Consider the following 144,179-nt stretch of genomic DNA (forward strand, 5'->3'; position numbering starts at 1 on the left):
AGAGAAACATGCAGGTAGTGGTGTTCCCACGCATCTGATGTCCTTACCTTCCCAGGTAGAAGACGATGTGGATGTCAAATGTGCTATCTCGGGAGTCCTGATGAGTTCTTGCGGTTCATCTTGTAGATGGTACGTACTGCTGCCAATGTGCTTTGATGGTGGTGGGAGTGAATGTTGATGGTGGTGCTTGCAATGCCATTCAAATGAAATTGGCTGCTTTGCTCTGGATGGTGTCAAGTTTCCTGAGTATTTTTGGAGCTCCACCCATCCTGGTCTATCACACTCCTGACTTGTGCCTTGTAGATGGTGAAAAGGATGCGGGGAAGACAGGAGGTGGGTTATTTCCTGTGGAATTCCTAACCTGGTACTTTTTCTTGAAGCCACAGTAATTGTACGGCTGGTCCAGTTCAGTTTGTCATCGATGGTTTCATAGATGCTGGTGTTGTATCTGTATTGAAGCAGCTTGGCTACAGCATGACAACGAGAATGGTAGGGACCGCACAAAGAGGCAGAGACAAATCACTCACTTGTTATTTCTGGCTGCAGTTGATTAGGAATGTTTCAGCCTTGAAATTTAGGAACAAAAAAACCTTTTATTTTCTTAAACTCTACATAGATAATAGTGTACATTCAGTGTCAGATAATGACGATGTCAGCTTATGGAATGAAACAGCCTCAGCAGTATTTGTTACCACCTTCCTGTTGTCCTTGTTTATTCAAAGTTTGAGGGAGACAAGTGACTGGTCTAATAACAGGTACATACAACACAGGAAATAGTACAAAAGTTCTGTATCAAAGGACCAATTTCCAAACCAGCTTAGGATTTTCTACTCATTTTCAGGCATTACACACATGCTGCCTGAAATCATAGGCTTTTAGGGCAGCTGCATCTGGTGCCTACACTAGTGCAAACAGCTCGCTCACTGCATTTGCAGTGCCAGTGATATTATATCACACTCTGGCAGAACCCCACAAAGATGTAGAACACAATTGTTCACTCTCATCAATGTCACTGCTAAAATCAATGTGACAAGCAATTTTAAAAAAAGTCTTTTCTTTACTCTATTAACAGGATGAGGGCATTACTGGCTAGGCAGCATTTCTTGCCCATCCCTAATTGCCCAGAGGGCAGTTCAGAGTCACGTCAGCCAGACCAGCTCAGCATAGCAGTTTCCTTCCCTAAAGGACGTTAGCGAACCAGATGATTCTTTTCCGACAATCAACAATAGATTCATGGTCATCAGATTCTTAATTACAGATATTTTATTGACTTCAAATTGCACCATTTGACGTGATGGGGTTTAAACCCAAGTCACAGAATGTTATCTGGATCTCTTGATTAACAGGCCATTGCCTCCTCCTCAATTCACCTATTTTCTCTGTAAAGCGTGTGTCAGTATGAATGCAGTGTTAAGACTATAGCCATTGCAAGGTTCAGCTGCAGAATGGGATTCTCTAGTAAGGCCATTGAACGATGCAGTGAGGAGGACAGAGGATGTGGGATTGGAGAATGGGCCAGCGAACAGTTTAGCAAGGGAAAGGCAGCAACATTGGGCATAATACTTTTCATTCCAGTACGATGCAAACACTAAAAGGTAAAATCGTCATAGCCCCCCGAGGAGCATAGGACTGCAGTCTTATTAGAGTGAGACCGGTGGTGAGTTTAACATTAGGGAGCACCAGGCTGAAAAAGAGGGACATTCAGTCACCAAGGCCAGTGTGATATTTGAAACTACACTGTTCACATCGCTCTGAATGGCAAACCAGCTGCCCTACTAACTGAGCTAAACTATCCTGTCAACAGCTCTGACTGCCTGTTTCAGTGCATTGGAAAGAGACTGTTAAGGTGCTAAAAGGACATTCCTCTGTTTAAAAAAACGCTGCAGATTGGAAATTGAGGTTTGTTATATCCTGTGCTAATTTTTCATTATTTTTGTTTTATTCTTTTATCAATATCGGATTATGAGCTGGAAATGACCTTTGGGACAGCTTAGTTTAAAAGGAGAACAGACCAGGCAATTTCTGTTTGTGAGGCCAAGCCTGGAGACTAATTATAGGCTTGATTAAAAGGTTCTCACTCACACACAGACCCCAGGAGAAACACTGCCTTTTAATAAATAGCAGAAATTGGCTATTAATGAGGGCAGTACTTGGGAAGTGATTCTGTTAAGTCTGAAGGAGACCCTATGAGCAAACAGACAGCAGTTGTTGAACAGTAATTGAAGCCTCTGCAAGAGACAGTTGCTCAATCAGGGTGGAACCCAACTTAAAGTCATTTCATTTTTAAAGTATCTTTTCCAGGAGATTTTTGGTCTACTGCTGAGAGAGCATGAAGATTTGGAAGCTCCTTGCCTAATCAGCTACACCAGCTTCCAGAAGCCCAAAGAGAGAGGACATCAGAGTTAGAAGTATGAGATAACAAAGGTGTAGAGCTGGATGAACACAGCAGGCCAAGCAGCATCACAGCAGGAGGAAAGGTCAGCTTTCTTGCTCCTGTGATGCTGCTTGGCCTGCTGTGTTCATCCAGCTCTACACCTTTGTTATCTCAGATTCTCCAGCATCGGCAGTGCCTATCGTCTCTGAGTTAGAAATATTGTTGCTTTTGCCTGGGTGAGCTGAAAAGATGACCATGATCAACGTTTCACCCTCAGTCATGAATTTCTACCAAGGGAAGAACAAAGGGAAAAAGGTCACATTGCTCTTGCAAGTGTTTTGGGACACTTAATGCCACAATCAAGGAAAGTGAGTATAAGGAAGTAATGTTGCAGCTCTGTGGAGCATTAGTCACACAACCCTGGAGTAACGTGTGCAGTTCTGGTCACCTCACTACAGGAAGGATGTCATAACACTAGAGGGGTTACAGAGGGTGTTCGCCAGGATGTTGTCTTGGATGGAGAAATTGAGCTATAAAGGAGAGACTAGATAAGCTTGGATTTTTTTTTAAAGAGAGAAGACTGAGCAGGGTGTCATGATTGAAGTGTATAAAATTGAGGGGTACAGACAGGGTGAATAGAGAGCAGCTGTTTTCTTTGGTTAAGCAGTCAATCACAAGATGGCATCATTTCAGGGTAAGGGGCAGAAGATTCAGTGGGAATTTGGGGGAAAAAAAAACCTTTTTCACTCAGCGGGCAGTGGGAGTCTGGAACACACTGCCTGGGAAGGTGAAGGAGGCTGGAAGTCACTCAATCTTTAAAAAAATATTTGGATGGTCATTTCAAGTATCATAACATTTAAGGATATGGGACAGGTTCAGAAAATTGGGATTAGTGCAGTTTTAGTGGTAGTTATGTTGGTGCAAACACAATTGGCCAAAGGACCTTTTCTGCACTGTATGAATCTATGCTCTGTTGAAAGAAAGTCAGACAGGGAGTGCTATAATCACAAAACAAGTGAAGAATAAGGAAGTTTCTGACCCAAAATCTGCAGTTCAAAAGGAGCCTAACTGCAGAAGCCACTTTAGCTAGAGGATTTGGGTTCAAAGTTTTATCATTTCACTTCAGCATCAAATAACATGAGCAACATGATTCATTAGAACTTTCTGCTTGGCATTTTTCTTCTCATTATACTTTTGTCTTTTTGTTTTCATCTAGACAGTCCAATTCTTTGTTGATAATTTAATTGCGTTATCCCAAAAGTACCATCTTAAAAACTTGATATCAACAGATCTTTCACCTGTTTGACCACTGGTCTAGTTTAACCTGAAACTTTGCAAATTAAAAGTGGGCTACAAGTTATATTAATTCACAGTAAGAGGTTATGACATCGGGAACTATTACGTGGGTTTTTGAGTACAGGACTAGAGTGTTCCAAGCCAAGTCTTCAGCAGAGGAGCAGCAAAAGGCAGAGTTAATTTTACCGCCTTCACTCTTACTGAGTTGGCTCATCACCTGAAGCTCCTGAGATTAGAGCATTTTGTGTGGAAGATAGTGTGCAAAGCTGGAATTAGCTCCCTATTGATTAAAATAGAACTTTGATGCAGAACACAGCTGGATTCTGATGGCAAGCAATTTCACATCATCTCAAGGAGGGATGGGGCAGAATTTTTTGGTACACATCAGCGGCAGCTCTGGAGGTCGGGGTGCTTAAAAAGCGTGTTGTCGGAAAGCAGCATGCTGGTTTGCTAGGACACGAGGTTGGTGAATACCCTGCTCACAGGCAACAGGATTGTTTTTAAAATTCTATTAAATAGCCTGAGGGTCAGCAACCTTTACATCTACCCATCACCATCTACACAACCGACAGAATGAAATTGTCAAAGCGGCAATTTTTAAGCTGCCCTTTGGAGAGCCTCCCGTCTACAATGGATAGCGGTCACCAATTGTGACCTACCCCTGCAGTAGGCACTCAGTGGGTGCCTCAATTTGAGGCACACACTCAGAACCAACATACATTGGCAGCTCTCAGCTCTGAGGGTGACTCCCACCGTGGACTCAGCTGTGATCCTTTAACTGAGCAGCCACTATGCCCAGTGACCAACTTCCCAAAAATCACTTCAGTTGTCTGCCACCCATGTCATGCTGGATCAGGACCTGGAAGTAGTCCCGCCATCAGGGTCCCGATCCCAAAAAGACGACACAGCCGGAGGCTGGAGTCTGCCAGGACACCGACTCCAAGCTTAGCCATTCGGGCAATAAACATGGTTTCCTGCTTTTGGCTTTCTAACTCAAAACATTCCTGCTGTTAAAATGATTGGGTGAAATCTTAGGTCACTCTACAGCCAGCAGCACCTAGCCAAGGCCAATAGTTCAGAATAGCTATGAATGAGGATTGCTGTAATGACTAAATCATAGTTAGAACAGCCTCTCAATCCTTCCAAGGCCCCACAGATTTAAAAAGGTGAAATCTTCCTGCTTTTCCAATGTAACGTAAATCTGATGATGACATACATAAAAGCAGAAGCATCTGTTGTACCATCCTGTACCTCCCCAAGCCCAGTTACATCCTTGCGGTGCACTGAATGGCAAATCTAAGGAGTAGTCACCTTTGTTGTCAAGAAACCTCTTACAGCCTAAATCTCAACCTGATTTGTCACTAGCTTTGCAGCGATCTTGTTGATGCTGGTCCTAACTATATCCTTAAATAAACAGATGAAATAATAGTGTACAGCGATGTTCAGTTATCAGGAATTACAGGGCCTGCTGAGCAAGGTTACTTCAAGGTTTTGCAAGGCAAAGTTTATCTGTCTACAGCAGTACACCACCTGTTTACTTTGCATATAAAAGGAAGCAAAATTTGATCAAACAATAAAAAAAATTGTTATTGCACTTTGCCAACTTTTCCTGCAGCATGCAGACTCTGGTCTCTGAGAAGCATCTTCATTAACTTACTTTATTGTCTGACCAGTTCCATCAACAGGTTTCTTTCTGACTCTGCACATCGATTTACAATTATAGAAAACTATAAGTTGCTGTTGCCATTCAGCACTATTCTAACCTGTAAAAAATACTAATTGTTCTATTTACAGGGTCCTTCTGAAATTCAAATTGCCTTTTGTACAGAGTTATAAATCTTTAAACTTCAGACAATCTGATCCATTAATTGCTCTCACCAAAATTGCAATTTACATGAATTGTTACCTCCATTACTTAAGAAAAGAGATGCAGGACAGCACTACAATCCACAAGTTCCTCTCCAGCTCTCACATCATCCTGATTTAGCAATGTATCACTGTCCCTTCAATATCACTGTGTCAAAATCCTGAACTCTTCATAACACTGGATGTACCTACTCACCATGGACTTCAATGGTTTAAGGGGACTTACCACAAACTATTCTATGGCATTAAGCAGGGGAAATAAATGCTGGTGTAGCCAGTGACAAAAAAAAAGTCCAATTATACTTTATATATGGAGTAGGGAGGGACTAAAATTCTTAAATTGTACCTCAGCAAATCTTAATGTAAGCCAATAGGTAGAAAGCCCAACAAGGGACACAGGAGTTCTGGGCCAAATCTTCAGAAGTGTGACCAGACAGATGGAAGGCATTTTGGAGATAGGTGATCATAACTCATAGATCAGACATAACATAGATCCAGAAATTAGAATCAGAGAACGCCTTCATTACAAAAGTAGCCATTCGGCCCATCACGTCTGCACCAGTTCTCTGAAGACCCAACCCTCTACCCTGTTCACATAACCCTGCATTAGCCATCCTTTGATTCCACAGGGCAATTTAGCATGGCCAGCACATCTAACTTGCACATCTTTGGATTGTTAGAGGAAACTGGAGCACCCGGAGGAAACCCACGCGGACATGGGGAGAATGTGCAAAACTCCACACAGACAGTCACCCAAGTCTGGAACTGAATCAGGACTCTTGGCGCTGTGAGGCAGCAGTGCTAACCATGATGGGCCAGTCAGCCAGTCTAACCTTGATGCCGGGTAAGTTATTGAAAGCATTCCAAGGGACAGAATAGATCTGCATTTGTGGCAACACAGATTAATCATTCAAGCATTTAAGTGAAGTTAATGTTTGACAAATTTGATCAAATGTTTTGAGGGAATAGCCAGGAGTTCTGATGAAGGTAATTCATTTGATGTGGTCTATGTGGACTTTGGCAAGGCTTTTGAGAAAGTCCTTCACAGCAGACTGGTCAAGAAAGTAAGTGCCCATGATAGTAATGAGCAAGGGCACACTGGATACAAATTTGGCTGAGAAGAGGAGAAAGTGATGTTTCGGTGACTGGAAGTCTGTTTTCAGTAGGGTCTTGAAGAGCCGGGTGATGTCCACCATAAACAGCAAGGTCCACAATAATAATTTGGATGTAAATTTATGGGGTATAATCAAGAAGTTAGCAAATGACATGAAGATTGATAGAGTTGTAAATTAGTGAGGTGATTAGCCATAAGCTGCAGGAGGAGATCAATGAACTAGTCAGTTGAGCAAAGAAATTCAACAAGCGAGGGGTAATGGGAAGGGCTGAGTAGTAAGACCCTGAAAATTGGCAGGCCCTTGGTGTACATATCAAATTTCCCCCCAAAAGGTAGCAACACAGATAGACAAGGTGGTTAAGGCAGCATATGGGATACTGTATTTTCAAAGTTGATGTGTAAATCCAAGCGTTAGATTAGATTAGATTAGTTTAGATTCCTTACAGTATGGAAACAGGCCCTTCGGCCCAACAAGTCCACACCGCCCCTTGAAGCATCCCACCCAGACCCATCCACCTATAACCCACACACACCCCTGAACACTACAGGCAATTTAGCATGGTCGATCCACCTAGCCTGCACATCTTTGGACTGTGGGAGGAAACCCGTGCAGACACAGAGAGAACATGCAAATCCACACAGACAGTCGTCCGAGGTTGGAATTGAACCTGGGTCCCTGGTGCTGTGAGGCACCACTGCTAAACACTGAGCCACTGTGCTGCCCCATACTGTATAAAATGCTGGTTAGGCTACAACTAGAATACTGCATGCAGTTCTCATCATCATTTGTTAGGGTGGGTGTGATTACATGACAGAGGATATGAAGGATATTAAGCAGAATGCTCATGGGCTGGAGGGTCTGAGTTCTGAAGGTAAATTGGACAGGCTGCGGTTGTTTACCTCGCAGGATTGAAGGCAGAAAGAGAGGAGCCATTACAAAGGCATAAGATTACCAGGGGAACAGATGGGTTGTGCAGAAAGCACATTTTACAGTAGTAGAGGGGTCAGCATGGGGTGGTGGGAGTATTTGTTTAAACACAAGAGTTGAAAAGTGAAGTAGGGAGTAGAGGAGAAATTGTTCCTCCCAGCAGATGGGAGGAACTCTGGAAATCACTACCTGAAAGAGCAATCAGGTCAGAAACTCTGGGAACATTTAAGCAATATTTTGATATTTGTTTGCACTGCTAAAACCTCTAGAGCTCTCGGACAAGAGCTGGAAGATGGGATTAGTGTAGTCAGACCATTGTGAATTGATGTGGATATTGCTAGCCAACCGGCATCCTCATGCTGTAAACGTTATCGAGTAAATGATTTCCACCAGACATTTCTAAACAGAACCTAAATTGGCATTTTTCAGCAAAAGGATTCAGCTCCAAAAATTTAGGACTGCTCGCCAGGATCCAAAAGAACAAGCATGCATGTGAGACAAACACAGAATGCTGGAGAAACAACAGGTCTGCCAGCACCTGTGGAGAGAGAAACAGATTTGACATTGAGTTTGACAGGACTCTTCGATTTTGTTTGTTTCAAGATTTCCAGCAACTGCCATGGTGTGGCCCTAAAGTTTGCATCAGACTCTTTACCTATTGGGATATTCTTACAGACAGCAGTTCACCAACAGTTCAGGTAAATTTTTAAGCTACAGGTGTCCACACATTTGTTCTTGAAGCCAAGAAAGTCTGTCAAGGCAAGTAGTGCCAAGGTGGGAGTGGGGTGTCAAAATGTATACAAATAAAAAAAATTGTCATTAAAAATAAAATTTCTAAACTTCTCAAACGACACCAAAAACATTTGGGACACGCGAGAAGGATAGTTTGGGAACGATAGTCTGAGAATGCAACAAATTGCAAGAAGAAATAAATTAGCAAAATATGCATACATATTGAAAGTCATTTGCCAAGATGCATGATGAATTACACATTTTAGTTAGAGAACTAAGGTGGTCACACTACTTCAAAAATAGAAACGTAAAATGTTCTGGGTATAGAGACGTATTAGTAAATATAGGTTTAAAAGGCTATTGATTACAAAGCCACTCAGATTTGTTTCTAGAAGATAGATATAAAAGGGAGAAGTGGTGCTAATCTTGGATTGAAGCTTGGTTAAGACACAGTTATCTCATTATTGTAATGACAGAGCTGTGATAGGACCAATGGGTCTAAATGACAATGTCATTGAAAGAACTAATGGTGTGGCATCACGTGTCTGCGATGTTATAATGGATTGGATGGGACAGGACATGATTTTAATGTAATAAATCAAGCATGACAGCATTCTATGTTCATGCTGCTCCTTAACTTGCAGTACATAGCCCTCCGAATTTTACCTACGTGTAATTACTCAGTCGTTATTTGGTACGAACAGATTCACATATTCAAAAAGATAGAAAGTTGGGCCCAGATCCTATCTCCCCCCCACGGACTTGTCCAGTCTGATTGTACAGTAGCTAGAAAGGACATTGGAGCAATATCCATGGTTTCTTTTTGTTACCTGTAGAAGTCCATGCCCCTATTCCCTGCAGATAATGAGGATTTGGAGTAAAACTAAGAGGGAGGCTAAACTTTTGAACAGAATTAGGTTTCAACATTTCAGTTTTCTGTCCTTCCCAAAATCCTTGAAATGATCTGCACCAAAATCAGGGAGGACATCATCTATCAAACCTCCTTTAGTGTCTCTTCTCTGCTCTCTATTACAGTTTGACTGTCTTTTCTTACATTATTTCTTAGCCATGGCCAGATTACCTACAGCAACCTGCTCTCTTGCCTTGATAGTTACCTGCATGTTTCCCCAAAGGTTAGACCCGTAGAACCAGGGGAGATGGCAGTGTGGGGTGCAGTACAATGTCACTGGATTAGCAATCTAAAATCCCAGGCTAATGTTTTGGGGACATGAATTTGAATCACACTGTGGCAGATTGTGAAATGGGAATTCATTCGAAAGTCTGGAATAAAAAGCTATTCTGAATGACATTCAAGTAATCACAGAGTGTCACACAACTCATCTCAAAAGCACAATGAACCAGAATAAAATCTGCCTTCTTTACTTGGCCTGCTTGTGACTCCCAAACCTTAACATGATTGATTCTTAGATTTCCTGTAGGAAATTGATGCTGACCTAACCAGTGACATCCACATCATGCAAATTAATTTGAAAAATCCACAGAGAGGCCGTTCAAGCCCATTTACCAACACCTGATATGTAGCCGTGCTGGTTACAGCACTTCAGGTACAGATCCAGGTTCCTTTCCAGTGAGTACAGGGTTTCTGGTTCAACCCCCAAAGTGGATAGTGGATTTTAAATATCCCCATCAATCACTGAGTGAAAAAGTACTTTAAGTCTAATCTAATCCTTGTATCAATCTCTTTAAATCTGTGCCCCGGTAATTGAACTTTCCACTTGGGTAGCGGGTCTTCTGACCACTCTACCCAAACCTCTCGATTATTTTTGATACAAATAAGTCAACCCTCAGCCACTACTGTTCTAAGGAAAACACAGTCATTGTCCATCAATCCCTCCTCATATCCGCAATATTCTCGTATGTCTCCTCTGTACTGCTTCTGGAACGATCATCTCCCTTTTCTAATGTGCTGATGAGATCCATACTCAAAAAATACCAGATGCAACCTAATCAGTGTCTTACATATAGCAGTATTACATCCCAGCTTTATTATTCACTACCACATCCAATGAAGAAAAGCGTTCCATGTGCCTTCTTCACCACCTTACCAACCCGTCTGGCCACACTCTGGGAGCGTGGACACACACTCCATCTATCCCTTTCAATAGCTACCTCCCCCACCCCCATTTACTGTACATCCCCCAGCTTTGTCTGCCCTCCCTGAATACAAATTACTACAATTCTGTGGGTTGAATTCCATTTGCCATTTTTCCATCCACTCAACCAAATCATTGACTGCAGGGAGATATTAACAGCTGTCCCTGCATTACCAACTATACTGAATTTTTGTAGTTCCTACAAATATTCCAATTATGCCTCAAATATTTCAGTCTAAATAATTAATCACAAACACCAAGGGACTATAGCTACAAAATTCACTGTGATGTTCTAGCTTGTAAGCATCAGCATTGACCAGTTAATTCCTTTCATTTGTCGTGAAGCTGAAGATACATGGGCGAATCTAATAAAACCTGTCCACACACTGCTATTTGAAGTGGTTTGAATTGATCCTGGAGTCGCCCCAAATTTGTCATAATCTCAACTAATTAGGAAATAACTAATTAATTTAACTCCAACATGTTGGAAACCCAACAAAGAAATAAACTTGTTGTATCTATCAACAAGAATGGATGTTTAAAAAAAATTGCAAACAGTGCCTAAATATTTTCACATGGATAAATTGTACACCGGAATATTCTAGGACATGAGACATTAATATGTAGGGTAACAGTTTGAACACACTTTGGCATCTGTTGCTAAGATTCTGGGAACTTGTTCCCTGGGCTGACAGCTCTGGCTGTGTTTGTGGATGGATATGGTGAGGGAAGAAGGCCTGATTTCTAATTTGCACCTGGGTTGTACGTTTCACATAGCAGAAATGGGCAATATCAATGGTAATTATCGAGCTGGGAAAAGCACGAAGTTCAGACATAGAAAGATACAAACCACATTGTACTTCAAGGAGCTGCTTTTGACAGATGGATTTGTGGCTGCAGAACTGGAAAAAAACTTTCCCTCCCTCCACCTCTTGAGCAACAAAGCACCCAGTGATAAAATATGTCGAGCAGAAACATCCAGGTACTCAATTATTAAAAAGGTCTGCAGTTGACAACACAAGACATCAATTAAAGAAATCTGGTCTCAAGTTAAAGTCCTTCAGGTGTCCTTGAGACAAAAAGATTTTAAATAGTATGGTGTGGAGCTGGAGAAACACTGCAGGCCAGGCAGCAAAGGATCAAGCAAGTTAAAGTTTCGGGTTAGGACATTTTCCTCCGAAGGGTCCCAACCCGAAATGTCAACTTTCTGCTCCTGATGCTGCCTGGTCTACTATGTTTCTCCGGCTCCACACTTATCTTTGACTCCAGTATCAACAGTTTTTACTATCCCTGACTTTAAATAGGATATTCCTTTCAACTTCCTGTTACATGGGCAAGCACCTTTTTGCTTTGTATCTATGTTTGATGTGCGTCTTTACTATTCTTCTTGGGAAGAACAGATAATAAAAATTGTTCTTTCACTCAAGAAAACCTTATAAAACAGATATTGGGTAACATGTCCTATAGAAATAGTATATTTTTGAAAGACATAAAAATAACCTTTTGCAGCCAACCTAGTGAGTTGAAAACAGGGGGACTCATTTACTCTCTCAGAATCATAGAATCATGGCAGTTTAAGAAGTTTGAGAAGCATGTCTACAAGCTAATTCCTACAGTGTCAAATCGGGCCATTGGGCCTGTCAGGTCCATACCGACCCTCTGAAGAGAATCCTTCGGTGAGGCATGTTAAGGTCCTATTGGCTATTAAGTTTGTGAAATAAAGCACGGAGGTCAGACAATCTTTGGAAACACGGAGACCAGGAATCAAACCTACCACATCATCTGTTGCTTTCTCTACATAATGTGAAATAGATAGGACACATTTCATATTGACCTGGGGTTGGGTGGTTGGCGGGTGGGGGGAGGGGGAGAAAGAGGAGAGAAACGGGGAGGAGAGGGGAGGAGGAAGAAACACAAAGCATCATCGTAGATATCAAAACTTTTATTTTCATCCACTTCTTGCCACCATGTCCACACTATATTAATGAAAGCTTTACTGAGCTGTTAAAAATTTAGATTAGCAAACATCAAATTCCAGGACTTCAAAACACACCCCAGAGATCTCAGGATTTTCCACTCTGGGAACCTGGTAATGACCCCACGAACTGCAAAAGTCCTACTTTCCCAAACTGAAGAAGTTCTCTAAGCAAAAAGAACTTTGGCACTTTATGGCATAAAATGATTGCATAATATTTTTAAATAAAATGTATTGATCTCTGATGCTACTTTTTCTTCTTAAAAGCAAATTTTAAAAGATATCAAGATACGTAGTAAAACGATTCATTATTACTTTGGCTGTGGAATGCACTGAAGCCTATACCTGGAATGGAGAGTCGTGGGCTATGTAGCCTTAACCAATAATTAAAATACACAGAAAATGCTTCAGCTACATATGTCTGTCATCAGTAAAGCCAAAAAAAAAACAAAAAAAGTGAATGTTTTTGGTCTGGGAGCCTTCAGCAGAAAGCTTAAAATCAGCAAATCTTTCCCACAAATTGTGTTGAACAATATCAGAATTTTGTGCAATGTAACAAAGGATAGTGATTGTCAATCTCGTTGTAAGGTGAGAACTTTAGTTTTCATTCAAAAATTTAACACCGCCCAATAAACATTGATTCCCAAAATGCCTTGAAGCAACTTTTTAAAAGAAACCCAGCACAGTCCATGTCCAACCACAATATCAGTGACCAACATTCTAAGTGAGCAAGATAACAGGATGATGGTCGTATAATGCAGGTCAGCATCTTCTGTATTTATATATGAACGCATTTCATGGTGTACCTTGCTAAATTATTACCACTTCAGGGAAAGTAATATGCGCAATTCTCTCCTCCCCAAGCAGCTTGTTCTAGTCTTGGAAAATAGAAATACAAACTTAGTTCTGCCAGCAGCATATTTCAACCTGGAAATATCTGAAAGGCCAATCACTTGCACGTGGTGACATTTGTCTTTGTAATTTAATTTTTTTTTTGTTTTTTTACACTCTCTTCATTCCTCTGCCCATCAGACAGGCGAAAACAGTCATAACCATCTTAGACTTCACTTCAACCAGGTCCTCTGGAAGGGCATATACACGAGCTCCAATTTTTCTGGCCATTGATACAGCGTATCTGTTGAGAAAGGTAACACGTCACTCCACTGCTCAGTTTCATCTGCAACACTCACTCATCACGCTTAACACACAGTTCTTATCCATTTGCCAACTAATGCAAAATGACAGTACATAGTTTCCATTTCACCCAGTTTACACAGGGTCTGCAAATTTCAATTTCGATTTAAAATCTAAGTTACCAAATACATCTACAGTAAACTTTCCATGAAGTTAGCGGATTAAATAACAATAAAGTTCATGCAATACAAGATTATAAGGTATAGGACCAGAATTAGGACATTCAGCCTATAGAGTCTGCTCTGCCATTCAGTTGTGGCTGATGTGTTTCTCAGGCACAGTTTCCGGTCTTCTCCTTGTAACCCACTATCCCCTTAGTAAATCAGAAACCAATCTCTGTCTTAAATACATTCAATGACTTGGCCTTTACAGCCTTCTGCAGCAAGAATTCCACTGAGGCACCGCCCTCTGGCTGAAGAAATTCCTCCTCGGCTCTGTTCTAAAGGGTGAATCCATTCACTGAGACTGTGCCCTCAAGGCCCTAGCCTTTCCTAGGAGTGGAAACATCCCCATGTTCACTCTCAGGCCTCTCAATTTCTAAGTTTCAAACAGACTCCCCCAACATCCTTCTAAACTCCATCGAGTACAAACCCAGAGTCCTCAATTGCTCATGTGACAAGCCCTTCATTTCCAGGATCATTCTTGTAAACCTCCTCTGGACCCCTTCCAAAGCCAGCACATTCTTCGTTAAGTATGGGGTCCAAAACACCCCTCGAAATTCCAAATATGGTCTAACCAGAGCCTTCTATCGTCTCAGCAGTAAGTCCCTGCTTTTGTATTCCAGCCCTCTGCAATGCATTCCTTTCATTTCAAATGTGATGTTGGTAGTCTTTGTGTCATTGGCAAACTTACCAACAATGTCCTCAGTTCCTTTGTGCAGAGTGCTAAGATATAATGTGAATGGTTGTCCAACACTGACCCCCTGCGGAACTCCAGCTGCCATCCTGAAAAACACCCTCAGTCCCTACTCAGGCCTTCTGCCAGTCAGCCACTTGGCCAGTACCTTGCCCTAACACCACAGGCTTTTATTTTGCAGCTTTCTTTCAGCACCTTGTCAAAAGCCTTTTGGAAATCCAAACAGATCACGTTCTCTGGACCTCCTCCATCTAACTTGTTTCGTTACCTCCTCAAAGAATTCTCAGATATATCATGCATGATCTTCCCTTGACGAAGCCACACTGATTCAGCCAAAGGTTCGCATACACTCGAGTCCTCTGCAATCTCATTCTTAATAATGGACTCTAAAATTTTCTCCATGACAGGGGGCAAGCTAACAGGCCTGTAGCTTCCCATCTTCTGCCTCTGTCCCTTCTGAAACTAGGGTGTTAAAGTAGCCACTTTCAAACGCTCTGGGACCCTTTCAGTCATTCCTGAAAGATCACCACCAATGCCTCCACATTATCCTCAACCATCTCCTTCAGCACCCTGAAGTGTAATCCATCTGGTCCAGTTGACTTATCCACAGTCAGACCTTACAGCTTCACCAGCATCTTCTCCTTATCGATGGTCACCATACTCATCTGACCCGAATCTTGAAATTCTGGTTTGCTACTGGTGTCTGACATTTGTGAAGACTGATGCAAAGTTGACATTTAATTGCTCTGCCATTTCAGTTTCCAATTACTATTCTCCAGCCTTATTTTCCAACAGTCCAGTCTTGTCTTTCATTTACCTTTTATATATCAAAGCAAATTCTAGCAATCTTTTTTACATTTCTGGCCAGCCTACCCTCATATCATTTTCTCCCCACTTAATGCTTTTTTATTAAGAGAAGACATCCTCTGCTGGTTTTTAAAAGATCTCCCAATCTTCCGGTTTCCCCACTAATCTTCACCACATCGTATGCTTTTTCTTTTGCTTGTGCTGTCCCGGACTTCCCGAGCCCTGTCTGCCTCATCCACCCCTTAGCATTTTTCTTCTTCCTTGGGATGAATTTCTGCTGTGCCTCCTGAATTGTCCCCAGAAATTCCTGCCATTGCTGCTCCACTGTTTTCCTTCTTAGGTTTCCTGAAATAACTTCATTAAGGCTGCTATCCCACTGCCAAGTGACTCTTTATTTACACCTACATAGTAAATGACACTCAACCAGCTAGCTCAAAGGCAGCTCTCAGAGTGAGCAGAACCCCTAACACTCCTGGTCTTATTTGTCAGCCAGGGTCCCTGTTTGGACCAGATCAACCGTCCCAATCAGGGGAACTCATTCTATGAGATTCAACTGGCTGACTTCATTCTAATCAACTCTAGCCAACTCCTTCCTTGTTTCTCTGTACTTGTCTTGATTTAGTTATTCAGTCGTAAAACCCTTGCAACTTCTTCCAGCTTTTGCCTCTCAAATAGCAGGGTGAATTCTCCCATTTTATGGTCACTGCCCTTAAGGATTCCTTCACCTTTAGCTCCCGAATCATGGCTGTTTCGTTGCACATCAAATCCAGAATTGCTTGTTCCATAGTGGGCTCGACTACAAGTTGCTCCCCAAAAAAATAGTCTTAGAAGTTTGATGAATTCCTTTTCTTGGCCGCTCCCTCAATCCTTTCGATAGAATCCTTGCATGTTTAGTTCCCAAGCCCGATCCCCAACTCCCACATCTCTGGGATAGCCAGAGCAACATATCACCAATTTCAAGAGCACAACAACCTTGTACTGCATATTGACTGTTCCCCTTCTCATAAGTGTCCTCTCATCTGCTGTGCCTCAAACCAGTTTCCTGAACTTTTCCAATCTTGTCCCATTACTGGTTCTGGAAAGTTTAATAAACTCTGCTCAACCCTCTTTCTTTCTCACCACCCCTCCCCCGCCTTTAACTTTATCCACAATATTGCGTGCAACAGAACCCACCATCCCACTATTTAGTTTATAGCCGTATACTCAGACCTAGTTATGTGATTTGACTCTGGTCTCAGCATGACATCAGGTGGACCCCATCCCATCGGAACAGCTTTCTCTTCCCCCAGTACTAATATTAGTGCCTCATGAATTCAAACCCATTTCTACCCACACCCAACTGAATTACAGACATTTACCTTTAATCTTGTTCACCCTGTGTCAGTTAGCTCATTATTCAGATAGTGATCCAGAAATTACTACCTTTTTCAGTTATGCTTTATAATTTAGTGACTAGCTGCTCATATTCCCTCAGCAGGACTCCTTTCTGCCTGTACTGTCAGTACCTACTTGGCATTTTCTTGCTTGTCCTCATCAGAAAGGACTCCAGTCTTCACCAGATCATAGTTAATAGAATTTGGTTGAATGGCATCAATCAAATCCAGTACAGGCAGACTTGAGCTTAAGTTCTTGTCCTGTGTAAAACAGATTTTGCATTACATTATTTCACAGTTAAAGTCGTTGCTGCTTTTCAAGTAAATTTTGTCTCTCCTTGTGTTATGACATACCTTGTAACACCTTGTATCTCAAAAAGGAGTTACATAAAAATACAAGTTCGTTTTGCTACAGTCAGTTTGAATACAAACGAGGTTTTCATTTAGATACTTTGCACATATCTGACGTGCCAAAATATTTTGTTGCTAACGAACCAACTTTTGATGTGCGTTGAGTAGGCGAACGTGGTCATCTCTGGCATAACTTAAGTTAAAGCAAAACAATTTTAACAGACTATCTTATACTCGAAAGATGCATTCATTCAGCAGCATACCATCAGAAAATCTTGTTCTTCATTGGAGTTGAGACAGGATAATCAAGAAAGCAACAAGGGAACTGAAAGGAAATTATAGAGCAAGAAACAGACAGTGTGTAGTAATTACTGTTTATTGTTAAATACTAGCAGCGAACCACAAAATATTTGTAGTCAAATTAATACCTTACTACAGCTTCCTCAAGTACAGAATTTCTACTTATTCATGCAAAGAGCGTGACAGAAAGCTAAACTTTTTACTTTGAAAAAAGCTATGTAATGCTATCCAATATAATCTTTAGTCAATGAATAGAAATAGACATGTTGTCAAGAGTCCAGCCTTGTGACTTGTCCATGGTCACAGAATACTTGAGGCCTGATTGGGAATAATTGTCTCCTGTGCTGAAAAGGGTAGATGTACATCTGAGCAGCTTAATATTGTGTGAGGAATAAACACCTTTGCCTTGAAATATGCCTGTTACAAATTTTACCATCTGTCAAAGCAAACTACCATGACAAAGTCCTTGTTCAGAATTCAAGTTTCATAGCAACAGTACAACTGCTAATTTTCCGAATCTAGGTTTGTGTGGTAGCATACCTTTGAACTCCATGCAAGTTTATCATCTTGCCCATCAATAAAACCAATTCTCTTCAAGCACTTAACAGCTTTCCTGAAACATTTTCATTCAACATCTAGTAAATCATTGTGTTATCTGCAGCACCACAACTGGGTTCCAATTACAAAGTTGCATCAAATTGCACATCCCCACACCAGATGTAGCAAATGTCATCATCTTATCCATATCCCCTATTCTATTCCCTCCTTCGTTTGCCAGTCCCATCCAAATCCATCTGTCCCACACCATCTCCACTCCATTCTGTCCTGTCCTCCCACATCATCCATATCTCTTACCATCAGACACAGACAGTCTTTCAAGCCAGACTAGTGGTGTTGTTAAGCTGACCCGCTACTGTTTTTGTTCCCATCAATCCCACTACTCCCATCAACCCCTGCCAGTCACAGTGCCATGAGTGCTCACTCCAACCCTATGTGGCTCAAATGCCTCAAAACTGCAGGGCAACTTCCAGTAACATGCTCTGGCCCTTAAACTGACCAAGGCAACTGGGCAAGCAGAAAACTGCCTATTATTGTTGTCATTAAAAGATACCTTGCTCCAAGTACATGCTGTGTTTGAATGTTTGTCCAGAGACACCTAACAGATTGTGGCAACCAGATGCTCATCTGAGTCTTTCCAGTAAGCCCAACACAATACACTTCGGGGTCAACTGTCCACTAAAAGGACAGAAGTAGTTTGCTAAAAATTTATCTGGACAAAAATATTCCTGTTCTCTCCAGTTACTTGCTGAGAAACTCTTGGCTGCAAGCCAATCATTTACTGGCCCTCTGATCTGGCAGGGGGATGGGGCAGGGTACACATGGAAAAATACTGCAGTCATTTCTTTCAAAAATTAGAACGGTTTACCTTGAAACTCTGAATGGTAGTTTTCTTGCCTGCCTCTTTTAATGTCTTATTCACCCAGTTGACAATGATATCATCATTGACTTTCTGACCATCACCCAGTTCTTCAAGAACATTCAATGTATACCTATTAATACACAATTATAATTTCAGAACAGTTACAGGAATAATTAACGACTTAAAAGCCTAGACTTCCCAACTGTTTTAACACAGTGCAACAGAACCCACCCTCCCTAGTTTTGCAATGCACCAGGACTCTGGTCCCAGCATGATTCAGGTGGAACCCATCCCATCAGAACAGCTTCCCCATTCCTCAGTACTGATACCAAATGTCCAAAAGAATTCAAACCCATTTTTCCCCACACCAATCTTTAAATCATACATTTACCTCGAATCACGTTCACCCTGTGTCAATTAGCTCATGGCTCAGTTAGTAGTCCAAAAGCCACCATCTTTTGGATTATGCTTTATAAACTTAGCTCCAGGCCACTCCTATTCCCTCGGAACCCCCTTCTACCCAGATCGTTCGCAATGATTTGTTTCAATGGAGTCAACACTGAGGTAATAGCAACTTGAAAATCCAGGCAGTGTATTCAATTGTCACAATGACATATCTTCCTGACATATTAACAAGTCATAGTAAAAATGATGGTAGCGTGCAGATTAGTGAAAACGGCTTTTTGAGAGACTCAATGGGAGTACCTTCTCATCAACTGCCAGACCAAAGCTAAAGTTAGTGTCGAGTTTCCATCATTCAGATCCTTTCCAGCAATTCCCACAAGAGAAAACTTCGCTGGATTCCTTCCCAAGTCAACTGCATAATTGCAGTTTTCCAGCTGAAAAGAAAAGAAAACAAAACTTTTTTTCTTAAAAGCATAAAGTTTACTACTTTGAGGGCAACGTTCAGCAAAACAAACTTCTGGGCAAAACTTGATGTACCTTTTTCATATTCGCACCGAGTTTGGGATATGGTGGCTTGTTCACTTTGTTCCAGTCAACTGGGACCTTGATTTTTTCATACAGTTGTAATATCACCAGGGCATCTACTAAGTCACTGTATTAAGAACAAAATACATGTACTGAGTTTTTTTAAAAAAACTATCAAGTCTAAAAGGCAAAGAGATTTACAAAATTGGTACAAATAACTCCATTTCAACCAAATATCCCAATCTCATTCACTTAATGATTAATCACAACCCAATGTTAAATATTTCAAGTCTTCCATTCGCATACCTCTAAAAAGAATTATTTGCATTTACGTAGCACTTTTAAAAGTGCTTAATGCTTGCAAACATATTGGATATAAAAGTCTCCTTTTCGTAGTCTCTGCCCTGACTGAGTTCCTCATACTGTACTGCAATATTTACTGTAAAGGCGCTTTTAAACAAGAGATAGTAGGAACTGCTGATGCTGGAAAATCTGAGATAACAAAGTGTAGAGCTGGATGAACACAGCAGGCCAGGCAGCATCAGTGGAGCAGGAAATCTGATGTTTCGGGCTCAGAACCTTCTTCAGGGGTGGGGGAGGGGAAGGGGGTTCTGAAATAAATAGGTTGTGGTGGGGGGGTGGGGGGGAAGGGGTGAGGCAAATAGAAGATGGATAGAAGAGAAGATAGGTGGAGAGGAGACAGACAGGTCAAAGACGTGGGGATGGAGCCAGTAAAGGCGAGAGTGTAGGTGGGGAGTTAGGGATGGGAAAGGTCAGCCCAGGGAGGACACACAGGTCTAAAGGGGTGGGATGAGGCCAGTAGGTAGGCGATGGGAGTGGGGCTAGAGGTGGGAGAAACGGCAGGTTAGGGAGGCGGGGACAAGCTGGACTAGTTTTGGGATGCAGTAGGGGGAGGAGAGATTTTGAAGCTTGTAAAGCCCACATTGATACCATTGGGCTGCAGGGTTCCCAAGTGAAATAAGGGGTACTCCCTGCAACCTTCGGGTGGCATTGTTGGGGCACTGCAGGAGGTCCAGGATGGACATGTCGTCTGAGGAATGGGAGGGGGAGTTGAAATGACTTGTGACTGGGAGGTGCCGTTTTTTAGTGCAAACTGAGCGTAGGTGTTCCGCAAAAGCAGTCCCAAGCGTCCGCTTGGTTTCCCCGTTGTACAGGGGGCCACACACTGGAACAACGGATACAGTATACCAATTAGCAGTGTACAAAAGGAGTCCTGGAGAAAGAGTGGTCCCTCCAGAAAGCAGATAAGCGTGGGGAGGGAAAAATGAGATTCCCTTGTCCGCTTCACACTCCCCTCCAGCCCCACCACACCCGACACTTTTCCTTGTAATTGCAGGAAGTCATACACCTCCCCCCTCACCGCCATCCCAGGCTCCAAGAAGACTTTCTGCATTAAACAGATGTTCACCTGCACATCTGCTAATGCAGTATACTGCATCCGCTGTTCCCATTGTCGTCTCCTCTACATCAGGGAAACCAAGCGGAGGCTTAGGTGTTCCGCAAAGTGGCCTCCAAGGTCAGTTTGCACTAAACAACTGCACCTCCCAGTCTTGAACCATTTCAACTCCCCCTCCCATTCCTCAGACGATATGTCCATCCTGGGCTTCCTGCAGTGCCACAACGATGCCACCCAAAGGTTGCAGAACAGCACCTTGTATTCTGCTTGGGAAACCCAATACCATTGGGCTGCAATGTGGACACAAGCTTCAAAATCTCCCCTCCCCCTACCACATCCCAAAACCAGTCCAGCTTGTCCCTGCCTCCCTAAATTGTCCTTCCTCCCACCTATCCCTCCTCCCACCTCAAGCCCCACCCACCCCATCTCCTATCTCCTGGCCTCATCCCATCCCCTTGACCTATCCCCTCCTTAACTCCCCACCTACACTCACCTTTACTGGCTCCATCCCCACCTCTTTGACCTGTCTGTCTCCTCTCCATCTATCTTCTCCGCTATCCATCTTCTACCTGCCTCCCCCTCTCTCCCTATTTATTTCAGAACACTCTGCCCCTCCCCCATTTCTGAAGAAGGGTCTAGGCCCAAAATGTCAGCTTTCCTGCTCTGCCTGCTGTGTTCATCCAGCTCTACACCTTGTTATCTGTGTGCAAGCATCGGTTTGAAACAGTTGACCATACCACAAAGCCTGTGGATAGGAACTCTCTTTGGGCCAATGGCCAAAGAAGAACAAGGCAAACATGCATGAATCCATCTTCACTTAGCTATATTCAAAAGCACAGTAAGACACATGACACTGTGTACATTATAAAGCTAAGAAATGAAACTTAAGGAAAAGATCTAAAGGTGATCTGCTAGGATATTTTGTACAGAGGCTGGTTGGTAATAGTTCCAATAAGATTATGGCCAGCATAATGCTGTATTATATATGATCATCTCTGAAGTCGCAATATTCATATTGGCAGATTTGATTTCTGTGCCACACTTTTTTCAGGAGACCCAAGGCCTGAATATCATATTTCATTGTGTGACCTATTCAGAAGGACTAAGCAGCTTAATTACATTATTAGACAACAGTTGCAGCTTTGCAATACAAAGTTGTTCATCATAACTGCGTCTATTAATGGAAAGGAGATTTATTCAGCAGGCCATTGTACCAAACCTTAGGCAACATTGTAATAGCTTTCCAAATCTGTTTCCCAGTTTTTGGAAATGTGTCAGAAAGAAAATAAAATGTGTTGAAGTGAATTAATGTCGTTGTCTCACTGTGTTGGTAGGCATTTTTTAAAAAAAAACTGATTTAAAGGGTTGTGGAAATGTGATACTTTTTCTTGGCATCAGCAATAGATGAGCCTCTGTTGATTCATTGACGAATTTACGCCCTAATGCACAATCTTACTCTAATTGACTGCCGCTTGGTCCAAAAGTAATTTGACTCTAATCAAATCACTGCAAGTTGGGAGGAGAGGCCTACTGACTAGTCAGCAGTAGCAAAGAATTGTTTTCTGGATCCAGCTCTTGGTTATTTCATGGGCTGCTTTCTAAACAGCTGCCACAGTGCCTTTAAGAACTGCTGTTAAGCCAGTGCAAGTGACCAAAGCATATGCAGCACTTGTTTTGTCTGCGTGCATCTCAATAGATGAATCTGGGTCCTAGGTATGTCGCAGTCACAAAAACATAAGACTGCAACTCAATTCAAGTGACCCTTTGCCTCAGCCTAAAAAAGGCCCCTGTGTGAAAAATGTATATTCATCGCTCCAATTTCAGTGCGACCTGCCTCCTGTCAAAAAAAATTAAAATTGGACACAGTCATCCTAATACTAATACTTGTGATTTCTAGTTCAATTCTCCATAAAACTAAAACAATTATTCATATGGTTTTTGAACAATATTTAGATGAAAATATTCCTTCTTACCTGTAAAGATGGTTAACTGCTGGATTTACACCTTGTGAATTCATCCAGTTGCGGAAGGTTCTTTCTTCACGAGTTTCACCTAAAATGTAAAAAGATGCAGCATTTTTAATCTGAGCAAAATTAATCATTTTCTTTTGAAGAAAATTCAGCACTCCCCACCAAACATCTTCCTGATTCTTCATACATATTCATTTTTGACAGCTCTCCAATCGGATAAGATGTTATTTTTGTTCCCAGAAGGTGGACAATATCAAGATGACTGCATATTGTTTGCCCCACCACAGGTACTTGGCAAAAGGAATAGGGAGTTTTTGATTGAGACATTGTGGAGTTTTCCCTCTTACACGTCAAGTTACATTATTCAAGAATTTCAAGCTGAACTGTGTAAAAGTGGACGCGATACAAAGATGCTGACTTACCCATAACATTGTTGCGTGTTCTTCTTTGTAGTAAAGTTCAGTAAACTTAGAGGTTGTATGAAGGTGGACAACCTTCTGGTTATTGGTGATAAAATAATGACAGTGTTGATGTGAACTAAGACACGTCGTCAAAATTCAACTCGAAGATGCCTCAGCAGTAGCTCAGACAATGAAGGTCACTCAGGTTTTACAAAAAAAACTGCTGGGATGGTCAATGCTTAGAACTTTCATGTACGTCATTTGCATGTACGTCACTTGCCATTTATCAAGGCAAGCCAAAATGTTGTTGCACAAGTTTTATGCATTGATCACCACAGCTGTATTTTTTTCTCCCCACCACTAACACTAGTTAATGCTAATATTGTTGAATTGTGAACTTACGGCCCCATTCCTTTGTTTTATATGGGGAGCCCGAGCCATTGGCGACTGACCCCATTCAATGTATAACAGGTCTAATACAAGTGAGGCTGTGTACAGTTGAATGCTGCTTTCACGTCAAGGCCAGTTAATTTCATTTCTGCCTCTGGCTTTCCACTTAAGCTCCCTTTATAGAAGCAGCTATTACCACCCCTGGGATCTGCCAACAAAGCACAAGACTGGAAACTTGCTTTAGACCTTCTGGTGTGAATCCAGAAGAATAAAAGTTAAATTAAGCTACCTGATGGCAAACCAAATGCCTTGGAACTGGCTCATTCTGTACCTGCTTGGCTTTACTGAATATGGACTTCAGTGTGAAATGAGTGACCTATCCAAAGACATCCATTTCCCACTGGCTGGTTATATTCAAATTATCCCTTACACTCCTAATAGCCCCATTTTTGAGGCGCTGGGGTAATAAGTTAAATTAATTTGTGAATTAACATTCTTAAAATTAGCCTGTGGAATAATCGAAATTCCAACAAACATTTCTTATTTTAAAAAAAGTTGGTAAAAATTAAGAGGCAAGGTGGATATCAAGATCTGGTACGCAGTCTGTCATTTTCAAGACATGAAATTCATTTTTGTGATTTTACCTTCCAGCAGACTCCAATCAATGTCTTGATTTTCGGGCTTCTGAAGGGCTGGATATTTATTGAATAGGTTGGCAACAAAAGCCAAGTTCAGTTTCGGGTTTCCTTGGACAACATCTCCTGGAGTGACAAACTGTCTGCAGCCCAGTTTGTCTGCCTCCTGCAACATGTACTCAGCTCGCTTCAGGTCATCCTTCTCCTACAAGAGAATTGAAAGAGCAGAAGCGTTGCTAGAGTGTGAGTCTATTACTGTTTGGTATTTCTCATCATTTATAGATGGCAATTTTACAAACTAGCATAAGGACATCCTTTGATTTTTTCTTTCCTCCCCTCAAGTTGTTCTCTCTTTTCTGGCATTGCTGATTATTTAAGGATCTAAGCGGTTGAAAGGGTAATTGCTGTTATAAAGACAGAGACATACATTAGGATATTGCCCCAGACACAGAATAAAGGGGATGTTGAATGATCCTGGAAAATAAGCAAGCATCATTTCTGTTATTTACCAAAATGTTCAGATACATCAGTTTCTTCTCTTTACCCAGAGAAAGAAAGAAAGGCACTGCTGATTAAATATTCGTCAACTGTCATTGGATTTTGTTATCTATTGATTTAAATAGTGATTTTAAAATACTGAAGTCAATATACATTAGAAAAAAAATTAAATGATTCAGTTACTTTATATTCTTTAACAATGGCTCCATTAAGTAAATGTACACTGTTGGAAATGTGTATTCAGGATCACTGCACAAACCAGAACAACAATGTTGGATAATTCTAAAACACACTCAGTCCAGAACTGGCCACTGTTTACATAAAAAAATGCTGGTTTCTGAGATACAAATATAATCAGTTATACATTAGAAAAGTGATCAGTGTTCAAGTGACTTTTGCCTGTAGGTGGTGCCAGAAACAACATTCTGCTGCCAAATGTTGTGTCTGTAAAAATCGACTGAACTCAAATTCTTAAAAGTATTCAGCACACAAAGGCACTGTGGTAATTTCCAGAACTGCAGACATATTCTTAAAAGGAGAAGTTGCAGGAAGTTCAAGGCATTAAGACAATGTCCAATCTCACAAAACTGCTGCTTGGTTCATATCAATTCACCATTTGCTTTGTCCAAATGGGGCCTTAGCCTCTTTTTTAAAAATAAATTTTCTCTTTCAGCTTTTCCAATGTTACATGCAGTTGCCAGAATGCTGGCTTATAACCCTTCACATTGAGCACTACGTTTGGATTCGGCAGGTCCTTTTACAGACAGGTGCCCTTCCTGTTAATGGCCTTTCCCATTTATCTGGGCTGGCACTGATATTTGCTTATTGGGATCAGTGGCTACATTCCAAATAGAATCTCCTCCTACCTCTTATTTTCAAATAACCTGCTGGACTGGTGAACTAATTGCCTGTTAATTACCAGACTTTATTTTGGAGGGGCGAATTTAACAGTGTGTGCGCCTCAACTAGAAAAATAATAACCTCTCCCATCTTTGGCACATGAGCATTGATGGTAAAACTAGGATTTTTCTTGCCTATTCCAAATTAAACTGGAAGTGGTTGTAGTGGAAAGTCACTTTTAACGACCTGCTGCAGTTGCTTTGACATACACCCAGTGTTGTTTGGAAGGGGCTTCCAGGATTTAGATCCAACAGCAGCAAGGAAACAACACTCTCATTCGACATCACAATGATGTGGGGCTTGGAAAGGTACTTGCAGGAGGTGGTGTTCCCATGCATCTGCGGTCCTCTCTCTGTTAGGGGTCACAGGTTTGGAAGGTGCTGTTGAAGCAAGTTTGCCGAGTTCTGTTGTGTATCATGTATTCGGCTGCCATTGTGCTGGAGTTGAATGGAGCCAGTGTTTAAGGTTGTTGATTTAGTGCCAATCACAAGGATGGCTTTTTCCTGAATGGTGTTGAGCTTCTTGAGTATGACTGGAGCTGCACTCATCCAGACAAGTCAGGAGTATTCTAACGCACTCCTGACTTGCACGTTGTATTGGTGGGCAGGCTTTGGGTAGTCAGGAGTTGAGCTGTAGATTTTTGAGCCTTTTAGTATTCTTTTCCTTTCCATTTTGTCTGTCTTTCCTTAAATTTAACCTTTCATTCCCTCTATTTCTCTTTCTGCAACCAATTTAACTGCATCACAGCCATTCCTTTCCATAGAAAAAGGGAGGACAGGGGCAAGAGGTGGTCATTCGGCCCTTTGAGTCTGCCCTGGCATTCTTCACGATCATGGCTGATCAGCCAACTCAACAGTCTAATCCTGCTTTCTTCCCATAACCTTTTTTTATCCCATTTGCCCAAGTGCTATATCTAGTCGCTTCTTGAATATATTCAATGTTTTGGCATCAACTACTTCCTGTGATAATGAATTCCACAGGCCCAGTCTTTGGGTGAAGAAACGTCTCATCCCCATCCTAAATGATCTACTCCAAATCTTCATGCTGTGATCCCTGGTTCCGGGAACTCCCACCATTGGGAACATCCTCCCTGCATCTACCCAGTCTAGTCCTGTTAGAATTTTATAAGTCTCTACAAGATCAACCTCATTCATCTGAACTCCAGTGAAAACATCCTAACCTAGTCATTTGCTCCTCATATGTCAGGCCAGCCATCCACCTTTGCTGCACTCCCTCGAGAGCAAGAGCATCCTTTCTCAGAAAATGATACTAAAATTGCACACAATATTCCAGGTCTGGTCTCAGCAAGGCCATGGAGAACCGCAACAACACATCCCTGCTCCAGCACCTAAAACCTCTCGCAATGAAGGTAAACATACCATTTGCCTTCTTTACCACCTGCTGCACCTGCATATCTGCCCTCAGTGATCAGTGCTCAAGGACACCTAGGTCCCACTGTACACTCTCCCCTCTCAATTTACAGCCTTTCCAGCAGAAATGTGCCTTCTTGTTGTTGCTTTATTTCTTTCCTGATCCTTCAATTTCAACTTTAACCAATCCCTGTATATTTCACCAAGGTCCCAGATACTGGGGTACCATGGTCACCGTCTCTCACCTCTATCAAGTAGTAGCACATTTCACCAAAAAAAAAATCAGATGAAGGGAGCAAGTCAGGAAGTACCCGCACTCCAACAAAATCTGACCCAAATGAGGTGGAGGTGCATTATCCTCATCTTAGCAACCAAAACGCAGGCTGCAATGCTCCCGTTAAACACAGGTACCAGGAGTTTGGCTTTTTGGGATCACTCCACCAGCCAAACCCTTTTATTCGAACAGCAGTATTAGATTCTTCTTCCACCAGTGCGTTACAATAACAAATACCCAAATTATTCAACAAGCCAGGCAGTAATGGGGGGGTGGGGGGGTGGAGATATCTCTCGAAGACAATCATGTCTTCCTTGAGGTGAGGAAACCAACATTACATACAAGTGACTTCTACTATCCTATTCTCTGGCCCCTTCTCCAGTCACCAGCCTCCCATGTTTTAACTGCATGTTTCACTCACCTAATAATGCAGCTCCCTGACTTAATCCATACCTTCACTGTAATAAACCCAGGATTCTCTCCAACTTCCAGTTAATACTCACCCTGCTGTTCTCTCCACATTACCTCATTCTTGATCTAGACATGCAATCCTGGTGTCAGTCCCCATTCACTTTCTTTCCTCCAAACCTCAACTCAAATCTCTACTTAACATCAATGGTAATGAGATACTCTAATCTCTATGAATAGTTGATCTTGTAAGAGGGGAGTCCAAAAGATTGAAGTTTGAAAAAAACAAATTTGCAATTAGTCCTAGGAGGTGTTCTCAAAAAAAAGAAAAATGGGTGGTTGAATGTGGCAGCCATTGCAATGGAGATTGTCAGTAACATTAAATTTTGTTATCATTTGATTTTAATAATTCTTGGTTTTGTAGATTGGCTGAGATTCTGTGGTTGATTCCTTTTGATCGACATGAAATTCCAGTATTCAGGGTAAGGTAGAGTCCTTGGTCATCTTATTTCCTTTTACCTGGTTTGGTCACTTGTTGGCTTCTGGCACCAAGAGTGCAAAGCGTTACCAGGGAATAGCAGACCTTCACAGCACTAACGCATGATGCAGGTTGAGAACACATGGCTACCAAAGTCCACTGGCTCATACCACAATGTCAGTCCCATCAGCACACTACAGTAGAGTTGAAACCCGCTTCATAACCTCAGACCTCGTATGATCGTTAAACAGAAATCATGTACAATATTTCTGCTGTTTGAGCTATAACCTGCAGAGGAGCTGCTTTCTGTGGAGCAGTACATCAGTGCCTCATTATTTTTGTAGTCAAAAGAGGTCGTAGTCCATTCTGTTTTGACTCATCTCTTCCCCTCTAAAAAGGGATTTTGTTTGAATTTCTCTTCAACGTGACATTCCTTGGTCTGATCCAAGACCATGACACAAACCTGGAGACATGTATTTAGATTTCAGAAGGTATTGGGAGGCATTTCAGAACTCTCAATACCACAAAAGGCTTTTATGCAAAATCACAGGTTATGATGTAGGGTACAACATACCAAAAGGACAGCATATCAGTTAGGAACAATGAATTGAATGTGCAGGCATATACAAATCTAAAAATGACCCATAACACATGATAAATGGTGTGTCACAGGAATCAATGAGTTTGAACTCGATTATTTATTTCAACAATTTGAATGAAGGGGCCAAATGTACGACATCTAAATCTGCTGACAACACAAAGATCGATAGGAAATACAGCAGTAAAGTGGATGTTAGGAAACCACAATGGGATATAATGGCTAATTCAGTCAGCATTTGCTAAAGAGCATGAACTGCGGGCAAACAAATGTGTATACTTTGGGAGGAAGATTAGAAACGCAGTATTTTGTTCAAGTAGAAAGAGGTTTCAGAACTCTTAAGAACGCAGAGATCTGGGTGATGTGGTTCACGGATCATAAAAGATACAACACACTAATTATACGAACTTAGGAGGAGCAGGCCATTCAGTCTAGAGCCTTTTTCACCATTGACTGATCATCTACCTCAACACCATATTCCCAAACTATCCCCATATGCCGATGTTAGTAATAACTAGAATCTATCAATCAATCTCTGTTTTGAAGTTACATAATGACTGAAACTGAATGCTGAAGGGCTGTGGCATCTCAAAGGCATGCCACCCTGAGCGAAGAGGTCCCACCTCATCTCAATCCTAAATGGTTTACCTCTTATTCTGAGATTGGGTCTCCATGTCTAGGCCCCACAGCCTGGGGAAACAGACAACTGGTCTATTCCTTCAACAATTTTTAGGACGAAGAGATCTCATTCCTCTTACACTCCGAATGAGACTGCGCTTGTAACTCCAAAAGTCAGACAGTTCCACCATCCCAGGAATCAGTCTGGTGAATCTTTCATGTACTTCCTCTATTGCAAGTATTCTCTTCATTGGGAAGGCTCTTGTGGCATGGTGGTAGCATCCCTACCTCGGTGCCAGGAGGCTTGGATCCAAATCCCACTTGTTCCAGGAGGTATCATAACATCACTGACCTACTGTTCACGGTGTGCAGTTCTACTCCCCTTATTCAAACTTTTGAATCAGGGGCACGATTGCTCTGTTACCAACAGATTATCTCCGATTTGAAGAACAGGATATATACTCTGTTTGGATGGTGCTAAGAAACATTATGGGCAGGGATCATTGGCAGAAGTGGCTTGCAGACCACCAAATACTTGTGGTAATGTAGGGCATGTTAATCCTAACCCTATTGTTTAAGAAAATGGGAGAGAGAGAAAACCAGGAGTTGCACATTGATCAGAAATACTAAGAACTGCTGATGTTGGAGTCAGAGATAACAGTGTGGAGCTGGAGGAACACGGCAGGCCAGCGAGCGGTCGAGGAACAGGAAAGCTGACATTTCTTCTGAAGTGTCCCGAACCGAAACATCAGCTTTCCTGTTCCCCTGATGCTACCTGGCCTGCTGTATTCCTCCAGCTCCCCACTGTTATCGCGGCACATTGATCAGTCTGGCATTGGCTGCAGTAAAAATGTTGCAATCTGTACACATTATGTGATTCTTGAATATTTTAAAACAGAAGAAATTTCCTGTGGAGTAGAATCAACATGCATGAATGAAGGGGAAATCACATTACTCAAATCTGATTTTTTTTTAAGTTTTGAGGATGGTACTAGCAGAGTCAATAGAGGGGGATCCAGGTGAGTGCTGTGTCTTTGGATCCTCAATGTTTTTGATAGAGTCACATACATGAGAGTAGTTCACAAAACTTACAAGTCTGGGTTCGGGGCTAATGTTGACATGGATCGGGGATATGATTTAACTATCAGAAAGCAGAAAATAGGAATAAATGGGTCATTTTTGGATTAGCAAGCTGTGACACTGTAACGATCATTGCTTGACACTGGCCTGTTCCCGATCTATATCAATGATTTGGATTTTAAGATAATACTTCCAAGTCTACCAGTCACACAACTTGGTGGGAATGAGATTTGAAGAGTATACAAAGAGGCCAAGATAACAAAGTGTGGAGCTGGATGAACACAGCAGGCCAAGCAGCATCTCAGGAGCACAAAAGCTGACGTTTCGGGCCTGGACCCTTCAGAGAGGGGGATGGGGAGGGGGAACTGGAATAAATGGGGGGGGGGGGGGGGCGGACCGAAGACGGAGAGAAGAAGATAGATAGAGAGGAGAGTAAAAGGTGAGATAGGGAGGGGATAGGTCAGTCCAGGGAAGACAGACAGGTCAAGGAGGCGGGATGAGGTGGTAGGTAGGAAGGAAATGGAGGTGCGGCTTGAGGTGGGAGGAAGGGATGGGTGAGAGCAAGAACAGGTTACGGAAGCGGAGACAGGCTTGGCAGGTTTTGGGATGCTGTGTGTGTGTGTGTGTGTGTGTGTGGGGGGGGGGGGAGAGGGAGGGGAAGAACTGGGCTGGTTTTGGGATGCAGTGGGGGAGGGGAGATTTTGAAGCTTGTGAAGTCCACATTGATACCATTGGGCTGCAGGGTTCCCAAGCGGACTAGGAGTTGCTGTTCTTGCAACCTTCGGGTGGCATCATTGTGGCACTGCAGGAGGCCCATGATGGACATATCGACTGAGGAATGGGAGGTGGAATTAAAATGGTTCGCAACTGGGAGGTGCAGTTGTTTGTCGTGAACCCAGCAGAGGTGTTCTGCAAAGCGGTCCCCAAGCCTCCGCTTGGTTTCCCCAATGTAGAGGAAGCCACACCGGGTACAATGGATACAATATACCACATGTGCAGGTGAACATCTGCTTGATAAGGAAGGTCATCTTGGGGCCTGGGAGAGGGGTGAGGGAGGTGGGGTGTAGGCAAGTGTAGCACTTCCTGCGGTTGCAGGGGAAGGTGCCAGGTGTGGTGGGGTTGGAGTGGAATGTGGAGCAGACAAGGGAGTCGCGGACAGAGAGGCCTCTCCAGAAGGCAGACAAGGGTGGGAAGGTCGGATTGTAGATGGCGGAAGTGTTGGAGGATGATGCGTTGTATCCGGAGGTTGGTGTGGTAGTATGAGAGAACGAGGGGGATCCTCTAGGGGCAGTTGTGGCAGGGGTGAGGTTTGAGGGATGTGTTCCGGGAAACGTGGGAGACGCAGTCAAGGGCATTCTCGACCACTGTGGAGGGAAAGTTGCGGTCCTGGAAGAATGTGGACATCTGGTATGTGCAGGAGTGGAATGCCTCATCCTGGGAGCAGATGCGGCGGAGGCTGAGGAATTGGGAATAGGGGATGGAATTTTTGCAGGAGGGTGGGTGGGAGGTGTAGTATTCTAGGTAGCTGTGGGAGTCAGTGGGCTTAAAATGGACATCAGTTTCTAGCTGGTTACCTGAGACAGAGACTGAGGTGTCCAGGAAGGTGAGGGATGTTTCGGAGATGGCCCAGGTGAACTTGAGGTTGGGGTGGAAGGTGTTGGTGAAGAAGTTGATGAACTGTTCGAGCTCCTCTGGGGAGCAAGTGGCGGCGCCGATACAGTCATCAATGTAATGGAGGAAGAGGTGGGGTTTGGGGCCTGTGTAGGTGCGGAAGAGGGACTGTTCAGTATACAGAGAGGCTTTGAGAGGATTTAGACAGCGTGTGAGTTGGTGAGAAAGCAAGGCAGATGGAATATTATGTGGATAAGTGACAGTGATCTACTCTGGTAAGGAGAACAGTGGTGCAGAATACTTCTTTAAATGCTGAGAGATAGAAAGTGTTGATTACAAAAGGGCCCTAGGTACCCATGTTTATAAGTCTTGAAAGAAAGCATGAAGGTGCAGCAAGCAATTTGGAAGGCAAATAAGCTTTTATTGTGAGAGGACCTGAGTGCTGTGCAAGGATATCTTCCTTCAGTTTGCATGGACAACAGATGAGACAACACCTGTTCTTAATAAAATGAGAGGCTGGATGAACACAGCAGGCCAAGCAGCATCTCAGGAGCACAAAAGCTGACGTTTCGGGCCTGGACCCTTCAGAGAGGGGGATGGGGTGAGGGTTCTGGAATAAATAGGGAGAGGGGGGTGGCGGACCGAAGATGGAGAGAAAAGAGGATAGGTGGAGAGAGTATAGGTGGGGAGGTAGGGAGGGGATAGGTCAGTCCAGGGAAGACGGACAGGTCAAGGAGGTGGGATGAGGTTAGCAGGTAGGAAATGGAGGTGCAGCTTGGGGTGGGAGGAAGGGATGGGTGAGAGGAAGAACAGCTAATGGAGGCGGACACAGGTTGGACTGGTTTGAGGATGCAGTGGGTGGAGGAGGAAGAGCTGGGCTGGTTGTGTGGTGCAGTGGGGGGGGGGGGGGGGGGGGAGAAAAGAGACGAACTGGGCTGGTTTAGGGATGCGGTGGGGGAAGGGGAGATTTTGAAGCTGGTGAAGTCCACATTGATACCATTGGGCTGCAGGGTTCCCAAGCGGAATATGAGTTGCTGTTCCTGCAACCTTCAGGTGGCATCATTGTGGCACTGCAGGAGGCCCATGATGGACATGTCATCTGAAGAATGGGAGGGGGAGTGGAAATGGTTTGCGACTGGGAGGTGCAGTTGTTTGTTGCGAACCGAGCGGAGGTGTTCTGCAAAGCGGTCCCCAAGCCTCCGCTTGGTTTCCCCGATGTAGAGGGTGCCACACCGGGTACAGTGGATGCAGTATACCACATTAAGCAGAGGTTCACCTGCACATCTGCCAATGTGGAATGTCATCTTGGGGCCTGGGATAGGGGTGAGGGAGGTTGTGTGGGGGCAAGTGTAGCATTTCCTGCGGTTGCAGGGGAAGGTGCCGGGTGTGGTGGGGTTGGAGGGCAGTGTGGAGCGAACAAGGGAGTCACGGAGAGAGTGGTCTCTCCGGAAAGCAGACAGGGGTGGGGATGGAAAAATGTCTTGGGTGGTGGGGTCGGATTGTAGATGGCGGAAGTGTCGGAGGATGATGCGTTGTATTCCGGAGGTTGGTGGGGTGGTATGTGAGAATGAGGGGGATCCTCTTTGGGCGGTTGTGGCGTGGGCGGGGTGTGAAGGACGTGTTGCGGGAAACGCGGTCAAGGGCATTCTCGATCACTGTGTGGGGAAAGTTGCGGTCCTTGAAGAACTTGGGCATCTGGGATGTGCGGGAGTGGAATGTCTTATCGTGGGAGCAGATGCGGCAGAGGCGGAGGAATTGGGAATAGGGGATGGAATTTTTGCAAGAGGGTGGGTGGGAGGAGGTGTATTCTAGGTAGCTGTGGGAGTCGGTGGGCTTGAAATGGACATCAGTTACAAGCTGGTTGCCTGAGATGGAGACTTGAGAGATCCAGGAAGGTGAGGGATGTGCTGGAGATGGCCCAGGTGAACTGAAGGTTGGGGTGGAAGGTGTTGGTGAAGTGGATGAACTGTTCGAGCTCCTCTGGGGAGCAAGAGGCGGCGCCGATACAGTCATCAATGTAGCAGAGGAAGAGGTGGGGTTTGGGGCCTGTGTAGGTGCGGAAGAGGGACTGTTCCACGTAACCTACAAAGAGGCAGGCATAGCTGGGGCCCGTGCGGGTGCCCATAGCCACCCACTTAGTCTGTAGGAAGTGGGCGGAGTCGAAAGAGAAGTTGTTGAGGGCGAGGACGAGTTCGGCTAGGCGGATGAGGGTGTCGGTTGGAGGGGGGGGACTGCTCGGGCCTGCAGGACAGGAAGAAGCGGAGGGCCTTGAGGCCATCTGCATGCGGAATCCAGGTGTATAGGGACTGGACGTCCATGGTGAAGATGAGGTGTTGGGGGCCAGGGAATTGGAAGTCCTGGAGGAGGTGGAGGGCGTGGGTTGTGTTATGGATGTAGGTGGGGAGTTCCTGGACCAAAGGGGAGAAAATGGAGTCTAGATAGGTGGAGATGAGTTCGGTGGGGCAGGAGCAGGCTGAGCCGGTGGGTCGGCCAGGGCAGGCAGGTTTGTGGATTTTGGGAAGGAGATAGAAACGGGCCGTGCGGGGGTTGGGGAACAATGAGGTTGGAGGCTGTGGGTGGGAGATCCCCTGAGGTGATGAGGTCATGAATGGTGTTGGAGATGATGGTTTGGTGCTCGGGTGTGGGGTCATGATCGAGGGGGCAGTAGGAGGTGGTGTCGGAGAGTTGGCGTCTGGCCTCAGCGATGTAGAGGTCAGTGCGCCATACTGTTCTTACTATCTTCTTACGAGGGAGATCAGTTTGTACAAATAGTTTGTGTGGAGGACTAATTAGGAGAAGAGTTTGTTCTGGAAGCAAAATGTAAATACACATCTGGGTGACTTACATTACATATAAAAATGGCTTGCAAGTGACCATCTTGGTCAGAGAACAAAGTACAAAGTACAACAAAGAAAATCACGGTCCAGGAACAGGTCCTTCATGCCTCCAAGCTCACACCCATATGCTGCCCGTTACAACTAAAACCCCCTACCCTTGCAAGGACTGTATCCCTCTATTCCCATCCTATTCATGCATTTGTCAAGATGCCCTTTAAAGTCACTATCATATCTGCTTCCACTAATTCCCCCGGCAGCGAGTTCCAGGCACCCACCAGACTCTTTAAAAAACATTGCCTCATACATCACCTTTAAACCTTGCCCCTCACACTTTAAACCTGTGCCCCCTAGCGACTGACTCTTTGACTCTGTGAGAAAGCTTCTCACTGTCCACTTTATCCTTGCCCTTCATAGTCTTGTAGACCTCTATTAGGTCAACCAGCAATCTCTGTCGTTCCAATGAGAAAGACCCAAGTTTCTCTAACATCTCCTCATAACTGTCTCCATACCAGGCAACATCCTGGTAAATCTTTTCTGTATCCTCTCCAAAGCCACCACTTCCTTCTGGCAGTGGGGTGACCAGAATTGAACACAATGTTCCAATCACGGCCTAACTAAGGTTCTATAAATCTGCAATATTCCTGACAATTTTTTAAAATCAATGCCCCGGCTGATGAAGGCAAGCATGCCATATGCCTTGTTGACGACCTTCCCCACCCGTGCTGCCACTTAGTGACCTGTGTACCTGTACACCCAGATCTATCTGCTATTAGTGTTCTTAAAGGGATCTGCTACTTGCTGATATTTTCCATCTGGACTAGACCTTCCAAAATGCATTACCTCACAGTTTTCTGGATCAAACTCCATCTGCCATCTCTCTGCCCAAGTCACCAACCGTTTCACTGTGGGAGGGCAAGAGGCTGTAGCTGACAAACCAAGTCCAGGAACTCTGGAGGAATGGTGTTTTTGTGATAATCAGGTGATCATCTAAAATTTGATACCAAACCACATGATAGGGGAACAGGTACCAAAATCTTGATTAAAAGGAGGTTGTCTTGGAGGATGTACAAGAGACAGATAAGCAGAGGGGTGTAATGGAGGTGCTACCTAGCTGAATGCTGTTGCTGCAAAAGGAAAATGGCAAATGCACAATCATTCAATTTCAATCACTGCCTTTCCTGCCCCAAATTATACCTTCCCAATCATCAGATACCTTCCAAATTCCATTTCAAAATCATAAAAACAGCCAAACAGAAATGAGTTTTAAAACTTTCTTACTGTCTTGGTTGAGGTGACCCAACAAAAGCATGTAACAACTATGTTAAAGGTGAATAAATACTTTTTTTCAGAGGCTGTGAGAACACGAACAGGACAAGTCAATCACTCTGACGCAAGTAACATTAAAATACTTGAACGTATGGTTCACTGTTTTTAAATAGTTATTTCATTCTCTAAGGAAACCTATTTTGGAAAAGTTTGCTCTACAAGGAACTGTTCCATCATCAGTCTCAAGTACATCTGAAGAAAATCCCATCAACAGTAGGCCAACTTCAGGATACCAATAACAATACAGCTGATTTCTGACCTTACTAACCTCAATTCAATTCTACAAGTAGCATCCCATTTCAAGACGATGCCCATCAGGACTGTGATCAAATACACAGCAATGTGTTTTAATGACTAGAAAAATCTGGATTTGTCATGCTTCAAAGATTATTTTGTTTATTTGTTCATTAGGTATTTGTTTGGCCCAGGAAGCCCAAAGAAACTCTCTTGCACTTAAGGTAAGGCCAAGAGATCTTTTGAGCCTACCCAAGGCGGTAATCCGGATGTCAGTCCAAAATGCTCCCTCTGTCGTGCACCTGTACATCAGCGTAGGAGTCCCTCTCTCCTCCTCAGTACAGCTACTCTTTGCCAAGAAGAGGATCTCATACTTCACAGTATACAATGAAAACCAAAACATCCTTACACAAGTATTCTAAGCTGATAAAAACAAATTAAAAAGCTGATGAAATATTTCCTTCTGCGTTTTCATTGCATAAATAAAGTTGATTTCAACAGGCTTTACCTATTTGTCCTTGAACCTAAACAGGATGTATTTTCAGATGTTAGAATGAGAATTCAAGAGGTGTTAACTGTCTGATCAGATAAGCAAACCTTCCAAGATGTTAGAATGCCTTAAATTTTGTCAAAATACCTTTCCTAGGGCCCTTATTTCAAGTCGAATCAACAAATCACTCATTAAGACATGTACTTGCATAATGTAAGACTGTAATAATTTGTGTCACGGAATTGTCACCAGATTTTTGGAAATGAGTTTCTGTTTAGAACATTATACTAAGTTTTCACTGGTACTTACATTCAAGCCCCACATGTTGATGTCAATACGTGGTTCACCTTCTTTATTGCCTTTTGGTGAAATCTGATTCAAGAGGTGGAAGTAAGCCCTTGAATCCTGCAAGCAAATAACATAGGTCACAAAGATCATTCGCAGTGCAAGTGGATACACTGAAGTAGTGACAAGATGACTTAAAGTGATGCCACTTATTACATGATGAAATTTGCCACGATGAATTTGCACATATTCAGGATCAGGTTGTCCCAAAGTGCTTCACAATTATTAATGCACCTAATTCAAGAAACACAGCAGAAATTCACAGACAGCAAGCTTGCACAAATAGCAATGTGTGTTAATGACCATGAAGTATACCATTAAGTAATGGTTCAGGGATTTCCCCCCAACCCCAGTGGAGGAGTGTGTTTATTTGACTAGGATACCCGAGAGGATTTCTTTACACTTTACACCTTACACAGTGAGTGATGTTATCTGATCTTTGCAGCCCACCAGAGAAGGCAGTCTTTGATCTTGTTTAAATGTCTCATAATCGGTCAATAAAAGGTATATAAAACAAATGGCACAGACTACAGTGAGGTACTTGAACCCACAAACATCAAGCCAGAGCTGCCATCTCTTCTATCAGGTCAAGCTGAAACTATTCAAAATTTAGATCAGAGAAAATGGGAACTGCAGATGCTGGAGAATCCAAGATAACAAAGTGTGGAGCTGGATGAACACAGCAGGCCAAGCAGCATCTCAGGAGCACAAAAGCTGACGTTTCGGGCCTAGACCCCTCAGAGAGGGGGATGGGAAGAGGGTTCTGAAATAAATAGGGAGGCGGGGGGGGGGGGGCAGACTGAAGATGGATCCCCCTTGGTCCAGGAACACCCCACCTACGTCCGTGACACCACCAACACCCTCCACCTCCTCCTGAACTTCCAATTCCCTAGTCCCCAACACCTCAATTTCACCATGGACATCCAGTCCCTATACACCTGCATTCCTCATGCAGATGGCCTCAAAGCCCTCCGCTTCTTCCTGTCCCGCAGGCCCAACCAGACCCCCTCCACTGACACCCTCATCCGCCTAGACGAACTCGTCCTCACCCTCAACAACTTCTCTTTCGATTCCTCCAACTTCCTACAGACAAAGGGGGTGGCCATAGGTACCAAACTATGCCTGCATCTTTGTAGGTTATGTGGAACAGTCCCTCTTCCGCTCCTACACTGGATCCAAACCCCACCTCCTCCTCTGTTACATTGATGACTGTATCGGCGCTGCCTCTTGCTCCCAAGAGGAGCTCGAACAGTTCATCCACTTCACCAGCACCTTCCACCCCAACCTCAAGTTCACCTGGGTCATCTCCAATACATCCCTCACCTTCCTGGACCTCTGTCTCCATCTCAGGCAACCAGCTAGAAACTGATGTCCATTTCAAGCCCACCGACTCCCATAGCTGCCTAGAATACACCTCCTCTCACCCACCGTATTGCAAAAGTTCCAGCCCATTTTTTCAATTCCTTCGCCTCCGACACATCTGCTCCCAGGATGAGGTATTCCACTCCCACACATACCAGATGTCCGCATTCTTCAAGGGCCACAAATACCCCCCCGCAGTGGTCAAGTACACCCTCGAGCGTGTCTCCCACATTTCCCGTGACACATCCCTCACACCCCGCCCCAGCAATAACCGCCCAAAGAGAATCCCCCTAGTCCTCACATACCACCCCACCAACCTCCGACACTTCCGCCATCTACAATCTGACCCCACCACCCAAGACATTTTTCCATCCCCACCCTTGTCTGCCTTCCGGAGAGACCTCTCTCTCCCCGTGACTCCCTTCCAAGCCCACCACACCCTGCATCTTCCCTTGCAACTGCAGGAAGTGCTACACTCGCATCCACACCACCTCCCTCACCCCCATCCCAGGCACCAAGATGACTTTCCATATCAAGCAGATGTTCACCTGCACATCCGCCATTGTGGTATGCGGTATCCACTGTACCTGCTGTGGCTTCCTCTACATTGGGGAAACCAAGCAGAGGCTTGGGGACCGCTTTGCAGAACACCTCTGCTCAGTTCGCAATAAACAACTGCACCTCCCAGTCGCAAACCATTTTAACTCCCCCTCCCATTCCTAAGATGACATGACCATCCTGGGCCTCCTGCAGTGCCTCAATGATGCCACCCGAAGGTTGCAGGAACAGCAACTCATGTTCCGCTTGGGAACCCTGTGGCTTAATGGTATCAATGTGGACTTCACAAGCTTCAAAATCTCCTCTTCCGCCACTGCATCCCAAAACCAGCCCAGCTTATCCCCACCACCCTAACCTGTTCTTCCTCTGTCCTATCCCCTCCTCCCACCTCAAGCCGCACCTCTATTTCCCACCTGCTAACCTCATCCCGCCTCCTTGACCTATCCCTCCCTATGCCCCCACCTATCTTTTCCTCTATCCATCTTTGGTTCGCCTCCCCCCCCCCACCCTTCCCTATTTATTCCAGAACGGTCTCCCCATCCCCCTCTCTGATGAAGGGTCTAGACCCGAAATGTCAGTTTTTGTGCTCCTGAGATGCTGCTTGGCCTGCTGTGTTCATCCAGCTTCACACTTTGTTGTCTAGTATTCAAAATTTAGTTTTTTGGAGCAAGGAGGACATTGCAGGTAAAATCCAGGCCAAAGTCTCATTGAGCATGAGTTAGTGGTCCAAAATCATCATGGGAAGTCAATGACCAACTCCAAGAAAACATCTGAACAGGTGCAACCAGAATGACATTTACCAACCGTAAGGTCGCAGTGCTGTCTTCTTAATCCTAAGAAGTTTGCAAACAAAAATAAAAACAACCAAAAAAAAATCAGTGTTTAATTAAAGATGTCTTTCTAATAATCACTAGCCTCAATCCTCTGGCAGCAATCACAGTTAGAGAGACTAGGTACAGGGTAGCTTTTTTTTGACAGCTAGCCAGATGCTTAATTCCTCTAACTTCCCTGGTTAACTATTCTGGCAAGATGGTCATAACACTCTGAAATCTCCACATCTAAAATCAGGATTGGGAACTTTCTCCCAGAGGATTCAATGGGTTGGTGAAACAGTCCATTGGAAGCTTCAGCTTCCTGGGCAATTCCCAGGGAGTCAGCTACAGCAAGACTGCCACATGGCCCTGACACACAACTCCAGTCCACACTGCTGTAATGACCATCTTCCTATTGGGAGATCCAAACCGTAAGATATGGTATAATGGCTATTAATTTGTTCGCTCATCCATCAGCAAGAAAAACATTCAATAGCAATACATAGAGTCAGACAGTGGAATCAAAAACTCAAATCATTTCAAGGTATCGATTGCAGACCGTGATGGGACACAGGCTGGAAGTGGAGAAGTTATAAATGGTTACAATAAGGCGTTGAAAGCTTAATACTTTGCTAATCAGAGGATAACATAATTGGCTAAGGAGCCAGAGGGAAACAAGAGAAGAGTTTTTAAAAAACACTAATTTATCAGTTCCTTCAAAGTGACATCTTCTGGATACTGGCCCTCCTATCATCTACTCTAACAAAAACATTCACAGTTGATTATCTGTGGCGTTTGAGAAAAGGATCAAATTATGTGGACACAGTATCACAGATGTTCTTAAGAAATACAGCTAGGAAAGAAGTACTAATTCTAAACACTGCTGTTGTCAGAACATACATTAAAAACAGTACCCAGTCTGCAAAATGTTTGTACATTTTATCCAGGTGTCTGAGCACTATTAAATGCAGGTGGATTTCTAGCAAATTGGTGGCAGAGTAGGATGCTCCAGCCAGAGCTGCTCTGCTCCTCCCATTCTTTACCTTTTGCTCTTTTCTGGAGTTTTTACCCCCCCACTCCCGAAAAAAAAACACAACTTCTTAATGGAGAATGGTGGGGAAACGGAGGCAGAGTGCTGGACCTGGGCTACTGCAGACTGGAGGCGAACCCTCGAGTTTAGAAGCCTGGGTCCCATCTGGAGGCTAGGCACTGGCGTGGACTTGGGTGAAAGGGACTATAGTGAGTGTAATTTTTTTTTTCAAAAAAGCGCTTTTCATTCTTATGCTGGACTTTTAATCATTATTCTTTCAATTGTGTACAAATACTTGTGTATCTGTACCTAGGTATCTTGTACCTGAGATGGCGCCATAAGTGGCGATACTACAAACTTTTCGCTGCACTCATTTGAGACAATGAAGCTAATTCAATTCATTTCCTGTGTGAAAAAAAATCAAAACATAGAACATAGAACATAGAACAGTACAGCACAGAACAGGCCCTTCAGCCATGCTTACAAAGAACAAAATTTGTTCTAAAATTGTACCTTCCACAGCACATTATTACATCTTCAGTTCTCAAACTTTTCTCTCTATGGTATGCCAACCAAAATAATTATGATAAAAAAAATCTTTGGTCACCTCCCAAGTTTCACTAAACCATAACCAACACTAATTAATCAAAGAACTCTGCAAGCAAGGCAATTTCAAAAGCTTCAATATTTAATCAAAGATACATGCACTATGGTTAGAGAATTCAGATATTATAATTACTAACTCAATGAAACATAAGTGACTTTACTGTAAAATCTACACCCCAAATAATTACTTCAATTAAATTGAGTAATAATAATCAGCAGATTAGCACTTGCACCAAAAAAAATTAATAATTGCAATTGCTGTTGATCCCAACCTGAAAACAATTAACCCAGAAAAGGATTATTTTCCACTTCTTCATTCTGCAATTGCATATACCTTAATATCAGAGTGGAAATTGCTGATTTTTTGGCAGCCTGCATTCTCCAAATGGTAATTCGCCCACCGTAACAGCAGCTCCTCTGGAGATAACTTCATCAGATCCTCCAGGCTCTCTCCATCACGAAGCAAAGCAACGAGGGCTGAAGCAAGCAGATTCCAATTAAAATCAAGAAACTCGTTCTCTAATGAGCATCATTCTTTTGGTTTCAAACGAATGCCAAATACTGGCACATAAAAACTCAACATCAGAATGGAGACAATATTCTACATCAACATTTCCAGTGATGCTCCCTCCAACTTTTGTTGACAGTACGCTCTGCAGCAAATCAGGACACGAGATCGCTATGTCGCATTGTGTGTTCACATTTCAAATCATAACAGTGTTTGTGCAATAACCTGTTCAGTGGCTGAGAGATATGTTGGAATCATTGCACAGTTGTATCCCAGGAAACTGATTGCTAGATATTAAACAAAAAACACCAAGGTCCATTTCCTTCCTTCGCAACTCACCTGATCACCAGTCACATGGCAAGCGGTTACCTGAACACAGCAACCTCTCTCCACTAGATCGACCACAACACACCCAGGCACAAGGCAATGAAATTTCAAATAGTAGAACAATCGTGGAGACCCAGGCAGAGTGGATGATATGTCCTGTTAGGGAGCTTGCCAAATTCAGTACTGTACATTTGACTGAGTTCAACATCTAGTTCTCTGGGTCAACTCCCAAATGACTGTTGCAAACGGTCCTCAAATGTGACATTCATACCTTATCTTTCCACATCTTACACAACTGCTCTCCTTGACTTTAACTGTCCTCAGCACAAATGACGCATTTCTTGTAAGCAGTAGATCCTGAATGACAGCTTCTCTTCCAGCTAAAATGGTTTTAAAATGGAGCTGAACTGGGAGAAACTCAGGAGGAGATTTACTAACAGGGTATTTCTCTTGGCAAACACTATTTAGAAACACTGTGACGGTGCCATCATTTATTTTTAGGATCCAGGTACGGACTTTGCAAGTTAGGGCAGAGACACCCCCAAAACATGTCAATATTTGCTTCATATGGACAAGTCTGGGAATGATCACTTTCAAATGAACACACTTGTTGCCAGTTTATTTTGACATTTGAAATTTCAATTTTGAAATCAAAACCTAGTACCTTGTCCAAGCTCCATATATCAAAGTGATATGCTGGTTATGACAAAATATAGCAGCAAGTATGTTCAACGGTACTGCAGTTGTTACTGAAATTAATGACTTGCACCAACCAGGTTTGACCATAACTTCAGATACACAGCAAGACTCGTTTCTTCAAAACTGAACAATCATACAATAGCTATTCAGTCCTGTCCCTTATCTCTCAAAAAAAAACTAAAGAACTGCAGATGCTGGAAATCAAACAAAAAACAGACATCACTGGAAAACTCTGCAGGTCTGACAGAGGAAGCAGAGTTAATATTTCGGGTCCAATGGCTTTCCTTCGGAACATTTTTTGTTTCTATCCCTAATCTCCTCCAGCCCTACTATGACTTAGATAAATGGATTCCTCAACTTCCGACATTATGAATGTGATTTTTACTGCTTCACCAGTGATCAAACTTTCAGTTGCCTGGACCCTGGAATACCCTATCTTTCTCTCCTTAAAACCTACTGCCTTCACTGAACTTATGTCACTAATTCTTCCTAACTGGGCGAATGCCATTTGTTAGTTATTTGCCTTTAATGGATAAACTAAATGCATTCAATTAAAACCAAGAGTCTCACACCACAAGGAAATGCAAGTTAAGTTCCAAAAAAACCTGACCATTTGACACTGCATCCATTGTTACAAATAAAAAACCTTGTTATCTTCAATGCTCTGGTACAGATTATTCAGTTGATGTCTATTGAAACAATTAATGCCACTGTTAGCAATGACTGAAGGAGGAGCAATCAGTAGCTTCAGTATTTGCCTCACACTGACACTTACATTGACCTGAACGTAATGTGAGAAGCACCAGATCAGGTCACGTTCAAGTGCCTGTTTGGAGACTGCAATGTTAAAACTGTTCCAATTCAGCCATTTTCAGCAATAAAGTAGAAGCAAATGGTGCCATAACTTTGCTCTGTTAATGCTGCATATTCCTTCATTTCCAATGCATGTTGAGGACCTCTAAAACCAAGTGATAACTGCATTGGGTTTTCAATGTTGACCCCTGAACATAGCAAGGATTGAATATCAACGGCTTAAAAGTCAAGTACGATTCCAAATGACTCCTAGCTGTGCCGGGATAAGGTGTGAAATTGTTTAATAGAATACTGTTGCTCATTCTATTAGGCTGCTTTTCATTTCCCAGTTTTGAAATAATCATTTTACTATGTGCATTGCTACTAACAGCTGTCTTTTTCTTCCAGCCTCCCCAGAGCTGGTGGTGGCAATGGCTACAATGATTTAAACACGATTAAAAAGGAGAGGGGCAGCTTTTCATTTCGCATGCCGCAGGACCAGGTAGGAAGTAACTGCCTGGAAGAAAAATGGGCAATGATTCTTCAAAAAAGAAGAACTGCTCAATTAAAATGTCTCAACTTCCTGTCGGGGATTAGTTGCGTGGAAAATAAAATGCATTGTAAAGTCATGCTAAGTTTAATTTGATGGACATTGGTGGGGATGTGGACTGAAATCAACTATCCCTATCATTTATTAATAGAATCTTACCTTCATTTTTACTAAGTTCGATGTCAGCAAACAGCCCAATCTTGATGATCTGCCACAAAAGTCCCAAGACTAAATGGGGCTTTCCTTCTCTCAAGTCTTGTGCGCCAATATTGACAACATGACAACCAATGGCAGAGGCAGAGTTCAGAGCAAGATTCAGGTTTTCCTACGTGAATAAACAAAAAATGTTCAGATATCTTGTCAGGGTGTACAAGAAGTTCAGAACACAGTTTAATGCTCAACTGTTCTGAGGATAGACATGGCACAGAGATGAGGTACAGCGTGAAGCTGAGAAACAAAGTGATGTTCATTATCGCCAAGACCGTACTTCCTTTTCATTGTTAATGATAGCACTCAATTGGAGGACACAGCCTGAACGGAGTCAGAGTCACTGTGCTGGGATAAAAGGTCAAAACTATCCTCCGTGTCATAGTTGATGAGTGGCCTGAATGGTGGGTGGACTGTACTTAAATCTTCAGATCAATACCTTTTGTTGACAATAATTCATCCACTTGTGACTGCGTGCAAACAATGATCCAGAAAAAAAAAGTGAACTTATAGCATAAGAGTATGGTCTTCTCCAACTGGTTACCCAAAGTTCAATTCATGCAGAGGTTGATCATGCAGACTCAATTCCAGGAACAACAACAGTTCTCCAGAAGCGTGTCCAGTCTGTACATAGGGAATATAGAATCCAAACTCTTAACCACCTCTCAGCTCATTGAGGCCACCAAGCTGAAATGGTGGTTGAGTCAACATTACAACATGTCTTTGTTCCACAAACTAATTAGCTTGAGAATACACCATGGACAAAATCCAGGACCTGTCGTATTCTCCCATTACTTTCAGATTTCAAGAGGCTCATTTGAGTGTTTAGTTGATGCAGTCTGAAAAAATTTGTTGACATTCACATAAATAGGCTCACACTGAGCCTTAAACTATTCTAATACCTTGTTTTTACCCAGTTCTCACCCTACACATTTCTTACAAGATTAAAACTCAGCCAGAATGATTAGACAGTGAAGGAATGTTTCTTACACAGTATTTTTGAAATCAATACATTGCTGATGATGCAGGATTATAGTAAGATTTCATATAAATCTCAATCAGCGATGTTAAATTGGACTAATGTAATACCTTTAAACATGGCAAAATATGAGAAAATTCTTCACAGAAATATACCAGAGAAAACTTAACACTGAGCCAAAGTAGGCAATATTAGCAAGAACAGCTAAAAGCTTGCACTAAAAGCATGAGGAATCTCTTCCTTTATGAGGAGAAATGGAATACAGAGGCAAGCAAATTAACTTTACCCTTTATGGAACACTGGTTAAGCCTCACTGGGAGATCCATTTTGTTCCATTTCGAGTATCAGATGTAGGAGCAGATTTCATGATAGTGGCAAGGTTGCAGATCAGACATACAATGATACAAGTGAAAAGGGATTGTGCGCTCAGGTTTCCCTCACCTGTAAACACTCGTGATTCACTCCATTCAGATTATTTGTCCTTATCTTTTGACATTCTTAATTACCTGGAATTATCTTGCCTTTATCTCTGCCTATAAATTCTGTGCCTGTGTGATTCCCCTCACTTCACCTGACAAAGCAGCAGTGCTCCGAAAGCTTGTGATTTCAAAATACCTTGTTGGACCACAACCTGGTGTCATTCGCCTTTTGACTCTGTCTACCCTAGTCCAACACTGAATTCTCCACATCATCACAATCTTCCCTGGCAGCACATTCTCAGCTTTTGTGCACAAAAAACAAACTCTTGCCTCACACACCTCCTTTAAACATTTCCCTCTCTCACTTTAAACCTATGATCCTTAGTATTTAATATTTCTACCCAGGGGTGGGGGAAAAAAAAATTGACCATCCACCCTATTCGTGTCAGTCATAATTTTATGTACTATCAGGTCACTTCTCAGCATCATTAGTGAGCCATGTTAAAACATGTAATCTGGTTATATTCTGGGTTTATTGAAAAAAGTCAAGTTCCAAATCTCTTCCTTTGTGGGATTTGAACTCATGTCGCCAAAGAATTAAACTGGGCGACTGGGTTAATAATCTAGTAACATTACCAACACACCACCATATTTCCATTGAATAAATCATAAGGCTGAGCTACTTCCTAAAGCAGAAAAGGCTAAGTGGAGATTTGTTTTCAAAATGAGGTATTCAGTCAATAAATTGTTTTATAGAATTAAAAAAGAGAAACTGTTTCCAGTGACAAAGGCATGGAGTTAAGGTAATCGCCAAAATAACCAGAGGCAACAGGAGGAAACTATGTTTCTTGTTACGCAGCATGTCACTGTGATCCAAACATACATTGTCTGAAAGGGTGACAGATGCATCTTCATTGAAAACAGAATTGCACAAACATTTGAAGGAAAAACAATATGGAGGATCATGGATTAAGAACAGGAGGTTGGGATTAAGGGGATTGCTCTACCAAAGTGGGAACACTTTGGATTGAGCGACCTGCTTCTATTCCGCAACATCCTTTGCTGCAAAGATTCTAAGAGGTAGGTTCATGAGGTAAAACAAAGTTCTCAATTTGGAGTTCCAAAGTATAGGTAATTGAAGGCAGAGGCACCAATAATAAGGGCAAAAGGAAATGAAGAATGTACAGACAGGCAAAGCTTAGAATGGAAAGCAGGGCTGGCAGTTGTACAAAATTAAAAGGTTCCAGCAGCTAAATACCTTCAAGAACAACATTTCAGGATGGTTGCAAAATTCCTTTCTTGACCAAAAGCACTGACCTATGGCATAGCCATTTTAACAAAGGACAGCCATGATTCCCATGTAGGCAGTCTGTCAGAACCTACATACTATATAGGCAACAGTTGACCCTGCGCTGTCCACACATGGGTTCCTGCAACCTGAGGAAAATGTCTTGAAAATAAGAGTTCTTTTTTTCCCCCCAATTTTCCTTCAAGGAGAGAGAGGAACAGGGGAAGGATTCACAAACCAAAAAAAACTTGTTCCTCCCCAGTTACACAATAATGGGCAGTGCGCCATCTTATCATATCTCATGTGTACAATGTGAGGAAAGATTCCTTAGCTGATCATCCTCAATCAATGCAGCATATCACAACATCAGGCTATGAGGTAGAGTAGGTCAGAAGAACATAGGAGGAGACATGGCCCAGTAAAGCTGAACAAGTGGCGACAGATCTTTATGAATACTTTGACTGTCTGTACTTGTGTGTGGCAACAGAATGTTGCAGTTAGAAAAAGTGGCAATTGATTACAAGTATTTTTAAATTAAACGGCAAAAAATTTTACAAAATCAGTTGATTTGAACTTTATTGGGAATGGCAAGATTAATCAGAGTTTTACTCATAAGAGGATACTCAGCCAAACTCTTTAAAGTAAATAACCATTTTGTACCATTACCCTCACTTTTGCTTCAGGTCTACAGTTAAATGACAAAGAATACCGTGGCCAGGTAAGACTTTGTCTGCAGAAAAAAAAAAGTACGAAAGAGCTGACTGATCAGATGGAGTATTCCTTGACTTGATCAAGTCTCAAGTCATTCCCTCATTCTATTCTCTACCTGCATCTCGAAAATGAGGAAACAAATTTCGATCTGTAAACGGAAACCGTACAAAGTAGGAAGAATCAACTTTTCTATCAAAAAGGTAATGCATTTCCAACCATCGTTATAAACACAGAATTCCATTGTCCCAGAAATTATTTCCCATGGTAATCATTAATCTGTTACCTGAATAGTAAATGCTGTGAGTTTTTTCTTGTTGATTGTTCTTTCATCAATTGTATCTGGCACAGAGAGGTTAATCATTTTGCTGGAAGTGAAGTATAAGAACATTATTAATGGTAGACTAAACTTCCCATCATCTGATCTCTAAACAATACTGCAATTGAGCGTAGCTGACAGGCAAGCATGCATACTTTAATCCACAATGTGTTTGTGTCAACAAATTCAGACATTTTAAACCACGCCGCATAGCAAGGCTCACATCATTTCAGTTCCATCAGTCAGGTTCATCAGTACATCTGAAGTATTCATTTGCATTTTAACCTCTATCACTGGTGAAGTGTTGTGTTGCTGAAGTCACTAAATTGCATTACTTGCAGGTTAACATTGCAACAGTTGACCACAAAAGATCCCCGAGTCTCTGGTTTAGTCAAATCCTCTAAGGAAGGAATCCTGCCATCCCTTTCCATTCTAGCCTACATATCCAGTCCCATACCATACTGCAGGCTCTTAATGCTCTCTGAAGTGGCCAGCAACTGAAGAGAGCCACCAACACCTCCGCAGGGCAAGACGGAGCAACATACACGTCCCAAAGACAAGAAATGTTTTTCTTTAATGAAAAACTTACTTGGGATCAGATTTAACAATTTAGTAGGTGCAAAAGGAGAGAACTACGATCATATCTTGTATTAAGGATGCTGCAGGGTATGTGGTCAGTAGCAATTATCATCAACGCTGATTGCAATATTTGAACAAACTGCAGATGCTCTATATCCCTATCAACATTTCACTAACCTACAAAAGTGCATTTTCTTTTGCAAGTTTGTCAATAAGCTAGTTCCATTGATCAGACCCATACCTAATTGATAACCACTGGGGTTGGATCCTGCATTTGTTTGAACTGGAATGGAGCATTTGTCCCTCTCTTGGCAGTGACTACAAATCATGAGATGCTACAGCACAGAATGGCTCACTTCCCCAAAAATTTTCAGAAAATACTCCAAATGTCAGAACGATATGATAGATTTTTGCACCATCATTTTGCCAAAATTTAGGTTTCACTTGGGATAATAAACACTTAATTCTTGAACAGCATTCCAAATTGACACTCTGATCCATAGCTCAGGTCAACCTCAAAAACAGGATCGACTAGATAGCTAAATAAGTTTGTGAGGATCAGTGTCAGAAGTTCAATAAGTGTAAATGTTTGATCTCGTTTAAACATCAGAAGGCGAATCTTTGCATAGAAAATAGCAAACGCAGGTACAGGTGACAGGCAGTGTAGTAGGGACTGAGTCTCTGTTCCTTCAAGCGAGAGCTAACCCTATTTCTGGAGGCAGACTATGTGATTTGGTTAGCAGAGGGACAGCAGTTTTGCTGAGAATTTGCAAAAAGTCAGGTGTCACTTTTCACACCTGGACACAATAAAAAGATGACACACTCTCAGCTCGTCTGACTGCGCATGTTGTTGACACTCAGGTGCCCTCTGAAATAATCAAGCAAGTCATTCAGTTTCTAGAGTAATTTGGGATGAGCAGCAAATGTTGGGCTTGACATGGATGATCAAATCCCACGTAAAGAACACAAGATACAGACCAACATCCTTAGCCAAAGATCGCTGGTTCAGAACAGCAAGATCAGCTCCTCCTGTTACGCTCACTCGGTTAGCCAACAAATAAGGCCTCACTACTCTCACAGCCGATTCCCCAATGTACCTGGTTTTTCAGCCCAGCTTGATGCACACGGATAAGTGTTATGGTTGGAGGGGAAGGCTCGGGAGGCAGTTCAGTGGTCCCTGTTCAGCGTTTGCTGTGATGGTTTACCAGAATGTTGTTTCTTGATCTTCCTACTTCCAGGCGCTTTCACCTGTTCACAGGAGGCATAGAAGTACTGGTTCCCACTTATAAAGGTCTCAGGCCTATTCATTTAAAGTCACGCCCTACAGCAACTGATGGAGGGAGATGATTAGCTATGGTGTTTATGATGCTTCAAATCCAGCTCATCTGTAACTAGACCTTCTACTGCTTGCACAATCAGCTGTGTAAATACCACTCACAATGAGAGTTGGGTAACTTGCTTTTAAAGAGTGCAGAAGTCCCTCAGCAATCCAGTTCTTTGCCCCATTTCAGTCTACAATGAAAAATACAGGAAAATAAAAAAGATACAGGCTTTAACATTGTCTTGGCCACTGCTTTGCGCAGTTTTGTGTTAAATCACCAGGCACAACATGGAAAGAACAGATTCCCTGTTTGAACAAATGGAACCTGTAGAATCAAGGGCTCAGCAGTGGATGCCTGGCCAAGATACGGGAGTGTGATGGTTTTTATGAGGAGACAACAAAAGGAGTAAAGGGACTTGCCAAAAAGGTACATGACAACCTGCCATGGTGTGGCAGAATCCTACCTATAAGATTGCACATGACCAAGTGTGTGGCATAATGGAAAAATATGCCTTGGCATTTTCAGTTCTGTTCTTTAGTTAATTGGGCAAGTACATGTCCTGGAGTTTAGCAAATAATACGGTGGAGCTGGAGGAACAAGGAAGTCGATGTTTTGGGTTTACACTTTAATTATGCCACCTCCATACTGTACTGACTCAGGCTCCAGCATCTGCAGTTCTTGCTACCTCCTAATAGCAAGTAACGCTTAATGCCTGAACATTTTAGCTTGTTGGTTACAGAAATTGTGGCATGGGCTTAATTTTGTCAGTCGCTGGGACATGCCTTAGACATACTCATTAGGCTCTGAAGCATTACCCAACTTACACAAAACTTCTCTTAAATAGAAGTGAGCTAAACAGTTTAGCATTGATTTGTGAAACTCAAACCAATTTCCTCACGTGTGCAGGAGTCAAGCCACAGAATTAAACCAGGGCTTGACGGGTTAAATTTCCAGGACCAATTGCTTAAAATGAGGCTCACATTCCCTTGGTTCAGATAGTTCAGGGCTATCCAGTTGAGGGTGTTAACTAAGAAAAGGAACTTGAGAGATTCTGATTCTACACTACGTTCTCTGATGTGGGAGATCAGAACATGGGGAAATAATCTTCAAAATCAGAACCAGACATCATTTGTAGTGAAACCAGGAGACATTTCCCTCCCCCCGTCACACACAAAGGAATAGAACACTGTAGGAATCTGGATCTACCAACGTGTGCACCCCACTATGACCACCTCAAAAAAACAGAAAAGATCGAGGACGTAATAGGTCAACAGAAGTTTACGAGTGAGACAAGGGGACTTTTTAAATCCCCAAGGGTACTAAGGATATGGAGCAAAGATGAGTAATTGAAGCAGTGGTGCACATCAGCCATTATCTTTTAAAACTGTCAAAGCGGAGGAGCTGCGTCATAACAACTTAAAAAGAGAACTATGACAATGAAAAAAGGCCAACATGTTCAAGTAATTAAGGGTGGCCCTGTGGTACAGTGGTGAGCACAGCTGCCTCACAGCGGCAGGGACCCAGGTCTGACGTTACCCTCAGGCGACTGTGGAGTTTACACATTCTCCCAATGTCTGTGTGGGTTTCCTCCATATGCTCCAGTTTCCTCTCACAATCCAATGATAGTAAGTGCTGGGGAGGTATGGGGGCTGGCAGGGGCTGGGATGCTCTTCAGACGGTTGGTGCAGACTCGACGGGCCGAGTGGCCTCTTTCCTCATTGTAGGGATTCTAATGATTCAATGAACTGATGAATCTAATGCAATTATTTTTTTAAAAAACTATCAATGGGGGGAAAAGAAAAAGCTTTTGTTTTCTAAAGACCTGAACATGTTTTATGACCTTGAATACTCTCCTGACAATTTGACGACAGCAGATACCAATCACAATTTTTGTAAAGGTATTAGGTACACGTGTGACAAAGTTTTTGGAACCGTGGAGAATGAGCTAGGGTGCCATATTCATCGGATAGTTCGTTCAGAGAGCTGGTACAGCCATCAGGGTTGGAATTTTTTTTTTGTTGGTAAGGAATTGAGGTTTAATGGCTACTTTTCAGTAACAAAAAAAAAGTCAAGCTGCAGCTGAGTCTGAACAGAGTTAGACTAAATGGCCCATGAAACTACAAAATAATCTTGTCCTGCAACGTACAGCTCCTTTTCAGGGCCACATAGCTTTAAACAGAAATTGAAAACCTTATTTCTGCCAACGAAAGTTGAGGAAGACCCGTAGTGGTGTCTAGGTGACAAGCTTTCCTCACAGCGACATTTACCTGTGGGAATTATTTATTGCACGTTTTCTTCATTGTAGCACATGCTGTGAAACCAAACGCCAACAACAGATTGATCAATGTAAATGTTCAATTTTTCTAGCATTATAGCAGCAGTGGAGATTCAAAGCAAGAAGTTCCTCTCAATCAACTATCCCAACCTTTGCGATCACATTGTAATTCATTAAATGAATTTCAATTTTAAAATCAAGGATTTGGGACATCTTGAGCAGCTTGGCAAAGCAAAAGTAGTTTTTGCTTTAAACAAACATACTTGACTATGAACACACCTCTTTGCAACGAGGTCAAGATAATGTATAGATTAAGTAGTTGGAGAAAAATACCAGTGCTGACGTTATGATGCAGACAACAGGTGTTTTACAATTCTGAGGATTTCAGTTTTCAAAATGGCAAAAACCGAGTTCAAACAATGAAAAGTGACAAAAAAAAAGGAATATTATTGAACAATGCAGATTGGGGTAGAAATCTGAATTTTTCTATACTCTACTAAAGCAAAACCAAAAAACAAAAGGCAGTATGGTGGCTGAGTGGTTAGCACTGCTGCCTCACAGTGCCAGAGACCAGAGGAGTTTAGTTCTACCATCAGGCAGCTGTCAGTGTGGAGTTTGCACATTCTCCCCACGTCTGCGTGGGTTTCCTCCCAGAGTCCAAAGATGTGCAGGTTAGGGGGATTGGCTATGCTAAATTGCCCCTAGTGCCCAGGGATGTACAGGCTAGGTGGATTAGCCACAGGAAATGTAGGTTACAACAATAGTGTACGGATGTGGGCCTGGGTGGGCTACTGTTTGGAGGGTCAGTGTGGACCCAGTGAGCTGAGTGGCCTGCTTCCACACTATAGAGATTGCAAGGTTCTGTGAAAACACAGTCAAGAGCATCAAGGTACTTATTGATAAATAAAATTACAATACATTTAAAAAAGGTACTAACTGCACCAGAAGTAGAAACAATGGAACTCACCACAGTACAATGCCATTATCAACAGCTTTAAACAGAGCATCTGTATTGGGATCCATAGGTAGCACACTTTTGCAATCAGGATCAGTCTCCAAGGCTTTGTTTATCCAGTTAACAAATGCATACTTTTCTTCCTCTAATCATAGGGGGGAGGAAACAAAAGCACAGATCAATACAAAATCATATTCTTCACATTGTACTAAACTCAGGTCATTAATATCTAACTGTTAGCTTGTTGTTTTTTTTTAAAAAGAAACATTCCTTTTTTTGACCAGAAAGCTGTGTGTTACAAGTACCCAAAAACATTTGAGATTCTCAGCTAAATTGAATTTATTCATATGTTTAATTTCGCAGAAAAAAAATTAAAGTCACTCAGCTGTGAAAGTAACTGGGCAGGCCAGATAAGCCAGCCACATTGCTGTAGGTCTGGAGTCACAAGCAGGCCAGGCCAGGCCAGACCAGATAAGGATGGTAGGGATAATGGATTATCCAGCATCTGCAGTTCCCAAGATAACCAAGCGTGAAACTGAATGAACACAGCAGGCCAAGCGGCATCTCAGGAGCACAAAAGCTGATGTTTTGGGCCTAGACCCTTCATCAGAGAGGGGGACGGGGTGAGGGTTCTGGAACAAATAGGGAGAGAGGGGGAGGTGGACCGAAGATGGAGAGAAAAGATGATATGTGGAGAGGAGTGTATAGGTGGGGAGGTAGGGAGGGGATAGGTCAGTCCAGGGAAGCTTTAGCTCTGATTTACAGCATCCACAGTTCTTTTGAATTTTACCTGAATAAGAATGTTGAGTTCCTTCACTGGACTGAACCGACGTCCCACCAATGGCACAGATTCCCTCTCTCCTGTTGATGGCCATTCTGAATGTTTTAGCAACGTGACTGTTTTTCAAATCTTGAACAATCTGTGAATCAAAGAGTCATAGGAGGCTCTTATCAGCCTAACATCCATTTTAAAATGTTTCATTTAATGGCATGTGCATATGCAATAATATCACTACGTAATAATCAAATTTTGACATCAGGCTATTTTCACCCTACTCAGCTGACCTAAGTTTAACTGAAGTGATAGGCAAAACAATTCAGTGCCCATTATTTTACTTTGCTTTAGTCATCAAACCCCTGAACTGGATACCAAAGTCTTGTACATTTTTTCAACTATTAATCAACCTGTTAGTAAAATTGCTCTGCCACTGACTGTCTCATGCATGCATATCTGAAGCGACAACACCCTGAAAAGATTTTTGTGGCTCTGATGACAATTCAACTGTGCATCTAAATCTCTAGCATGTGTGTGTAAAAACAGTAGGACAAAAACAGGTTGGCAGCATTGTACATAAATATCACACAACAAAACATCCTAACTTCAGTATAACGAACATGAGTGGACTGATGTTAACATACTGCCAATTCTAATGCATTTTGTGCAATTTCATCCAGGTTTGATGCATTCGTGCACATTAAACAGCCCGTGTACATATAAGACTTGACAGAAAGCTTTGTGCTGAGATTAAAGGTGAGCTGTATTTTGAATATGTGCACACCACCACACCAATGTCATTTCAGTACCTGCAATAGCATCCACGTCCTTATTAAATCTGTTACAAGCAGAGAATAATAACTCACATGAACAGTGAAATAAAGCTTGGATATTAATGTGATGTTGAGTGCAATTTTCTCAAAATCCAAAATTTCAGAAAACTCCAATTAATTTTAAAACAAACACAACACTGGATGTGCCTCCATTTCTTGATCCTTCAGTAATCCCAGTGGAATATCCTCGCCTTCAAACGGTCCTGTTCATTGTAGAGCATATCTTTTTGGATTAGGAAACAAATATAAATTCTCACACTCAACCACTGGTTAGCCCCCAGCTCAATATTTCTTCATCCCATTCCATTAAGTGCTGCTGAAAATCAGGACTCAGGTGTACGGTTACCAACTTGACATACTTTTCTAACACTCCAAAATCACAGCACCCCTCCCTCAATACCTACTTTTGACAGGTACTGGACTTATACTACTTTAAAGGATGGTGGATATTCTGCTTCGACTACTAATCTCACTGGGAATTTATGCAAGGAATGAATTTGGTACTTATGACTGCTCCCAAAACAAAAATCCGGAGTGGCTTATATAATGTATGTGTGATTGGGTAATGCTGGGCATACCCACCTTCCTTCCAATAAAATACAAACTGCAAACAGGCATGCACTCATGCAATGAGCAAACAAGGCAAACACCCTATTGTCAAAGTCTGGATAAAATTCTCATTTTCTAGTTGTTATCCAATTGTGTATTTTCTTGGGCTAGTCATTTTTCAAGTCCCACATGATCTTGCACACATTCATGAGTTGCCATCTTCTACAGTTACACTGCTGTTATCCCTCTCCCAGGCGCTGATCAGTAGGATATGACTAGTGGTGCCCACAAAGGGTATGTAACAGAGTTCCACATTTATCAAATGACTTAAATGAAGGAATAAAGAGATCTAGCACATCAAAATGGGAGGCAGAATAAGCAATGTAAACAGGAATGGAAAGTTGCAAAGGGCCATTGATAGGTTAGGCGAATAGCTGAAAACTGGTAGATTTGTTCAACATGGGAACTTGAGCGGTTACGCTCTGATGGAAGCTATCAACTTTTTCCAGCTCACCCCTCACTAAATGACTAAAGGAATTAACCTGTTTTAATGAACACAGATTTAACATATTGACTACTGGCACAGGAACTTCATTTTGGTAGCTGATGAGATCTGTTCTACTTTGCAGTTCTGCACGCTTCCAGTGTCAACAACTTAGCAGTCCACTGTGATCATATCCATAGCAACATTTTTTTTATTTATGACCTAAATGAAAGGCTGTTAGAATTGCTGGAATCTAATGTGAGCAATTAACACTGCAACTTTTCTGGACTAAGACACTGAATATTTTTAAGCATACTTTTGTAAGATGCTCTTCGATTTTACATCCAATGTAAAACAGAGTCAGGGGAGAAAGGAATTACTCACAGTGACTGCCTCAAAGCTTTGTTAAAATGCGAATATCAAAAAGTTTCCTAAGAAAGTTCACTAAAGTAGTGTAACCACAATGTTATTCACTGATGTGCCAGCTTGAGATCTGCCATAGGAAGGGCTAACTAGAGTATGCAGCATGAAAAAGACTACATTGCATGGACATCTTGCAAGATAGAGGGAAAGATATTCTATCCCTCATAGTCATTGCCAAGGACAGTTAGATGAAGGACCAAAGTCTTGTTATTAGAGTAAAGTAACATGTATGGGTTGCGGTGTATGCTTTAGTGTAGAAATTTCACTTCTGATCTCTAGTTCAATTGTCTTTTGCCAACAGTGTCAATTTACAAATGCTGTAATTTTCAACAAATCAATGCTCTTGAGAAACTGGATTGAAACCGCTCAAACTAATGTTCTCTAGCCATCTAAGACTCATCATTTCATCAGCAAGCATGAGAAAGAAACTACTTTAAAAGGCATTAATTGACAGTGTCAGCAAATGGTGCCCCAATTTCCTCCCACAGTCACACCGAAAGGAAATTGCAGAGTTTCCTTCATTTGTAAGTTGCTGATGTTGGCACGTCAACCAGGATATGTGGGAATGACTGACATATTTTTATGCTGTAAGCGTAAATATCTTCAGTGGTCCTGATTGGCTTTCAGTTAGAAGCATGCCCCAGGACATTAAAGAAAAAAGAAAATCACACAATTACAGGGTCCGTCCTAAGCTTTGACAGCACTTGAGTTACATATTTGAAAACTGTTACAGCTTCATGCCATCAGATCTTATTTTACAGTTATACAGAAATTGAAAATATTGTGAAAGTATGTAGCAAGTACTTTATCAGTTTAGAATTCATTTAAGTCAGAGAAAAAAAAAAAGTGCGTACTGACTGTGCAGAAGACAACTCTAGAGGATTCCTCAGCTTTTTAAAAGTATCTTGACAGACAATTCATGGGGTATTCTGGGCTTGAAATAAAAGAGAACTCAAGGGCAGAGTTAATATCAAAACAATCGTTGCTGGCTTGAGAAACCCTTTAACCTTGAAGGTCCTGGGGGGGAAACAACAGTCATTATACAAGGAAACCTCCTGCATGACCACAAACCCAGCAACAGGGGAAAATTCGACAAACAGGTTAAATTATTTCAGAAGACATACAATCTAGCAGCAGGAATATGTTATTCTGCAGCAGCCCTTCCCCCACCCCCCAAAAGTCACACAACAAGAAATGGCTGATCTGTTTGTGACCGAAACACCACATTCCAACGTATCAATTGGCTTCAACCAATATGTTTGTCCAGAGCATATCTAACTTAGATTTAGAAATGCCGCAAGTTACTGCTGCGACTCGTCTCTTGGGGAAGAGAGTTCCAAAGACATGCCACTGAGAAAAGGCTTCTCTTCCTGTGTCCTAAACAGTCAATCTATTTTTAAAACTGTCCTGTCTAGTTCTAGTCCCTCCATGATGGCTGATCCTTTCATCACTGAACACATGAACAGAGGAATTAGGAGAAGCAGTCGGCAATTCAGCCCTTCGAGCCCGTTCTGACATTTAATACAATTACGGCTGATCATCCAGCTTACCAAGGTTCCTCAGGACTTTACATCCTCCAGTTAGATCACCTTCCATTCTTCAAACTCCAGAGGAGAGGGGCCAATCTGTTTAACCTTTCCTCAGGCGGTCAACGGACCAACCTTCCCATCCCAACAGTCACTGAACATGCATGTAATGCTTTTACAACACATTTAACATCTACAAAATTACATTGGCTAAGATGTCTGTACTATACATTCTTATGGAGCAATTGGTTAGGATCTGCCCAAGAGTACAAAAGGAAGATGATTTAATGAAGCCCTTCTGAAAGGAATTGGTTAACTGTCAGCCCAGATAACATCTGTAAAGCAACAAGGCAAAAGCTTTGAGTGTGGGACTAGCTGGCTTGCTTTAACAAAGCACTAGCATGAATCCACTGAGCTGATTCACCATTATTCTGCTTTATCCATTTCATGACTCTAATTTTCCTTCAGTCAGAGTTTCCAATCACACTTTTGCATCTTACTCAACACAAACTGCTCATGCAAAAGCACTTCAGTCTCCAAGTTGGACTGAACATCTTCTGAATTTTGGATAGAAAAACAGAAACTAAAAAAGCGTTGAATTGCTCAAGATACCCAGATAAGTGACTACATTTCAGGCCCCTTTGGGAAAAGGACTTATTTTCTTGGTCTTAAAGCATGGCCCTGCAAAGTCTGTGCGAAGATTCCATGAATCACTGGGGATTTGGTCATTAATTTGAATGTGGAACCAGGAGGAACAGGGGAACCTCAGCTCAACAGCTGAGCACCACTCCTTCCACTTCCCTCCTGGAGACTCCAACAAAGCAGACCAGCCTCCTCTCCCAGACCTGGTTCTAACATCTACTTCCTTGAAGCTTTTACCTCTTGGGGTGTGATTAGCAGCCCCAGCACATTCGAATTGAGTGTGGATTTGGGCCAAACACAAAGTTTTGACCTTAGCAATGGAAACCCGGGATACGTAAACAGCACAGAGGTGACAATTCCTCCAACAGATGTGTATTAAATCATTATGGAAATTTGCTAGTTTCAGCGAGATTTCAACTACTTCCCCACCTGGCAGGAGGAACTGAAAAAAACGTTTGAAGGAAAACAAGAGGAGAGTTCCTCAGCACTCACAAACAAAACGATCTGATAAACACTTTGCTCCACAGCCCAGTACAATCCACACATTCCATAGACATGTTGGAGCTAGATGCAAATCGTGCAAGTTCTGCCTAAAGCAGAACAATCATGAACCACGAACACGCAAAAATTGCTGATAAAGGAAATAAAGACTTATCATGCAACCAGAAATCAAAACAAAAAGAGGGTTTAATAAAAACGCCAAGTGTGAAAGGGAATGTGAACAGATAATGTAAAATACAAAGACCACTTAAAAAAATAATATATTGAGTAATACAGGTCCACAGTTTAATATTCCATGATTTTTCAAGCTTTTCTCAATTCTATTTTTCAGCTTCAATTACTGCTCATTCAACATTCAAATGTTGCTGCTGGATTCATTAAAAAAGGAAAAGAATGCAAAATTGTTTTTATTTACTGGGGTCACTAGCTTATTGACTGCGCGTGACACCGACTGAATAAATCATAGGAACAAGCATTCCACACTTGTACTCAAAAGATTACCAGACAGAACTGCATTGCTCTGCAGCCAAGCACAAGCATTCCGAAACAGAATTCCAAGTAAGAGCAATTAATGGTTGCTAAGTCGTTAAGAATGGAATCTTAGCTCTGCACTTGTTTTATAGGTGCTGTGGGGTCAGTCACTGTTGGATTCATTGATGTCTAACAGGGAGAACACAGTAAATAAGAACTGTGGCACCTACAGGCATGCTAAGTTATGGTCTACAATGAATTTCTATGTAGAATGAGGTTACACAACAGGGACACTTACTGAAACAAACTCATCAAAGCTGATCCTGCGGTCTTTGTTCTTGTCCCCTTCGATCATGAGGTTTTCAACGATTTCTCGTATTTTGAAGCCAGGCAATGAAACATTGGCTTCACGGAAAAGATCATGGAGCTCAGAGTCATTAATGTAGCCATTGCTGTTGAGGTCTGTACAGATAACCAAAAGTTTCATAATTAGAAATAAAACACAATGACATGTGATAGTTACCAATTTGAAAAGGCCAAAATCAGCTCAATTCCGATTTTCCAATGTGTCTAACAGATTGCACCTCCCTGGTTATCACTTAAGGTCAAAACAAAATCATAGAAGTGTTAAGGTTGCAATTACAAGCTTTGTATGTCTGCACATATGTTTTGTACCAATAAACGAAAAGTACATCTGACAGCAATGTGAAACATTCAGCACACGCGCCTACAAATGCAGCATTTAGACATTGTTTTCTTCCTGTCTACATACTTAACTGCCAAAGAAAACGTTTGCTTCATTTCATCAAGCTTTCAGAGTTCGAAACAGCATTCAGCTGAAAATGGACAGCTAAAGTGTTGCACCTCTGTATTCATCCCAGAGGTTTCAAGAAACAAAATAAAGATGGCACAAGGTATATACTTAAGTACAAACCGTAAATTGAGATCAGAAAAACAGAGGTCCACATTTCAACTCGGAAATCAGGCATTTGGAAATCTGCTATCCTTTTAAGTGACATCTGGACCATTCATTTAGTGGCTTCCCTTGGTCTTAAAAGCTCATAATGTTAGTTACGTTATGAAAGACGCAAGTTTAACCTTAAACTGAGAAAGCTTTTGAGGGTGGAGTGAGAAAGACTAATTTTTCAGGAAGCTCCTACCTACTTTTATTCATCCAGAGGAGAGCAGTAAGCCTTTTTGATGCCACAACTTCAAAATGTGTGCAGTTGAATTAGAAACAAACCAGTGTATGTGTTATAAGTCAGTATTAACAAAGTGTATTCTTGAGTCCTTCTTCCTAGTTAAGAGTGGCTGACCAGTACAAAACAAGACCCTAAAATCACAACATGCAAATTGTGCAGGTTTAATGTCTACCCGCCTATTCATTAGAAATCATCCTACAATTGAAAAGCAAGTACTCAAAGCGAGGGAGAAACTTTGAGTAGTCACCATCAAGCAAACTACTGGACTTAAAGTCTGACAAGCTCCCAAGACCAGCCTGCCTGCTTTTGTCTTAAAATAAACAGTGGCACAGGTAGTCAAAACATCAGTTAAAATCCTCAAATTTCTTGGGTTCAGAAAGGCTGGTTTGGAAAATAACTCATGCAAGTAAATTCACCATAATCCCAAAGGACCAGAGAGTGATGCTCTCTCCAAGTGAGCAAGATGACTGGTGGTGGGTTTAAGCAGAGGGTCACCATACCTCGGGTGAAGGACGTACTGGGAGAGGCAGGACCTTCATGGAGAGCCGTTATTTTGGCAACTGAACCAGTGCTGTTGATGTCACTCTGCACTGCACACCAGCTATTCAGCCAATTGAGATAACTGACCCCCAGCAAATGAAACATTTCATTAGGCAAAAGGAGAGAATCAGCAACAACCCGGTGGCTCAAAAGGCTAGCACTACTGCCTCAGAGCCAGAGAGCGGGTTCAATCCCACCCTCGGGTGACTGTCTGTGTGGAGTTTGCACTTTGTCCCCGGCGTCTGCGTGGGTTTCCTCCAAAGTCCAAAGGTGTGCCACGTCAGGTGGATTGGCCGTGCTACATTGCCCAGAGTGTTCAGGGATGTGTAGGTCAGGTGTATTAGCCACAGGAAAGACAGGTTTAGGGTCGGGAATTAGGTCTGGGTAGGATGCTGTTTGGAGGGTGAAAGTGGACTTTTTGGGCCAAATGGCCGGTTTCCACTCTATGAATTCTAGGAGGATGAAGGAAACCTGTAGATCAGTTGGTCTCACATCAATCATAGGAAAATAGTTAGAGTCAATTATCAATGTGGTTATAGCAGGACCCTGTGCACATGTGAACAGGGGAAGAGGAGGAAAAAAAAACTGATTCAACATGCTTCCATTTGATGGAAAATGGTGTTTAACTAATCTATTACAATCTTTTGAGGAAGTGAAAAGTAAAAAGGTAGATATAAAAAGGGGAACATGTGTATTCTGCATTGTGGGATTTCCAGAAGGTATCAAGAAGTTATGCTCAAAATAAGAGCTCATGTTCCAAGGGTAAAACTTGGATAAGTGGTTGATTAGCTAACAAGGATAAGTGGGTCTTTTTCACAATGGCAAGCTGTAACTTGTGGAGCGCTACGGGATTATTGCTGGATTGTAACAATTTGCAAGCTATATCAATGTCTGAACGAAAGGTCAAAATGTAAGCTTGTTAGACTTGCTGATGGCACCAAGTGCGGTAGGAAAACAAGTTGCTAAGAGTTAGTGTAGTGTAGTGTTTGCAAAAGGGATAAAGATAGGCTAAGCAAAATCAGCAAAAATGTGGTATATGGACTTTAATGTGCACTTGTCAATTTTGTTAGGTGACTGGAATATAAAAGTAGAGAGGTTTTATTATGCTGTATTAGTCTTTGGCAAGACCACAACTGGAATACTATGCACAGGTTGGTTTCCTTATCTGAAATCACAATTTCTTCAAAAGTCCTTCGTAGAAGGTTCACTCAACTCAGTCCTGAGTAAGGGGCTTGGTAGGTTGAGCCTATACCTGTTTGAATTTAGAAGTGAAGAAATCTTATTGAAACAAACTTGAACAGACTTGATAAAAAAAAGAACAAAGTTCCCTCTTGTCAGGGAGGAGGAGTTCCAGAGGACTCAGTTTAGGGTTTATGGTTTTACTTTCTCTGAGGGCTCTTAGTGTGGAATTGTCTTGCACAGAAAATCAGGGGAGGCTGGGTCATTGAATTAGTTCAAGGCAGAATTAGATAGATGGAGTGTGATCTGGACTCAAAATGTTAGCTTGCTCTCTTTCCATGGATGCTGCCTGACCCACTGGGATCTTCAGCATTTGTTGTTTTTCGAGTTAGATTGATTTCTGATCAATGCCAAAGTTAAGGGTTATGGGATGCCAACAGGAAACTGGACCTTAAACCACAACTAGAGCAGCCATACTTGTGAATGATTGAATTGCTTACTTGTGCTTTTAAGTCCAATGTTTGCAAAGGGGATTGCCATAGTGCACCAACTGTACTCCCAGTAAATTAATATAGTGCACTAATTTTAATGATCCACACACACTGGCTCAAACAACAAGTAGCCTTATGGAACAGTAAGGTCACAGCAACTTCATTTAACATTACTCCAATGAGGCACATCCCAACAAAATAGGCTTGATTTAGTTGGGTTGGCAACAGGCACGCAAACCAAGAGAGTGAGGCAAAATATTTCTATCAATTGGCAGAGTTTAAGAACACAGTTTATTATGTGAGGGAGTAGAATAAATGGTTGGTCTTTGGGGTTCAGGCAGTTAAGACCAGTAAAATTTCCACGGGCCCACCATTAGACGTCATCAAAATCTGAGAGACATCAAGGGATTAGGAAAGATTGTTTCTGACCACTTGATGGTACCATTGGTAGACACTGCTCAGCAAATAGCTATGTTTATGTAGCTCAACACGCAGTGCGCTTTGAAGAGTTAGTCAGGAAGTAGCAAACATCCAAGGACTACTCACCAACTTTTTTAAAAGCCTCGTGGAGCTCTTCTAGTTCATCCTTGGCAATGTGGGTTACGGTGTCCATTTCCTTTGCCAGCTATGTAATCCAATCTCAAGGTAGGGATTTAAAACTGCAGGGAAAAGACAGACAAACATTCAGTTGAGTGCTTAAACATCAGAACTAATTCTTTGTACTCTTCCAGCATATGGGAACTTGACAATATCTTGCTTCATCTCCGGAACTGCGCTGACAGACGACTGTCCTGTGGGGGATGCAACCAAAAAAAAGTGAACAGAATTATGGAATTGTTACACTGTAACAAGGAAAGCAGTATCTGCACTCACTCTACAAGTAAATATTTCATTGTGTATTATGCCTCTCTCACAGTGCCCTCTACACCTTAACTGCATGCTGTGTGAAAAGGTTTATACTTGTATTGCTTTTACTTATTTTGTCAATTACTTGCAGTCTGTGACCTTTCATTCTCAATCCATTCATCATCAGGATGAGTCTGTCCCCCATCTAAGACCAGAAGCCCATAAGACATAGGAGTGGAAGTAAGGCCACTCAGCCCATCAAGTCCACTCCGCCATTGAAATCATGGCTGATGGGCATTTCAACTCCACTTCCCTGCACTCTCCCCATAGCCCTTGATTCCTTCTGGAGATCAAAAATTTGTCGATCTCTGCCTTGAAGGCATCCAACGTCCCGGCCTTCACGGCACTCCGTGGCAATGAATTCCACAATTCCACCATCTACTCTGTCAGCAACTCATGAATGTGAATACCTCGATCAGGTCTCCGCTTAGTCGTTTCTTTTCAAGAGTTAAAAAAAAGTTCCAACTTCTCCAATATTTCCTCATAGCTACTTTCCTCACCCAGAAACCAATTCTCTCAAAATCTACACCCTGATCCTGAATACTTACTGATCAGCTTCAGAACTCTCGATAAACTTGAAAAGTAGTTCTAAAAAGGTGGGTCACTGGACCCGAAACGTTACCTTGGCATTCTGTCCACAGATGCTGCCGGACCTGCTGTGTTTTTCCAGCAAATTGCTTTCGTTAGAAGAAAATATCAGTCAATCCTGATCTCCAACTAAACAATGATATCCCCAAAATCAGTTACCTCCAACTGTCTTAGAAACTACAGCCACTATGGCGGAAGTTACACATAGCCTTGGTGTCCTCGAAGTGGCGACCTATCTCACGCAAGAGAAGTTATATGAGAACAGCACATTCTAGGATCTCGCAAACAACCTCACACAAGTTCTACTGATGCACAGTCCCACTCCCACCATCTTTCCTGGTAATGACATCAGCCCAAAACGATGACACTTTTTAAACAATCTCTACTTTTGTCTTTTGCACACCAGCTAAGCATCCAAACAAGCATTTTTTCAGATCGCATTACATTCCTTGGACATTCATATAACAGAATTCAAAAACAATAAAAAAAACTTATCCCACCAAAATCCTCCATTGGAGTTAGAATAAAATCAATGTCCAACTCAAGGTGGTGACAGTGTAAATAGGCCAATGTGTCGGTCCAAAGTGTCACTGCAACTGGTCTTCAACCACTTCCAGTGAAAAGCTTAACCAAACAGTCCGCTGATATTAACCTTATTCCAGTCTGGAAAATGCCAATGGTTGAGCAATTCCTGATTATTTGCTTTCACTGCAGCGGTGGGATAGGAGAGATGAAATGAATGTGGTGTCATTGCTATGTTCTCAGCTTACTCGCAAAGAGTAAACATATAATTTCCTTTGACCCTTGTGCGATCAAGATTCTTGCCAATCTCGCCGGCAAAAGCTTTCAAAAGCCACAGCATGGGAAGAGTTTAAAAAAATGGAGTGTGTACGTATCTCTCAAAAGGCAAAATCACTGAATTTGCACAAGGTGGACTTGGCCATTTCACCAAACGTCTTACCAAAACCCAAGCCTGCCATTAGTTTCAATATTCACCATTAAATGGCAACAATCAACAATCCAGGACTGGGCTAAAGATCACAGAGAAATTTATTACACACTGCCAGTTTTGAAACACAAAAATAACGGCACCGATTATCCACAGGCCAGAAAGTCAGACGGGAGCTGCACATGGCCACCGTGTAGGATCCCCCCTAGTGCGAACTAAAAACGGGCCACTCCCCCACACGTGGTACCCTCCAAAATTGTCCATTTATATCAGCGAATTGAGAGGGAGAAAAAAGTCAGATAATTAAATACGCAGTCTAACTCCCTGGAGGAGCAACCAAACTGACCTTCCAAATTACCTCAAGAACCCCTCAACTACAGTTCTCCTAGACCTCTTTACTCTCCTTCTCACCACCCAGGATCCAAACATGCCCTCTCTACCCTGCCAATTGCTAACAACCCACTTGGCACCCAACCTCACAGCTCATGGACCCACCCTTTCAGGAGGAGCTGCCAAAGTGGCTGCTTGTGAAACTGGGCCCTTGAATCACAGAACATGGCAACTACTTCTGCATAAACAGGGCATCGCTTGCCTTGCCCCTCATGATCCTGCACCAAATCCCTCTCTTACAGACAGGCATCCCTTCTCTCCTTGGTAGGAAAGAGCCAATGCCACTGGCAAATAATTAAAACTGTTTTCAAGGCAGAAGGCAACATTTTTAAAAACTATAGTGAAAAACAGCAGCTTGTCAATTCAACCTGAATACTTGCAGGTTGGTGAATGGACCAGTAATGAAGAGGCCAAAATAAATAGTTTCTAAAACTATTCCCATTTTGCTTAAACAATACGACATCAACAGAATTAATGCAGAAAAGCATTCTAAAGCTCTTGAAGGAAAGGAAACTAGACAAAAACTGTTAATGAATGAAGAACAACAACATTAGGACACTGTTCAAGTAGCAGACTCTAAGGAAACTCCTAAAAATGGAGAGACAGAGGGATTGGAGGCAGGGAATTAAAGATTTTGGGATTATGGCTTCCAGAGGAACAACGGTCAATACAGGAGCACAGGAAATTGGAGTGAGACATGGGAATCTGGAGAGAAACAAATAATGACACAAGCTTGAGATGGAAGAGCATCAAATTATGATTTCTGGAGCTGAAAGTTATAGAAGTGCGGCCGATTTAGAGTGCGATTTCCAAACCCCAGCTCCTCAGTATTTCACAACAGGAGGGTATGAAAATAAAGGTTAACGCTGACAGAATAAGTTACACGATGGGTCTTGACTATTCCCCTTTTAAGGCGGGCCTGTACACGCAGCTACATTCAAATCTTAGCTGCCTCAAAAACTTGACATCGGATTTAGTTAAATCAGTTTAAATGTAACCAGTGTATTGAATTACTTCTAAAGGGGGTAAAATTTGAGAATGGAGTTCTTTCCTCTTGCCCCATATCCTGAAAGCTTTTTGTTCTACCAAGCCAAATGGCTGGAGCATGGTGACAAGATTTGATCTCTATTGTTGAACTTGGTGTCAACTTTGCACAAGAACTGGAAATAGGAGGATGGGAAGAGAGATGCTTCCTCAGCTGTCTGGTTTCTGATTGACCTAACCTCCCCAACCCTCCTTTTCTAGACAAACTACACACGCACAAGTGCCACATGAATCAAACAGCACTGGGCCTGTAGTCAGCTCTGATGCACACTCAACTAATATATCAAATCAGTAAGAATGACCACTCATAGGAGGCAACTGATAACTTTTGTAAGTTGCAACCAGTAGAAGTTGTTACACAGCAGCATAGGTTGTTGTCTGGAGCAGAAAGCCAGCAGAGAAAACTGAAGCACAGCAAAGAAAAATTTTCTTCCAGTGCATTGTAACTGTCAGAGTGTATTATCACTGTACTGTATTGCGTCACACCGTATTTGAGCTGGAGATGCTGCTGTGCAGAGGTCAGCTTCAGGAATGTAGTTTATGCGCACACACACAGACACACACACACACTTAGCAAAGCCCAGATGGAGAGAGCAGCAAGGATCGAAGCTAAAGCAGGGGGAGTTGAGGGGTCAGCAGTGCACGTACACAAAGCATTACTCTTAACAGTACAAACAGCAGCTTGGAGAAAGGAGGTTTTAAACTAACAATTCTTTAGCAGTTAGTTATGCTCAAGAAATAAGGAAACAGCTGGTGGATGCTGCTTGCGGAATGTGATGGTCACCCACAGCGTTTTGTTGCATCTAAACCATGAGCAAGAATTCGCTCATCACAGTTCTATTAAAAAGCCTTTCCACAAAATGCTAGCAACAGTGTTGCTTTCTTTTAGGTCAGGATGCTGGAATCAGAATCCCTGCAGTATGAAAATAGGCCCTTCGGCGCAACCGAATCTTAGGACATCCCACACAAACCCAGCCCCCTGTAACCCACCTAATCTTCACATCCCTGAAAACTATGGGCAATTTAGCATGGCTAATTCACCTAACCTGCACATCTTTGGACTCTGGGAGGAAACCGGAGCACCCAGAGGAAACCTGCGCAGATACGGCGAGAATGTGCAAACTCCACACAGACAGGCACCCTAGAGTGGAATCGAACCTAGGTTGCTGGTGCTGTAAAGCAGCAGTGCTAACCACTGAGCTACCATGCTTTTTTGCTTTAACTCCTGCTGCTCATTAACGAACAGAAAAAGGGGGGAAAAAATACAGACCCTAGCTTTATAACACCCAATACTTTGAACATTCAAAGCCATTGACACTAGGTCCTTAAACATTTCCTGCTTCCCCCTCTCCCTCCTGAAATATATAGTGCTGCATTTTGAAGGTTAAAAAGGGGGGGGGGGGGGGGCGTGGACAGAATGACAGATGGATCGTGCCAAAGCTCTCTGAAAGCTGAATTGCTTTAGGCCCCACAGTTGTGCTGTGCTGTTCAGTTTAAACCAGTTTGGGTTTCTGGCCCTTGGCAGGAGGATACCCACACTCAGCAATGCAAACACAATGATCAGTGTCTCAGAAAAGGAGATTCCAGGGGAAGAAACATCTTTCATAGGCTGTTACAAACTTGACATTTAGCACTCCTTTGTTGACGACAAAAAAAAGTGACGTAAAAAGATGGTGAAGTGATAAGCATTCACGATGTTTACACTGATAAGAAATGCATCTGTACGCAAGACTTCAGCAAGTTTAAATCAACACCTGTAAATTTATTTTTATTCTTTCATGGGAAGCAAGTGTCACCAGCTAGCACAGTATTTATTGCTCATCCCTACATGCCCCACAAGGCAACGGTGAGCTGCCTTTCGGAATCACTGCAGCCTGTATGTGTGTAAGTACAGCCACAGTACTATTGGGGATTTTATCCAGCAATAAGTGACGAAGCAATGATATTGCTCCCAGTCAGAACACTCTGGCATATTCCCATGCATCGGTAGTCTTCATGCTTCCAGATAATACAGGACTTGGGTTTTAAAGAAGAACTGTTGGAGAAGCCTCAAGTTGCCACAGCGCATCTTAGAAATAGTCTACACAGCTATCCATGATGCTTTGATGGGGGGACTGAACCCAAAACCTGCTCCTCTGATGCTGCTTGGCCTGCTGTGTTCATCCAGCTCTACACCTTTTTATCTCAGATTCTCCAGCATCTATAGTTCCTACTGTCTTTGCAACTACATCATCCAGGTTATTAAAGTACACCATCATATTCCTGACTTGTGCATTGTAGATTGTAGGCAGACACTCAGCAGATTGTGGGTGTTACTCACTGACTGCAGAATTCCTAGCCACAGACTTACTCTTGTAGATAAATTTCAAAAGGTCGGTCAGGTTCAGTTTTAACTCAGTGTAAGTCCCCAGGATGTTGGTACGTGGAAGTTCATGGGCTCCATTACCACAGAATGTCAAAAGGGAGATGGTTGGGTTCTTTCTTGCTGGAGACAGCCTTTGCCTGGCAACTGTTAGACATAAATGTCACTTATCATTTAAGCCTGGGATTTATCCAGGTCTTTCTGCATACGGACACGAGCTGCTTTAGTACGAGGAGTTTTAAATGGTACTAAACACCGTGCAATCACCAATGAATAGCATGGGGGGGGGGGGGGGGTGGTGGTGGTTAAAATTTAACCTATTTTTCTAATCGAACTGTTCAGAAATATTACACACCAGGAGCAGGTAGGACTTGAATACGGGCCTCCCACGCTCTACCAGTGCGCCACAAGAGGACCTTCTTTGTGACAGGTATGATTTCTTGACAAAAAAAAGGGTTTCACCTGGCTCCCACTGTCATTTTTAACTGGTTAAACAAAGATTTTTTTTTAAAATCCAACACTACACACAATTCCAAGTTTTCTTCTCAACAAACTTTACAAAATCGGTCTTCCTCCTCCTCCCAAAACGTTTTCTGCAATGATTTGGATACAACTGCATGATTTGCTCAGCCATTTTAGAGGGCAATTAATAGTCACCCACATTGCTATGGGTCTGGAGTCACATGTAGGTCACAGATTTCCTTCCCTAAAAGCAAAAGCAAATCATGTGGGTTTTTTTTAAAAAAAATGACAAATCACTGACCGTTTCAGGGTTGCTGTCGCTGAAATGCATTTTTAATTCAGATTTTGTTAACTGAATTTACAATTCATGAGCTGGATTGGGGGGTGTGCGGATTTAAACCCAAATCGCCTGAGCAGTTTAATTAAAAAAAAGAGAGAACTTTTCTGATACTTGAAACCTGAAGTGAACACCAAATGTTGGAAATAATCCATTGGTTTGACAGCATCCGGGGGCGGGGGGGGGGGGGGGGGGGGGGGGGGGGGGTGCGAAAAGAGCGCGGGGGGAACTAGCACGGCTGCCTTACAGCACTGGAGACCCGGATTTGATTCCACCCTCAGGTGATGTCTGTGTGCAGTTTGTACATTCTGATTTTTTTGGGGGGGTGAATTTCCTCTGGTTTCCTCCCTTGGTCCAAAAGAGGTGCAGGGTAGGTGGATTGGCTGTGTTAAACTACCCATTGTGTCTAGGGTGGGATGTTGTCTGGAGGGTTGGTGTGGAAATCGAAGGGCCAAATGGCTTGCTTCCACGCTGTCAGTATGCTATGATTTTCAGCAGATACTTTTTGAAATACTGTTTTTTTAAAAACAAATGTTTGAAGTAGTTTTTTTAAATCCTGTTTACATTAGGACATTTTGCACGAATACCAGTTCAAATGAAAACCAACACATACATGAATGAGAAAAAGCTCAGTGAGAAATGTTCCATTTTTCAACACACCAAGCTCTGTAATACTGAATTACTACATTTTAAAAAAGTACCATTTTGCCGTCCGTCACGCTGATCAGTTCCCACAATCTGCTTCATGTACACCATACAGAGATAAAAGTTGAAAGATTAAATTCAATCTAACAGTTTAGTCATTGGTGGAACAGAGAATGTACGTGTTGTAAAGAAGGAAAAACCTCAGTGTGCAGTGCACATTAACATTAAAAAGGAAATATATTCATGAGAAGGAACAAGCTCCTTTTCAGCAGGGTCTAAAAGGAAACTTGAAGAGTCCAATATTGGTTACGCATAGCTTCAAATGCTAAATCAGAAATGGGCAGCTCCACTGAGTCAGTGATCAATTTCAAATTGTCATTCAGAGACAGGATGTGTTGAGGGAGTGGTGTGATATCAATTCTTTTAAAAAGACAAAATATCCAATACCAGCACCTTAAAAAGGAGGAATTTCATTCAACTTTTCTGCCAAGGACTTGTTCCCCATTTGGTAACTGTTCCTACCTTTTGATTCATTTTCGTTCAGTTGATCAAATATTTGCAATTTAAATGGAGAAAAAAATGGCCAACTGCCAGAGGGGATACACTGCTTTTTCCAGGTGAGATAAGACTGTGGGCACACCCTCTGGTGGTTTGACATGGTACATGTGAGACTAGTTATTTTCACATTTGAGTCATTAGTGTACTCAAACAGGACAGGGGTATGCATTACAGTCACACATTTTAAAAAAAAGGTCATCACCCCCAACAATCTGAGCTGATTAAGGTACACCTCCTCACTGCAACTCTGCACGCCAAGTTATCTCATTTACAATCTTGGGTAGAATTCAAACAAATTTTCCCCAAATGACATCAACACCACACCTTATTCCAACTGAAGTGAAATAGAGTTATTTTAAACAGACGAAGTTACAGTATTTTCCTTACCTTTGTTAAAAGAAAAAAAGAGAGATTAAAAGTAATGAGGAAATGTGCTCACTAAAAAGAGCCCAGTGGTGGAACTACTGATTGCATTGTGGAACACTGGGTTCACTTTTCCCAACAGTGAGAAAACTGCAAATCAAACACGTTCCCTGCGGACAGTACAAGTCAAATCTTGACTATTTCCTTCTCAAGGAATCTGCCTCCACACAAGAGTTTGAAACTTCTAGTCGAATAGCCAAAGGGGCCTCAATCCTCATTTTCTATTATGTTGTTGCGATCTATAATATTACAATAGGTCAAAATGAGCAGACTCACTAGTGGGTTCAGTGCACCACTGCACTTAAAAAGGTGTGCCTTAAGACCCCCTCCCCAACCACTCACTCCTTAAGCAGACAAAATACCACATTTCCTATTCACCTCAATCAGCTACCTATCCTCCCCCAAACTGCAGCACCCAAAAAAGCTGGTCGCAAAATTCTGAATAACTAGGTCACTACATAAAAAAAACGCGAGTGCAGTTACTGGAGATGCAGTGGCAAAGAAGTAGTGCAACATTAGTTCTCACTGCAGCTTTCAGCTGGAATACTTGATCCTGCTGTCTGCAGCAATCTTCACCCTGCGACAAATCGAAGTCAGCTTTCCTTTTGAAGTACTGCAATAGTACGTGACGTAACTTTACTGTTTAATAAAAACAGAATCCTACCAGAGTTTTACCTTCAGATCTAGTTTAATAAAAAAACAATGAACACCCATAAAGTGCTACTGAATACAAGGCCAGACAAAGGTGAGGCATCAAATCAAACTTAGAGTCAATTATTCAGCAAGAATGACAGTGTCACATTTAGCGGGGGGGGGAGGAATCAATAGATGTGTCATGTTGTCCAATGCTTAGAAAAACTTTTAAACATTTCACTAAACTAGACCAAAAAGGTGGTAAAACATAATAAATAATCGCCAATAATTAACTTACCGAGACCGCTCTGTGGAACAAACAGAGAAACTTCTCTGAAGGCAGCCTCCTGTTTAAAATAACAGCTGGTAATATACTCTCCCACACCCAACTGGCTCATTGTACAACATTCCGAACTGCTGTGCACAGAACATTAAATAACATGCCACAACATACCTAGGATGTTAGAAACAAGCACTTTTTGTTGCACAACCACTTCAAAAAGATGAAATCTCTTCCAATTTCGTGCTTGGGCCAGCTATGTTTCTTTTCCCCACAAAGCAGTTTTACATCGATTGCTTATAATGCACGGACATTAAGGCCTATTGCCTCCCCATCCCGTTCCTCTAACCCCTTCAGATACAGATTCTTTGTTGATACACGACATAGTTGCTTCGTACTTTGTCAAGGTCCCGGCTATTCAACTGGGGCCTGTTAACTGCATATTCATCTCTAACGAGCATGACCAACCAAGCCAGTCAAACTCTTGCTTTCTTTGTTTCACATGATAGTCAAAACAATTAGGTTCCCCTCAGGCCATTTGACATCTTTTACTCCAGCATTATGCCAAAACAGCCAAGTGCTTTGCTAAAACTTTCTTTCCAGCAACCTGACTCTTGTTAAGAATTATTTCCTGCCTCTAACTTAAAGGTTTCTTTTTGGCCCTGCAAGATGTAGGGCAGTGCCATTTCTGGTTTACTTTCTCAACCTTGTTAAACATCGTACACATGTCTATAAAGTTTCCTGTCAGACATCCCTTCAGGAGTTGAAAAATGTCTCAAATTCCAGTTCCAATATGGATAATGATTTATCAGAGAACCTGCAACTAAACCTTCAAACCTTGCTATTCTATCTTATTCCAGGAGGTTCTGAGTTTAATTTTTTTTAAATTTACTCTTTCATGAGACATGGGGGCATCACAATGAATTATCCCCAAATCAAGCAGCTTGTTCGGCTATTTCAGACTGGTACCTCTAAAAAGAGGCTCGCTTGAAGAATGGTAATCTGAGGAAAGTATCAGATGTGACTGTGCACCACAGAACAGTAACTGGGGACAAGGTCCTCCCTTTTGACGTGAAGGAATGGAAACTGACTCAATAATAGCCGCCAAATTCATCTCCCTTTCCTTGGTGTTGGTTCTGATCCCAGCGTGGGCATCTGGCCACAGGTTAGCACAATGCCTTATTTCCAGCCCATAAAACTGCTCAGTCTACCCTCTCCTCACCTGACACATTGCTTAAAACTTTCACCATTGCTCCCTCACCTCCTATTTTCCACCAATCATACACTAGATTTATTAAAATGCTGCAGCCCTTGTTTGAACTTGCACCAAGTACACTTCCCTTCCCAATGTTAAATTCCCTCCATCAGCTCCTGGTCACAAAAGTACCACTATATCAAAAATTCCGATCCTCAGTTTCAAATCTATCAATGGTTGATCTTCTCCTAGCCTCAATCATCAACCTCCTCCAGGACTTCAATCTGAGACTTTTGCCTAATGATTGAGGTCACTGCCTTTGGTTACCTACCTCTGTTGTCCCCTCACTATTCTCCTTTAAAAGGGTCTCTAAAATCTACTGCTTTGGCCAGCCTTCTGCCCTAACTTCATCTTACAGGGTTCAGTGTCAAATGCGGTTTGATAAAGCTCTAGTGAGAGAGATTATTTTACTGCTGAACGGTTTGAGAAAATATCTGCAATGTTTTTGTACAGCTCTGGAGCAAGTGGGACTAGAACTCTAGCCTTCTGCATCAGAGGTAGGCACACTACCACTACACCACCAGAGCCTTAAACATTTTACTGTATTAAAAGTGTGAAACATGCTTCAGTTGTTTGGATGAAAATCTATACTCCCACTCCCTCCCAAATCACAGCATCCAAGCTAGTTAGCTCAATACTTTTTGCTTCCCATAGTCCCCAAGACACAGCAGTTTGAGACAAACCACAACTGTGTTAAATGTGGTTCAAAAGGATACAGAATAACTAATTGCTTAACTTTTTTTAAATAAAAACAAATGAAACTCCGACCTTGAATAAAGCCGAATTTTAAACAAATCTTAAAAACAAGACCAGCCAGAAAGCAAGACAAAGGCTAAAATCTCCAAAAATATTAATTGGCACAAGTTGTTTCCTGCAATGGAGACAAAATAATTTAATGAGCCAGAATTTCACAACCATCTCATCCTGTGGTTAAATTCAAACCATTTCAACTTTAAAGGACTGGAGAAAGTCAATATTTATCTTGTTTTTCTAATGCATTTCAAATCTCATTTGACATTGCATTAAAGCTTTCAGTACCGGCCATGATATAATGCCTCACGTACAGATGTGTCAGCTTTCAGTTTGATTCTGTACAACAAAAAATTTCTTGATCTATTGTACATATTAATAATGTTGTACAATACAGAGCTGAGTCATTACTTTGACATGAACACAGACTGAAACAAATCCTTATTATTTTGATGTATTTTGCAGCAACTTAAATACACTGGAGGACCCAATTGTTATAATCTAAAATTAGTTGGCAAATAGCCATTTGAGTAAGGGCAGTTGCTGCTCATTGTATCAAACTAGAAGAAATGAGAGCTCATTGAATTTTTATTCAGTCATAGGACATGAGCATTGCTGGTTGGGCCAGCATTTATTGCATGTCCCTGGTTGACTTCAAAAAGGTGGTGGTGAGCTGCCTTCTTGAACGACTTCAGTCCTTGTGCTGAGGGTTGACCCACAGTGCTGTTAGAGAGGGAATTCTGACCCAGCAATAGTGAAGGAATGGCGATATTTTTCCCAAGTCAGGATGGGGAGTAGGTTGCAGTGGTGGTCCCATGTATCTGTTGCCCCTGTCTTCCAGATAGAAGCTGTCACAGGTTTGGAAAGTTAAATTTCTATAGTGCTTCTTGTACATCATACACATTGCGTTACAAAAAGGTGCTGGTGGTGGCAAGAGTGGATGTTTATGGATTTGGTGCCAAATTAAGTGGGCTGCTTTCTCCTGGATGATGTCAAGCTTCAAGTGTTGTTAGAACTACACCCATCCAGGCAAGTGGCAAGAATTCCATCATACTCCTGACATGTGCCTTATAGATGGTGGCCAGGCTGTGGGGAGTCAGAAGGGGACTTACTGACCACAGTTTACCTACAGTTTGACTTGCTCTTGTAGCCATTGTTTGTGTGGTGGGTCCAGTTGAGTTTCTGGGTAATGGTAACCATTAGGATGTCGATAGTGGGAGACGGTAACACCAATGAAAGTTAACGGGTGGTGGTTAGATCTTTTCCTGTTAGAGATGATCACTACCTGGAATTTCTGGGGTGCAAATGTTACTTGCTATTTGCCAGCCCAGGTCTGGATGCTGTCCGGATCTTTTTGCATTTGAACATGGACTGCTTCAGTAACTGAGGTGTCGCAAATCATTCATTGCTGAGTGCACATCAAAACCTTTGAGCTTGCAATGGAGGGGAGGTCTTTGATGAAGTAGCTGAAGATGGTTGGGCCTAGGACTCTACCCTAAGGAATGCCTGCAAAAGATGTTACAGAGCAGAGACGATGGACTTCCAAACAATCACAACTATATTCCACTGTGCCAAATATGACGCCAATCAGTGGAGAGTTTACCCCCGATACCCATGTGTCCAGTGTTGCTAGGGCTCCTTGATGCCATTTGATGAAGTCTCCTACGACAAGGAGAGTCACTCTCACCTCACGTCTGGAATGCAACTCTTTTGTTCATGTTTGAATTGAGGCTGTAATGAGATCAGGAGCTGAGTGGGCCTGGCAGAACCCAAACTGGGCGTCACTGAGCAGGTGCTGCTTGATGACACCTTCCATCACTTTGATGATGGAGCATAGACTGATGGCATGTTAATTGGCCCAGTTGGATTTGTCCTGCTTTGTGTACAGGACATACCTGGGCAATTTTCCACATTGGTCGATTAGATCCCAGTGTTGTACCTGTGCTGGAACAGCTTGGAAGCAGGGGATTATGTAGGTAGCGTTGTTCCATAGACACTTCTCCAAGAAGATCAAAAGCCAGACTGAGCAATGCTACATAGAAATATCTCAGGATGGCACGCTAGGAGTAGGGAACAATCACACAATGGAGCATTAATGGGCACTATTCAAGGGTTTGGGAACAAATAAAAAGGGAGCTTTTAATGCAACCTGACATGGGAGTACTTGATGAGTGATAATGGGAACTGCAGATGCTGGAGAATCCAAGACAACGAAATGCGAGGCTGGATGAACACAGCAGCATCTCAGGAGCACAAACGCCGACATTTCGGGCCTAGACCCTTCATCAGAGAGGGTAATCATCCCCCTCTCTGAAGAAGGGTCTAGGCCTGAAACGTCAGCTTTTGTGCTCCCGAGATGCTGCTGGGCCTGCTGTGTTCATCCAGCCTCGCATTTCATTGTATGGGAGTACTTGATGTTGACACAAGGTACCTGGAATGACAAAATTTGCCACGTCTATCACTGGCAACCTCAAATCTAAAAGGCAAAACTGCAGATATGTGCGTTTGCACACACATGTACATCCATCACAATCACGTGAATTGTCAAAATGGCTGCCTCACCTTGCACAAAAAAAACCCATTCTAACGAGTTTCATTCAACAAGTGCCAGCCACTGCTAGAAGCAGCACTCGGCCGCACAACCTTCTGCTGTCGAGGTAAGTCCCATGGGCTTGGCCCTTCAGTGCAGCACAGAGGGAGGGCTGCACTGGGAGGTGTTGTCTTTCAGATGTGAAGTTCATTGGAAACTTTCTGTTCTGTTCAAGTCAGCATAACAGATCCATGACACTATTTTAGAGAGGCTCAGCAGGCATTATCCCCAAGGACCTGGTTGCCATTTTAACTCTCCACCAACAGCATTTAAAGAACTGATTACCCAATGGTAACCTTGCTGCTATAGAGAGACAGAAATCGCTGGAAAAGCTCCGCAGGTCTGGCAGCATCTGTGCCGAGAAATCACAGTCAACGTTTCAGGTCTGGTGGCTCTTCCTTAGAATCTTGCTGCCGTTTGTAGGATCTTACTGTGCATGCACTGGATTCAACATTTCTAACCGCAACTCAACTTCACAAGTGCAGAGGAGGTATGAGAAAGTGATAAGTTTTCTTTTGTTTAGATAGGCCCTAAACTTCTTGAAAGTCTTTTTTTTTGGTTGCACAGATCTTACCTTCACATCCCACATGCAATGAAATGCATCAAGTTTGTGCTGCCATTAGCTTGGGGTGTCCTGTGGGGGTATAAGTGGGTGCAGCGCATCAGCACTCCCTAATTAATAAATTGGCAGAGAAAAATAGGCATCTTTCTACTCTGGAGGGGAAAAACAAAAGCGTGCAGCCTGATATGCGAGAAGCGAATGAGACTTGGTTGCAGCAAGCTCAGAGGATGAAAATCCTGGGGACAAAGTCTCAATCCAAACACAACATAAATCAAATTTCCAAGTGGCTTCAGATGGTGCCAGAAACCGTAGGAGTGACTGCATGATATACTGCCCAGCTAAGTTTGCACTGCATTATCTCAACATATGGAATTAATTTGCTCCAACTCCCTTTGTTAGGGATCAGTCTAATACTGTGCTTCTGAAGGGCAGAGGATTAAAAAGGCACACAAATGGAAAACTCTGGACCTCTACTGCACAATGGCAGTTCCATGATGCCAGCCCAGGGGCAGCATATGTTTGAACAAATGTTTTCTGATGACAAACTGTCAACAGCACATTTACTCTTCCATGATGGAACAATATCGAACAGATTTAAAGAAAAGCTGACAGCAAACATAAATGCTGGGATATCTGGTTACTGCGATTGTTACATGTTAATTTGCTTGAAACAGTGTGGCTAAAATTCTTTAAAAAAAACTGCCAATTTGCTGGCTCCCACCATCACAATTTGACCGGTCTAGAATTATTCACCTCAAAAAATCTGAATGTTATAGTGCAGCATTTAATTGTTTCAGAATTAAGTCTGGGGAGGGGGTCTGAGTCCTACTGCTCAACATGAAACAACGATAATTCTTCATATGCATAACAACTTGCAAAAAAAAGGAAGAATCAAAGGAAAACTATGTCTTATACAACCTCAGGAAATTCCAAAGCTCTTTACAGACATCAAAATACTTGGACATTTAATCACTCTTGCAAAAATAAAAAAATAGGGGAATGCAGCAACCAATCTACAATGTGCGACAAAAGCCACGAGAGGAGGAAGCAGGCATTTTGTTTTCTAGAAGTGATGGGTCAGGAACCATTTGTCGAGGACATCAGGGAGAGGGCACCCCCTTCTCCCCTTTGAGTGGCACCATAAAAGATTCTTAACACCCACCTAAGAGAATACCGAAGGCACATCTGACGGTAGCAATTCTGACAGTGGCATTTTGTTCGTGCTGCAATGAAGCGCCTGTCCAGATCACGCAGCTAAAGTCCCAAAAGAGGCACAAAGCCACAACCTCCTGTCCCATAAGCAGAAGTGACACCAACAGAGCCACTGTCCCAGCATAGGACCAGTTTAGAAAAGCAAATATAAAACTTTGCAATGGAAACGATTGTTTAAAATAAAAACAAAAAAAAAACTCACTGAATCCATCCAAAAACTGCATGACGTAGAGTCACAAAAGTGTATGGAAATGCTCAGTAATGTCAGGATTTTAAACCAACATTAAAAGAAATATCAGTCCAAACTTTAGTGTTCACTGATCTGTAAACCTTTGACTGTTTTCTCAATTTCTTCCTTACCAAGACAATGGCATAGTGCTAATGTCACTTGCGTAGTAACCCAGAGACTCAGGGTCATAATTTGTGCTGTTGCAGGCATGATGGGCCAAATAGTCTCCTTCTAAAAAAACTCAAATTGGATTTTATAAACATTCCATTGTAGGTGGAAACACGAACATAAAGATTCTAGCATGCACTCATCATGTGTTGCTAGTAAACAGAGGTCAGACAGTCACAGATGAGATAAGAAGTTAGGACTCTCGAGGCCAAGTCCTGCAATGACTGTTTTATGGTCAAAATATATCCAGGAATACAAACATGGCACAAAGTCAAATGTTGAAAACTTTCAACTACTACTACATAGGCTTTTTAAAAACCGCACAACTTTGGCTTTGATAACAATAAGAGCTTAAAGTTGACACTAATGTCTGGGTCTCATTATTACATGCAGGGAGGTGACAATACAGAGATATTAATTGGAATGTGTGAAGGAATAACACAAAACAGGCCTCAACCAGTCTGAAGAGCGCACAATGACACTACAGGCCTCAGTGCAAAAACATCAAATCATCTGTTAGCTCAGGGACAATCAGTTTGCTTAGAATAGTGGCTGAGGTAAACATTTTGTCTCATCATACAATGAACAATAGGGAATAAAACATTGCCAGAGAACTGGGTTTTGTTCATTGACACATTGATTTACTTAGTCTTGAGTCACAACAATGCAGTTCTATCAGACTTCAAAACAAGCATAGAAAGCATATATGCGTTATTGCATCATCCAATATATATTGCCCAAAAAAATCATGATCTCAGGCTTAGTGATATTGTCGAATCAGTCTGTGAGCAGCGAAGGCATTGTGCAGGTAGAAGACACAAGGTCCCCACTTACAGCAGTGACCAATGATGGTGAATCAATGAAGTGCATCTGTTTCTGCAGTGAAATGTGTAACGCCACACCTTGGCATGATTCCAAAATATGTGACGACCCCAAAAAGGTAGAAACAACCTGACAGGGTACTCATGTCTAATGAGGTGCTGGGTTTAATTAACAAACAAAAACAAGCAATGTTACAGAAACTCAGCAGGTCTGGCAGCACCTATGGGAAGAAAGCAGAGTTAGCATTCCCAGTACTGTAAGTCTTCAGCAGAAGGTGAAAGCTAATTAACAATGGCTAATTTCAAAATGGTCAAAAGGCTGTGCTTGCAGACACCAAATAGCATGCGCAGATTGGCAGCAATATCTCTTATGAATAGTTACAGACATTTACAAATACCAATTAAGTATACTATTTTAAATGAAAGAGCACATTGTTTCATGCTTGATTTCTGTGTCCCAAAATACAACTTCGATCTTAAATTTTAAGCATTGCCTTAGGAGTACATACTTGCAATGCGTTAGTCACAAATACCAATTAATTTTAGCAAAGAAGCATATTGAGAGAATAGCACTTTACAGTACTAGTAAAAAATGCAGAACAAAACTTTTAATGTTCAATAATCATAATAGTGTATACATGTGTACAATACATTGATGTCAGCAAGCTGATCATAATTCACTTACAATGGCTCACCCTGTTTACTTTCAGAATACAAAGCCCACCAAAGCATAGGAACTGATTAGTAGATGACTAAACAATGAATTTCATTTACAGCTTGGGCTCAGATATTAACTTCCACACTCCTAATCCTGCTCAAATAGGAATTATGCACATTTCCCTAATTTAAAGGCCTTGGTACTGGCTGCCAAATAAAATGTAGCTCAATTTTGCATGTCTCCTCACAATCCAAGAATTCCAAGTCATAAATCGTCTCCATCACTATTTCTTAACCCTGTCTGATCAGTGTCCATCTTGAACATGCCCAAAACTCTGCACATAGTAACAGATGTCTCAAAATCATATGCTTCATTTTAAAAATGAATACCACCAAAATCTGTCAGCACATCCAAAAGCCAGTAATCTGAAACTTTCCAGGTCCGAAAAAGGATCAAATCTGGTTGAAAGTGCAACAAAATCCTGAACCACATTCCTTCTCCAACATTCCACTACGTAGTGACAGATTTGAATGTCTTTAAGACACCACGAACCAAAATGGGGGTAACTCAATATTTCAGATTTAATACTTAACAGAAATTTGCAGATTACATTTTTAAAATGAATTCATGAATGCAATGTAACGAAACTGGATTTGACTTGGTGATGGTGCAACTCTATTGTTCATCTCATCATGATATAATACTTTCCATGCAAAAAATATAACAGGACAACTGTCAGGTCATTAATTGGCATAAACTGCCTTGAATTACATAAATTTTGCGATTAAGTCTTTTTTGGTTTGCATATTGTGCTGCAGGAGCCAACTCAGCAGGCAATGCAACATTAAAAAGGGAGGACAGTACCAAGGGTTTCACCATATTTCACTGTCCCAAAGTATTAAATTCTTACTAGGAAAGAGGTCAGAGCTTATTCATGCAAGGTTTTTACTAAGCCACTCAAACAAGTACACCTGAAGAATAAGTAACTTTTGTATCACGCAAGTGCCAGATAATCACTATCTCCAAGACAACAAAAAAATCAAACATCTTGACATTCAATAGCATTACCATTGTTAAATCCCCCAGTATCAACATTGGAGGGCTTGCCACTGACCACAAACAGAACTGGACCAAATCATACAAACACTGTGGCTATAAAGACCAGGTCGGAGGCTAAGAATCCTGCAGTGTGTAACCAATCTCCTGACTTCTCAAAGGCTGCCCAATTATTTAAGGCACAAGGACATGCCTGGATGAATACAGCTCCAACAACATTTGAAAGTTGTCCTGGGCGGTGTCAAAGCAGCCCGCTTGATTGGCACCACGCAAAAAAAAAATCACTCCTTTCACCATCACCGCACAGTAGCACTAGGGGTGTACCATTTAGAAGATGCACTGCAGAAGTTCATGCAGTCTCCTTTGACAGTCGTCTATGACCACTACCAACTAGAAGGACTAGGGCCACAGATAATGGGAACACCACTCCAAAAAGTTACTCACTGTCCAGACTCAAATATAAATGCCATTCCTTCAGTGATGCGGAGTTGAAATCCTGAAACCCTCTCCGTTGAAGCACTGGTGGATCTAACTTGACCAAACGGATTGCAGGGGTTCAAGAAGGCAGATCACCAGCACCTTTTCAAGAGCAATTAAGGATGGACAAGAAATACTGGACCAGCCAGTGACACCTGCATTCCATGAATGAACAAAATCAAACCCAGGAGGTAGTAACGGCATGGCAAATCGTGTTACTGAACTGATTACATTTTTACAACAAGCAACACCTTTTCGGGAAAGAAATCTGACAGCCTTACCCACTCTGGCCTCCGCATGACTCCAGACAGAGATAAATGTGGTTTACTCATTTATCCTGTCACATGGCCCGAACAAACCACTCAGCTCAAAGACAATTAAGGACGGACAGTAATTTTGGCCCAGTCAAGTCACTAAGGTTCCATATATTAAAAATATTTTAAAAATCACCATCCTGGTTAGCTTCAAAATTGTTACGTTCAATGTCATGGTAGTAAGAAAGAATCAGGGCACCACTCCAGTCATGGTCTTACTAATTAACAGTGTGTTCTGGCAACTTTTCATTCTACAAGTTGTACCTTCGTCCACAACTTCACCAGAGTTTGGATTATTAACAGAGCCAGACTTGAACCTCATGCCAATCCTGCTTTCCTTGACACCAAAGTCACAATGCTGCCTGGCAATAGCCAATAAATAAAAAAAGTTCAATAGTCTGAAGAAGGGGATGCGAAAAGCATGATTATTCATTTACCATACTAACAGGAGAACGTTATGACTTAAATGCACCCAATTCTCCACGTGGAATATTGGCCTCACAATGTTCTAACTCACCACTCTGCTACCACTAATGACTCAAATATCTATAATTTCTTGCTCTTGGCATTGGAGTAGCATGGTAGATTATCATATCATAATCAGGGAATTGTAAATGTAGCTAAAAATATAGTTTCCAACAATTCTAGGACTCAATGCCTTTATGTTTAAAGCTAGCCATCAAAAACAAAAATCTTTTGTCGCCAAAAACACTACAGAGCTTTTTTTTTAAAAAAGAAATATTCCATGGCTGGCCATCTCAATTACAAATGCCACTGGTAAAGAAAACAAATATCAATGAGAAGTCAGCTGGCCTTGATGGAGTTGGCCATTTCTCTATCTGGACATGGACGGGGTCAATGCATCTTCAAATGATCCTCATGGCAATGCACTCAGGCAAATACAAACTGACGTCCATTGGTCTAATGATCCAATGATCTAGATGTTGGTTGGAATTACTTGCCCAGGCAACAAATGCTTCAAGATGCCATCAAACAGTGGATGTGCAAAACATATCAGAGAGACAAACACAGGCTAACGTGACAGTGTCAGGCACTGGCAGAAGGCTAGAAAACAGCATATGAAATATATGATAATAAAATGTGAGGCTGGATGAACACAGCAGGCCCAGCAGCATCTCAGGAGCACAAAAGCTGACGTTTCGGGCCTAGACCCTCCAGAGATGCTCTCTGATGAAGGGTCTAGGCCCGAAACGTCAGCTTTTGTGCTCCTGAGATGCTGCTGGGCCTGCTGTGTTCATCCAGCCTCACATTTTATTATCTTGGATTCTCCAGCATCTGCAGTTCCCATTATCTCTGAGCATATGAAATACTCCACTTTTAAACTTTATCCGAGCTTAAGACTCCCCCACAGATGGGGCATGGCCAATCAGTACATAAATCTAAAGTGGCTTTCACAGCTGTCATGACCAAATAGCCACTTGTGATCAAGACTGCTGCTCTCTACCATTTTTAACCAAATGCTCCTTCCTTGCTGCTGGGAATCTGTTACATGTTTAAACAACTGTTCGACTTGCATTACCAATAAAAGAATCCCCAGCAACAGATTCAGTAAAAAGAAGAACATGACTTAACCCCTAATTATAATATTCCAATGGTAACACCTGCCTTTAAAAGATTTGCAGATATTTTTCTAATCAACTTGTTCAGAGATGTTATCATACATCTCTGGAATTGGTGGGATGTGAACCCAGACCAGACCAAAGGCAGGGACAATACTGCAATGCCACAAGAATACTTTGTAAGGAGGTCATATAAAGAATCATACAAAGTACAGCAACCTACTCTGAGAAGAGTAGTATTAATAAAAAAAGACAACTGCTTATGATTGTTACAGATCAGACCAGACTCCCTCCAAATTTTCTAAAGGTGGTAGCTTAGACCCTAACTTTTTCTTTGAAGCTAAATGTGAGGAGGCCTTTTTCAGATTCAATTCTGTTGGTCCAACTGCTCAGCCTTAAGCAAAGCACAATTTATTCAAACACAACAGTTAAAATACAACAAAAAAAGAAGAATTTAGAATAAAAACTCTATTGGAAAACTTAACAGAATAATAGATTATTATGCTACTAAACAGTAACTATTCCAAAATAGTGGCGTCCCATAAATACACCCTTGGCAAAAGGTAGATTCAGAAAAGCAGTATTGTCTCACACGCAACACCAGCAACAAAAACATCCAGAAAACACCTAGAGAGTGTGCAGAAGCCAAGGCACACACATTGCTGGCATCTCAGCTGGGTTGGAAGGCAATAACTCATGCAGAAGAGACTGAAAATCTTCGTTCTGAGACAGCACAATCGCACCCAATCAGGCCGCGTTTATTATTCCAACTTTAAAAAATAAACCCAAGGCCTCACAACTGGTTTACTCTAGCAGTTAGGAGGTACATAGCAATCTTTTTTTGGAAGAGTGGTTTTAAGACAAGAAGACAAAATAACCTCTTAAATACGCAGCTTTATTACATGACCGTTTTACGTTTAGGTACATAGAGAAATGAAGCTGTTACAAAGAATCTCTTTGCTTTGGTTGGGAAATTTAAAGAGATATTCAGACCATAAAATTTATACTTGATTCATTTAGCAAGTAAATCCTGAAAATCTAAGGTTGATTCACTGTTGTTTCAAAGCAGTTTAAATGGCAAATCTGTCATATTAGGCTGCTTGGAGCAGCACTGATCTGGAAAAAAAATTCAGAACCAGAAAAAAAGAGTGGCTTACGAATCTAAGAAATAGAAACAAGGGTAGGCCATTCAACCCCTTAAGATTGAATGGTGACACAACACGACCATAGCTTCTGTGCATTTTCCTGCCATTTTGCTGTAACCTGAGATTCCCCAACTGATTAAGAATTTACCTCAGCCTTAAATATACACTAGGACACTTCCCCACAGCTTGGTATGGCATGGCATTCCAAAGACTCACAACCCTCAGAAGAAATCTTCCTCATCTCAGTCCTACATTGGCATCCCTTGATTTTAAGGCTATGCTCTCTGGTCCGAGACTTGCCCATGAATGGCAATATCCTCTCAGCATTTACCTAGTCAGGCCTCCTTAGAATTGTATGCATTTTTATGGGACCACTTCTCATTCTTCTGAACTTCAGTGAGTAGATTCCCCAATGCATTTAGCCTTTCCTCATTAGGCAACCCCTCCATAATCAGGGAGCATTCTAGTGAATCTTCTCTGAACTACCTTCAATGAAATGCTATATGCATATCTTGTTGGATCTGCAGGGGGTGGGACCACCACAACATCAGGGACCTCAACTCATGCCCCATCGTATTCGGCAGTCGAACACTGTGCACCTCCTTGAAAAGATCACACACGTGCTGACACTCAAGTGAATGCAACAATGCTCATTGTAACAAACACGACACAATTGCTGGTGTTTGGGGATTTGAAGCATGAAGACTGCCTCACTAAAACTGCTATTCACTAAGCTAGTTCAATCTGTGGATATATCTGCCAGACTGGACTTTCAGAAGATGGAGAGACAGCCAAGGAGGAAGTCCCTATTTGACTTTATCCTAAATGGTCTACTGTCACAGTTGCGGCAGTCAATGACAATACGCAGGGATGTGCTCAATGCACGATGAGGGGAGAGGCAGTGCCACCTTCCCACTAAGGGGGCACTCTATCCCATTCGTTGCCACCACACTAAATGGGAAATTCAGACCTGATCTGGCAGATCAAACAAGACATCCTTGACACACTACAGGCAGCATCAGCATTGTACTCAATCTACAACCTCATTGTTCAACACCAAGTGTGTCCACACACATCACATCCTACTATTATCTTCAGCCCAAAAATGAACAATCTTCTACTACACGTATAGCACAGGATGACATGCACATCAAAACAGCAGAACTTGCATTCTGTGGGCAGACATAAGCAATTCCACAACTGGTGGTTCGGATGTCATCTCTGCAGTCTTGCTGCACCCAATCACAAAAGTTGCTGGACAATTAAATAACTAACTAGAGAGGATTTTGCAAACATTCCAATCCTCAAAATGACAGGAACCCCAACACACAGTGCAAAAAGAAACACCAAAGTCCTCACAGATAGTAGGAACTGCCGATGCTGGAGAATCTGAGGTAACAAAGTATAGAGCTGGATGAACACAGCAGGCCAAGCAGCATTTAGAGGAGCAAGAAGGCTGACGTTTCGGGCCTGGACCCTTCTTCAGAAATCTTCACACCCATTTTTGGTTAAACACATGAAAATCAATGATTGTTATAGCTCCTGCCGGAGGTTCCAGCATCACAGATGGCAATTATCAGTAAATTCAAACCACTTTACACAGTAAAGAAGTGGGTGAAAGCACCAGATACTGCAGACATCACAGGCCCTCACAACATGGACAATATTACTGAAGATTTGCCCAATTCTCCAAGGAAAGCTGCCCCAATATAGCCACAGAACTGGTGTCAGTTCCTTTCTGTGGAAACGTCTAGCTCACATAACACAAGATAAATTGAATTAATTTAACTACCACTCCATCAGTCTACCCTTGGAGCACCTGTAAAGTGATGGCAGGAAAGAGCAAGGTTACTTTATCAGTACCTTCCAAAGCCCACAAACCCTGCCAGCTAGCAGCGCATACATGGCAACATGACAATCTGCTAAGCTGCTCTGAGTAACAGTTCTCCCTGTTGGTTGGAGTCAAACCTGGCACATAGCATGATGGTTGAAGTTGTTGCAGATCAGTCATCTCACTTCCAGGGCATCTCTGCAGAGGCTCCTCAAGGTCATGTCATACTCCCAACCACCTTCAGCCGCTTCATTACCATAAATGATCTTCCATCACAAGGTCAGTGGTGTTGGGGGGAATGCTCAGCTCCATTCACAAGTCCTCAGATATTGTTCAAATGCAACAAGGTCCGGATAATATCTGGGCCAGGCTTGACAGGTGCAAGTTAATGTTTGAGCCACATAACTGCCAGAAGATGACAACCATTTCCAATAAGAGCGAATCTAAAAATCACATCATGGCATTCAATGGATCATCACCAAATTCCCCCACTTTCAAAATCCTGATGGCTACCATTGACTGGAAACCCAACTAAAACTTGCCATATAAATATCGTGGCTGCAAGAGCAGGTGAGAGGCTAGGAATCCCAGTGAGCAACTCACCGTCTGACTCCTCAAAGTCTGTCCACCACCTAGAAGGCACAAGTCAGGACAGTGATGAAATAACTCCTCAGTTGCCTGCACGAGGGCACCTCCAACAATGCAAGAAGTTTGACACCATCACCAGCCAGCTTGACTGGAACCGCCTATTCAAACATCCACTCCCTCCACCACCTACACTCAGTAGTAGCGGTATGTACTATCTGTAGGATACACTGCACCAGGCCTCAGGTTGTTTGCTATTCCTCCAAAATCACAGCCTAATGCCGTCCCACATTTGCTGACAAACTCACATGAAGCAGAAGCACAGAAAGGGCTAACGATTAGAATTCTAGCTCCTTGCAAAAATCTTCCAAATAATCCTCATTCATTCGAAGCTGGAGCTGCGAAAGAATGAAAAAATCATTTAAAAACAAGCAATAACCTCTCATTATATGCTTTTATTTCTTTTGGTCTATGACCCTCTGTTGCAACTTTATGTAACTATTAATTATGGTAATCCTATGAATGAGCTGCAAATTCATCAAATGGGTAAAGCAGAGGTCAGCCCATTGTGGAAAAGGCTCTGGTCGACAACATACATGCCAAAGGCTGGCTATCCCTAATCTAGGAGGGCAAGGACAGCAGATACATGGGAATGACACCACCTGCAAGTTCCTCTCCAAGCCACTCCCTGTCCTGTCTTGGAAATATAAATCACCATTCATTCACTGTAACTGGGTCAAAATCCTGGAATTGCCTCCCAAAATAGCATTGTGGGTCTATGTGCAGCACACGCAGCTCACCATCAACTTCTCAAGGAAAGCAGATGCTGGCCTACCTAGCAATGCCTACAGCCCCGGAATGGAATTGAAAAGAAAGAATTTCCATGCCTTTTTTTTTTAAAAAAGATGGTCCTGATCGATCTTTAACATTCACCCGAGGGGTTAAATGTTACCTCACTGAAAAACTGGCCCCAGTCCTCAGTTGGACAAAAATGGTTGCCTACATTTTGTCAAGCGTGTTTAGTGAGACTTGGGACCCACATTTTCTGGCATGGATTAAAAAAAAAGTGTTCCACCAACTCAGCGAGGCTAGAACAGACCCCAGTGTGGTACTGCTGTTCTACCCAGTAATGTTACATCCATAGCCTACAGCTTCCACACATTGAAATACGGAACTTCTGACCTAAGGATCTGATGCCGATCAGTCACTGACATTTCGTGAATACATCAGCTTGAGACAATTAAAATCATTTCAGTAAACAAACATTCTCAGTGTCAAGAACCAACAAATATGAAAATGACTAAACTATTGATGGTACAAAGTATGTTTGGCTTACTAGTATTAAGAGGGGGCTACATCATATGCTCATTTCAGTTCCATCTATTTCGTGCATTTGTTGGTAATACAATTGTTGTCCAGATTTTCTACTGTTTCACATCCATCTAATGAAGAGTACACTGTGTTGATGCAAAATCAATGAGAAGGCAAATTCAGATGGCATCCAACAGAACTAAATTCACCTGGTGGGTGTTGAAGATTCACAGAACAGAGGGCATGAGGACAAGTTAGAGGATTGGGTGGGTCAGGTGGCGGTGGAGGGGTGGGAAGGTGGTGAGAAATAGAATAGTGTAAAAAGAAGGTGTTGAGAGAGTCCCGATGGAGATTGTCCAGGAGGAATCTGGAGGGGTTGTCACTTTGTCGTGAGCCAAGATTTGGAAGTAGGATTTAATCCCTCCAACCTTTCCTGAGCAACTACCCAGGGAAGGAAGCCAAAACCTCACTGGAAATCTCTGACTCAAACTTAGAATTGGGAACTTTTGATAAAAAAGGTCCAGGTAATTGCTCATCAGAAGTTTTCTCTTTCTAGTCAATTTGCCCCAGTTGGTGTTACAGAACTCTTAAACCAGCATCTTTCAACAGATCTGTCACTGGCTGGAGACAGAGGGGTCTAGGCTGTCATTTTTGTATGAAACAGATATCAAAAAGAGACAGTGTACTGCACTGCTCAAAGCATCTGGAATTGAACAAACCAACTAGTTAATTATAAAAAACTGTGGAATGCATAGCATTCGAAAAGTCTGTGCTACTTTTAACTCTACTCAGTAATAGATGCGCTTCTAAACATGACAACTGGCTCAACCCATCTCCACAAAAAAAAAGAGTACAAACATATGTATGTTCTACAGAACTTACACCAGACACGTCTGTCACCGGTGTGCAGTCCTAAAACTGCCGTTCCTTCAGCAATGGGTCAACACAAGTCAGCTGTTTAAGATGCATTCATTCCTGGCCAACTGAAGCGTTGAATGAATAAAGTGTGAAAGGTTGCAACTGTATTTTTATTATGTGCCTTTGACTTTATATGATGTCCCAAGGCACTTCACAAGTACATTATAAAACTATGTATCACATCAGGGCATGAAAGACATTAGGTCAATTTGGTCAAACACAGGTTTTTCAAAATGCAGTATGAGCCGAGAGTATTGCTTGATAAAGATGCACTCAATTATTGCACAGCAAGAATGCAAGATAAAAAGCTTCAGCAAGAGGTGACAAAAAAAATATGCTGGAAAAGCTCAGCTGGTCCAGCAGCATCTGTCTAGAGAAATCAGTTATCAGTTTGGATCGAATGACCTTTTCTCAGAACTGATGGCAGCTAGGAAAAATCTTGGTTTATATGGAGATGGTCGGGAGGGTGATGGTAAGAAGTAAACAACGGGTAGAGATACAGCCCAAAGACAGAAGAACAATTGGACAGATAAAGCAATGGATAATGATCTGGTTAGGCAGGTGAACAGCTAATGGTTGCTGTTAGTGGCTAATAATGGGTTGTCTGTAATGGCAGACCACGTGATAACAAAGTCTGCTGCGTGCAAGGGGAGGTAAGGTCATGGGAGAGCTCAAGCCCTAAAGTTGTTGAATTCAATACAGTCCAGAAGTCTGCAGGGTCCAAGTGGCAAACGAGATGTTGTGGAGCACTGCAGCAAGCCAGAGAAAGATGTTGGCCAGGGAACAGGGCGAGTGTGTTGAAGTGGCAGACAACTGGAAGCTCAGTTTTTTTTTTGCTAACAGAACGTAGATCTTGTGCGAAGCGGTCACCCAGTCTACGCTTCATTTCCCCCAATGTAAAAGGAGACCAGATTGTGAGCAGCAAATACAGTAGACTAGATTGGAGTGAAGTGTAGGTAAAGTACTGCTTCACCTGGAAGGTGAGTTTGAGCCTTCCGACGGTGAGAAGGAAGTAAATGGGCAGGTTTTACATCATCTGCGGTTGCAGGAGGAGATGCCATGGGGCTCTGCGAGGGCGTTGGCAGTGACAGGAGTGGACCAGGGTGCCCTGAAGGAACGGTCCTTGTGGAAGGCTGACAAGCAAGGGAAGAGGTACATGTGTCTGGTGATGGCAGAACATGGTAGCTAAGGATCTTAAGACCTCTTTGTTCACACCCCCCCCCCCACCCCAACCCCCCCCAGCAATACTCAGGAGGCTTTAAGCACTAAGAAAGCAAATGGAGGTAGGCAAGCGTAAGGATGGAATTTTGGAGTAGGAATCCTCAGTCACTGAAGGTTTGGCCAAAGAAAAATGCAGCAATCCCTGAAGTGTATAATGTTTACCTGTCAATGCTTACCTCTTGCTTTCCATTCAATTCAACATAGATGCTGCTCTTAGTTGGAGTCAGCATCAAGGAAATCTTTGAGGCTGCTATAAATTGTTTCAACGTTCCAACTCTCTAGTAAAAGGCAATTAACTCAACCAGGATTTCAATCGGACGCAGTCAGAGATGCAACACGCCATCTTTATGAAGACTCAAGGAGTAGTCGTAGCAACTTGGGCACTCATTGCCCAGATTGCCATTGCAGGGAACCAGCACAGACTCACCAGAATGGCTCTGGAGGTAGAGTTTAAAACTACAAAGACAAGTTGCCTGAGCTTAGGTCATGTTCCATATCGAGTGCAAAACCTGATTTGATTGAAGTGGTTAAAATTTCAGGCATGGCAGGTTCAGAGAAAAGTACAAGGGGACACAGTCTTAAAATTGGACTGAAACCACTGAGGAGATAAATCAGGAAACACTTCTTCCACTCAGGTTAGTAGAAATTAGGAATTCTCTTCCCCAAAAGGGTGTGAACTAGAGCTTGAGATCGTGTGTTTGAGAAGGGCATCCAGACAGGCATGTGGAACAAATGTGCCTACATCTGGTTGCTTCATGGTTCAAATTCTAGTGGCAGAATAGCATACTCTTCCCAGCATTGCTGCCACCGAAATGAGGCACGAACAGTTACAGACTTTGTACCAGAGAGTTAAAAACTTCAAGGAGGTAACGCTGACAATTGTAAACATTGCTGCATTGATGACACAATCAGAATCTAGGCCACTGGTCGATATTCAAGTCAAAAACTCTACAACTAGCACCTAAGTTTTATTGACCAGAGTTGAGTTTTAAAACTTCCCAAATACAACTCTCCAACATACAAAGTACATTAAACAGCTTGTTTGAAGGTTGGGTGTTGAAATCCTATGCCGAAAACAAGTTGTGAAATTCCTATTGATGTATGTGGCAAAAATAATTCTTTCCACGTGTAGCTCAAAGATTTTCCCTCAGTGACATGTTTCTCCTCAAGTACTGCTTCCTTTAAACAAAAATCTACCTCAAGATATATTTTTGCAAATTTCTGAGAAAAAGTGTCTATCTTAATCATAATTGGTTAGAAGTAATGAATCACAAAAGCATCTACCTAACACAACAGTTGGCTACGAGAATTTAACTTGTTAAGAAAGGCTATACAATTTTAAAATAGGCTACACTCAGTCATAATCTTCGAAAATTTTTATGGTTCTCTAAATTTCTTTGCTGTGGTTTGCAATGGTGGATTTGAATTTAGCCCTTCTGCAGAGTGGTTCAAAATTTGTAGGATTTTGTTTACTTGCCTGCCCCTATTAGAGAGATCAGAGAGACTTCACCCTCAAGTGCACTGAAAATATTCCACAACACCCTTACTAAGAGCAGGGAAGTCCTCTCCAGGCTGCTGGTCAATATTTATCATAGCATCAATACTGAAGGAATGATTATCTAGTTATTATCACATCATTGCCAATGTAGGACTTTGACAGCCACTCTGTACGTGGCATATACAAAAGAAGTGAAGTCACATATTGCGGGATGTAAGTGTCAATCTGCATGAAATTGCACTCAAAACTGTATTTTTAAAAACACATCTTTTAGTCCATCTTTTGCACATTGATCAGTAGTTGCTTCTGGCATTCAATTTCTCTTGCACGAATTGACCACCTAATCAGTTACTCCTAAAACATGACAACATCATCTCCCTTCCTCTAAAAAACCTCTCTCCATCTCTTGTTCACTGTTCTAATGCAGGTATCTGGCTGCCGTTAAGACACAGACTTTTCCGACATCACCCATAATAGGACACAAATATCTAACTGTTTATACATGGAACACAAGTTGGCACATCAGCTCAAAGTCCAATGCACACTGCATAGAAAAAAAACACGAATAGAGGACTGTGAATGTTGGAAACCGGGGCATTGGGGGAGGGGTAAGAAAGGCAATTTGCAAGAAGGGCTCAGCAGGTCTGACCCCACCTGGAGAGAAATCAGAGTAAACACTTCAGGTCCAGTGACCATTCTGAGGAAGGTTGGGAGGGGGGGATGGTGGGGGTTGGTTACTGGACCCGAAACACTAGCTGTGATTTCTCTCCACAGATGCTGCCTGGCCTCCTGAAACTTTCCAGCAATTTGTTTTTGCATTTTTAAAGAAGTTGCTCATGACTGTGCATGCACTCAACATTGGAATGTTCAATTGTTACTGTCTTTAGAAAAAAAACTTCATCTTCAATCTGCCCCTCTTAGCAATACTCTCTCAAGGCAGACTACCTAAAATTGTATGAACGTTCAAAGTGTTGTTTCACCAACTCTTCACATCACCAGAATAACTTGGGGGGAAAAGATCGAAATGGAGATACCACTGATGCAACATAGATTTACACGTAAAATGTGCTGAGGGACTGAATGACCTCCTCCTCGTCATACTTTCACGCCTGAACAGTCAAATCCATTAGACCTTGGAATGTGAAACATGACTGGTAAGTTGCAGCAACTGAGACTAGGACAGAGGGGGAGTGGGAAGCCTTTGACAAAATAAACAGCGCTTCAGTGTGAACTGATTTCATATGTTTATCTTCAACACAACAGGCTTCAACAGTCATGCTGGAGAACGTTTCCAAAATACAACATGGTGGTTCACAGTCTAATGCATTAAATCTCAAAACACTAGCACTTATCCAAAATTCGTTTAGGTTGATGGAACTCAGGGCTATAATGGAATACAATTGTCAGTGCCACTACTGGCTGTGGATTGCATAACTTATCATTAAATAGCTTCATTACTCAACCAATTACCTACACAGTGTTGAATATCGGGAATTTCGTTTACAGAACAATGAGTTATCATGTAACTGAAGGCCGGCATCAGAGACTGTCTCATGCTGAAACTATTCAGTCCTCAGGGAGACCTTGCAGCACTTACAACGGCTCCATCCTCCTTCCAGCTAGATCAATGGTATTTAATTACCCATTTCAGGCCTCCTTGAAAAGTACCACAATTCAAAAGGAAACAACAGTTAAGATCCTGTGCTGGATTAAAAAAGGATCTAAAACACTGCAGTTTCAAAAAGGGAAGATTTCACGCAGCAAATGAGGTTCAATTTTCTTTTCCATATATCCGTGAAAAATCATATTCTGTGAGTAATTTATCTGTCTGTGGGAACATGCACCCTATATCTTATCAGGAGAGTACAGATTTACTCAACATTTGCTTTACCAATAAAAGGTTATATTGTGGGGTGGGGGTGGGGGGAGAAGAGAAAAGGAGGTGGAGTGTGTGGAGTTACTGCAAATCCACAAAAATCAAAAATATGAGACACCTCACCTACAATATTGCCAATTCTACCCATAAAAGTAAGATTTGCTGTGAATACCACCATTGGACAACAGCTTTGGCATCAGCTGTCCTCTGCTCTACATCAATATCCAGCTTATGAGCTAATACTACCAGAAATTAAAGTACGCACAGATTTGGGCGTTTCACTTCTGATAAGACAGAGGAAAAGGACCAAGAACTTGCACTTAAAAATGGCGCCTTATCATGACTCCAGGTAGCCTGTACAACCAGCTCATTACCGCATTCAATTTGATAAGGGAAGTCAAAATAGTTTCTTGACAGATAAAGCAGGGGAGGAAAAAAAAGAAGAGGCTGCAATATGCTCGGATTTTCAGCAGGCATTCAACAAGGTGGCACACCCAAAGAAATTATAATACAAGACTGGGGGTTCACAGAATTACCATCATATATATGAGCAAGAACTGAGAATTTGATAATTGACAGAATGGGAACAAACTGATAATTTTATGAATTTAGCTTATGGAATACCACAGATTGTGTGTTTGGACCTCAGCAAGTGTACAGTCTGTATCAATGGCTCATGAGGGGACTGAGCATTATATCTCCAAGTTGGTTGATAACACAGATAGACAAACGAAGAGTGCACATTTAGGCTGCAGTAGGGTGACAGACGGATTAAATAACTAGGTAAGGAGGTAGCAAGCGGAGTATCATACAGGGAAATGTGAGGTTACTCATTTTGGTAGTATTTAAACTATTAAATATTGTTATTCAGCATCATGCTATATGAAACAAAGTAGAGAAGCAGCCACAGCATGCAACAATAATGGCATATTTGTTAGTTTTTAGTGCAGAGGATTGCAACACAAGAGTAGGGAAGTCTTCCCCTGCAATTTCAGAACTTTATCAAGACCACACCTCGAGTAAGTTTGATTTCCTTAGCTTAAAGTAGTCTGCACTTGCCTTAGGAAGACGACAAAGCTACACAAGACTGATGCCCTAGAACGAGTGGTTTTCTCTACAAAGGAAAGAATGAGTACATTGGTCTTATGATCTCTCGCACTTCAATGAATTCATTCATTCTTTTAAAACAGAGAGAGAGTCAGAGGGTTCGATGATCTGGAAGATATTCAACTGCTCTCTGTAGAGGAAAAGAAAACTAACAGTTTATATATTTGGGACGACTGAGAAACTTCACTCAAAGTCATAACTCTTTTGAATGCTCTTTCACACAGTGGTTGCATATTCTGTACATTGCAGATAGAAGCCAGTCATTATTTTGGTATTAAAGGAATTGAGAAGTATACGCATATGATGGGCAAGTTGAGTTGACTTACATGTTCAGTCATGGCCTTACCGAAAACGGTGGGGCAGGCACAAAGGGCAACATGAATGACCCTGTTTCTATTTCCCATGTCCTCAAATTGAGTGCAATAACTGATGGAGGGAAAACATGGCAGTTGGTCAGTCACTTTGAGCAGTCAATGTGGTTTGTGTTGGTGTTAAGAAAAGAGCGTACTCCATTTTAAAAAGGGAAGTATTTCTTGCCCTTCCACAAAGAAGGCTGTGCCATCTTTCACGTCCATTTGTATTTTTTCATCCAAATGATGACACACCCAACTAGGTACCATTGCTGCAGTGCTGTACAGAATGTCAGCACGGGATTAAACAAAGTGCTGGAGAAACCCATTGGCCTTGCAACATCAACTCTGCTTGTTGTGAGAGAAACAAACAAAGTATTTTTTTTTACAACAGCTGTTTCTTTTTAGATCTCTAAACATCTACAGTACTTTATCACAGCAAAGATTATCTACTCAGCTCCTGGAGATGAGTGAAAGAATGGCTTTTACATCCAAAAGATGCTAATCATGTTACTCTGGATTCAAATATACCAAACGGGCTTCCAATCATATTTTTGATGGTGTGGCCTGCAAGATCTGAAAAGCCCAGCCAGAAACCAGTCACCTCACGAGTTCACATGGGATGTGGCCTATCAATAGCAACAAATATCTTTTCCATGGAAACAACGCCCCAGCTCCAGAACTGCATTTTAATAAAGTGGCAAAGTTTTGACGGTTGAATATCCTAGCAGGGTTTTGTCACATTAGCTCATTGCAAGACTGCGGAGACTCATGTTAGTGCGCAGTAACTGTTCACTTTACTGAAAGTGAATCAAAGTGCATGGCTCTTTCTCCCTTCTGCAGATCATATTACACGGGCTCACATTTCAAACTGCAGAGAACCTCAAGGTGAAAAGCTTCTTTTTTATTCATTCACAGAATGTGGGCATTGCTGACATTGAGAAGGTGATCTTAAAGTGCTGGGAGCTCGTATAGGGGCAATCCAAGTTCCGAGGAGAAAAGGTAGTTCCAGAGATTCTGAGTCAATGACAGTGAAGGAATGGCCATATTGTTCCAAGACAGGATGGCAAATGGCTTATTGGACAAACTACAGATAGTGGCACTACCATGCACCTACTATTTCCCTCCTAGCTGGTAGCATGGTAGCAGTTGTGAGCTTGGAAGGCACTGTTGAAGGAACCTGAGAGAGTCAGTGCATCTTGTAGATGGTACTGCAGACACTGTGCGTCAATTGTGGATGAAGTGAACGTAGAAGGTATTAAATGGGGGGGCAGAAAATGTGTTAAACAAGTAGGTTGCTTTGTCATGGATGGCATAGAGCTAAAAAGTGTTGTTGGACCCGCAGTGATGTAGGCAAATGGAGAGGATTCCATCACACACCAGATGATTTGTGTCTCGCAGACATTCTAAATGCTTTGGGAACATAGAAGAAGAGTTACTCTTGGCACAATTGATAGTCTCTGGACCAGTTCCGGGAAATCCGGGAGACGTGGTCAAGGGCGTTCTCGACCACTGCCGGGGGAAAGTTGCGGTCCTGGAAGAATGTGGACATCTGGGATGTGTGGGAGTGGAATGCCTCATCCTGGGAGCAGATGCGACGGAGGCGGAGGAATTGGGAATAGGGGATAGGGGATGGAATTTTTGCAGGAGGGTGGGTAGGAAGTGTATTCTAGGTATTCAGGAGGGTGGGTGGCGAGGTGGTGTATTCTAGGTACCTACCTACCACCTCATCCCGCCTCCTTGACCTGTCCGTCTTCCCTGGACTGACCTATCCCCTCCCTACCTCCTCACCTATACTCTCCTCTCCACCTATCTTGTTTTCTCTCCATCTTCAGTCCGCCTCCCCCTCTCCCTATTTATTCCAGTTCCCTCTCCCCATCCCCCTCTCCGATGAAGGGTCTACGCCCAAAACGTCAGCTTTTGTGCTCCTGAGATGCTGCTTGGCCTGATGTGTTCATCCAGCTCCACACTTTGTTATCCATGTGGATATAGTCTGCATCTTTAACTGGGGACTTAGAATTGCATACAACCTGCATAACTGGCACTAGGAGGGAATATCATTTAATGATGCTAGCTAAAACATAGTTGAGCTGGACACCAGGAGGGAATGACTGGCCACCCACCTACCACAACGATCTTCCTTTGAACTGACTATAATTCTAAACAGCAAAGAGTGATCCTCTCACACCTTTATGGCAAGGACTGTTACATTCACCTCAACAAACTGCTGTTGTGTCCCTATTGGGACCCAGGTTGCAATGAAGTCTGAACAAAGTTGTAATCGCTGAAGACAAACAGATCCTTGGTGAGCAGGTTAGGCTGCTTGAAAGAACTGTTGATGGCCTCTTATATCACTTTGCTGACTAACAGGTGCACAGTGCTAAAATTGTTTCTCCTCCCCCATCCCCCCAACTTAAAAAACAACAGCGGGCACACATCAGCACCGCAGCTGCGTGAAACAGTAGACCAGTGTGGGACACAAACCAATAGCACTACAACCAAAATGTCCTTCAGGACTAATTGTCAGTAGTGGCGCTTCTCAGCCACTGTTGGTAACAGACATTGAAACGTCCCACCCAGAAGACATTCTGTGCACTTGTATTGCATTGCCCTTTTTCAGTGTGGAGTAGTATTGGTGGTAAGGTGGTAACTGGTAATTGGTCATTTCCTCAAATCACATTTGACTGGAAACCATGAGAATTCACAGGGTCAGGAGGCAACATTCCACACTCCCAGGGTCAAACCCCCACCACTAGAGATCACTGTGGTTCCACTATTAACATATCTATGCTGCTGTTAAGACAGAAACACCAAAGGGATTAAGTTGGCAGAGTCTCAGACGTGATCTGTCAGCATTCTGAAAGTACATCAGGCTGCCATGGGCATTTTTAAACAAAAATACCACAGAGGGTTGCCAAAACTGATGGACAGATTTCTGATCATTAAGGGCATCAAGGGTAATTGAAAGGGGAGGGGGCGCAGCAGAAAATGGAGTTGAGTATTATCAAACAAACCATGATCTCACTGAATAGGAGAGAGCAGACCTGACAGGATGCATAACCTACTTCTGCTCCAACAGTCTTATGAGTAAAGAAAACTATGGCTCACGTAACCTCAACCACCCTCCGGATTCCTCCCTATAATTACAGAATTGCACAAGATATCCTATAGTCATGCAGGTGGATCCACCAACATTTCGTGGGCACAATTACTGCAAGTAAATTTTCCTCGAGACGCTCTGTGCACTGATTATCTTTACCCTCCAACTCATCACTTTGTAGCTGCCTTGTGTCTGCCAACCATGCAGCTCATTTCCTTTTGGAAGTTTCCATGTCAAGAGGCACCAGGTTACAGAGATCAGCATTTCTTACAATTCAACATTTAAAAAAAAGCGAGATTCCCTGGATAATTTACAGTAGTTACAGATTTTTCTTCCTATAATGCTTTTATGTCAAAGTCATATGATTACAGTAAGTAATTATTTTGCTGCTACACCACTTCTAAAGGAGTCTTAAAAAGTAGCAATTTGGATCGAAACATTTGTAAATGAGAATTCAACTAAAATCACCTCCCCTGTGTAATCAAACGTGCTTTTGCTACACAAGTAAAAACTGTATTTTCCAATTCATATAATTCGAGAAGAAAAAGAACTTGTCTACACTAGTCAAATCAGCACCTCAGAATTCTGTTAAGACAATATCACCTGCAAAAGACCAAAGTGCTCCAAGGCAAGAACGGCCCTTCATGATGCTGGGATTGAGAGGGTCAGATCTTAACCCTGGCTGAAACCTACACCAGTTCATGCACTGCCCAACATACAACTGAGAAGCCCAGAGGGAAATGCAAAACTCAAGCGCGTAGTGTTTCCTTTCAAATATTGCAGAGTTAAGTTTCAAGGCAGCTCCTTTGATTGTACTTGCAGTTGTGTGACATGGAATAAGCCACACCATGTCCTGAAACATAATATATTTAAGCTCTACCTGTGGACAATTAATGAAATGGGATGTGATTTATGTAGAAGGAGCAGAGTTGTAACTTGGAAACAATATTCAAGCCTTTAGTTCAACATGGGTTTCAGCATGGAAAGGTCAAGGTAAGCACTAAATGAGCAGTGCAGAGGTTGCATCATTTGGAGGAGATGCTAAATGCATTGATCCATCTGCAGGGGCAGATGCAAAACATCCCATCGCACTCTTTTGGAGAGGAGTCGTGGAGTCTTACCTAGTATCTGGACAAATATTTCTCTCTCAGTTAACATTACAGAATATATTCTACGGTCATTATCACGTCATTGTAACGTAGGAAGTGAAGTAACCAAAGTGAAGCATAGCAAGCTCCCACAGTTACATATGCATTGACAGGTTGTTAGGCATTTTGAAATATCTGGAGGTTCTTAGGAAATGAAAGCATTTTAAGTTTTAAGTTTTAAAAAAAAGATAGCGGAGAACTTATTTCAGTAAAACATGGGAATCAATTTTCTCTCAATGCCCAACACACACTTCCATCAATCTCAGGTTCAATACCTTCCAGGATAAAATGACCATACAAAAACTTATTCCAAATATGCAAGGCAGATTAGCTGTGCAATTTTGCAACATTGTGCTTTGGAGCTTACTATACATCAATTAGTTTCCATGTTCTCTGCATTACAGCGGCATTCAATCTTCAAAAGTACATAACTGGCTGTCAAATTCTTTGCAATGTCCCAAGATTGTGAAAAGCACAATGTAAACTTCAAAACACTTCCTTTTCTTTTATACATTGAGTTATGAAAATGCATTTTACATCACATCACAGTAATGATACCTTCACTACTGGCTAAGGTGGCTCTACACCAACTAAGACGATGCAGAACACCTTGAGCTGGTGAGATATGATGCACAGATTAAAAAACAAACTTTTAGCTCAGCTCATTCTCCTTGATTGAAAACAGGCAGTGGGGAAAACAGAGAGTGAAGGGGCATCCAGCTAGCAAACACACATCATTGCTGTCAATTGAAACAGGCGATTGCAAGAGCAATGATGTAGACTTGCCTTAAGAGATTACAGAAAGTTCATCAATTCAGTCATTAAAATTTTTTTAATAAGTTACACAGTCAGAACCTTATTCAAAGATAATCTTGATACAAAATGTGCCAACATGTACCTGCGCTATATTAAACCTGAGAAAGACGCTGTCCAATTTTCAAAGTTTTTTTTGTTCAGTTGCTTGCACGATTTTTCAGGGCAATTAGCTACAATTAGTTGTCAGCTGTGACTCAAATGATGGTACTCACTTGTGTGAATCAGCAAGGATGTGAGTCAAGTCCTCATTTATAGATTCAAGCACAAAAATGTAATTTAAACACCAGCGCAGCACTGAGGGAGTGCCACACTCCCCACCAATGGGGTGTCTTCTGGATGGGACACCAAACCACGGTTGTGTCTGCCCTCTCAGCTGGGCTTTGAATTGGACTGTTTAACATTTTAAAGCAGAACATGGGTGTGGGCTTTCCTGGCCTGGACAATACCTGTCACTCAGCTAACATTAGTAAAACGGATTAACTGGTCAATTAACTCATCCACTGTTTGTGGAATCTCACTGCACAAAGTGTGACAGCCATGGTTCCCACATTAGAGCAATGAGCCTCCAAGTAGTACAGGGTAGGCAGATTTTTCATCACACAGGGAATCAGTGGCTATAGAGAGCAGACAGGGAGGTAGTGAAAACAAAAAATTCTGGGAGATCACAGCGGAAGTGGCAGCACCCATTCATGATCAGAGCTGATGTGAAGGTGGTGTGTGGAATTAGATCAGCCACCATCCTATTAAAGGGCAGAGAAGCTCAACAGGCCAAATGGCCTATTAATACTCATTTTCTATTCTTATGGTCACCCCTATGTCAGCCAAATCTGCTTAAATTAGGAGTTCAGGCCTAGAACCTTCTCTGTACAGCACAAAAACAGGGCACCTCTTAAAAAAAAACTGAGAAAACATCACTTGGCTAGACGTCTATATTTCCTAGTCAACCTGGTCAGATGTGATGACACTGCTTGAGCAGGTGGGACCTGAACCCTAAACTCCTGGTCCAGAGGTAGGGACACTAGCACTGTGCCACATCTAGTGCAGAAACTTGTAGCTAACTGGAATCTACAATTTAGTGTCACACCAAGCAATCTCCTCATTCACTGAGCTTAAAGATGATTAGTTCTCTAGTGAATCTGTAGAGGGGGTAAGCCACCATGACGTGCAGTATTATTGGTGAAACTCCACAAGTTCATCGGGTTGGTTGAACTCTTGTAGTTCGGTGGGAATGCCCCACCTGCTCCAGAGGTCCGTTAGAATATCTCCACTCAGATTGATCGGAAACTAATCTGAAAGGGGTTTGGATTGTAGCCTCAGTCACAGAGAAGTTGAGTGCGCAAGTGCGCTGCCTATTCCGGAGGCTACTTAGCAAGAATCTCTTTTTCTATGGTAGATCAAAGCCTGCCATTTTAAAGGATGGCATTTCCCACAAGGAAAATGACTTTCAATGGCTCCGATTGCTTGGTCCAAAGGATGTCTTGCTGGTAAACGTTACTCAGGAATCTTGCAAATGAAGAGCAGCACAACGACTTCAGCCAGCTAGTGGGGTTTCGTCAGCGGATGACTGTATCAGGTAGTGATGCAGTCAGGACAGGAAGCCAGGTCTTGACCAGACAATTCTGGTTACATCATCCATTGCTGTGAACGTCAACAAGGCATGTGTGCTCACCCATAATCAAACACGTGCACAGCACTTTGTTGCAGAGAATGCAATAGGGCAAGTGGTGACATCCAGATAGGATAGTGGCAGCAGTGCCCCTCAAATCCAGCAAGCACAGTTCATGGATTGATACCGTTTTCATCAGATGTTTCCCAGAAGGAGAGAGTCCTTTCTGGAGTCACCCTTGAATATATTGGGTTGGGATCATGCTTCAATCTCTGGGCATCCACGTAGATATGCAAATCTCTTTTGGCACTGGCACTGTGGAGGTGGAATGCACTGGATGCGCTTCTTCAAAGAGATTCAACACAAGACGCCTGATGGTGCAGGCATCCATCAACTTTGTAATACAGAATGTGGAAGCTTGGAACCTGGGGCCACACACATGTCATACCGTAGACAAATTTGCGAGGTTTGGCTATTGACAGCTCAGTTGTATGCATCAGGGTTATCATATGCTCATCCACTAACTAATCTTTACCATGTGCTTCTCCCTTACCTAAGGTGGGCTCAATAATATTGTCTGTTGCACAGGACTCTTTCAACAACTCGTCTGACCCAGGCTGGAAGATCTACGGACAGCCTTAGAAGACCAGCGTGCCATACTGCACTGTCGAAACCACTAGACCGTCCAAACTGCTCAGAATTCAATACACAGTAGTTCAATCCCAGTATTCAATTTGACCTGATGTTGAGTGACTCATCCCATTTCCTCTTCATCGTTACAGGCCACAGTAAAATCAACTGTAATCCTCACTCATCCTTTGTCATCTCATGACTCAAATGTTCCTGCCTTGTTCTGGCCAGCCTCCCATCCTTCTACTCTTAAGTAGTTCAAACCATGCCAAGTTTGGCAGTCCATACCTTCTCCTGCACCAGATTCCACTCACTCACCACTCATTCCTGTTCATCTAAAATGCCACTCTCAACATTTAATGCTTTGAATGCCCAATCCAGCCCTTCACAACCTCATCCTTCCTCATCTTGAGCAAACTCCTTGAAGGGCAATCTCTCAAACTCTACAATTGATGTTGTGCATCGCCCTTCGCTTTACTCACCAAAGACCATGCTTCGAGCTCCACCAAGACAGGATGCACTGGAATCCCCAGGGCTCTCCATCACTCTCACCTCCCATAAAAGGTCCTATTTAAGACACTCCTCCTCAACCACACTACTCCTTAAATCTCCCCAACAAATCCTGTGCCCATTTTGTCTTTTGATTCTACTCTCCCCATGAAGTACCAAGGTTTGTCAGCAGCACAGAATGAAAACACTCGTTTGTTAGCAGTCTGAACATTGACACACCTACCCTTAAGACATCCTAGAAAAGCAAGTAGGGTGTAGCCTAAACAAAGTATTAGTCACTGCTGAAAATTGCAGGTTTAAAATTTTAAAACAGCCATAAGTTTGTTAAACATGCATAATTTGTACATTTTACTCAACATTCGCTCAATATAAAAGCTATAACTTGCAGCCTAACTGGAAGATGATAGAGGTAAGTCCTGCTTGAAGTGCACTGCCTGAGCAACAAACTGAAGTAAGTGTACTGTATAGAGTTACAGATTAGCTGCAACAAATATTTAAACAAAGGCCCCCTTTCATCCCCTCTCCAATTTAGTAGCTTAACTAGTCAACTGGAAGTCCAAGCTACAAAAATCTGAAGCAACAAGTTTCAGAAAGTGCTTGTATGGTTTCAGGCAGTGAACAGACTTAACCCTGACTTGTGTATCAAAATCATGAAACTCTCAGGCCAGCAACAACTGACCAGGTCACGCAAGTTCAGCTTTTCTATTTGCACATTCCAGAGTAAATGAGTTTAATTAATGGCACAATCATTAGGTGAACAAACAGCTATATGAACTTTTTGATACTTCCTTGGGATGGAGAACTGTGGCCTAGAACAGCCCATGAAACAGGCCCATCCTGAGAAAACGCCAAATACATCAGAGCCTGTGGAATGCAATTCAGCTCCTCCCTACAATTCAGACTAAATGGAACGTAGAATTTCAGTCACAACAGCACAGAGCATCTAATTAGTAAACCACACTGTGGAACAATGCACCAGATCCAATTGTAAATACAGTATTTAATTTGAATTCAAATCACTACAGGAAAGTTTTTCAAACAAAACAGAGCCAACCAACATTTACATTGTTTCAGAGATAGTAGTAACGGCCGATGCTGAAGAATCTGAGATAACAAGGCGTAGTGATGAGGAACACAGCAGGCCAAGCAGAGGAGGAAAGATGACGTTTCGGGTCTGGACTCCAATTTTCTGAAGGGTCCAAACACAAAACATCAGCTTTCCTGCTCCTCTGATGTTGCTTGGCCTGCTGTGTTCATCCAGCTGTACACCTTGTTATCTAACATTTATATTGTGATTTATTCACTCTCAGGATGCGTGTGCCACTGACCAAGTCTGCATTTATTTCCCCATCCCTAACTTAGGGTAATGATTAAATCAGTTTACATGAGCGCACTGGACAAAGCAAACAGCTGAGTTCAAAGAATATCTGAAAGCAAATTTACATTTGCAGAACACTCAATTTACATTCAAAATCTGTGAGGTCATGACCCCAAGTCCTCAGCATTTGGCAGTGATTAACACTAAACAGTGGATGGTTTGCATTATATGGAAGACAGGACACTAGTGTTTTAGGCTTTTCAAAATTCAGGCAAAAATTACACAGAGTGGTTTTGCAGCAGCACATGCACTTGTGAGGACAATGTGGTTGTGGGTATTATATCCACATCAGAGGATTACATAGGGCTGAATTTTCCAAGGAGCAGTCATCCATCCATTTTCATTTAACTGAAGAAAGGAGAGAGTGCTCTGCATTTCCGATTGAAGATACCCATCAGGGCTTCTCTGGAAACGTGGAGCCATACTTCCACTCACTATTTTTCTGTACAGCTGAACTACCAGGGAAAGGCAAACCGTTCTCCCCTTTCAAAGCAAAACAGTCAGCTGCTATTTTCTGAAGTGCAGTGGTCCTTGAGGCCACTTTGACAGCTGCTATCAAATGCTTTAGGTACATCAGGTTAAGTGAAAGTTTAGGGCACCGGGAGGGTAGAGTGCCAGGTACAGACAGAGTACTATGTCAGTTGGGTAATGGGTAGGGGGCCAAGCAAGCAGGGTGCCAGCTAAGCAGGGAGAAATGTACTGAGGTAGGATGGCAGAGGGGTAGAGTACCAAGTGAGTAGGAGGCAAGGGTGTTAAGCAGATCATGCAGTGTCTAAAGGTGGGTGGAGAACTCGGGCTGCCAGATTTGGGAGGGAGGGGCTGTTGGATGCAGTGATAGGGTAAGGGCTGGTGGGGGGAGGGGGTGGACTGCAGATCAGGTGAGGAACATAGAGGAAACACCCAGTGGAATCAGAGGTAATGGGAACTGCAGATGCTGGAGAATCCAAGATAACAAACAGTGTGGGACTGGACGAACACAGCAGGCCTAGCAGCATCTTAGGAGCACAAAAGCTGACGTTTCCGGCCTAGACCCTTCCCAAAATGTCAGCTTTTGTGTTCCTAAGATGCTGCTTGGCCTGCCGTCTTCATCCAATGGAATCATCAATTTGCCAGGCAATTCCTTCAGAACCTACTGCAACAGACGATTTCATGAGATACCTTTGTGAAACTTCCATCTACAATCTGAACTATGGTCAGGTCATCAGAAAATCTGGGCCATAATAATTTAGGCTGACATTCTGGTTCAGCGGTGAAGAGCCAGTGCTGCCACCTTGAAGAGCCCATCCTCGGAATAAGATGTGAAACTATGAAATCACCCACTCTCAAGTGCAGGCAATGATTCCATTGCTGAAAGTACATACAAGTAATAAATGGTCTATTCAAAGAACAGTGGGGGAGTCTTGCTACATATTTGTTCCTCAAAACATACAGAACCAATCATTTGGCTATTTACTTCTTTGTTGTCACTGGAAGCTTACAGTGAATGAATTGACTGAATTTCCAGATACTAGAACACTGACTGTATCTAAGACTGCCTTTTTTTTGAAAATGATATTTATATTCCATGGATGAAGCCAAAAGATGCAGCAGAGTCCCTCAAAAAGGGAGAAGGGACATTGCTCAATTAGATTCCTTCAAAAACCAGTCTGCGATGGCGTTAAGTTGAGAATTAAATGGTTGAAACCTGTTATTGAGCCTTAACCATGTATTTCAGTTAAAAAGTGTGTCATATGACGTAATGATAAAAGGGCATAATGTTCCAGGGGGTGCTCATTTCATAACCAACAATACAGACACCCACTTCAAGGTGTGTATTTGACTGAGATTAATAGCAGATCATTTCTAATACCCCTACTACTTTCCGAAACCGATACAAAGAGTAAATTACACAAAGCAACTTTCACACTTTTAAGCCAGCTTTACGGTTGGAATTACAAAGGTGAAACCCTCAGCAGTTAACCACACCATTTTCCAGCCCACCCGCACAGGCTTTATCAGTGGTTCACCTCCACGCCATTGCCTCAGTGTTCCGAGTTTGACACGTCCCAACAACTATACCTGCAATGTGGCTATGGCTGAGGAAGCCAAAGCGGCCACCAGGATGTCCCTAAAATTCAATTCTGACCCCCTTCACTTCCTTAAGTTGTACACCATCACTAAACTTCACGAGTGCAGAGCAGCTTCAATAATGGGTACATGGTACCCAAAATCCAGTGATTTTTGTAATAGATACAGCTGGATACTTCGCACCTTCAATCCCAATTCCATCCAGCTTACAAAGTATTCACTCAGCCTGTGTCTAACAGCAAAGAATCAACAACTAAATTCACACACAAAGAGAAAACAAAAATCAGTGCTGTGTTGTCAGAAAGCCCACATGATGGTCAGCTGTGAACAGCTACAATGTTTGCCAATCATCAAGCATCATCTTGGCAGCTGCAAAATCTTTGTGCACTTGCCACTGAATCTATCCTTCTCAGTCACTGACCACTCAGCCTTAACTAACTTTGGATCATTACAGACTGACCCTAGACAAGTGCTTCTCAAACATACTTGCATTGGGACCTCATCTCATACCTTGAAAATTGAGGCAGCTCTCTCAGGCCTAGGGTCTGCCTGAACACGGCTGCTGCAACTTTGTACCAACTACACCACAGTCGTTGGTACCCCAAGATCTCGCAACCTCACTTGGGATCCCAAGTGCTATTCTAGTAAAGCCCTGCCCTTCACTTTGATGTCGAACTTTGCTTTCACAACACCCACTCCATCTGTACCCAACCCATCCACAGTCAAACACTTCCAAACCCTCTGAAAGCTTCATCCAAAGCTTGCCATTCAACCACAAGTCCAGCTTGTCTAAAACTCAGTCACTCACTCACTCTGACAGCACTGAGTCCAAACTTCCCGCCCTAACCCTTACAGGAGGTCTACACCCCAAGTGCTGAAGCACCCAACGGGCATATTGCTCACCTCATGTACAGAACATAAGCCACTGTTATTAAACCTTGGGTTAAGCCAAACAGAAGACAAACCAAAAAAAAAATCACTTGTCAGCTGCAAGAATGCAATTATTCTAGAATTTTATTTTGCAAGAACCTTGCACAATGGAAAACCACTGTGGTTGGTACAATCACATTTAGCATCTTGCTTAATATCCAACTTCCGAGATGCACAGGTAGATAAAAAATTTTAAATCAAAATCATAGACTTTTACAGGTTAGAAGTAGACTATTTGACCCATCATGTCTGTACCGGTTCCTAAAACAGCTACCCAGCTAGTCCCACTCTTCAGCCCTATCTACACAGCCCTCTGATCACTTGCAGATATATAGTTCTCTTTTGAAATCTCCCAATGCCCCAACCACTCTTTCAGGCAGTGCAGTTCAAATCCTAACAACTCCAAGTAAAGGCATTCCTCCTCAGCTCACTCGCTGACAGTCTAAAGAATACAACCACCCCCTTAGTTACCGACTTCCCGACCAGCAAAAACAGACCATCTTTCTTTATCCTGTTGAAGTTGTTCAAAATTTTGAACATCTCAGCATAATCGACTCAATCTTCTCTGCTCCAGGGAGAAAAAGCCCAATCTTTCATCTTTCCATGCATCATTCCAGCAAATCTTCTTTGCACTTCCACCAGGGCTTCAACATCCTTAAATGAAGGATGGTGCCCAGAACTGAACACAACACTCCCAACATATTCCCAAAGGGGCGGCATGGTGGCACAGTGGTTAGCACTGCTGCCTCATAGCACAAGGGAGCCAGGTTTGATTCCAACCGCAGGCAACTGCTTGCATTAAGTTTGCACATTCTCCCCATGTCAGCTTGGGTTTCCTCCAGCTGCTCCAGTTTCCTCCTGCAGCCCAAAGATGTCCAGGTCAGGTGGACTGGCCATGCTAAATTACCAATAGGTGACCAAGAGTGTGTAGAATGTTGGAGACAGAAGGTCATCGATTCTCACCCACCCTAGGGCTTGAGCATCTCACTCAGACTAACACTTGCGTACTACGGGCCATAGGAAATACAGGGACAGGGCAGGAGTAGTGAATCTGGGTGAGATGCTCTTTGGAGAGACGGTGTGGACTCAATGGGCTAGATGGCCTGTTTCCACACTATAGGGATTCTATGATTCAATGTGGTCTGGCCAATGATTTGTAGAGGTGTATCCTCACTTTCTTGCTACTATACTCCATGTCTCTATTTACAAACCCAAGAATCCTTTAAGCCTTCTTAAAAATCTTTTTTCAACTTGCCTAGCCAACTTGAGTGAATTACGTACTTGAACCCTAACGTTCCTCTGCTCCTGCACTTCCCTCAAAAGTTGTACTATGGACCCTCTACTGTGTGTTTCTTCTACAAAAAAAATTACTACCTTACAAGTTGGTCAACTTGTCAATGTCCCTCTGAAGTTGCTCAGCTCTCATCTCCACAATTTGTGTGGCACTGTACCACGTGACTTGTTTTTTAATAGCTGTTACTCAACTTTTTAAAGCAGGACTTAAAAATTAATAACCCGAGCACTGTTGCAAGCAAAATATAGGGAAATATCAGAGTATTAAAATAAATGGCATTTTCCTCCCCTTCCCACGAACATCTTCGGTTGTTTTACTTTCCGTCCAGTAACTGTAACTAACAATGATTTTACTCATAGACGAGACTCACCCAATTAGGAAATGAGGAACTGAATTCCTTTGTAAATTCACACAGGATTGGTGTGAATCGACAAGTTGCAAACAGATGGTCATCTTTCAGAACATTACCAGGTTATATTCAACCAGAACTGGCAGTCCTATGAAAGATGCCACAAAAAATTAGTTGAACAACCAATTAAGTTGGCAGCACACTGATTCAGGAAGGAATGCTAGCCAGGAAACTCAAATTTTCTGTTCAAAAATATGCACATTGAGTATGTTTCATTAACAGACAGAATGGCAGCTTATCATCTCACCTAAAGCACTGCATCTCTGGTAATATGACACCCATAATAGTCAAGTGTTAGTCCGAGTCAGATGCTCAAGCCCTAGAGTGGGTGAGAATCGATGACGTCTGTCTCTAATAAGCCACCACTATAAAGCATTACCTGCTTAATCCCTTCCTATCCCAGCTAGGTCAACACTCAGTTGCTGGAGGATAGGTCAGAAAAGGTGTGACCACCTGCTCCACTAGTGGAAACAGCTCAACCGGAGATTGTGGTCAACCAGGTCAGCCCATCACCCGCATATCGAAGTCTTGTGCTGACATACCCATTCGTGGTGGCAGCAGCAGCAGCGATTGGGCTACAAGTGTTGGGATGTCATATTGTGGCTGTCCAGGATATTGGTGAGGCCACTTTTGGAATGCTGCGTTCAATTTTGGTCTCCCTGCTATTGGAAAGATATGGTTAAACTTGAAAGGTACAGAAGAGATTTACAAGGATATTGTCAGATTCAGAGGGTTTGAGCTATACAGAGAGACTGGACAGGCTGGGGTTATTTCCCCGGCGCAGAGACTGAGGGGTAGCCTCAGAGGTTCAGGTCATGACAGGCTTGGATTGGGTGAATATCCATGGTCTTTTAACCAGGGTAGGGGAGTCCAGAACTAGAGGACATAGGAATAAGGTGAGGAGAGAAGATTTAAGAGACCTAAGGAATAATCTTTTCACCCAGAGGGTGGTGAGTGCATGGAATGAGCTACCAAAGGTAGAGGAGGCGGCTGGTACAATTACAACATTCACAAGGCATCTGGATAGGCACATGAATAGGAAGGGCATAGAGGGATATGAGCCAAACGGGACTAAGTTAATTTAGGATATTTGGTCAGCATGGAGGATTTGGACCAAAGGATCTGTTTTGTGCTGTATAGCTCTATGATTCAACAAATTCACTTTGCCTTATCAGAATGCTCATCACCTTCAACATCATACTACAACTTCTTGCCTAGATATAACAATATTTCCTTCCAACAAAAAGTACAGTCTCCAGTCAGATTTTTCTGACGAAGGGTCTATGTCCAAAACGTCAGCTTTGCTGCTCCTCTGATGCTCTTGGCCTGTGTTGATCCAGCTCTACACCTTGTTATCTCAGCGCTCATCAAATGATGAGCCAGGTCATGACCTGCAATTGCCACGCCTAAAAACAAGTCATGTCACACCAACCTAATGCTCCCAAGATATCCCAAAACAGCAATTAACACTATAGCAGTTCAAAAGGCAAATTAGACAGACAGATACAATAAAAGGTGTTACCTCATTTTATCAAGCAATTCTCTAAGTACAGCAACTCCTCAGAATTCTGAGTGCAAGAGATTTTTTTCCATCAGGGACTGTAACACTGAAAAACACTATTGCTTCGATCTAGCCTGCATCATTTTTATCTCAAATCAAATAATACTGTCCATCAACAAACCATTTATTTTCCCATGACTTTAACTCCACATGAAGCACCGCACAGTGTAAGGAGTTAATGCCCCACTGTCAGGCAAATGCCAGTCCTCAGCTCCCCTCGTGCAATGACTAAAGGCTTTGTAGTTGAAAAAAATCAAGCAGCAGAGGAATCTCAACCATTTCCTCTATAATCACGAGCTTAACATTTAAATACCCAATAATTACACTGGTGGCTGCAGGAAAAGCAAACCAATCCTAAAACAAAAAGGTGTAGCAAGTACCGCCTTCCAACATCCTCAATAAGAGAGAGGAAAGAAGAAACTAACTATTGATGGAAGCACTTGATGAGTAAAAAACGGGCGAGTGTACCTGCTCTCTTTAAAACAAAAGCAGAGCAAGCTGGGAGAAAGAGAGATTGAATGGAACCCAAGTCTGAGTGGAGATTCCTGTTCCGACTTTTTGTCCAACACACAGTTCTGTTTTACAAAAAATTTAAAAGTCGGGAGTGTTTTGTTTTTCCAAGTAAAGAAAAAGTGTGCACGTCTGGCTGTTATACGTGGCAGACAAGATACTGATAACCGGCGCCTTGAACGCACAAACAAACTTTCGACTTTCCTGAGCAAACTACACTCAGAACTCCTCCAGAGTATTGTGGCAGTTTGGTGTGGGGGGGAAAGAAAGCGTCTGGCATTTCCCGGGTAGGTTGAAATTAAGGAGTTGCAGAATGGCTTCTCCTCGGACTTGGCTGGATCCCAGTGGGTTGTTAGCTAGGTCCCTTTTGGGAGCTCGCCCCCCAACACCCCAGAAACACGCACATCGTCTGTCTGTCTGAGCGCAGCGGAGGGGCAAGGGCAAGGGCAAGGGCAAGGGCAAACGCAAACACACACACCCCCTCCATCCCTACCTCCCTATCTACCAACCAACCCAGCCAGCCACTACTACTACTTACTCAGAGGTTACAAAGAAAGGCTCGCTACTTACGGACCTGGGGGACAGTTCCCTGTGTTTCGACCGTGCCAGGCAACAGTATTACAGCAGCAAACACAGCACAGCGCCCAGCGCCCAGAGCCCGCCTCTCCCCAAGGCGAGGGCTAGGGCAGGCTGGGGGTGGGGGGGTGGAGCGGGCGGGGGAATAAGACCAACCCCGCCCCCTCCGGCTCCGCTACAGCTATTGGTCAGCTCCCAGCCTCACGCCGCCTCCTCCCAGCGGGAGCCAGGCTCTGACCGGTGGCCGGGCTGTCCGTCACAGCGCTGACGGGGGTGTGAAGTGAATGTGGGGGTTTGGCGGCGGGTGTGGGGTAGAGAGGGCAAATGTGGGTATGGGGCAGAGAGGGCAAGTGGGGGTGGGGATGTCAAGTGAGTGTCGGGCAGAGAGGGTAAGTGGGGGCGTCAAGTGGGTGTGGGAAAGGGCAAGTGGGGATGTGGGTTCAAGTGGGTATGAGACAGAGAGGGGGCAAGTAGATGGGGGAGAAGGATCAAGTGTGGCTGGGACAGAGAGAAAGCTAGTGGGGGAGAAGGGGCAAGTGGGGGTGTGAGGGGTCAAGTGGATGTGGGCAGAGAGAGGGCAAGAGGAAGTGGATGTTCTAGTCAGTGTGAAACAGAGGGAAAATGGGGATTGAGAGAGAGAGGGCACGTGGGGGAGGTGGGGCACGTGGGGGAGAGGGAAACACATGAGCGTGGGGCAGAGAGAGGCAAGTGGGGAACAAGTCGGCGTAGCACAGAGAGGAGGCATTTGGGGGTGGGCAAGATGGGATGGGAGAGGTGGGGCAAGATGGGATGGGAGAGGTGGGGCAAGATGGGATGGGGGATCGGTAGTGGGGATGGCGGGGAGAGAGAGGGCAAGTGGAGTGAGGGCCCAAGTTGGAAGTTGGGGTTCATGGATAATTGGGGAGCAAGGTAAGTGTCAGTGTGGAGGTCAGTAAGGGATCCAATGAGAGAGATAGGACAGGTTAGGGGAGACAGGAGCTAATGGGGATGAGGGTCAGCAGGAGGAGAGGGGGGGCAGGTGGGATAGAAAGCTTGGGACAGACAGTTTGGGGCAGAGAGTGGGGCAATTAACGGGGGTACGTTAGGTGTGAAAGAGAGAGAGACAGGCAGAGAAAGAGTAGGTTTAGGGGAGAGTGGGCCACAGGTTGAGAGAAGTAGAGAAGGGCAGATTGGGTTAGTAAGAGATAGAATGCAGATTAGGAGTGGGTGGAGCTAGAAGGCAGGTTAGGGGTAGGGGCAGAGATGGGCAAGTTGGGTGAGAGAGGGGCAGGTTGTGTTGGGCAGTAGATTAAAGAGAGAAGAACAGGTTGGGGAGGTGTGGGTGAGGGCAGGCGGGTGAGGGAGCAGGTTAAATTGGAGTGGGTGTGATGACCAAATGTGGGGATGGTAAGCCCACAGTGAGTTCACCTTCTGTGTCTTGGGCTTGCTGCAGTGCTGCAGCAAAGCCCTGCGCAAAGTGAAAGAACAGCACCTCATTTTCCACTTGGGGACCCTACAGCCTTCTGGACTTAATATCAAGTTCAACTTTCGGGCTTGAGCACTACCATGACCTTATCCTAAGCCCCTGCACACCAGACTTCATCATCACATTGGCGGCTTTTGTCGCAGCCACCCCATTTCACCCACTAATGGTTGACACTAGTAGCTTTTCTTTTTCTCAGAATAAACATTATCCATTGCTTTATAACAAAGTGAGAAGCTGGTTGAACACAGCAGGCTCCTGAGATGCTGCTTGGCCTGCTGTGTTCATCCAGCTTCACACTGTTATCTTGGATTCTCCAGCATCTGCAGTTCCCATTATCACTCATTATCCATTGCTTTGTCTGTCCAAATGTAGTTCTCTCTCTCTGGGCTCTATCTCCACCTGTTGTGTACTCTTTCTCTGCAACTTCCCTCTGCCCCAGCCCTCCATTTTCAACATATATATCTACCTTTTCTGCGTCACACTCTGTTCTGAGGAAGAGGCACTGGACCCAAAACATTAATTCCAATTTCTCTCCAAAGATGCTGCCAGACCAGTGGAGTTTCTCCAGCAATTTTTGTTCTGATTTCCAACATCTGTAGCTCTTTATGTTTAGTTGAGCTCAAACAAAAGTGCCCACTTTTTAGAAGCGGCACACTAAATAGGTATAAAGATATAAATTGGGAGAAGGAATAGGTCATTTTTCTGTTTATGTTCTGAAATCCACATTGCCGTTTACCTGATAACCTCTGAACCCCCTAAGAATATACCTACCTTCATCTTAAAACTATTCAATTAACTCACCTCCATCACTCCCAGTGGAAGAGTTGCAAAGTCATGCAACTCCGAGAAAACAAAATCTGCCTCATTTAGGAAATAAAAACCGAAAGAACTGCAGATGTTGTAAATTAGAAACAAAAACAGAACTTGCTGGAGAAGCTTAGCAGGTCTGGCAGCATCTGAGGAGAGAAGTCAGAGTTAATGTTTTGGGCCCAGTGATCCCTCCTCAGAAAGGCTGAGAGGAAGAGATCTGACGAGGAGTCACTCGACCCGAAATGTTAACTCTGGTTTCTCTCCGCAGATACTACCAGATCTGCTGAGCTTCTGCAGCAAATTCTGTTTTTGCCCCTCATTTAGGTCCTGAAAAGGGCGACGCCCAAATTTAAAACAGTATTCCCTCATTATGGACTCACAAAAGGTAAACATTCTTGGATGCAGAGTCCCCAAGAGAAAATGAGGTGCTGATCTTCTACATGGTCAAGAGCACTCCGGATCTTATAAAGAACAATCTAAAGTTAGCTGTCATTCTTCTAAAGAAAGTAGAAAGAAAGACTATGTTCCCAACCTCTTTCCATAAAATAACTTGCTCATTTGGGTATAAATCTAATAAAACTCCTTTGAACCCCTTCAATACATTTACGTCCTTGAATGAGGAGACAAAAACTTCACGCGGTATTCGAGATTTGGTCTCAATAATAATCTGTATAACAGAAGCATATTATCCTTACTTTTATCTTCAATTCCTCTTACAGTAAAGGTTGGCATTCAATTAGCCACAAGTCATGAAATAAAACTTGACAAGTGAAATAATAAAATTTCCATCCTTACGCTCACAAGTTGTTATGCCCGGCAGTCATGGATGGCTTCAGTACATTAACGCTTCCCCCCCCCCCACTCGCCTGAGGATTAAACCCATCAATTTCTGTGGTCTGAGATAACAAGGTATAGAGTTGGATGAACACAGCAGGCCGAGCAGGAAAGCTGACATTTCGGGCCTAGAACCTTCATCAGAAATGGGGGAGGGAAAGAGGGCTGTGAAATAAATAGGGAGTGAGGGGGAGGCAGATTGAAGATGGATAGAGGAGAAGATAGGTGGAGAGGAGACAGACAAGTTAAAGAGGTGGAGATGGAGCCAGTAAAGGTGAGTGTAGGTGGGGAGATAGGAAGGAGATAGGTCAGCCCAGGGATGACGGACAGGTCAAGAGGGCGGGATGAGGTTAGTAGGTAGGAAATGGGGGTGAAGCTTGAGGTGGTAGGAGGGGATAGGTGAGAAGAAGAACAGGTTAGGGAGGCGGAGACGAGTTTGGCTGTTTTTGGGATGAGGTGGGGGGAGGGCCCTACTAATACTGATTTCGTTTACTTACTGCCTCCCACTAGACCTTGGGATCCCCAACATTTTTGGGATGTTATTTTGCCCTTCCTTCAGAAAATAGAACCAGATTATGTATTTAATTGTTCTGCCATCTCTTTGTTCTCCATTATAACTTCCCATGTTTCTGACTGCAAGGGACCTGCATTTGTCTTCACTAATTTCTCTCCTTACTTATCCGTAAAAGCTTTTACAATCTGTTTGCATGTCCCCAGAGATTTACTCTCTTCCTCTAATTTCCTCTTATTAATCAATACTTTTCTCCCCTTTACCAAAATCTAAATTGATTCAAATCCTTAGATCTACTGATTTTTTTTTGGTCAATATGTATGTCCTTCCTTGGATCTAATTCAACCCCTAACATCCCTTGCTAGCCAGGGTCAGGCCACCTTTCCTGATTTATTTTTGTCCCAGACAGAAGGGAACACTTCAGCTGCTCTTTAATTTTTTGCCATTGCTTATGCACTGCCATTTGTTTAAGTAACATTTTCCAATTTATCATGGACAGCTTGCAACTAACACAATCATATTTAGATTCAGGGCTGTAATCTCAGAATCAGCTGTGCCACTCTCCATTTAATGAAGAGGTCTATTAAATTATGATCACTCTTCCCATCTGGGTTAATAATGTGCTTCAGGGGAGGAAATCTCCCATCCTTACCCGGTCTGGCCTACATGTGACTCCAGACACAGAGCAATGTGGTTGGGTCTCAACTGCCTCTGAAGTGGCCTAGCAAGCCATTCAGTTGTGTCAAAAATCTCTTCTCTCCTCTTTGCCTTGAACAGCCAAGTTGCCTATCATTCCTTTTTAATGACACAATACCTAGACTAGGATGAGTTCTGAGGAAGGGTCGCCGGACCTGAAACGCAAACTTTGTTTTCTCCTTCACAGATGCTGCCAGATTTGCTGAGCTTTTCCTGCAACTTTGTTCTTATTCCTGATTTACAGCACCTGTAGCTCGTTTGGTTTTTATTTAGGATGGCCTTTACTCCAATTGGTTCCTCAACATATTGATCCAGAAAAACATGCTATTCACACCCCAGGAATTCTTCCCATTATCAACATCATGGGGTTGCCATTGACCAGAAACTGAACTGGTTCAGCTATTTAAATATTTTAACCACAAACGCAAGTTGAAGGCTAGGAATCCTGCAGCAAGTAACTCACCTCTGGTGTCCTCCATTTCAAGGCACAAGTCAGGAGTATGATATGATATTTTCCACTTGCCTAGATCACAGCAACTCCAAAAACAGCCAAGAAGCTCAACACCACCCAAGGCCAAGCAAACCACACTTGATTGGCTTCTCACCACTACAATCAACATTCATTCCTTCATCACTAACACACAATGGCAGCAGTGTGCATCTTCTAGAACTTGCACTGCTGCAACTCAGCACCTTTCAAACACATGCCCTCTTCCACCCAGAAGGACAGGACGGGTGGATGGCAGCACTACCACCTCGGGGTTCCCCTCCAAGTCACATGCCATCCTGACTTGGAAATATATTTCTGTTCCTTCTTTATCTCTGGATCAAAATTCTGGAACTTCCTTTCACAAAGCACAGTTGCTGTCCCTGATTTCCCAAGGACTGCAGGAGTCCAAGTGACAGCTCAGCACCGCCTTTCCCGGGACAGTTAGGGAGAGACAATAAATGCTGGCTTTGCAAATAACTTCCAAATTCTACGAATGAACGAATGCATGAATGAAAATAATCTACTTCCAAACTTTATTGGCTCTCTGAGAGACCTTTAGTTTTAAACAGTGGTCCTCTGATCAAGATTTCCTGTTGAAGGGAATATCAGTATCCACCCTGTCAAACTTCTCAGAATCTATGTTTTTTGCTAAAATCCAATTTGCATAGGCCCAGCCAGTCCAGAAATTATTCTGATCCTACCCATTGGTAATGTGTAATGAGACAGGATTAATTAAATGTGTTCTGAAGTGGAGCCTAACCAGACTCAAAACATTAACTCTATTTCTCTTTCCAGACCTGCTGACTTTCCCCAGTAATTTCTGCATTTATGGTTTCATATTTCCATCATCCAAAGTATATTGCTTCTAATTAAAAACCCATCGGCAATGATCGAACTTTACATTATGTTTGAGAGAGAGGAATGCGGGTCAATAACTCGCATTTCAAATTTGAATTATGTCAATTACAAGAATAAGAAGACGCAGTTATCAAATTGAAAGATAATGAGAAAGAAGGCAAGATAATAAAGAAGGAGTCGACATTTAAGGAAATATTTCATAACTCTCAACAAAGGTTATTCCATTGAGGAAATTATTATGAAAATAATCTCATCTTAATTTGGCTTGTCTAAATAATGTGAAGATTTAAGTCACTCCCGATTATTACAATACCTTTTGTTTTACAAGATTTTTGCTCTTTTGTGCTACCTGCAGGAGTTCATTCACAAAACATTTTTACTCTGGAAAAATACCTAAAGGTACCTGACATTGGAGAAGTTGAAAGAAAGCCATACATTTCTACCTTGCCTTTCTTTATCTCAGTATATACATGAACACTTCACAGTGAATGATGAATATTTAAAAGGACCAAGCTCACACAAACAGAAAATGTCTGCGATAGGGTTGGGGTTAGTCTTTGTGGTATTGGTTAAGATGTAAATATTGGCCTGGGCAGCAGCGACAACACCCCCATTCTTGATGTACAACCACAGAAGAACACAGCTGGAATTTGGGATAAAAACATAATATGAAGCTCCTGGTTGTCTATAGCCATCTCATTGAATTATGACATGCAGTCATATGATTTGTATCTTGAAACACTCACCAGAATTATTCATTTTACAGCCAGTTCAAGAAAGCTACAGTACAAGCAAGATTGTTTGCCTTTGAACTCGTAGCATTATGTCAGAGTAGAGTTGAGATTGAGTGTCAAAGAGCTGGTTCGAAGCACAGCTACTAAAAGAGGAATATTGAAATGTTCAGCACTGCTTTGTGCTGTGAAAAGCCCCAGGAAACCATGGAAAAGGAACAAAAAAAGCAGACTACAGCTTATATCATCTGAAAGTGAATGGTAGTGTAAAAAGGAATTTTCAAGCTGACCTCAAGGCCAAACTGAAAGATAGAAGATGGAAGAGCTGATAAAGAAAGAAGTGATCAAGAAAGTGGCAACTTCAACAGAATTGACTCACAGCATGGTAGCAGTAAAACAAATTGGAGTGCTGGCAGTATGCATTGACCAAAATGACCATCAAAAGAATTTTGTTGTCATTTTGTAAAAGCAAAGATTGCAAAATAAAATAAATCCCACTGATCCCTTCCATTCCCCCACCCCTGTACAGGTCAGGAATCCTTTATCCAAAGACCTCAGGACCAACTGGTTTTCGGATAATGGATATTTTCAGCTTTCAGATACTCTCACCTATTAGTCTTTTCAGGTCTACTTTTGAAAAGACTTTCAGTTTTTAGGTCTTTTTGGCTTTTAGACATGCAGATAAAGGATGCACTGCACTGTACCAATGATCCCCCTGGCTTGTTATTGTCATGTAACTGTACCATGAGGCAATCATCAAATCCATGTTACGACCAGTTCATCAAAGATACTATATAAATCACACTGCTTACCTATCAGCTTGTAACTGATAGTGTCTCAGTTTACGATACTTCTGAAATACTGTGCCTTGACCAGTTCATTACTCTTTCAGTATTAGATTGTTAGTTTAGTTTTTATGACCAAGCTGTAAAGGGTCAGATTTCACTCCACAATTCCACTCAGCTACCATAACTCTATCACCGAGCCTTCGCTATCTTCATCAATCTTGAGGGAAAATACTATCATGTCAGCCCTACATCTGACTTCCATTAGATTGAATCTCTACCTATTAAGGACATTCTGAATCTATTTTTCAGAGCGAATTTTTGATACTATTTACTACATGAAAGGCTTAAATGTCCATGTACTTCCAAACATAGGATCCTTACAGTGTGGAAACATGCCATTCAGCCCACCCAATCCACACTGACCCTCCAAAGAGGACACTCCCACCCCCTACTCTATCCCTGTAACCCTGCATTTCTGTAGGCTAATCCACACAGCTTGCATATTTCTGGACACTATGGGCAATTTAGCATGGCCAATCCACCTAGCTTGCACATCTTTGGACTGTAGGAGGAAACCAGAGCAGCCAGAGGAAACCCACATAAACACCAGGACAACGTGCAAACTCCAAACATGCAAACTCCACATGGGCACTCTTCTGAAGGTGGAATCGAACTCTGCTCCTTGGTAGTGTGAAGCAGCAGTGCTATCTTACCTCATTACTCAGTTAACTGAGAGAACATCTTCTGGTTCTTCTCTAGACGTTATTGAGGGTTTTAGGAGGTATAATTTACCATCATGTTTAAAATGATCAATAAAAGTATAACTTCCTCTAACCTTGAATGCATCTATATAGTCAAGCACTATTTGGTTTGCTGGTTCGATTTGTTAATTAAATAGTCCAGAATATGATATTGAAATTCAAGAGATCCACAGTTAAGTATTTTCACACCAATATTCTAATCCAAATTGTTCAGCGGACTCCTTCTGATGTACTAGGGGCCTTGACTTCACTTGCCCAGATATGTAGATTAGATCATCTAGAGAAACTGTCTGATCCTACAATCTCTTTCAGAAAGCTACAGACTCTTGTATCAGGAAAGGCAGGTCCTGACTGTGAAAAGAATGTTTGGGACCAAGTAAATTTAAGTAACTGTGATTCCTTCAAATGCATATTAAAACCAAACATCCAAAGCAATTTAGATTTAATCCTTAAGTCAGTCTCGAGCAAATGAACAATTGTATAAAGTGAAGCTCATATATAGTTTTTGTGAATGTCACTAGCTTATCACCCTCTATATGCAGTGGCAGAAACAGTAAAAGCAAAGATACCTAAATATCGAGAAAATGTTTGGTTTGTTATATCTACTCAGTGAGATTTTCGTTCCTCCTTCAATCCATATTCAATTTCCTGTACCTGCATGCTTACACACATGAGTACATCCAAGTTTCTCTGGACATCAACAAGTTTCATGCCTTTCTTTTATTCACCCCTGGAATGTAGGTATCGCTGGCTGTGCCAGCAGACGTTGTCTGTCCCTACGTGCCCTTGAGAAAGCAGTTGTCAGCTGCTTTCTTGAATCGCTGCTATCCATGTGCTGTAGGTTAACCCACAACAATGTTAGGGAGGAAATACCAGGATGTTGACCCAACAAAATAAAAAAAAAATTTGTGATACTATTCTTATGACCAAAGTGAACAATTTCACACTTCACCACAGTATGCTTCATCTGCCACCTTTTTCCCGCTCACGTAATATATCTGTTTCCTCCTCTCGGCTTGTATTCCTGTCTAGCTTTATGCCTTCAGCAAATATGAACAATTATTCCCTGCCACTTCAGCTAAGACATTCGTATTTCCTGGAACTAGCCGTGGCCACTGCATTGACCATTTGAACCAGTCACAGATTGCCAACTATCTGTGCTAATATATCACCTCCAACTCCAGGGATACTTAGCTTCTAACATTGCATGTGGCAAGTTATTGACTGTCTTTTAGAAATCCCCATATGACACATCTACTGGTTACTCTCTATCTACCCTACTGAACATATTCACAAAGAATTCTCTAGTGAATTTGTCAAACAAGATTCCTCTTTTGTAAAACCATGTTCACTTTGCCTGGTGCTGCAATGCTTTTCTAAGCATGTTACGATGTCCTCAACAATAGATTTCAGCATGATCAACAGATGTTTGATTGACTGGTCTGTTATTCCCCGTTTTCTCTTTCCCTCCTTTCTTGAACACAAGTGCTGCATTTGCTAACCTGCAAGTTGATGGGATGACCATGAAATTTTTCGGGTGCAGGTCTTAACCCTAAAAACTGTATGGTTATGCCACTGTTCTTGGATGTATCTAGATTGTAAGTAGTGGGGTGATTCCAGTTCAGACTGGTGTTGAGTGAAGTGGCCCTGGATCAGTGCTGAGACTGCAACTGTTTCTATACTTCATGAGTAACTTGAATGATGAAGCATGAAAACTGGCAGAATTTGCCAACTATATCAAGCTAGGAGTTTATTTAAATCTGAGGATGTAGGCAGGAAAACCGCAAAAAGTAAGAACTTCCATTTATAGCACCATGCTAATCTTCTCAGGACATTCTAAAGTGCAAACAGGTTCATCTGATAGATCAACAAATTAGCAAATGTGAAAAGCACAATTCAAAAGACATCAAACAGCTTCAGGATTGGACATCAACTCAAGTGTAGGACAAGATAGTACACTTCTCTATAATATGGGAAGAACATCAGCTTATGTGTTACATAGACAACAGATCCATGAGAAATTGAAAAGATGGTCTAAATCTAGAGAATGCAGTCGAAATAACAGTGGATGGAGTTTAGAAAATTGTTCAAGAAACATGATGCACCATAAGTTCCATTTAGTACAGAACATTCCACAATAGGTATTCTCATCTTAATGAGGCAGGGCCACTCAACCCAAAAAATGTTAACTTTGATTTCTCTGCACATATCCAAACAGACATGCTGAGCTTTTCCAGCAATTTCTGTTTTAGTACACAGTATACATCCTGTTAGAGGGATGCTTTCTCGCCCCGAAGGCCGGAGGAGGAGTTTTTGTACTTGATTCTCTGGCGATGATTGAATTAACAGTAAATCCATTGATGGCAGTCTCAACCAGCTGGATGCCAAAGGAGAGATATTGGAGGAGGTTGATGTGATCAACATCAAAATAACTGCAGAAAGGTTGAGAAGAAAGAAAGAAAAAATAATTTGCTAGAGTTACAATTGCATCGAACATGATTTTGTCACAATTGGAAACGTTTTAGTGATGTGGCATGTGGATGACTTTGTCAAGTTTCAGCAATAGGTGTTGCATTTTAATAAGGCAAACCAGGGCAGGACTTACACAGGGAATGATAGGACTCTGCAGATTGTTGCCGAACAAAAGGTGTGCTGGCGCATAGTTCCTTGAAAGTGGGGTTGCAAGTAGACAAGGTCGTGAAGAAGGCATTTGGTACGCTTGCCTTTATTGGTCAGTGCATTGAGTATAGGAGTTGGGATGTCATGTTATGACTGTATAGGACATTAGTGAGGCCACTTTTAGAATAATGCCTACAGCTCAGGTCTCCCTGCTATAGGAAAGATGTTGTTAAACTAGAAAGGGTGCATGCAAGTTTTACAAGGATGTTGCTGGGCTTAGAGGGTTTGAGCTATAGGGAACCACTGAATGGGCTGGGGCTTTTCTCGCTGGAGCATTGGAGGCTGAAGGGTGACCTTATAGAGGTTTATAAAATCATGAGGGGCTGGATAGGGTGAATTGCCAAGGCTTTTTTCCTAGGGTAGGGGAATCCAAAACAAGAGGACGTAGGTTTAATGTAGTAGGAGAAAGGTTTAAAAGTGATCTAAACAGCAACTTTTTCATGCAGAGAGTGGTGTGCGAATGGAATAAGTTGCCAGAGGAAGTGGCGGAGGCTGATACGATTACAACACCTTAGAGGTACCTGGATAGATACATGGGTAGGAATGGTTTAGAGGGATACGGGTCAAATGCTGAAAAATGGGAATAGATCAATTTAGGATATCTGGTTGGCATGGATGAGTTGGACTGAAGAGTCTGTTTTCATGCTGTAAAAACTCTATGACACTAGAACTGAAGGAAAAATGTGTATGAAAATCAAGAACACTTTCAAGGGTTTAGGAGAGGAAACAGGGTTGAAAATAAGACAGCCTTTTTTGTGGACAAAGAGATCAAGTGAAGGCTTTTTGGGGAGGGGACCAGATTTGAAGACAAATGGAATATGGATGTTGTTCTTTTTTAAACTTTTATGTTTTATTCCTTTGAATTTTGTTGAAGTTTCAACCTTTCTGTTAATTGTTAGTTGTTTTCCTATGCACAGGTTTGAACAATTTGATTTACTCAGGTGGACTGTTTGGTTGCTATGGTATTGTTTTCTACTGAGGATGAGAGATAAATGAGTTAATAAAGGGTGATTATTGTGACAAGCAGGGACCCTCCCCTGTTTAACAAATATTTAATTATTTACAGTGGTTCCTGAATTTCAAGTTGAAAATGTGACACAGAACAGAAATATGTTTCACTTTTAGCACTTTAGCAAGCAGAAAATGTCACACTAACCTAGTTTGCGTGTATGTAATCAGAGAAAGAGCTAGGAAATAATCATGAAGATAAACATCTGAACAGAGACTGGTTGATACATGATGGGTGCACTTAATTTTCAGGGAATGTAAATAGTTGTAAACCATGCCTTATTGTAGTTCTTGGTCCTGTAAAATAATCTAAAATAATCATTTAAATGTAGGCTTGATTCATCAGTTACGTTTATCAGTGGAGTGTGTAGCATCTGCAAGATGTCCGGTAGAAATTTACCACAGCTTCTTCGACAGTATCTCCCAAACCATCACCTCTGTCACCTAGAACGATGAAGGTAGCAGATGCAGAGGCACAGTAACTCCTGTTAGTTCCTGACAAAGTCACATATTATCCATAGTTGGAGATATATCACTATTTCTTCATCGCTGTCGCTGGATCGAAATTCTCCATCTAACAACACTGTGGGTTCACCCACACCACACAAATTCATTCAAGGTAGAACTGACTTCTCAAGCACAATGAGGGATGTGCAGTAAGTCCTGACCTTATCAGTGATGCCTATAATGAGTGAACACATTTTAAAAAGCAGTGCGTGTAGCAACAACTTGTGGTTATATGGAAATGTTAATGCAAGGCACTTCATGACAGGATTGTAAAACAACAAATGACATCACGATATTAGAGCAAGTGACTCACACTTATGCACAAGGGTAAGTTTTAAGGAGGTTCCTAAAGGTGGAAAGCAAGTTAGAGTGGCTTAGCGAATGACTTTCGGAGCCAAGAGCCAAAACACTGTCAGCATTGTAACAAATGACAAGTCAATTAACAGACAAAAACAGAAAGAGCTGGAAATGGTCAGCAGGCCTGGTAACAATTTTTTAAATTCATTAATGGGATGAGGGCACCACTGGCCAGGCAGCATTTATTGCCCACCCCTAATGGCCCAGAGGGCAGTTCGGAGTCAACTAAATTGCTGTGGGCCTGGAGTCACATGTAGGCCAGACCAGATAAGGATGGTAGTTTTCTTCCTTAAAGGACATCAGTGAACCAGATGGGTTTCCCCAACAACCAATTCATGGCCATCATTAGATTCTTAATTCCAGATATTTTAATTGAATTCAAATTCCAGAATTTGCTATGCCAGGATTCAAACCCCAGTCCTGGGGACATTAACTGGGTCTCTGGATTAACAGTCCAGCAATAATACCATTTGGCCATTGCCTCCCAATCTGTGGGGAGAAATCAGAGTTAATATTTTAGGTTTCGTGATGCTTCTTCAGAATGATTCAATTAAGATTGGGGCTGCTGGAAAGCACAGATATCGCACAGAGTTGTGAGAAGGAGGAGGTTACAAAGAATGGGTCAGGTAAGGCCACACTGGGATTTGAAAACAAGGATGAGAATTTTAAATTCAAAGACATTGGAAGCCAAAACCAGTGTAAGTCATTCAGCACAGGGATTATTGGAAAACAGAACTTAGCATTGGTGAAGACATAGGCAGCTTGGGTTTGCATAACCTTGTTCATGGAAGCTAGGTTGTGAGAAGACAGTGAGAAGTGTATTAGAATGGTCAAGTCTAGATCGAACAAAAGCATGAATGAGTGTCTCAGCAATAGGCAGAGGCAGGTGATGTTAAAGAGGTGGAATTGATAGTTTTCCTGACAATGCAGATATGTGCTTGGATGATCATCTTGACATATAGCATGACACAGAAGTTGCAAATGATTCAGTTCAGCCTCAGACATTTCCAAGGGAGAGTGATGGAGTCAGAGACGAGGGAACAAAGTTTCTGATGGGAATGAAGATTTCGGTCTTCCCAATATTTATATGGAGGAGATTGCAGTTCATGAAGAACTGGATGTCAGATAAGAAGCCTGAGTGCTTAGAGGCAGTGGAGAGTGTCAGTGTTAGAAGATGCTTTAAGGATCAAACAGAATATATTTTCTAATCAACCCATTCATAGATATCATTTCATACCTCCAGAGTGGTTGGGACCTAAACCCAGGCCTCTGGGTGAAACAGAACAGCTCCACAGTTAATCGACTGCTCACTAATATCTTGATGTCACATCTTGACATTAACAGTGATGAAGAAATAGTGATACATTTCCAACTCTGGATAATATGTGACTTGGTCAGGAGCAGACAGGAGTTGATGTCTCCGTGTGTCTGCTGCCTTTATCCTTCTAGGTGGTGGAGGTGATGAGTTTGTATTTGAGTGGGGACTGTTGTGGTGCAATGTTAATGACCTTACCTCCAGCCAGGAACTCCAAGATCAAGCCCCACCTACTTCAGAAATATTTAGTTTCAGCATTGAAGAGATTAATGGAGAATATTTGTGCAAAAAGAGCGAGGTTGCCCACCTTGTTCCTAATCACTGGGGACTCAGAAGGGCTGAAAGGTTAGAGGATCACCTTGTGGGCCTGCTCTTGCTCTGGTTGAAGTCATCATCAACAGGCCAGGCAGTAGACCATGGAGGGGACTGTAATTCCAGACTGCCCGCCTCTCATCCGCATTATATTTGTGCTTGGGAATCTTTAGAGAGGGACCACACAGATTTTACCTGCACCCTCAAAGTTTTCAACAAAAGTGGGAACTGCAAGAGCTGGCACGCATTATTTGATCCACTAGCACCATTTTGATTTGGTCCCTCCCAATGTTTCCTCACTTATTTTTATCTTGGTTTCCCTCTTGTCACACAGTCTCTAGTGGGCAGCATTCACTGTTTGGTTAAATGAGAGTTTTGTTAATTTGGTTGTGGGTCTATCTTAAAAGAACGGGGTAGGTTCTCCACCAAAGATGAATCAGTTTCTGGACAGAGAAAGGGTTCAGAAGGGAATGGTGGAAACTGATGGTAGTGCTAGTCTAAAGACTTGCAATAAAAACAACGTTATTGGAAAAGCTCAGCAAGTCTGACAGCATCTGTGAAGGTAAAAAAACAGAGTTAACATTTCAGGTCCAGTGACCTTTCCTCAGAACTTCAATAAAACCCTCTGAAAGTCTTTGCTGCCTAATTCAACATCAGTCTAATAAACAAAGGTACATGAGGTGGTATTGAGGCAGAATTAGGCATTGTCTGCATACATATGGAGAGTGAGGCTGACATTATGTTTTCAGGTAATGTGGCTAATGGGCAAATGCAGAGGCAAAATAAATGGAGGCCAAGGGACATTAATGATTGCTGGGAGTGAGGGAGGACAGGGAGGTTTGAGAGGTGAATGGACAGAAACAGAAGGACAAGTAACTAGTGAAAACTCCAGCTGTTATTAGGTAATTAGATGAAGGAAAGAGGTTCATGAGGTTCTCATGAGTGTTCTGTTTTGAAATTTGCTCATGGGATGTAAACAGTGTTGACAAGTCCAGCATTTGTGGCCCATCCTTCATAGCCCATGAGTTTCAGGATATGTCACACCATCTCAGAGGATATTTAAAAGTCAGCCACATTGCTAGGGATCTGAAGTCATACACAAGTCAGACCGTGTTGACTAAGTACAGCAGATTTCCTTCCATAATTAGTGTTAGTGAACCAAATGGATTTTTAAAATAATAAAAACAGAAAGTGCTGGAGAAATTCGGTAGGTCTAGCCTCTGTGATGATAAAAAACAGACTTAACATCTCAACCCACAACAGAACTGCAGAAAAGTCATACTGGACTTGAAATGTTGACTTTGTTTTGCTCCACAGTCCAGCTCCACCAAGGTTGATGCGACCTATTGCCTTGTTCCTTCATTATTGTTATAGTCCCGGAGATTTTTCCCTTCCATGACTCTAAGATTGCATGAGTTGAGCATGCTCATTTTCCTTTGAAGCCACACACCATCCGGATTCACAGGTATGTCAATGTTCTTTCAGTGTCACTGGGTCAAATTCCTGGAAAACTCCCTCCCTAATAGCATTGTGGGTCTACGTACACCGAATGGATTGCAGTGCGATGGACAATTGGATGCGGGCCCCACCATCAACAGCCTTATCCTATGAATGAATAAAAATTAACCTATCTCATCAGATAAGGCAACTCTCACCGAAACCTGTTTCATGAGCATTGGCTGCAATCCCCAAAGGATCATTTTATCCTTCCCGCTGCAAAGAGAACATGAGGTTTATACATGCTTTGAGCCAATACATGGTCTGCCTTTGGAAGGTCAGCATCCCATTCCGATGGGGCAAGTTCGATGCCTTTCATTTCAGACAAGCTTGTCAGCCCCTAGTGGCACAATGAAAGTACAGCAAACAGTGTAGGTCATCTGAAGACATATTTCTAGCAACGTGGATATCATCTGACGCCTGCACAGTGGGTGTTGGCTGAGTGACAATGAAAGTTGCATGGAGGACAATGTGGGGTATGTTAAATGCATAGAGCTATGAAGGTGTATAGGGAAGAGGTAGCAATATGTGGGTGCTATGGAGGAGACATAGGATACTAGGGAAGTTGGAAGGACACTGGGGAATTCAGGGGGTCAGTAGCACTTGGGGGGAATGAAGAATCGTGGAGAGGACATGGGAGCGAAGTGAGGTGGTAGGGGATTTCGTGGAGGTGAGGACTAGATGGCTTGAAAGCCTTTCATACAGACAGGCCAAAATGGCAGAGAGCTGAAGCAGGCTCTCTCTCCAGCTGAAATCAAATCTCAGCTATCTCCACACTGCCTCCAGAGGCACCAGAATCACCTCCATCCTGCTCCTGCCTTATCACACAACAACAAAACAGAAAAGTGAGCATGTCTCAAAGGAGACAGAAGGAAAGAGCTTACTGCCACAACTCTGCTGTCTGCTGCACTAAAATTGTCAGGTATTTCCTCTCCATCCATCCTAACAAGTTCCTAAATTATTGACAAAGTCTACACAAAAAAAACAACTTCAATGCAAGCCTTTTCTCCCAGCACAGCAATAGCCTGCAATCAAAGCTGGAATGCAAAAGGCCCTGTGTATAGTCCAATGATTCAAATTCAGAAGGATAGAAAGTATAAAGCAAAATTCAATTACATTAGTGCTTCCCCGATTGGTATTACCTGATACCTAGCATCATCTTGTCTTTGATTATTTCTAGCTATCTCTCTGAATTAATTAATCAGTTCATAGTTCACTCCTTCACTTGTTACTCAGCTGATAACACTTTACTCACATAGGTTGTATTAGTTTGTTGACACTCTTAATTATCTGCAAAGTCTTGTTGTCCAGCTTGTCGGTACTCCACTCACACTATTGGTACTTGTCTGTTGATGCTCTTAACTACCCGGAATGACCTTGCCATTATATCTCTGCCTATATATTCTGTGCCTGTGAGCTTCCCTCCACTTCACCTAAGAAGGAGCAGTGCTGCGAAAGCTTGTGATTTCAAATAAACCTGTTGGACTGGTGTTGTGTGACTTCTGACTTTGTCTACCCCAGTCCAGCACCAGCACCTCCACATCACGGTATTGCCTAGACCCTGAAGCTAATTCTCTCATTGACAAATTCACTTTCCTCTTTCTTAACATCCCTTTATCCTTCTCATGGTTATTATGGAGATGGAATATATTATTGCTAAGGGATGTGACATAAGTTCACCTGCATGGCAGCTCCCAGCCCCTATTGCAGCAAACATAGAACTAATCTTCTCAAAATTTTTATTTCTCTTTCAATATGTATGTTCAGCTCCAGTAACGACAACTTATAGGACTTTTATTGCAATAGAAAGCATCAAAACACTTTATAGGAGGATATATCAGATGAAACGTGCGAGCCTGCAATCAGGTGTTTTCCTTACCTTTAAAATGGACCATTGCCATTATCATGCAACATGCTATCATTTATAGAATCTACCGCATGCGAACACAGTCTCATCAATGCACTTAAGGGAGTTTTAAAGCATATATAATGGGGAAAAGAAACGGAAGGATATGAAAGCAGGTAAGGAAGTGATATTTGGTTTAGGGGAAGTGTCCTATACAGTGCATATGTATATTGCATATCGATGTTGTTCTATAGAATGCTGTCAGATAGCCCACATTATTTTGGTTATGCTGGCCTACGATCGAATGCTCTCCAAAAATTCATTCCCGAAATTGAGCCACTGGAGTGTGAATTAAAAGGCATGCTACCGCTGCAAGAATCATGCCCTGGTGCCCTCCAGGTGGGTTAAGAAAACTGGCCAGTGCAAAGGTATTCCCAACTTGTTTGTGGCAAAGGATAAGTCCATGAGGCACGCAACAGCGGTGCATCGACCGGAGCTAATAGTGAAGGAAAGGAAGGAAATGTTCACCGAATTGTACACTCAGGCAGAGTCTTTGAGTGATGAAAGGGTGTTTAATGATTGAAGACTAGGCTATCAACTTACAAGCAATCAAAAAAGTCATTACATCAGCTTACTGAAGGTTAAGTTGTACTGGAAAGTGTCCAGGAAAGCTGTTTGCTGTGGTTAGATCATGTGTGTATTGTGCACGGGCAGTGTTTGTATTCCCACAACAGCAGAGTGCAGGCAGATACCAATTTGTCTTGCAGAAAGATGACAGAGGTGAATGCAAGTGTTCACTGGGTGGAGAGATGGACAATTATTGTGTTTGTTTTCAGTCCTCAAGCGTTTGACAACGACTTGTTGGAGGTGCTTCCCTCAGGGATTAATTAGATCTGTCTGGATCAATGGTACTATGTAAGAGCCTGCATGTGGAGAGTCCCTAAAATCTTACCCCTTAAACTACAGATAGGCATGGTTTAATATTTAATAGTTCATGCTGACATTATCTTTGTACCTTTTTTCATGATATTAAGTGGAAAAAGTTTTAAGACATTTCCTGATTTACAAGAGAAAGAGGATTGTCAATTCTACCCATCAGTCCATTACTGGGTTTTAGCTAAATTATACAACAAATTGGCTTTGACGTTGCTTCAAGTAGTGTCTTACAGAAAGAAAGAAATTATACTTCGTGCTATTTTCACAAAACTACGTGCTACTTTTGAAGTGCAACAGATAAGGCGTGCACAGTAAGGTCCCGGCTGATTTATTTTGATTTTCATGTGACGAGAAGGAGTAACACTGCTCAGGATGTCTAATGAAGTCCATGCTTTTCTTAAGACCCAGAAGCATGATTTTTAATTTTGTGAGCTGGGCCTGTAAGCAAGGAAATGGTTTTTCGCAGAGAGGGTAATGAAATTTTTGATCCTGAAAAACTGTGGGTGTTGGGTCACTGAAATTAATGGATATTCCCCCTGTGTCTGTGGAGGTTTTCTCCAGTTTCCTCCAACAGTCCAAAGCTGTGCGGGTCAGGTGGATTGGCCATGCTAAATTGCCCATAGTTTCAACAGTTGTGCAGATTAGATGGATTAGCCAAGGGAAATGCAGGGTTACAGGAATAGGGTAGGGGAAGTGGGTCTGGGTGGGGTGCTCTTCAGTGGGGCTTGTGTAGACTTGATGGGCCGAATGTCCTTCTTCCATCCTGTAGAGATTCTATGAACTAAGTTCAGAGCACTGAATAAATTCTTCTCTTTTTATAACTGTGACAATACTGTGCCTTTAAGACAGATTTGCTCTATGTTTGTTTTCTTACAGAGAGGTGGTTCCTCAGTGGTGTTGGAATGATTGCTTTAGAAGATCTGAGCTCCCTGCGTTTTCTTTTCTTTAAGACTAAAGAAGCATGAGTGGGTGGAGTCAGGCTCATATAGACCCAGCATTTTAATTTTTCTTTCAGGTGAAGTTTGTGCTTTTTGGAGCTGAAGCTTGTAGATACAATTCTCTCTACTGCAGCAAAAACCTTGTTCTCTCTCTGCTGCTAGATTGCTTCTGTCTGTTGGTGTTCCTTTCTCCTGGACTCGAGGAGATAGCAAGTGAGAAAAATTTGTTTCACTGCATTTTCCCTTGCTAAGGGTGTGTTCCTGAGATGCTGCTGTACTGGAACCATAGATGAATAGTTGTTAAACAACATATATTATTTTGTTAAATATTTTGATAGAGTTAAAGTTATGTCCATTCTTCTTGTTTTGATTGTTTTTTAATTGTGTCATAAGAATAAAATGTGTTTGGCTTAATGCCTTACAATCAAGTCATATCTGGAACACAGCACCTTATACTTGCCTTTAATTAAAAGTTAGGGTCTAGGCTATTTCCTTGATATATTTTGAGGGAGTTGTGTCTGGACCATAACATACCCAAAGTTAGTACAATTGAGTTTTGAATTAATAAAAGATGTTTTATCTAATCAATATGTATTAATGAGGGAAATTAAAGATCAAGTAATGTTGTAAACTCTGTGAAGCAAAGCATGGAACTTACCAGAAGTGAAAATATCTACGCTGAATTCACACTCACACAAAGCGAACAGAACAAATTATCAAGTGGAGGGAGGTGGAATCAGGAAAATGTTCGAAATCATAAGTCAGAGAATGACACATTACAATGTTGAGCTTGAGGTTTAAAGAGGGTTGCAATGCTTGTTGCTCTCCTTTTAAACAGCAATTGGTCCCCTACTCAGAGTGAGTGCTCTGGCACTTAGAGTTTCTTTTATCTGCAAATTGCCTGTCTCTGCAATGCATTCAAACTTTTGGGTCCGTACTTGAGAACTGGAAATATGAAAGAGGTGATATCATACTTTGTGATTGTTGTTTAAGGGTTTCAGGATCCTGGTGAAATCTTGTGATGATGCCACAGAACTGCACATCACTGAGCATAAATAGCACAGTGTAGGTAGAGTTAGAACAGACACACTGCACTAGAGATAACAAAGTGTGAAACTGGATGAACACAGCAGGCCAAGCAGCATCTTAGGAGCACAAAAGCTGATGTTTCGGGCCTAGACCCTCTCTGATGAAGGGTTTAGGCCCGAAACATCAGCTTTTGTGCTCCTAAGATGCTGCTTGGCCTGCTGTGTTCATCCAGCTTCACACTTTGTTATCTCAGATTCTCCAGCATCTGCAGTTTCTCTTATCTCTCCTCTCACACTGCACTAGAGTACTGACTGGAGGATTATGGAGTCACAACACTGGAACTTTAGGGATTATTGGGGGTTATGGGCATAAACGCATGAATAAGGTAGATTAATCAGAGAGTCATGGAGTCATACAGCATGCAAACAGACCCTTTGGTCCAACCAGTCCAAACAAGCATAATCCTAACGTAAACTAGTCTCACCTGCCTGTGCTTGGTCCACCTCTCTTTGACAATTTCTTATTCATATACTTAACTGAATGTCTTTTAAATGTTGTAACTTCATTCGCATCCACAAATTTGGAATGAACACAGAACACGACACTAGAACTTTGTAGAGACTTAACAGAACATAGACAGGAACACATAAAGAACATCCATGAGAACAAGATTAGCAATATTTAGTTCAAGGTAGAATAAAATAAGCTACTTCGAAATCTAAGCATGAAGACATTTTTTGATTTTACCTGCTCTGCAACCAGTTTGTTATGAATCCAGATGCACAGCGTAGCATCAAACTATATGAAAAAACAGTGAGGAAATCTTATGTTAGACGTTGGTCAGGGCTTAGCATTGAGTCGTCAGCCATATAAAACAGGATTTAAGCCAATGTAGGTCAAAAGGGTTGACTTGGTGTGAGTGAAGAGAAAGGTAGTGCAGACTTGGATAGCTATTAGTTTATTAGTGGATCGAACAAGGAATACCAGTCAGGGATATACTGGAATAATAATGTTGACAGGGATCAAAAGTGATAAATGAGGGTTCAACTGCAGAGGAGCTGACTCAGGAGTGAAACTAGAGATGTTAGAGAGGTGGGAGTGGGTGAGCTTTCTAATTATATGAGCTTTGTGTGATTGGATGATCAACTTAAAGGTTTTGGACAGTCTGTTTTACTGGAGCTGTTGCCGAGGAAAGTGGAGTAGGGGTCTGGGGAAAAACGGAAAGAACTGTGGTTGCTGCAAATCAGCAACAAAAACAGAAGTTGCTGGAAAAGCTCAGCAGGACTGGTAGTGCCAGTGAAGAAAAAAATCAGAGTTAGCATTTCGGAATTGAGTTTGGAGTGGGAACTGAAAACAATGGCTGCAATCTTCCCACTACGTAACTGGAAAGGATTTGTGTTCATTCAGTTTTGGAAATTGGATGGGCAGTCTACTAATTTGGCAACAATAGAGGAGTAATGTTTAAATCAGTGCTGTTCATTTGGAATGATGTCAATGAAGGGCAGCATGGAGAATAGGGATATTATTTTCTCCAGATGGATACAAAAGGGATAGGGGAATGAAAGGGGGATGTGCATAATGAGGGATACACAGAAATGATACAGACCATATTTAGGATTTTAGGATGGAATTTGCTGGACACCATAAGATGGCAGTGTCAAGGGATGACTCTGTATATGGATTACGGTGAGAAAATAGAGAGACATTTAGAGAAGATAAGATGTGTGTGATCTCAGAAGAGAGGAAAAATGATGAAATAAGATGGTGGGAAAAATCACAGATGTTGAGAATTTGGCTGTTGCAGAGGCTGAGGGGGGATAGCAGTGAAGAAATCTTTGTGAGGATAGCTTTCCATACCTGTTAGATGGTGTAATGCTGCTACCTGTATCTTCCAGGTGTGTGGATTCTTTAGGGGGTCAGATGATCTGTGAGGGTAGCTACCTTCTGGCCTATTGAGAAGAGTCTCAGAGAGTAAATAAGATGCATGTCTGCATCTATTTAGAGGTTATAAGAATAGTCTTTGCATTATTACAAAAACTGCTGGGAGAACCTAGTCTTTGGTCTGTTAGGTTGTTAACCTAGTTCAATCAGAGAGCCCTGGCTGACAGATATGAACAGGAGTGTCAATGGTTCTGCTCAATGTGAGAACTGGCTTTGAGGGAGCTGGATTAGTATCAAGGACTATAGAACATAGAACATTACAACACAGTACAGGCCCTTCGGCCCTCGATGTTGTGCCGACCTGTCATACCGATCTCAAGCCCATCTAACCTACACTATTCCATGTACGTCCATATGCTTATCCAATGACGACTTAAATGTACCTAAAGTTGGCGAATCTACTACCATTGCCAGCAAAGCGTTCCATTCCCTTACTACTCTCTGAATAAAGAAACTACCTCTGACATCTGTCCTATAAATTTCACCCCTCAATTTAAAGCTATGCCCCCTCGTGCTCGCCATCACCATCCTAGGAAAAAGGCTCTCCCTATCCGCCCTATCTAACCCTCTGATTATTTTATATGTTTCAATTAAGTCACCTCTCAACCTTCTTCTCTCTAATGAAAACAGTCTCAAGTCCCTCAGCCTTTCCTCGTAAGACCCTCCCTCCATACCAGGCGACATCCTAGTAAATCTCCTCTGCACCCTTTCCAAAGCTTCCACATCCTTCTTATAATGCGGTGACCAGAACTGTACACAATACTCCAAGTGCGGCCGCACCAGAATTTTGAACAGCTTCACCATAGCCTCTTGGTTCCGGAACTCGATCCCTCTATTAATAAAAGCTAAAACACTGCATGCCTTCTTAACAGCCCTGTCAACCTGGGTGGCAACTTTCAAGGATCTGTGTACATGGACACCGAGATCTCTCTGCTCATCTACACTACTAAGAATCTTACCATTGGCCCTGTACTTTGCCTTCTGGTTATTCCTACCAAAGTGCATCACCTCACACTTGTCTGCATTAAACTCCATTTGCCACCTCTCAGCCCAGCTCTGCAGCTTATCTATGTCTCTCTGCAACCTACAGCATCCTTCGTTACTATCCACAACTCCACTGACCTTAGTGTCATCTGCAAATTTACTAACCCATCCTTCTACGCCCTCATCCAGGTCATTTATAAAAATGACAAACAGCAGTGGACCCAACACCGACCCTTGCGGTACACCACTAGTAATTGGTCTCCAGGATGAATATTTCCCATCAACTACCACCGTCTGTCTTCTTTCAGCAAGCCAATTTGCGATCCAAACCGCTATATCTCCCACAATTCCATTCCTCCACATTTTGTACAACTATGCAAGTGTAAATAAAGGGTGACGTGGTGACAGGATACTGATCATTGTGGAGTTATTTTAGTAGCGATGAGAGGAAAGTAAGTATGCTCCTGAGGAAATTTGCTCACTATAGCTGTCATAGCATTAGGGTAAGTATTTCTGGCATCATGCTATTATTTATTGAGTATAGCAGCCATTACTCAGGAACAGTTGCTTGGGAAGCTAAAAGGTCTGAATGCTGATAAATCATCTTCACTAGATGGATTACATCCCAGTGTTCAGAAGGAGATAGCTGAGGAGATTGTGGAGGCATTGTTGGTGAATTTCCAGAAATCACTGGAGTCAGGGAGGGTCCCAGAACATTGGATAATGGCTAATGTAATACATCTGTTTAAGAAGGGAGGGAGGCAGAAGACAGTAAATTATGAACTGGTTAGACATTGATATGATTTTAGAGACCACTATTAAGGATGGGATTGCAGAGTGCTTGGAAGTGCATGACAAAATAAGACTGAGTCAGCAAGGCTTCATCAAGGGGAGGTCAAGCCTGATAAACCCATTAGAATTCTTTCAGGAGGTAATAAGCAAGTTAAATAAAGGAGAGCCATTGGATCTGATCTGTGTGAATTTTCAGAAAACCTTTGACAAGATGTCACACAGGAGGCTGCTAAATAAGATAAGACACCATGATGTTAGGGGTCAGGTACTGGCAAAGATAGAGGATTGGCTGGCTGACAGAGAGCAGAGATTAGTTGCAAAGGCATCTTTTTCAGGATGGCAGCTGGTCACTAGTGGAGTTCCACAGGGGTCACTGTTGTGACAACTATTCATGTCATATATTAATGAGCTGGATGAAGGAGTTGAGGAATTGTTGCAACACTTGCAGATGATATAAAGCTAGGTAAAGGGACAGGTAGTGTTGACGAAGTTGGCAGGCTGCAGAAGGGCTTGAACAGGCTAGAAGAGCAGGCAAAGAAGTGGTGGATCAAAAACAATGTAGGAAATTGTGAGGCTATGCACTTTGTTAGGAAGAATAGAGGCATAGACCATTTTCTAAATGGGAAAAGGCTTCAGAATTCCGAAACACGAAGGGACTTAGGAATCTTAAATCAGGATTCTACTGAGATTAATATGCAGGGCTACTTGGTAATAAGAAAGGCAAATGCAACTTTCATATTAATTTTGAGAAAACTAGAATACAAGAGCTGTGGAATACAATGTTTTGCTGAGGCTGCATAAAACTCAGACAATATTTGGAATATTGCGAGCAGTTTTGTACCTCCTATCTAATGAAGGACCTGTTGTCATCGGAGGAATCCAGAGGTTTACAAGAATGATCCTGGAAATAAAGGGATGTCATATGAGGAGTAGTTGAGGATTCTGGGTCCATATTTGCCAGGAATTAGAACGACGAGGGGGATCTGACTGCATCTTACAGAATACTGAGAGGCCGGGTTGGAGTAGATGTTTCCACTCGTGGAAGAGACCAGGACTGGAGGACACAGCATCAGAGTGAAGGGAAAACCCTTTAGAACAGAGATATGGAGGAATTTCTTCACCCAGAGAATGACGAATGTGTGGAACATGTTGCCACAGAAGGCTGTGAAGGCCAAATTATTGAGTATATCTAAGACAGCGATGGATAGGGTCTTGATTGGTAAGGGGATCAAAGGATATGGGGAGAAGGCAGAACAATGGGGTTGAGAAACATGTTAGCCATGGTCGATCAGCAGAGCAGACTCAATGATCCAAAAGGCCTAATTTGAGGAATGAGTACAGGACCTATTGTATGGGAGTCAATGACTGAGTGGTATCATTATTGGACTTTTCATCCAGCGACCCAGGTAATGTTCTGAGGAACCAGTTTTGAATCCTACCATGGCAGATGTGAATTAAGAGTCTAATGATAATCATTATTCACTTGTCAGAAAGAACCATCTGGCTCACTAAAGTCCTTTAGGTAAGGAAACTACCATTCTCACCTGATCTAACCTGCGGGTGACTCTTAACTGCCCTCAGAGCAATTAGGGATGGGAAATAATTGCTGATCTAGCCCTTATCCCATGAATGGTGAAAAAAAATCAGCTTCTAAATCTTATGGCCTTTTATTGACTTTTCATAATTTTCTTATTGCAGTTAGAATCTATTTACAATAAATAGTCATTTCTCCTAAGCACACAACAAACTTGAATCATGTGTTCTGTCAGCCTGGGTCTTTCTGACAGGGAAATTGGGAGCCTTGCAGACTTTGATAAATTTGTAACTCTTCTGTTGACTCTGGGAATAACGGGCCTGAGTTCCAGTGCATTTCCCCAGTAGGCATGACACCCAGGGCTGGTTGGGTAAAGATCTTTCAGATTTTGAAAGGGTTTGATCCAGCAGAGGCGGAGGCTATGTTCCTATATGGTAGAGACCAAAACGAAAAGACCCGAAGGATAAGACAGTCACTGATAATTCCAATCAGGAATTCAGGGAGAGAAAAAATACATGCTTTTTCACCTGAGAATGGTTAGAATTTGAAACTTGGTACTGCAGGGAGGCAGTTAACTGAGACAACTGGTATTGATGTAGAAGAATTTAAATAAACACATAATGGAGACAGGAATAGATGAATATTGTAGTGGTGTTGGATGAAGGGGAATGAAGAGGCCTGTGCAGTTTGTAAGCCAGGGCGGATCTGTTAGAGTGAATGACTTTTGTTGCAGCTGTAATTTGCCATGCTTTCGAATCCCTTCATGCCGTATCTTTGCTGAGCAAAGCCCAGCTTTCCTCATCTCTTAAAGCCACTAGTATATAGTGGGATACGAGAATTAGATTTTGGTTTTGTCACGCATGCTCAAGTACAGTGAAAATGTACAATGTCACCACACGGTGGCATTTTAGGTGCAAAACCTTAGTTACAGCAGTAGAAAAGTAAAGAAATAAGTTAAAATGTCAAACATCACAGTTCTTTCTTAAGCCACGGGCCTGTAGGCATGCCAAGATGGGCTTTCCCCAAGAGGGCTTACTCTCCCCTGCACTGGACACGCTTTCGCCCATGCTGGGCTAAGACCCACCTGCCCACCTTCACTGCTGACCACCACTGCCTGACCTCAACCGGGAAAGTGATGCTAGCTGCCACGCACAAGGCTTCGGCCCATGACCCCTAATGGCTTCACCAATCCCGGCATCTTTCCCCAACACTGCTACATCGTCGACTGCCGGCTGCCTCTCTCTGTTGATGGGTTAGCCACATCGTTGCAGAGACCCGCTCTGGCACCGCTTCGGGCACCAAAGGAACCGCCACACCGCCGACCACCAGGGTTCTGCCCGCGGGCACGCCGGCCTCCTCGTGGACGATCGTCAAAGTTCCACAGTTGCTGCCTCCATGACCGAGCTCCCTCCAGAGGATCAGTAGAGAAGCAAAAAAACCTGAAGAACCAAAGGAAAAAAAGAAAAAGCGAGGGAAGAAGAAAGAAAAATGGTCGGAGCTGACGAGCTCCAGTCAGGATCCCCATTCCGCCTCCACCTTGTGAGCAGCTGCCTTATGAAGGCCGACAGCAGTAAATGCTTGTCTCTCTAAATCTCACTGAAGGCTACTGACTTGATTTGAAGCAATTTATCTCTTTATGTAGCAATGTAACTCCAGAAAGAGGGGCTGACAGGCAATAGGTGATGCTGTGAAATTTTAATGACTGCAAATGATAGTGAACTGGTACTGGAAAACCCATGAGGAAATCCCTGATGCTAGCAGTCCTCTGTGCTTCCCACTGGAATACTTTGCACAGCCTTTTTGCTTTTCCTGGCCTAATAACAAGATGGCTTTCTCACAACGATAGTCTGCACAGTCTGCCAGAAATTAGAAAGGAGAAGGTGCTCACTGGGAAAACATTAATATCTGTTAGAATGAGGGGAAGGCTGAAGGCCATCTTACATGCTCAACCTTGAAAGGCAGAGATTTACACAGAGACATTTCACATTCCTGGACAAGGTGCTAACTTTCAGACTGTGAACTCTTGACATTACCCAACTGCGTTGCTTCAGTCAGTCACATAAGTAGCTCATTTGATGCTCTGAGAACTTATATGCCAACAGCAATCTGGAACTGGGCTGTGCTTACTTTAATAAGGAACTTCCAAACAATTTATTCAATGTAGTGGCCCAAAGAAAAGTGATTTGTTCTTTATGGAATGAACTTTAATGTCCATTGCGCATAACAATTAACCCATAGGGTTGGAGATCAAATCCAAGCTAAACTGGAAAGGGGCATAAACCTCTTCTGTCTGCTGACAGTAAGGGATGTACATGACATAAATCTAGGGAGCATCAAAATTATGCAAGGATTACAGTTTAATTAAAAGCAAGCAGTGGGAAATGCAAAACAACCAAACAGATACCTTGTTCAGGTAGAATGGACAGAACACACCTGGAGTGGAGTTTGTAATGTTACTGAACAATATTACTTAAACAGAGAATGACTGCAGAATTTTAGGGTGCTGAGAGATTCAGGCTTTCTGTTGAATTAGTCACAAAACCATTAGTATGAAGCTAAACATGTAATCAGAAAGGATAACGGGATGTTATGCTTTGTTACAAGAGGAATCAAACATAAAAATGTGTCAGTTATACGTGCCATTGTTGAGATTATATTTCCAGTCCTATTGTAGTTTTGGTCTTATTATTTAACGAGGGATGTAAAGTTATCAGAGGCCATTCAGAGGAGGTTAAGTAGATTGATACCAGAAATAAGTGGGTGGTGTTAGAGGCCAGAAAGGCTAGGCTTGTTTCCATGGAATTTAGAAGAGTTGGGGGGTAAGTTGATGGAAGTATAGAAGCTCCTGATTGGCGTTGACAATGTAGATGTGGAAAGGATATTTCCTCTTGTGTTCAGCCCAGCAGTAGTGGACACTGCTTTAAAATTAGTGGTCACCATTTTAGGACAGGTGAGGAGCATTCTTTCTCTCAGAAGGTTGTGTAACTTTGATACTCTGCGTCAGAAGGTGGCGAAGGCAGGTCATTGAATATTTTTAAGACAGAGGTGGATCGATTCTTGTCAGGCAGGGAAATCAAGAGCTCTTGATGGTAGATAAAATGTGGAATTTCTCTCACAAACAGATGAGGCATGAACCTACTAAATGGCAGAACAGGGTCAAGAGGCTGTAAGGTCTACTTTTGCTCCAAATTCATATGTTTGTGTGTCATGTTAACATTGTTAATCCTTGCCAAAACATGTTCACTTTCTAGCATGAGTGACAGCAAGTAGGTCATCAAAGAGAAAATTGTTAAAAATAAAATTATTAAGTTCTAAAGTTTAGAAATATCCCTCTACCTAACAATGGCTAGGTAGAACAGACCTTAAATATTGCCAAAAGAAGACACAAGATTGAAGATAGCAGTCTGATAATGGAAAGGATAATCACTGCTGTGTTATTGCATAGGTCCCAAACCAGACAGGCAGTGTATCATTAAAACACTAACATACCATTACAACATGATGCTTTTGTATAACAGGTCCTCGATTTCACTCCTTCCCCCTCTAGACAATGCAGCCAGCAAAGAGTATTCAGTCAGTTGTGTATATGCAACATAACAGCAACAGCCAGTAAGCACAAAGTCCCAGGCTCCCTATAAATCTGAGATGGTGTAAATAGTTAGTGTTAGCATTAAAATGTGATAACAGCCATGGCAATTGTGAAAGGTAACTTTCACAGATTGCCTTTCCACCTCATCCACCTGGGGCTGAAGTTTACATCGACAACCAATACAAGAGGCTGTAATTTGCTGAAGCACAGCAACTGCAATGGAGAAACAGTTGTGAGTAACATCTAATTTTTAATGAGACCATGATCCAGTTTTGAAAAATGGCAGCTTTATAACTGATATGGCTCTAACCTTGAAATATAGTCCTCGGACAATATCCAGAAAAGAAACACCTGAAAAAGACTTCTCGATATGACTAAGGCATTCCCGGTGTTGAGATGCCAGTCAATTCCACCACTGTGTTTTCCTTTGGAAATAGCCACAGTGTAGAAGAAATTCTATTGCCCAGAGAAACCCAAAGCACAATGCCGTGCTCTCTACCAGCACGTGAAGAAGCATCAACCAAGGACCAATGTCAAGAACATTTCCAAGCTTCCCCTTTCACCAGAGGATAGCCACCAAGGTTATTTAACGCAGAGACATCATAGTGCACAGCACACTGCTTCCACCCAGCTGTAGATGTTGGGGTGGTGTCAAGAAATAGTGGTCAAAAAATGTGTGAAAACATCTTCAAACTGCACAACAGTGACAAGAATGGCCAAATTGCAAATTAGTGTATAATTATGGAATTTTGATCACTTTCTCATGTGGTAAGTGGTCATACTGTTGATCTCTTAGCAATCAAGCTGGGGTTTTTAAGGGCTTGATGCTTCATTGAAAGTCAATGATGGCTGATATGAGCAATGAGAACACTATTATGGAGCCTCAGAAGTAGCAGCAAACCTGGGGAAACATAGAATCATCCAAGATTGAAGCATGAGTTGGCAATTCAAACTCTTGAGCCTTCTCCACTATTCAATAGGATCATGGCTGATTATCAAACTTAATACCCTAATCATGTCCTACCCCCATTTCCCTTGAAACCCTTAGCCCCAAGAGCTATGCCCATCTCATTTTTGAAAACACAATGTTTTAGTCTCAAACACTTTCAGTGGTATTGAATTCCACAGGCTAGGTGAAGAAATTTTTCTGCATCTCAGTCCTAAAAGGATTATCCCTTATCCTTAACCTATGATCCCTGTTCTGGACTCCTGCATCATCAGGGACATTCTTCCTGCATCTAACCAGTCTAATTAGAATTTGATAGGTTTCTATGAGACTCCCGTTTTATTCTTTTAAAATCTAGTGAATACAATCCTAAGCATCTCAATCATTCTTCCGGAGTCTGAATCAATTTGGGAAACCTTTACCGTACCTCCTCGATAGCAAGAACATCTTATCTCAGATAAGGCAACCAAACTGCACACAATATTCCAGGTGTGGCCTCACCAAAGTTCTGTATAATTGCAGCAAGATATTTTTGTTCCTGTATTCTACCCTATGAACTGTTGTTGGATTGGCTAATTGGAAACTTGTTAACAAGCCAACATATGTTGTATATAACCCCTCGAAAACTATTGTTTCAGCAGCATTTGCTGAAGCAGCCTGGATTTTGCAGGTGCAGGCAAAGTTCTTAGCTGGGCCCTGTCAGAATTGGAGAGTGTTAGACTGAGTCATGAGCACATTCTTTCCATGTCCAGAAGTGTATATGGCTTTGATGGGACTTTGCAAATGGTTTCTTCATGCCAAAGGCTTGCAACATTTTCCCTTCTAGGTGCCAAAGATCATGGGACTGTAGAATGGTCCAGAAGGATTGTGCAGATCTAGTGTCACTTCCACTGTCGCATTTCTTGAGGCAGCATTAAGGAAATCAAGCAGTTCTGAACAAGGGCCACTGAAATGTTAACTCTGATTTCTCTCCACAAGT

The 144,179-nt window shown here is 42.4% G+C and overlaps 1 protein-coding gene across 5 annotated transcripts; it reads right to left on the bottom strand.

Annotated features, from left to right (window-relative positions):
* Positions 1–12,348: 12,348 nt before the first annotated feature.
* pls3 (plastin 3 (T isoform)) lies at positions 12,349–113,126 on the bottom strand. Of its 5 annotated transcripts, none has more exons than XM_048544674.2 (17): positions 113,045–113,104; positions 110,361–110,487; positions 63,967–64,079; positions 60,307–60,470; positions 54,595–54,724; positions 53,817–53,949; positions 48,641–48,722; positions 44,913–45,078; positions 42,212–42,354; positions 37,474–37,569; positions 24,452–24,647; positions 23,020–23,098; positions 19,642–19,756; positions 19,405–19,538; positions 18,706–18,829; positions 16,765–16,889; positions 12,349–13,534 (listed from the first exon to the last, which is right to left on the bottom strand). In XM_048544674.2, exons 3-17 carry the CDS (start codon positions 64,031–64,033, stop codon positions 13,402–13,404), a joined length of 1,887 nt encoding a protein of 628 aa, XP_048400631.1. In that variant the 5' UTR covers positions 64,034–64,079; positions 110,361–110,487; positions 113,045–113,104; the 3' UTR covers positions 12,349–13,401. The 5 variants fall into 5 exon arrangements, with proteins under 5 accessions (XP_048400631.1, XP_048400632.1, XP_048400628.1 ...); XM_048544675.2 differs by lacking the exon at positions 110,361–110,487 and adding an exon at positions 88,539–88,628 and having other exon boundaries at positions 113,045–113,063; XM_048544671.2 differs by lacking the exon at positions 110,361–110,487 and having other exon boundaries at positions 113,045–113,126.
* Between the last annotated feature and the right edge of the window lie 31,053 nt (positions 113,127–144,179).

Source organism: Stegostoma tigrinum, chromosome 15, assembly GCF_030684315.1.
Source record: "Stegostoma tigrinum isolate sSteTig4 chromosome 15, sSteTig4.hap1, whole genome shotgun sequence".
NCBI classification, from domain to species: Eukaryota; Metazoa; Chordata; class Chondrichthyes; order Orectolobiformes; family Stegostomatidae; genus Stegostoma; species Stegostoma tigrinum.

Bases quoted from the DNA above. Each gene is read 5' to 3' on its own strand.
- pls3 (XM_048544671.2), bottom strand. From the start codon at position 64,033: ATGGACACCGTAACCCACATTGCCAAGGATGAACTAGAAGAGCTCCAC. The intron at 45,079-48,640 runs GTAACAGATTAA...TTATTCACGTAG, and splicing joins TCACAGCATTTACTATTCAG to GAAAACCTGAATCTTGCTCT. The intron at 23,099-24,451 runs GTAAAATCACAA...TTTACATTTTAG, and splicing joins TGATTGGAGTCTGCTGGAAG to GTGAAACTCGTGAAGAAAGA.